At 36.7% G+C, this 126,044-nt stretch overlaps 1 protein-coding gene across 1 annotated transcript; it reads left to right on the forward strand.

Moving 5' to 3' along the window:
- Nucleotides 1-1,372: 1,372 nt before the first annotated feature.
- Nucleotides 1,373-117,151, forward strand: col5a2 (collagen, type V, alpha 2). Its single transcript, XM_002931500.5, has 54 exons — nucleotides 1,373-1,610; nucleotides 55,883-56,104; nucleotides 56,736-56,749; nucleotides 59,037-59,069; nucleotides 59,559-59,591; nucleotides 59,682-59,735; nucleotides 61,646-61,741; nucleotides 61,952-62,032; nucleotides 62,447-62,491; nucleotides 63,457-63,510; nucleotides 64,880-64,933; nucleotides 69,676-69,729; nucleotides 70,019-70,072; nucleotides 72,847-72,900; nucleotides 73,559-73,603; nucleotides 77,289-77,342; nucleotides 77,761-77,805; nucleotides 79,494-79,547; nucleotides 81,503-81,601; nucleotides 82,023-82,067; nucleotides 82,141-82,239; nucleotides 83,433-83,486; nucleotides 84,197-84,304; nucleotides 86,524-86,577; nucleotides 86,707-86,805; nucleotides 87,531-87,584; nucleotides 89,986-90,084; nucleotides 90,165-90,218; nucleotides 90,303-90,356; nucleotides 90,808-90,861; nucleotides 93,576-93,629; nucleotides 95,253-95,297; nucleotides 95,369-95,467; nucleotides 96,359-96,466; nucleotides 96,557-96,610; nucleotides 98,672-98,725; nucleotides 98,804-98,857; nucleotides 99,904-99,957; nucleotides 101,103-101,210; nucleotides 102,012-102,065; nucleotides 102,929-102,982; nucleotides 103,930-104,091; nucleotides 104,245-104,352; nucleotides 104,616-104,723; nucleotides 105,895-105,948; nucleotides 106,930-107,037; nucleotides 108,085-108,138; nucleotides 108,222-108,329; nucleotides 109,630-109,683; nucleotides 110,562-110,669; nucleotides 110,794-111,082; nucleotides 111,684-111,874; nucleotides 113,340-113,579; nucleotides 114,734-117,151. Exons 1-54 carry the CDS (start codon nucleotides 1,520-1,522, stop codon nucleotides 114,878-114,880), a joined length of 4,479 nt encoding a protein of 1,492 aa, XP_002931546.2. The 5' UTR covers nucleotides 1,373-1,519; the 3' UTR covers nucleotides 114,881-117,151.
- The last annotated feature ends 8,893 nt before the right edge of the window (nucleotides 117,152-126,044 follow it).

A 126,044-nucleotide genomic window follows, 5' to 3' on the forward strand; every position in this document is an offset into this window, starting at 1 on the left:
CAGTTTCAGAGTTTATTGATTTTTATTTGCAGCCTATTGTACAGAAGCACAGATTTAATTTAAAGGACATAACTAATCTGCTTACTTTGGTTGAAAGTCTTGAATGGTCTCCAGATTTATTGTGGGTCAATATGTAATGTATGTTCATATAATACCTGCATTCCTCAGGGAGAGGAGGCTATTATAATGTAAATAAAGTTTCAGAATGTGTACTGTCTCAGAGTAAATTGACAGCAGGGATGTGTGAAATTTTAGTTGCCTGTATTTTCTTTGTATAAACAAAAAATAATTATAATGTAAATCGCCGGTGGGATGACATACACGGCGGCACGATTTCAGTGAGATCGTGCAAGTTTCCTCTCGAGGCAACTTGCGCAATCTCACTGAAATCGCGCCACCGCGTGTGCCATCCTACCGGCGACTTACACTTTCGCCGGTGGGATGGCAGGTGATGGCAACTCGGGGAGATTAGTCGCCTGAGACACGGGGGATTTGTCGCGGGCGACTAATCTCCCCATGTGCCAGAGCCCTAAGAGGTTTTATGATAAACACAATTTACCAACAACAAAACACATATTAACTGCAAGACCGCACAGGTGGTCTACTTCCCCTGTGGATTGAAATACATTGGACGGACTTAATGTGTATGTTAAAACATACTGTGCCCCAGCATTTTGTAGAATAGCATACTGGTGACCCAGAGGGATTGTTTTTTGTGGGACATAAGTATATTCCCCACACAAATAGTGGGAGAGATTATTTCCTATAACTGCGTAAGCAGAAAACATTGGCAAATGTTGCATGTAGTTTGCGCACCAGATTTTTCCATCTTTGACCCATGTGACTACATTGGATGTATTCTGTCGATCCAACACATCCCACAAAAGCTCCCATGTAGTTTCACTAATAAATCTTTTAAGCCCACAACCAACTTACTAACCATCTTCATTAACAATAAACTGATTTAGAAAGAGTTAATAGCTTCTAGGCTTCAAAAAGAACAACAGGCTGTAATTTGTATCTCCTCGCTTTTGCTCTGCTGTAAGCTGCTGTAAGTAACATGCTGAAAATGCAGGCTATTAAAATGGCTTTAAAAAGGCTGAAGGAATAAAAAGATTTTGTTATGGGAAATGACAGAGAATATGCTGTAGCATGTACATGTAGCTAACAACAAGAAGGAATAGTATCTCTCTTTTTTGCCATAGCAAGTCTTTTCCAAGCAACAGAAGGAAAAAAAGTTTAAGGGAGACAAACGCAGTTGTGATTCTGTTGTTTACCATCAATCATAGTCGCTTGGCAGGGAGGAGATCCCATAAGCTGCACAGGCTGGAAAGGGGGCAGGAAAACTAGCGGAGGCTGCATTCTTCCTATTTAAAGCTGCAGCACTTGAAAAAAAGTCTTGTTTGCAGACTTTGTGCTGGAGCTGTAAAGGGAAGGACACACTGGTGGCTTAATGGTGCTAAGAAGATCTTAACTTTTTTTTCCTTAGCAAGGACAAACACATGCCTGTAAGCTGGGCATGATGGCTGGCATAAAAGGGAGGATTTTGATAGCATATATATTTTTGATAGGACAGTTTCTAGCAATACACGCTCAAGAAGAAGAAAGTGGTAAGTGCACATTTCCTAGACTTTCAGCTGTTTGATGTAACTGAGTGCAGTGACATGGCTCTTTCCTGTAGGAAGGCAGTGACTGAGGCTTATTGGTTGCTATATTGTTACAGAACAATAGATTTTGTCGCAGCACCAGCATTTACTTAATGCTTAAGATACTTAAGATACTTAAAATCTTGGGTATGAATGTAGCAAGGCAAAGGAGAACAACTTTAATATTGCTATGCAATTCCCTTAAACAAAAGAGAAATAGCAGGATCGGGATGACAGGGTTTGAAGCTCCATATCTGTGGGATTCTTGCATCCAGCTAGGGTGGAGCCCTTCATATGCCTGTGGTCTTTCTCTTTGTGAAGAGAAACTTTCCCTGCATGTTTTTTTTGACTCGTAATTTCAGTTTCTATTGTATTTTGCCATTGATTTTTTTGTTTTATTTCAGAGTACTTACTTTACACACACATGTAGAAAGAGTGCTTCCACTAGATTCTTTTATTCTCCTTTGCCAACATTGTATTTGTCATCTTTTTATTACTCTTTATGTTATTTTGGGAAGGATCGGATTATATTTGTAACAGTGAAACTGTACATTTGCAGACAATCTTAAGGATGGTGATTCATTGTAAAACCGTTTGTACATATATACTTTTGGGATTTAAAGTTATTGCCTTCTGGAACTTTGCAAGTGTAGCAAAGATGTTTAGGCACAGGCAAAGTATTTGTACACTTATACTATTCTGTTTAATGAATGTGCTTTTATGGAAAATCTTTTTAGCGGATTGACTTATTTATGCATACATATACCCTATAGTTTCTCAGTAAGGAGGGGGAATAATGTCAAGATACATTTATAAGCAGAGAATGCCTTCCAACTGAACCATTTAAAGAAAAAAATAACTTTTTAAGCTTGTTATGCTATTTAAATCACTTTTATCATTCATATAAGTTTTTGGTTTAGTTTTACTGATATTTAACTTTTTTTTTATGTTGACTCACTTTTGCCCACCCCTTCTGCTTTAGCTGTTAAAATGCATAGAGGGTACCTTAGTTATTATCCTGTATGCTGTACACTGTAATGAAAACTTACCAAATAATATAAATCACTGTCTTTCAAAAGTCTGTCTGCCATGGACCAATTATATGTTATTTCATGCAATGATGTCATACAATGGAGATTTTGGGCCTGCAGGGGGGGGGTCATAAAAAATCTTTTTTTTGACGACCACATCCGGCCCACAGGCTTTCAGCTGGACAGCCCTGAAATACATGAATGCCTAATAAGTTGTACTAATTTCTACAAGCATGTTGTTGTATATAATTTACTTATATTATGCACTTTAAACTTTTCTTAACCTGTTATTCATTTTACTAATACTACTATTTAAAGGTGGTATCAGATGCCTTTAATACTCTGTGGCCTGTTTATAAAACTGTGTAGTAAAAAGAGTAATCAAATACACCACACCCCACTGTCTGATCGTCAGGCATTGCTGTATGAGAAAAGTATATTTTTTAAGCTTTTTATTAATATTCAGTGTAACCTTTGCTGCTAAACTTTCAGTGTAAAAAGCAGTGTCTTCTTTAAAATGCCATTTAAAAAAGAGGCACATACAGCTATTTTTATTACCTAAACTTGCCACGTGAATTTTTTACATTGACTTGAATAGAAATAATTAGTCATATACTGTATAGTCAGTAATGACGCTAAATGTGGCTATCAGTGTAAACATTTTTACAAGATTTTCTCGCTTAAATAACTTAACACAGTATGATATATAGGATCATTTGCCCTTTTAGGTCAGATGTTTTATGTGGCAGAAGGCTATAATTTGTTTTGCTGTTGAGATTGCAATAAACATTTTTTTTTAGTTGCGCTTAGCCTAATGTTAGTGTGGTGTTTTCCTCACCTATGTTCCGCCATTTGAAATTTCATACTTTCCCTAGGCATGGAGGCAAGTAGAAATACTGTGCGACAAAAGGATGTAGAGCTAGCTTAAATTTTGCTTTGCTTATTTGCATATTGCTAACCCTACCATCACTGTTTGGCCTGGTCATTTTTGTTAATTAAAGGCATAAGGGCTCATGTACTAGAAGTAACACCGTTTTTTGCAGTTTGCACAATGCAGGTCTCTGCACTTTATTTTCTGCATAGAGACAGTGGCGTAACTACTGACAATGTAGAGCTTGTGGCAGTGGGGGGCCTGGTGCTACAGGGAACCTGGTGGGGGGGTTGCAGGGGATCCAAGCTCACACAAAATCTTGGGTGACCAACATAGAAACCTGTGGCTTGCCATGAATACAGTGCTGTTTGAGTTTGGCAGAACAATATTCATCAGGGGTGGTACCAAGGTATTCCCTGTCCTTCCCTCTACCCATCCCCCCATTGCATTTCATTCAGAAATGTAGTATTTGAGTATTTGAATAGGGAGTAAGTAAGTAAGTAAGTAAGTAGGAAGGGGTGGAGGGAAAAGACCGAAATAGGGTCCTGTACTTACTAGCCTGCACCTACAAATGCTGCACTCTGTAGCCAGTTTCTGGACAGTAGTTCTCTCTGCCCTAGTGCCCCTCTTTCAGTCTCTTAGTGCTCTTGAACTGCCCCGGGACATTGTAAGTAACCACTATAGTGTGCTTAGAAGCCTGACAATACACTTACCAACAAAATACATATTTTGATCTTTTTTAAATTAAGTTTTTGCAGCATTCACCCCCCTAGAAACTCGAGGTTTTAACTTAATATCTTACATATGTGTAACAGTAATGATTAGCAAATGTACAACATGCACAGAGATGATGTGTTCATACTGCTGGCATGTTTTATTAAATGATTCTTAGCATTACTTTAATAGACCTCTAGTGGTGAATATGTATTTTACATTTTAAAAATCTGTAAAGGGGAACTCCAAACAAATAGTGAAAGAAATGAAATTTTGCATAATGAAAGAAAATGTAATCCTAATCAGTGTTCAAATATGCATTCATTTAAACATTGCAGCTGCTTGTAATACATGAAAAGGTCCAGACTTTCCCCGTATTTCCGCTAGGTCTTCTATTGCAGCAGTTCCCTCTGGCAGCACGCTTTATAACCACGCTTCTCCAACGCGTTTTACTGGTCCTCCGGAGCACTTCCTCAGGGGCGTGGTTTCCCTTACTAGTTCTGCTTTTTAAAACGTACATTTCTTTCTCCACCTACCATCCAATTTTCCTACAAATCCCATGACTCCCTGTGCCCTTATCTCACAAGATCAACGCAATCGCCAAACTGGACTGCACAGGCATAACACAACCTATCACCAGGTTGTACTGCACCAGCACAACCCGATTGGTCTCCAGGCTGTACTGCACAGAATGAAAGTCTCCCCCAACTCCCTCAAACTATGTACAACTTTTGACACAGATTAATTTATATAACAAGCCAATATAGGAGTTACAGCAGGGATGCATAAATTGCAACATTGTAGCTATTAAAAACTCAAAAATCATGATTACTTTAGATATACATGTACTAAATACAATTCATCAACATAGTTAATCAAAAGGCTGCTAAATCTAAATCTATGTTCAATCCAGATGGACTTAAAGTATTTAATTTATGGATCCTTTCTGTCTCAGTTTATTCAAATGTTCCCCTCCCCTATGTGTGTGTTTTATCTGTTCCAAGACAATCAAATTTAATTCTCCTGGATCTGAATTGTGACATTGAGAAAAACATTTGGGCACACTATGATTCTTGACTTTTTTAATGATGTTGCTGACATGTTCTAAAATGTTTGTCCCCAAAGTTCTTTTGGTGCTTCCAATATATAATATTTTGCACTTAAATATCATTACATATACTACATATATACTTTTACAGTTATAAAACATCTTAGGTTTAGGTAAGTCTAAACTATTGTAATCAAAACTACGAGGGGCTATACACTGACATACTGTTAAATATAGTTAAAAATCTTGAGTGGGAGAGTGTATAGCGGTGGGTCACATGTGATGTAAGCTCTTTACATACTAGTAGGCCACACCAGACAGGAATTGTCTTGACATCAATTGAGAAAACATTAATGAATGAAGGGCAATTTTTTCTGCAAATTTCAGGAATAGCAATGGGAACAATATTTTGCGCCCTTGTATGCTAATCTATATATGGCCAAATGGGAAGAAGAGTTTATTTGTGGATCGCATTTATTCTCCGACCATTTGATTTTATACAGACTTTTTTTTAGATGATTTAATAATTATCTGGGATGGTGATGAAGAGTCCCTAAATAAGTTTATAAGAAGTTGTAGAACCACAGCCCATCATTTATTTCCGCAAACACATGTCTTTTGGGAACATGCTGGTTCCTTCCAACACTTTTAAAATGAGAGAAGCGAAAGAAAATTCCCAAATCTTTCTCAGTGTAAAAGATATAAAGTATGCCAGTGTATAGCCCCTCATAGTTTTGATTATGATAGTTTAGACCTACCTAAACCTAAGATGTTTTATAACTGTAAAAGTGTATATGTAGTATATGCAATGATATGTGAGTGCAAAATATTATATATAGGACACACCAAAAGAACTTTGGGGACACACATTTTAGAACATGTCAACAACATTATTAAAAATGTCAAGAATCATAGTGTGCTCAAACATTTTTCTGAATGTCACAATTTAGATCCAGGAAAATTAAATGTTATTGTTTTGGATCTAAGTCTATCTGGTCTGAACATAGATTCAGATTTAGCAGCCTTTGATTAACTATGTTGAGGAATTGTATTTATTATATTTGTATCTAAAGTAATCATGATTTTAGCATTTTTAATAGCTACAATGTTGCAATTTATGTATTCCTGTTATTGGTTTGTTATATAAATTAATCTGTGTCAAATGTTGTGCATAGTTTGAGGGAGTTGGGGGAGACTTTCATTCTGTGCAGTACAACTTAGTGATTGGTTGTGTTATGCCTGTGCAGTACAGTTTGGTGATGGCGTTGTGAGATAAGGGCTTGGGGAGTCATGGGATTTGTAGGAGAGTTGGATGGTAGGTGGAGAAAGAAATGTACATTTTAAAAAGCAGAACCAGTAAGGGAAACCACGCCCCCCGAGGAAGCGTTTTGGAGGACCTGTAAAACGCGTTGGAAAAGTGTGGTTACAAAGCGTGCTGCCAGAGGAAACTGCTGCAATAAAAGACCTAGCGGAAATAAGGGGAAAGTCTGGACCTTTTCCAAAGCCTTTGTAAGTAGGCACTTTTATGTGTATTTTGGTTGAATAAAATGTATTATACTATTTCCGCTTTTATATAATTTTTACGAGTAAGAAGAAGCCGTTCAGAGGAATTGGGATATACGCATTGCCCAGAGGCATCTTGTGAGCTATCACCCGAAAGAGGGCGTAGTATACGTTTGTTTTGTACATTTGGGGTGTTTTAATCATTAACCCTTAACTGCACTTGAACTTCTGGCAACTTCGGGTTTGAGTAGAAATTTAGTGACAGAAGTTACTACTCCATGTGCGCTCCTTTCCTTTTTTCCCATTTTAGATTTATACAGTAGTTCTGGTCACAAGTAGCAAGAACATTTATTTAGGACATTTAATGAGTGGAGTAGCATGATACTAATTGATACTAAGAGGAAGTAATCTCTGTATGGACTTTGTGGATCTATTAATCATAGAACATGAAAGACATTGTGTAAATGCAAGCTCTTTGGGCAGAGATCCTCTTAACCTCTTGTATCAGTTATTGGTGTTTTTTGTGTGTAATTTGTGGAGTGTATACACACATTTATTGTACAACACTGCAGATTATGTTGCCACTTTTTAAGTATGTGTTAGCAATAATAATTATCAGCATCATCATAATGAAAGCTGAATTCTGATATGCTGTTTGAAGTTAGAACCAATAGTACAGAGAACAGAAAGGGAAAGATACTGATTTCAGTACCAATTACATTTACAAATAACTTTACTTTTATATTTAAAGGGGTTGTTTAATTATTTTTAAATAATTAAAAAACAAATAAAACAATGAAGCCCAATTGAAAAGTTGCTTAGAATTGGACTTTCTATGACATACTAAAAGTTAATTTAAAGGGGTGGTTCACCGTTAAGTTAACTTTTAGTATGTTAATAGAATGGACAATTCAAAGCAACTTTTCAGTTTGTCTTTATTATTTATTTGTTATAGTTCTTTTAATTGTTTGCCTTCTTCTTTCAACTCCAGCAGCCAAAAAACTAATCATCTGTGAGGCTCCAGTTTTATTGTTATTCTTACTTTTGTAACTTTATTTACTTCAGACCCTCTCCTATTCATTTACCAGTCTTTCATCCAAATCAGTCCCTGGTTTCTAAGGTAAATTGGACCTTAGCAACCAAGTAGCTACTCAAGTTCAGAGCTGCTGAACTGAAAATGAAATAACTAAAAAATTACAAGTAATAAAAAGTGAAGAAGTTGCAAATTTTCTCTACATTGTACTAAACGTTAATTCAAAGGTGAACAACCCCTTTAATACATAAAGTTGCTAAGAAAAACTTTTTATTTGCATTTCTTAGTGGGGCTTATTTATCAAACAAAGCACCCCAAAATACCTTTTTTTAACAGTGAATGTGAATCGCTACCAAGTAATCATGCAAGAAAGTAACTGCAAAAATGCCTTTGAAAGCAATTCCCATTGACGGCTAGGGAAAGGTATTTTCAGCACTTTGTCACCCATGAGGAGCACAATTTCCCATGAACCACAAAGCACCTATGTGTCATCACCCTTAATATGATTCAAAGTAGTGGATAGACAGTGGCGTTTTCCAAAAAGTATGTTCGGTTCAATCAGTCTTTCATGCGTTTCTACTTGCATATGGGAGACAGTTCATTGCTGCAGGCAAAGCTCAGTGGGCTTAAACTATTCTGATCAAAATTTCTTCTAGAAGTGGTTAACATTTTATATGATGTGGGAATATAGCTGTCATGGTCTAAAGGGTGAAATGCTTATTTTGCACTACAAAATGGTATTTTAATGTAAAGCAGTTGAAACTGTAGTGGTTTGAGTTTCTGGAAAACTGCTAGTCCAAAAAATCAAACCCCTGGGGCTTTATGGCCTCTAGATGTACATTCCAGGCAGTATTGTTGTATTGCACAACTTTAGCATATGGGCAATTTCATAATTAGAGGTAAAGTATACTACAGTATTACAATAGTGTACCTAAAATGCTCACACCCCTTTGATGCTGAATGAAGAACATTCTAAAGAATATTCCTCTTTGCCATGTATAGACTTATCCAGATTTGGTAAATGAATCCATTGTGTATTTAAATGTTAAGATCAGTTGAAATTATTAATTCATTGAGCTCAAACTGGACAAATATATACGGTTCCTATGGGCTTATAAATATGCCTGTATTAATTATTAGATAAATACTCAACTTTTAATATCTGGTTTGTTGAGCTGCCATTCATTAAATAATTAGTTAATGATTTTTGTAGTTTTGTAAATGGCTTTATTTGTAGATGACCAAGCTTTACTTTGTGTTGCCTCCCCCAACACCAGCAAAGAAAATTTAAAGCTTAGTTACAACCCATAAAAGTGTTGGCTTCCTGTCTGATGACGTGATGGATTTATGGTTGTTCCAGCTGCAGGGCTGAATTAGAAGTCATTTGGAAAAGACTGTTCTTTAGATAATAAGAAACTGTGTCTCTTTCCTATTTCCTTTGCATATAATTTGATAAAAGTTTAGCAAACTTGTAGTGCCTTATTCACCCAAAAAATTTTTTTTTAACACATACCCCAAAATGAGACATTTTGTATTTCTTCTCTACGGAATGTTCAAACTTGTAAGCAGCACTACACTTTAGACACAACTTAATAGATAGGAAACATGAAATGTGAATTTTGATGCTGTAGTTTATAGTTTATGCTTACAAGTTTGAACATCCCTGAAGGGGGCAATTAGTAGCCACGACTATTTAAAAAGTAGCAGCAACTAATGCGCACAGCACAAATGGTGCCCAATTAGGGGCAGGGACTTGCATAGAAACTTATGGTGGGTCAGTCGCCGTGATTAGTCGCCGCAACTGACTTTTTAAAAAGTTGCTGCGATTAATAACCCCATGTGTCTTCGCCCTTAGTGGAGACTTTTGGCAACAGGATCAGCAGCCCGGGGTATGAGGTAAGTGCCCTTTCCTTCCCCTTTAAGGTTGGATGCAATAAAATATACCTCTTTAGATATATAAAATAAGGAAAGTTATAATAGTACATTTTTGGCCATCATGGTTCTGGTACACATCTGTTTGTCTGAGATCACAATCATAATATACTTTAGTCCAAAGTGGAACACAGTGTGCTGCAGATACTGCATGTCAATGCCAAGCCTGGAATATATTATAACTTTGAGATAAATTCCATCTCTGCTGCTTCTACTCTTTTACTAAACCATTAACCTTCTTATTCCATGTGTGATTCATTATACTTGTTTAACATGCATCTCATACAAAAGATCAAACAGTTTGCTGACTTTGATCTATGTATCAGGATTGGTTTCAGTAAAAATGGAGCATATGGTATATCTATGCCAACTTTCTAGCAATCTGAAGGCACCTTTTGGCACATTAGCAGCAATAAACACTTGTTGCACAATGTAAACTGTAAGTAGACATCCAAATCATACAAAGATTGTATTGAATACATGACTGCAGATGAAGGCATTATTAATATCGACTCACCCATTATGAACACATTCATATTCAAATGAAGCAATTCTTCATATAAACTGGCACCAATATACCCAGAGCCAGGCCAAGTACTTTTGACACCCAAGGAAATACTACCGCCTGCCTGCTCATTTGCTTACAACCTGCCCACTCAGTCATAAACCTCTCTGTACCACAGCTGTCTGAGCTGCCTAACCCTAGTTCTGCCCAAGCATTTATTTTTAGATTGTTATTGCCATTACTAAGAGGCCTTGGCACCTATACCCCCAAGGGGCCTCCACTACCAGCCTGACACCCACCCCCAGTACTGACTGCATTATTCAGTACAGGATCCAAGACAGGCAGGTGCCCCCTTGTCCGCCCCCTACCTTGCACGTCATTCAGATACCCAAGGTAGGAAGCAGCCTGCATCGGGGCCCTGTCCTTTGTAAGCTGTGTGCCTTGACACTGATTTCTGCAAATGTCCCCTTAAGATGGCCATACACGCACCGATAATATCATACAAAACCTTGTTTCGTACAATATTCGGTGCGTGTATGGTACCTCGGCGAATCGACCAATATTGCAAAAGGCTGCTGATATCGTTCGACTCTCCGATCAGGTGGGTTAAAAGATTTTGATCGGCCGCCATTGAAGGTGCCTGAACAAAATCTGCCTTCAGGGCTGAATCGGCAGAAGGAGGTAGAAATCCTATTGTTTCTACCTCCATATCTGACGATTCAGCCCTGAATGTCAGTGGAGGGTTGGAACGATCTTTTGTGCGACCGATGGTCGCACAAACATCGAAAATCACCACGTGTGTGGCCAGCTTAACATGTAAGTAGTTGTTGATGTGATACAGTGATTATTGGTAGTGATAATAAATTTAGAGCTTGTAATTGTTTTAATTTTTTTTTTTAAATAGTGAATTCATGTGAAAACTCTTCATGTCTTGTTTGATATTTGTGACCATAAATATTCAAAATGTAATCTTTTTTAGCTCTCTGTTACTAAAATCATTGGGCACCCCTGTCATTATAATGAATTTATGTCATAAGCATACAAAAGCCTGCACAAAAAATAAAACAACAGGGAAAAAGTCCTTGGATCTTTGTGGCTGGTTATTTTAGGATATTTTCTAACAACCATAAATCACATATACGTGTAACTTTTACACTGCCTTTTGGGCAATATTTGGTTCGGGGTAATTGACAATATAAATAAGCTGACCTGTCAACAAGACAAGTGCTGCTATATATCAATTCATGTATAAACAATGACTGACATAAGGAAGTTCTGTAAATGTAGAATAGTAAAAAAGTCAATTATCTTAATACTGAAAGTCAAAAGGGTTAATTACATAGCAAGTAACTTTATCTCATGTAAGAGTCTAAACAATTAATTAATCCAAACATAATAAACGTAAAGATGCACATACTGAATCTACTGCCACAGAAGAAAGACCAGCACCAACCCAATGCTACCTTATCCTTCTGTTGTTCACTCTTCCTGCATGTCACTGTGCAAAGGGGTTGGATTGTTCCTAGTGATGAGTGCATTTTTTTGGCAGGCATGGATTCACAGCAAAATTCCGCATGTCACCATGGGCAAATTTCTTTGTGATACTGCGGCAAAAATTTGCTGTGAAAAAAAATTCACCAAGACTAAAGCGTCACCCAGAAAAAATGTTGTCAAGACAAAAAATTTGCAGAGAAAAATCCACCCATTGACTTTAATGCATTTGGAGTAAGAAAAAACGCCCATTGACTTTTATAGAGACAGAACTGCTTTAGCTGTTCAGCACAATATTGTAATGATTCTGTAGCTCCCTCCCCTTATCATATGGAATTCTGTTGGAGATAAGACATTAACCTAATTCTCTCAGGTAACTAAAACAGTATTTTTCATGCTAACAATTTAAAGAGGTTACTTTGTCTTTCTACTCTGCTAGACCCTGGAAATCCTGATCTTTGATCAGGGCTTAGAGTCTCCATACACGGCCCAACTCTAGCTTCCGATATCGGTCCCTTAGACCAATTTGGCAGCTAATCAGCCCGTGTATGGGCACTACCGACGGGCCTGCCCGACATCTGGCCTGAAATCGTAAAAATCTAGTCGGATCGGGGACCACATCGGCTCGTTGATGAGGACCGACTTTGCCTATACCCGTCGTTATAATTCGATCATTTGGCCCCAGGGCCACCGTAGGTGGGGGATGTCGGGAGAAGATCCGCTCGCTTGGCAACATGGCCAAGCGAGCGGATCTTAAGGTGTATGGGGACCTTTAGTCAAAGGATTGTTAGAAAATCCTGTCAGAAAATGACTGCATTAGATTGTTTATATGGACTATTCTTAGGGCAGGGGTACACGGGGAGATTATTTGCCCAGCGACAAATCTTCGTTGTCACGGGCGACTAATCTCCCTGCAATTCCATCCCACTGGCTAGAATGTAAATCACTGGTGGGATGGCATATGCATCGCTGCGATGTCCTGCAGTCGCCCAAAGTTTCCTCTCAAGGTAACTTAAGGCGACTGCGGGACATCGCAGTGACGCGTATGCCATCCCACTGGCGATTTACATTCTAGACGGTTGTTGTTGGGTGACTAATCTCCCCGTGTACCCTTGCGCTTAGGGTAAAGACACATGGAGCTACTAGTAACAGCTACTTGTCACAGGTACAAAAATGTGGATCATTTACTGATAATTGTCCCTACATTTATCAGAGGCAATTCTCAGTATTGTCTATGGCAGGGTATTGTCTGGTGTTTAGTAGCCGTGACATATAGCTGCTGCTAAGTAGCTCCGTGTGTCTTTGCCCTAACACAATGTATGGTGATCGTTGTCACAGGGGCCAGACAGTCAGATTTGGATAACCATTTGGCTTAATTGGGCAAAAATATTCTGCAGTGAATCTTTCTTGTAAGGCCATCTTAAGTGTCAGGTCTCCTGCACAGTAAATTAATCTTTGGTCAACATATTTAGAATTAAGTCACTAAGTAAACTTGAGCCCACTGAGAAAATTTACTTTAGCATCTGATCTAAGTTTTTAATCTTATTGAACAGCTTATTTGTGGATTAATTTGCTTTTCTTAAAGAAATTGTTCAGTGAAAAAATAAAATAGGTAAATAGGCTGTGAAAAATAAAAATATGCACAAACTTGTATATGCATTTTAAACTTACAAACATTTAAACTAAGAGGCATTTTCTAGTAAGTATTGTAAACTGATTGTGATTGCGGAAATAAAAATAGCAAAATCATTTCTTGGGGGCTATGCTGTTGCCCTAGGCGTGGATCTTGATTGTAAATACATCAATGTGACATTGGGGCTTGCTGGGTAGCAATGTTAACAATAGTTGCCCCATCCCTTCATTGGTTTTTAGTACTTCCCACACTATTTATATAATTGATAATATAGTTCATAGAATCCTGGGTCTCTACACACCTGTGTAGTAAATTTAAAATGGTTTACTGCCTAATGCTTGGACCTCTAAGGCCTCAGTGATAAATACACCCATGTAGTCAATGTTGTCTGACTTCTGTCCTGGTCACTCTGGCCTTTGTGGTAATTATACCTATGGTATGAAGCTCATCCATTACAAGATGTGTCTAAGTGCATCAGAGACTATTATTATAAAGAGGTTTGCAGTTCTACCTTGATCCTGCCAACATCTGCTACAGATGATTGGTTGTTATGGGTTACTTAACCTGGGCAAACAGAGTTACTTCTATTATATATGGGGTTATATTACTAAAGCTTAGCGCCTTAGTAAATTTGCAAAGTTCTGCTTGTGGTGATAACTGTAAGTGAACTTCAGTGAATCTTGTAGCAATGCTGCGGCATCTGCTTTCTGAGATTATACCAATTGCCCAGACACTGATGCATCTAGTGTAAAGGTGTGAATAACACCTAGTTAGCAAATGTAGGAAATTACCAACACCTCTGCAAAGGCAGTAGTGTTGTTTAACCTCTTTACCTGTAATCTGTACCAGCTGTGTAACACCAGATCAAGGATAAAAAAAATAAAGATTTCTGAATAATTAGTGGTAAGCACATGGATGCATAAAGCAAATAATTTTTCTTAGTGGAAAATACTTTTTTTCAGCATAAAGGGGACATATTGAATTTTTTAAAATGCTCTTCATTATGTACGCAGTTATAAATAACATATGGTGCCTGATTCCAATCTGGCCAAAATAACAGATAACTAATAAATAATAATAAATAATGGAATTCCCCATAGATCCTCCCTGGTCTGTTCCTTCTCCCTTTACACAGGGAAGAAATATTATCTGCAGTTCCATCTCAGGTCTGCCTGCTAGTTGGCTGGCATCCTTCAAGTGCAAAGTACTGAGAACTACAAGGTCTCTAGTGTACAGCCGGGAAAAGCTGCCAGCAGGAAGTGAAATGGATGGGTGATACTAGTAAGATTTTGGGAATACTTTAAGAAGCAAAAAAAAACAAAAAAAACCAAGACAACATTTAAAGACACAATCTTTATTTTTTTAGAGGTAATAGCATATTCAATACATAGGGGCATATTTATTATGCTGTGTAAAAATGAATTCACCCAAAAAATGGTGTAAAAAGCTGTGTAACATAAGCAGAGAAGATCTCCATCTCAACGCCAGATTTTATGCCCTTATTTTCAGTGTTTACATGTATTTTAAGTTCCGGTGGAATAAAAAAACGTGTAAAAAATTATGCAGAATTACGCCAAGCCTGGCGATGTGTGCCAATTACATGCCCCATAGTATATACTATTTCTTGACACTATACACCACCTTATGAACCTGTTTAAATAACATTCAGATATTATGCACTCCCATACAGAGAACAGTTTAGCATTTACAGTCTGGAAGTTCACAAAGGCTAAGGTCAGATACATCAAAAGCCTGTTTCCTGTCCATTGTATGGTACTCGAGTATCAAAAACACTAGAGAATCCTCGTTTAAACACAATGAGAACATACAAAGTACATTTAGAGGTCACATCTGAGCCTTCATTGACCTGTGGGTGGGAACTACCCAATTATACATCATGCAGTTAAACCTTATTAGTTATTTTACTTCCATGTAAACATGGCTTTAACTGGACCTTCAGGTGGGTATGAGGACACACTGATAGAAGGTGTTTTTATCTTGCCATTAAGGTTTATGGTTTATATTCAGGTTTGTGCTCGTACTTACGTATATTACATTTTGTCATAGTATGGGGAATCCCTTTTGCTCAGTGGTGACACTTGTGAGTAGCTGAAACTTCTTTGATCTGCTGCTATTTGTAGGCTCACTCCTCTGTTCCCTCTAAAGGTTTTTGAGGTCTACTACTTTGATGTCTCTTGTAAATATACATCTGTTGGCTAAGCATCTGCAGGAAACTGTTTCAATGCAATCACAGTCAGTTTATAAGAATCACCAGAAAATGCCTATAACTTCAAGTGCTTGTAATTTTAAAAATTGCAGTATACAATCTTGTTAAAACAATTATCTAATTTCCTGGAAAAAGTGATTTTAGCATAGGAACTATACCTTCAAAATGACTTTATGCTTACATACTACATTGCTATGGAATTAGTGTGTACTATGGGAATACTTTCCAGACTAGCACTGTAACAGTATAAGGTAAGTCTAGCTATCTCCTGGGGAATTAATGAGAACAACTCTGAGTCAAACGGTTTTCCAGCATAGAAATGTGATGGGGAGACAATTTCCAGATGTCTGTTGTACTGCTTGTTTTGGAAGCAGCTATGTTACAAGTGGAATATTTGTTCAGCAAAAATAAAATAGAAATGGACTAGAAAGCTTTAGTTGGAAGAGAAATGTACCAAGAACATGTAAAGTTGAAAGGGAATGGGGAAAGGATACAGCCAAAATCAAGTGAAAATTACAATATAAGAAAACACCCATAACTGAATCACAAAAGTAGATTGGTGTCTTGAAACTAAGGAAGGAAGAAAAATAAAAAAATGTTTTCAAAATTGTATGTTGTTTAATAGCACACAAGTCTAATTATGTAGAAATCTAATTATTAAAGTGAGTCAACTGAATGGCAAATATTGTAATCTTTTATAGTATGGCAGTGGCCCTGATTATGAAAAAAAAGGTAGGCAATCAGTTTTATTTCTAAGTAGTCCAATGCAAATAATCTGTGCTGCTGACCCATTTTGGCTGAATTTTGGTGGAACAGTATAACATTTGTTTTATGAATGCATTAAAGGTGGCCAAATACTATAAGATCCACTTGTTTGGTGAGGTCACCAAACAAGTGGATCTTTCCACTGTTATGCCCACCTAAAGTGGGAGATATTGGAGCAATCCGATCATTTAGTACTTGAGATTAGGACCCATCGGATTGGGGAGTGCATCAATGAGCCAATGGGAGAATCAAATCTGCCCAATTTTAGCCTAGATATCAGTTGGGCAGGCCCATCAGGGGTTCCCATACACGGGCAAAAAAAGCTGTCGAATCAGTCTGAAGTGCCCGAATTGGCAGCTTAAATTTGCCTGTGTATGACCACATATGTCAGGGAATGACTGAAGTTTACAGCACTGTTTGTTAAAATCAATGACATCATCATTTCAGCTTTTTCAAACATGGATGCCACTAGCTTGCATTCTCAGATCAGATAACTTGTTGATTACATCACTGATGTCATCAGGTCTTGCCATGCATCGCTCATGCTCAAGCAGAGTCTGTCAGCTTACAATATGATTTTGGTGCTGGATTGTCAGAACTCTTTACTTAAAAAAATCTCTGAGATCAGTACTTAAAACCAATAAGATCAGTTAACTTTTGAAATGTTGTTAAAACAGGAGTCAACAGCATAGGATAATTTGATTTAATTAGCTGTTCGGTTTACAAAGGTAACATTACATTTTCTGCTACTGGTTTGTATTCATGCCCAGGGTAAGCATATAAGACCTTGCATTAATTTGTTAATCTATTAGATTTAAATAGCATTAATTCTTTGTAACCTTGGAAACCTCCAGTTTACATTTCAAAAGCTACTACTACAATAGATTAATTCTAAATGAGCTATGAAAACCACTCTTAAGAGCTTGACAAATACATTTTGTGCAAAAGACATCAGGCCCCTAAATTGAATGGCCCTGCATATCTTGGCCCCCTTTAGCATTAGCACATATCATTGAGACATGGAATAAAAATTAAATTTTTTAACAGGAGAGATTAGCAGCTTTTTTTTGTTAACATGGCATCAGTCTACAACACTAATCAGTCTGTCTGAACAATCAGATTTTGGCATAACATAGCATAACATCAGATGCAACAAAATATGTACCTTGGGGTTTTTAAGCTGCACTGCTTATTACCTCAAAATCAGAAGCTTTAATGCTTGCTGTCCACTGCCAACAAGCAAGCAGCTAGAAACCGACTGGGGCTACAGGGGGCAGAGGTTCTCTCAGATGAGGGTGGCCCTGTCAGGTGTAATTACGGCACAGCTTGCATACATGGGGTTTTTAAGGGTGCCGAGTTTGGTTTACATTCCATTTGTATGCAAACCTAATTGGTTTGTAGGCAATGCTGAGTACAGGCTTTCCTACCTATCTGCCCAATGACATTGCAGCATTTCATAGTACTGAAGAACTACACAGCAACACAAATACTTTGTAATATTGAAGACATAAAAAGGTACCAGGCAACATCTGGTACTTCAGCTTGTATTCTGTATTTAGCAATCTGCAATCTTGATACTTCATTTGGCAGATACAAATAATATAGTTACTATGTTACTATGTTGTTTTGATAGGAACTAAAAGTTTTAGTCATAGTTAAAGAAATACTTTTCCATTTTTATGCTGCTTTGTCAGAAAAAAGAAACAAACTTGATAGTTTAATTAAAGGAGAAATGGCACGCACTCCTTAGTCCACTAAAACTTGTCTTTATTAAAGAGATCTTAAAACAAAAAAGTCCTGATGCGTTTCGTATTCAAAAAATACATCGTTTTTTAGGATTGATGTTTTGATAGTTTCATTACACTTGCCCATGCAAGCCCAAAATTTACTGTAACTTTGTATACTAGTATAAAGTAAACATTATTTTAAAACATGAATACAACCTCTTGTATGCTAAAGGTTTGCAAGGCTTTGTTAGCATGTGTTTGTGAAGAACAAGGCACACTGTATGAACAGCTTTCACAAATACCTGCAGAATATACAGGAGCTTGAAAGGAAACTAATTCCTACTTCCAGCTTTTTTTACAGAGAGCCATTAATAAGATTAGTGTGTGGTGGGTTAAACCTTTCACTCGCTTTGTAGTCTTAAACTACAGACACCTGACAGCGAGAAAAAACAGTTCTTATAAATTGTATGTGTGTAAATAGATGTGTGTGTAATAATAATGTCTTTTAGACAGAAACCCTTTTCTTTTTAGTAGAACAGGTAGTACAGGAGACCTGTTATCCAGAATGCATGGGACCTGGGGTTTTTCAGATAAGAGGATTGGAATCACCATACTTTTTCTACCAAAAGATAATTCAGACATTAATTAAGCCCAATAGGATTGTTTTGCCTCCAAAAAGTATTCATTATTTTATTACAGAGAAAAAAGGAAATCATTTTGATGAAAAGGGAGTCTATGGAAATGGCCTTCCTGTAATTTGGCAGTTTTCTGGATACAGGATCCCATACCTGTAGTTTGATTTATAAAATACTCTGGGGCCGATTCACTAACGATTCATTAAGATTAACGAATAGTTTTATGCGTTAAAAAGTGTTTGTTAATTAAGTACCGATTCATCAAAGTAATTTTGCATGCGTTACTACTCATATCAAATGCGCAATAACCCCAATTATCGCAAAGCGTTATTTCCATTGAATTGCGGTAATTATCTAGTAGAAATAATACTAATGCATAATTCACAGACATATTTGAAGCATTAAAAGCATAAAATGTGGCGATAATTACTGTGAAACTCCCAGGAGTAGGCGTTACTAAACAACATTGCAGCTGGTGATTGTCTGTTTTGACAAGATGGAGTTTGCAGTCAGATTTTTTCTGGAATCCAAAGAAGTGAATCAAGTATGTGTTTTCAGGGAAATGGTAATTTTCAGAACGTAAGTTTTCAGAAAGTAACGGCTACGTGCATAATAGGGTGCGCTAATATCGCGTGCTACGAAATAACGCGTAAATATATTGCATGGTTTAAAATATTGCGTAAAAATATGTCATCGCAACATAAATGACGACAATAACATCACTTCTTAATTCAGACAAGTGTCTTTTTTGTGAATCGATCGTTAATTCCTCAGATATAAGAAGTGATAATATTTTTAATGCATGCTACAAATAACACTTGGTTTTTCGGCCTTTAGGGCTCTGGTACACGGGGAGATTAGTCGCCCGCGGCAAAACTCCCTGCTCGCGGGCGACTAATCTCCCCGAGTTGCCTTCCCCCTGCCATCCCACCGGCGAACATGTACCATCTAGTTAAATCCCACTGACAGAATTACAAAGCAGAACAGCTGCAAAAGGAGTTTAAGCTGTTTATTCAGGTGGAGCCAGCAGCACACACAGTGGGTTCAATTCCCTAAGGGCTCTGGTACACGGGCGACTAATCTCCCCGAGTTGCCTTCCCCCTGCCATCCCACCGGCGAACATGTAAGTCGCCGGCGGGATGGCAGACGCGGCGGCGCGATTTCGCGCAAATCGCAGAAAAAGACTTGCGAGGCTTTTTCGGCAATTTCCCAAAATCGCCCCGCCGCGTCTGCCATCCCGCCGGCGACTTACATGTTCGCCGGTGGGATGGCAGGGGGAAGGCAACTCGGGGAGATTAGTCGCCCGTGTACCAGAGCCCTTAGGGAATTGAACCCACTGTGTGTGCTGCTGGCTCCACCTGAATAAACAGCTTAAACTCCTTTTGCAGCTGTTCTGCTTTGTAATTCTGTCAGTGGGATTTAACTAGATGGTAAGACAACAGGTCAAAGGGTTGTTCAGCATTTCATTCCTATAGGTATATAAAACTGTAGTAATTTGTGACAGCTAGCTAGTATGGGTGTGGAGGAAAGCCAGAAATGTTCATTTTCCAACTCATTGAAATGTGTGCATAAAAGTAATCTTTGTAGGAACATGAGCAAAGTGGTTGATCTTATCTATTTCAAAATTATAGTCAACTTAGTTTTCTTCTTAAATCACAAAGATATTCTACATACTAATTAATTTTTGACAGGCTGTATTCTTTCTGAATTCACTTCCTTTTAATATATCGGCAAGCTTTGAAATCAGGACAGTGCTATTATGAATCAGGCTTAATTAACACTGCTGTAATAATATTTTCCTGTTTAATATGCCAAGTTCTCTATTTGGGTCCTATAATATACCTCTAATCCTGCGAATAATGATCAAATTGATAAAAATGTATTTCACCAAAATTTGGTGTGGTATTGTGCAGTTGAAACATATACATTGATTTTCTGTTCATCATTGCATCATGGCAAAACAAAAAATAAATCAACCTAATTGTAGAAAAAATACTGTATATTAAAATGGATAAAAAATGATATGATCTTTTTTATACAAAACCATTGTAAACAGGCAATTTGCCTCAACTTCCCAGGCCAGATCAGGACATGCAAGACTTGCAAACATTACCTTTAACTATTTTAATTGTAGGGTTTCAGAGGTCTGCATATGAATTCACTTTCTGGATAACTTGATGCAGAGTGAAAAGTGTTTACTGCATCCCTAGCAAACAAATATGTATATTATAAAATCAGTAATAGCACTGAAACTGGGTATGTTTGGTCCCTTTTTGTTCTTAAAGGAACTACTTTCCCACAAATAATTTATTACAAGAACTCGGCTCCTACTTCTTGACCCTTTCTTGCATTGCTCTGGTACATGTGGGTCTGATTAGGATCATACTTCCTCCTTGCTGTGTTTTCTTAGCCACATCCTATCCTGTAGAGCTGGGTAAATGATGTTCTGAAGTACTAATACACTGGCCACAAGGCTTCTGGTAATAACATTTAAGTCTGCAACGTGGAAAAATAATTAACATGCCAGGCAGATATCTTAGTGCTGGGACAAAAAACAATTATCCACAATTTCAGATTATTGCATCCTAGCCCTTTGGGACATATGGGCATTTGCTAGGGTCACACTAGATCAGGCATCCTCAAACTATGGATCCGGCCCCCCAAAGTAATTTACCCGGCCCCTGCTGCATCCTCACCCCTGGCAGCAGGGAGCGGGGGACCCCAGGTTAAGGGAATTAAGTGAGTCCTTTCCAATGAGCAGTAGGATGAAGCAAAAACTGTACAGTTTATAGTCAGTAGAATAAAATTTGCCTGCTATGTTCAGGTTTGAGAGGATATAACTTCAGTCCCCTAAAATTTGTTGCTCCATAGTTACATAGGGTTGAAAAAAGAGTCCATCAAGTTCAACCCTTTCAAGTAAACCCAGCACACACAAACCTATTCTGACCCAGTGTCGGACTGGCCCACCAGGATACCAGGAAATCTCCCGGTGGACACAGGTTTAAGTGGGCCCTCTTGCTCCTGACTATTTGGCCTTTTTCATGGTCATTTCTTATTTCTGAATGGGAACAAAGAAGAGAAATAGATGGAAGAATAGATGCTAGCATGCAAATAAAAGAAACTAGGAGAATAAAGAGGTTGGGTGAGAAAAGGAGGAAAAATAGTTTGGAAAGCGGGCCTACGGTCTAAGGTTTTCTAGTGAGCACCTGGGTTCCCAGTCCGACACTGGTCTGACTTATCTATACATTTACATACATAAACCATATATAGCAACATCAATACTAAGGAGTATATTTATCATGCTGTGTAAGTAGTGGAGTGAAACATTACTGGTGATGTTACTCATAGCAGCCAATCAGATGCTTTGCTTTGGTTTTCTAACTGTTAAGATCTAATTTCCCTGGGTAATGCTTCACTCCACTTTTTTACACAACATGAATAAAGGGCATTCCACAACCTAACTGCCCTCACTGTGAGAAACAACCTATGCTGCTCTTTGTTACTTCACTCTAAGATTAAGCACACTGAAGCATATCTGATGCAGGATTTTCACACATAGCATTATCTTTTATTTTAAGTTCATAAGAAAATCCAGTGTGATTGATTTGCAAAAGGCTGCTAAAGATACATAACACACCCAGATTTGAAAAACTGAAATGGACTAAGTACTTTTTGGTTTAAAAGCTGATAAAGAAGTAGGCGAATGAATCAGGTGGCGAATGATTCAAGAAACCTCTTAGTTTAAAAAGAATAACCTCCATATGTAATTAAAGGCACTGAGTCTGCCCAGGAACAGTTACCAATATAAACACATGTAAATGCTTCCTGCTGATTGGTTGCTATGGGTTACTGTTGCTGGACAAACAGTGCCTTTTATCACATAAACCCCCAAGGCTTTTATTGAAGGTATTTATGCTGATCCTTTTGCAGGGAGCTATTATTATCATTATTAACACTTATTTTTAAAGCACAAACAAATTCTGTGGCACTGTACATAGAACAAACAGATTGAATATAAAAACAACCAATAGGGATAAAGAGAACACAATCTAACCCCACAAGATTGTTGCAGCCCCCATTGACGATGGCCCTATAATTTGTCCACTTAGTCACTAGAAGCCTGTTGCTAGGGAAATTAAATGCTGGCATGGTATTAACAAATGTCATTTGCTAAATGGAGATGCTGTCCGTTGACCCATATATCCTGTTCTCAGTATTAGTTATAAAGAAAAATATAATTGCAGCTTTTTCTAGAGATCTGCACTATATGGACAACCTCAAATATCAAAACAGCAGTTGCTGTAGTCTTGGGGGACTGGATGAAAGCATAACACACTGTGGTTGTCTAGCCTTTTGATTTGATTATTTTCCCCTCCACACTACAAGAATAAGGTCAATAGGACACTTCCTGACACTAAAAAAAGTGTTTTAACACCTTCTTCCTAAGTTGAAGAATCTTGTTAGAAATTTGACCCTAAATCAACACAATCTAATTTCCCATTTCAAACTATGTAGCTTTAACACAATATATAAAGCAAATGCATTAATACAAGAAGCCCGAACATTGCAAAATTCACCACTATTACTTTTATATAGTTTTAATTTTAAATAGGACAAATGTTGAAAATATTGTAGCATTTTGAGTGTAGCATTCTAGATAAGAGAGTGTATCTATATACATATATGTTGCAAAATATTAAATATTGCTTGCCTAATAACTCACCAGATCTTTCTCATTATGAACATTAATGCTTATCAGCAGTGTATTTGCATGGCTATTTTCATTGGTGATAAAATACTGAATAATTATATAGTTATTGTTTTTTTGCTAAGATGGCAAATTGACTCATAATATTTTCCAAAGCTACTTGCACATGATAAATCATGTAAAACCCTGGTTTACTGATTTAAACAGAGGTAAATAATCCCTTAACTGTACACTGATAAATTCCTTAACAATTTTTGTAATGATAGCAATGTTATTAATGTACACTGGGGATGTTTGAACAGTGTTCTGTGGGTGGCCATTCATGTTAAAATCCACTTGTTTAGCTACCTCGCCAAATGAACGGATTTTCTCCCGATATGCCCACTTAAGGGCCAAACAATCAAATCGAATTACAATGATGACATATGAGCTGTAAGAACAAGGACCGTATCAATGAGGGAAAATCAAACCTACCTAATTGACACCTAGATGATTTTTGCCCAGATATTGATTGGAGAGGCTGGTGGGGGCCCCATACATGTGCAGATAAGCTGCCAAATAGGTCTCTGTTAATAATTTACTACAAAGGTATACAATTCAATTAACTTGCCATTGTTTACCTTATTGATGTCATGTAAAAATGTACAACTATAGCAGAAGTGGCCCTACATTAACAAGAAAGTTTTATGTACCAGCCATTTTCATTATCCCTGGGATTCTTAGCCTGTGGATAATAAATTGGCCCCCATATTGTTTCATGTGGTGTTTGTGATCCCTCTGAATACCTATTGCTATTGAAAATAGTAATTCAAATTCAATAAATAAACAATTTTAGATCTAAAGATAATTTTACAACATAGATTCCCCAAGAAAAAGTGTTAGAAAAACTGTCATCACTGACCAAAATGCTTTGTCTATAGGCCACTATCTATAGGAGACTATTACACTATTGAGGCCAGAAGATGAAATATGGATGCTGTGGCATTGGGAATGTTGAGTATAACACATTCAACTGCATTCTAACTCCGTAGCACCTTTATACAATTAGCAATAGGATAATAAGGTAACACATGCATATTGGGTACAATCAGAAGGTTTACAGAGTGCAAAGTTTTCAGTTTTTAAAATACAACATCTCTGAAAACAAACTGAACTAAGCTGAAATTGGCCTCTTATTGGAGGGCCTTATACACAAGCAGATAAGATGCCCATCCCATCTGAAAGGGCTGAATCAGTAGCTTTTATTTGCCCATGTATGGCCACCTTAACTGCTAGTTTATCTTAAAGGAGAATGCAAGTCAAAATTTAAAAAGCATACTGCCCAATAGTCCTCCTATTGTTTAGTAAAAACGCCACACTTTTGGTTCACCTAATCAAATATTTACTCAGTCACACTTACTTCACATTTTCTAGAACAGGCAGCCATCTCTAAAAAGGTATTCTCCCTTCCTTTCCCTCCTTGCTTCATACTGCACATGTGTTTCATTCCCTCCCCCCCCCCTCTGCCAGATCCGCTTCTGATTGGCTGGTGGGCATGTGTAGCTCAGAACAGCAGACAGGATCAAGTTACACACATGCTCAGAGAATAGGAAGGCTGCCGCTGGCACCTACAGGACGGGAAGAGAGATTTCAGTGATGTCACTGTAGTCTTCACACTGCTGTAGGCTGCCAGCACCATATCTCAGAGAAGCAAGCAGGGATCTGGCATTTAGATATTCAGTAAGTACTTAAACAGAATGCCTTTAGACTTACTTTTAATTTATATTAACCTGTCCCTGTCCTTTAAAGAGGATGAAAACTCCCAACTGAAGATCTTACTTGCTATAAAACTATCCTCCCCCTTTTTGAATCTAATGTAGCTGTCAGTACAGCCACTTCATGGAGAAAATTCAAAAACTCTCCACTATAAAAATCACTTTTCAAATATTAGATGGCCTTGTATGCTGGAATACTACTGGTGATAGTGAGTAAAGCATGAGAGAATTTATTGTATATATTTATGCAAAGTACAACTATAGTTGCTGTAGTTAAATAAGTTTTAACACAAGGGAGCAGATTTATCAAAGTGTGAATTGAGAGCTCACCACAGTAAAATTGTACAACTTTTTATAAATTTCGACAGGATATTTAGAGGCATATTTATTAAAGGGTAAAAGTAAGAGTTCACCATTTACATAGTTACATAGGGTTGAAAAAAGACCATCAAGTCCATCAAGTTCAACCCTTCCAAGTAAACCCAGCACAATCAAACCTATACTGACCTATCTATACACTCACATACATAACAATATATACCAACATCAATACTAACAGTAGATATTAGTATCACAATAGCCTTGGATACTATGCTTGTTCAAGAACTCATTCAAGCCCCTCTTAAAGGCATTAACAGAATATGCCATTACAATATCCCTAGGAAGGGCATTTCACAACCTCATTGCCCTCAACGTAAAAAAACACTTATGTTGCTTCAAATGAAAGTTCTGTTCCGCTAATCTAAAGGGGAGGCCTCTGATGCACTGGTTGTTTTTGTGGAGAAAAAAAATCCCCTATCTGCCTATAATCCCCTCTAATGTACTTGTACAGAGTAATCATGTCCCCTCACAAGCGCCTTTTTTCCAGAGAAAACAACCTCAACCTCGACAGTCTAACGTCATAGTTGAAATCTTCCATCCCCTTAACCAGTTTAGTAGCACGTCTCTGCACTCTCTCCAGCTCATTAATATCCTTCTTAAGGACTGGAGCCCAAAACTGCACTGCATACTCAAGGTGAGGCCTTACCAGGGACCTATAAAGAGCCAAAACTATGTTTCTATCCCTTGAGTCAGTGGCTTTTATACAAGACAGCACTTTATTTGCTTTAGTAGCTACAGAATGATACTGCCAGGAATTAGAAAACTTGCTATCTACACAAATCTTCAGATCCTTCTCAATTATGGATACCCCCAACACACTACCATTTAGTGTATAACTTGCATTTATATTATTTCTACCAAAGTGCATTCATTGAATCTCATTTTCTGTCCAGTTTTCCAATTTTATCAAATCACTCTGCAAAGCGGCAGCATCGTACATGAAACTTACAGTTTTGCGCAATTTAGTATCATCAGCAAAAATAGAAACATTACTTTCTATGCCCACCTCCAGGTCATTAATAAACAAGTTAAAAAGCAAAGGACCAAGGACTGACCCCTGCAGTACTCCACTAACAACACTGGCCCAATTAGAAAATGTTCTATTACCACCACTCTTTGTAATCTATCCTTCAGCTTGTTTTCTAGCGAATAACAAATATTATGTTCTAGGCCAATATTACTCAATTTTTAACTTTCTGTGAGGTACTGTTTCAAGCACTTTAGCAAAATCTAAGTAGGTGACATCCACTGCCATTCCAGCATTGAGCTTCCTGCTCAAAATTAGTCTGGCAAGATCTGTTAAGCATTAAACCATGGGTCTATTAAAAGGGAAGCCTTCATTAGCTAGCTCCTCAGTTGTATAGACAGATGAAAAATAAGATTAATATGCTTCTAAAAATCCCATAAAAATTATTAGAGAGCGGCGGATTGTTACTGTGGTGAGCTCTAATTTCACACTTTTATAAAGCTGCCCCTTAGAGTCCATTTAATTTTGCTCAAAATAACAATTAAAGTACAACAACTATAGTCATAGACATGTAGTCTTTGTAGTTTCTGATTTATTACCTGGCCACAGTCTATATTATCTTTTCCTCATCATTACCATCTGCAAGGGAGCTGTAAATCAGTGTGCATTGCCTCAGGATATATCTTCTTATCAAATGTACTATTTTAAACCTTTAAAATTGTAAACTAGAGAAAATACCTAATGTCAGTTTATGGTCTATGTATAAGCATTTGCAGAGGTAATAGTTTTAGTATAAAGGCAAGCGTATAGAGCTGTGTTAAGGGGAAGACTGACCTCACATTGAGTTTGTAAAGGTTCTCATTCATCAAGTTTGTGATATATCTGTAGTAATAAGTAAAATCAACTGGATTTGCTGTGTTTTTCTTAAAGATTTGTTATCTGTCATCTAACTGGCTTTCTCAATTCAGAAATTATGCATAGGCCATAAACTGATATAGGCACACTATTGCCTTCACTAAAAAAGTAATGGGCTTCCAACATCAACTGCTTTGCTGGTATATTGCACTAATATTCAGTGTTAAAAAACAATAAATGATATGGGTGGGACACAGCTTTTACCAAACCGATTTACTAAAGTAAATGGAAAATGGAAACTTATTGGTGACTGTTATTGCCTCCATTTTGTAATTTTGTAAAGTTGTGTCCCTGACTACAACCAATATGATTTAAACAGCTTAGATACATTACAAGTATTACAAGTATAATAACATTCATAAAAGATATGCCCTTACAATTGGGTGGTTAAAGTAGAACCACAGCACAGAGTACCCAAATAGGTGACAAATAATCAAGATATATACATATAATATTGGAAGTCCAATAAAAAGTAATTTATCGGTAGCAGTAATCTCCCAGGCTGCCATCTTCGAACCTAGATTTCTGACTGTGGCACTTGCCATCTTCATGCTTTAGCCAACTGTGCATACTGAGTATGTGCTGAATTCTGCTGACTCTCTTATGTGTCATAATACTTGGGTTGGAGTTGCTGTGAGTTTTAGAGAGGCTGAGTAAGATATGCACAGCTACAGTTCAGAAATGAATGAGTAGTCATTTCCTGGGTCCTGGGAAAGCATGGCTTTGGGCCTGAGTTACATACTAAAGGAACACATTAGGGAGGGAAAATACAGTTCCCAGTGATGCTGAAATGCGTGGGAAGGGTTTCATATTTTCCTCACTTGGTGAATAGTACTGACATAATTCCAATATTTTGTTCACTCTTTTTTTAAATTTATTCTTACTATAATTGATTATAGAACAATAGAACAAATATAAATCTCATAGTTGTCACCTGGCTGGTAAAATTAATGCATGATGCCAAAGTTATTAATAAGAAAGAAAGATAAAAATATAGGATGGCTGGTATTTTGTATTTCCGAAAAGGTGACAACTGTTGGTTAGAGGGTTCAGCATGTTAAATGCCTAATTTGTTGATTCACCCATGGCAATTAGTCGTTGTGCTCACACTCATCATCCACTGAATCTCTTCTGGCATTTAAATAAGACCCACCCTTTGTGTAGATATGCTATATGAATTACCATTACATGCATTTTCCTATTTGGCAGAGGTAAGTAAAAAAGCAATATCCCTAAAAGTAATTTTTCTTTTTGAATCCAAAAAGCCATCTGGAGCTGATCACATCTGTGTGTGTGTATTTTAAACTAAATATTAACATCAGCTCCAAATCTCTCCTGTGGTTACTGCTCTGTGGCTGCCATATGTTAAGACATACCAAACCTATTATTATAAAGCTGAGACTATAAATTCAGATATTATCTACTCTTTCAAAAGGATAATACCAAAGGCAATTTAGAGTTTCAAAAAACTAGGCACATACAAAATCATACGTACGTAATTAGAAGTCAATATAAATACATTCTGTATGCATCCATAAAGCACCAACATAGTCCTCAGAAATGTGTAATAGGTGGGTGTATAAATTAAACAGATTACATACAGATTAAATACACAAATGTATATATATATAAGAGGTAAAAAGGACATTGCTCAAGAGAGCAACTGTGCAATGTATTTGAAAGCAATTTGTAAACAAAAGCACTTTCTCTTTAAAAGAAACAACACGATTTATGCTGTTTAGAGCCATTTCTGTTTTGCAAACAAGTATAAGGTACTTTTTTAAAATAAGAGTATTGCTACTAGCTAAGGTCCTTGAATATCTCCCATAACAGTCTAATTTTGCATAGCAACTTAGTGATCTACATGCTGCAGACTGCACTGAATATATAAATATGAATAATAATGTATTGGTATGGACATTCCTTCCTTACACAGCTGGTAAAGTGCTGCCTGTAGCAAGGCTCTATCCTTACCCCATGATCAAACATTCTCAAAAAATTAGGAATGCATCAAATTCATACATCAAATCCTCCAAAAAGTTTTGGCCCAATACAGAACCAAAACCAAACCCTAATGTGCATATTCAGATGTGAGACAGATTAAAAAGTGATTATGAACATAAAAAAGGGAAAATCCAGGCCTTCAAATTGTTCACTGGGGGTAACTATCTGGGTCAGTGGCACTCACATGCTTAGTATAGTCTGGGCAACTGTTGTGAAGCTAAGGTTTAGGGGCCATTGCAAATCATCAAGCAGAAAATGAGGTTTGCCAGGGTGTGTTTTGATAGAATTTTTCCAGTGAGAGGAAGCTTTTATATGTTCCTTCTTCTAGTTGGAGACCTGTGCTTTATTTCTTTTGACCCATTTCAAATATATGACTTGGAAAGCTTGCTGCCACAAGAGACCAATGAGTAGGAACTTTCCTGGGATAGGACTCAGCCTAACGCTTTCATTGCTATACTTAAAGTGTATTTCTCACTGTTTAATTGGACATGCACTAACTAAACATCAGTTAAAATACAGATTCTTCCATGAGAAAGTTAAACTTGGAAACACAAACCTAAAAGTTAGTAAAACTCCAGCTGTGCCTTATTTTACTTGGATCCTAATGTAAATATTGTTGTATGGCCTTCACAGCAGATTGGCATATAGCTGTGTGAGCAAAGTTAACAAAAATACAAGGGCAAAATACCAGATAGTTTGAATGAATTATGGCATGAAGTGCAGTCATGCAAAATAGGATGTTTATTGTTTATACAAATACTGCTCTGAAATTGAGTAATACTATTTCAGATTTCCTACACCCAATATTTTAATGAGAGTGCAGCTGGCCATGACCAGTAAAGCTATATACCTAAGGGGGAAAAACATAATTCTTTTAGTTATAAAATTGCGCAGAGAACAGCAATATTTTGTGACTTTAAGACAGGGGTCCCCAACCTTTTTTTACCTGAGAGCCACATTAAAATGTAAAAAGATTTAGGGAGCAACACAAGTGAAAAAAATGTTCTTGGGGTGCCAAGAAAGTGCTGTGATTGCCTATTTGGTAGCCCCTATATGGATTGGAAGCCTACATGAGTTTTGTTTGTCAGTACACATGGTTTTTATGCCTCCAAAACTTGCCTTCAAGCCCAGAATTCAAAAATAAGCACCTGCTTTGAGGCCAATGGGAGCAACATCCAAGGGGTTGGTGAGCAACATGTTGCTCACAAGCCACTGGTTGGAAATCACTGCTGGAAGGGGTACTCTGTTAGCATTTTATTCATTTATATTTATCTGCAATTTATTTTTTCCCAATACATGGGGGCACATTCATGAAAACACGAGTTTGAATCCCGAATGGGACAAATATGGATTGGATACGCCAATTTCTGAAGATCGCAAATATCACGAAAATGCTTAGTCATGACAATATCGTATTGGTGATCCAAAAGTCACAAAATTTTCTTACCGAATGATTGTAAACAGCGGGAAAACCTTTCCGATTTATTCGTGCAAGCGTACGAAAATGTTGCGCAAGACACGAAAAATTCTGTGAAAATACGCTCAGAGCGTTCAAATGAACGCTCCAACCATTCGTGTTTTAATAAATCTGCCCCTTAGTGTCTTGGAGCTGACAAAGCCAGTCATTTTATAAGACAGAATTCCAACTACAGCGATTGAAATCAGTATGGCTTCCTAAAATGTATAGTTTATTGATACAGCTATATAAATATTGTTTTTTTACAGTTGTATATCTCTTCTATTAAATTGTACTACACTTGCATAACTATTACAGTGTTAACCAATAATATGAATGGTTGTAATTGGGATTCTCTTTTTAAGTGATGGGGCACCAAAGTTTCAAGCTGTTTTTTCCACATAATCCCCCAACCTTTGCTTTTATCCTTTTTCCTTCTCCCTGAATTGGGCCATGAAGGCTATAATTTGAAACTTCAGTTGGTTGACCCCAACTCAAAATGCATACACTCTGACATCTTCCCTACATAAAGTTTGCCACAATGGCAATAATTGACACACAGTATACTGCAAAAGAAGTTCACGTGTAGTGTCTGTGAACCATTGTTGGGGTCCCCTTCCTTGGGAGATATATATATTCACATTTATATATATTCAAATTTAATAACATTTAATAACATTTGAGCAGCAATTGAAGCCATATCCATAACTTTTATGAAGATGTTTAATAATGTCAGCTGTCAAATTTAAAATTGGTAAATATGTATATATATTGCGTAACATTTACTCAAAACTTTAACATCATCATAGCTCCCTTTTGTTCTTATAAGGAAAGCTAGAACATCACAAACCTTTGAACAGTTTGATGCTTAGTGTTCTTAGGAATATGAAGTATGTGGCATTTAAAGAAACAAAATAAAAACTGTGGACACAATTTTTCATGACTTATTCTTCAAACACAATACCATCACCGTTGCAAGAGCAGCTGGCAACAATGCCTGGTCTGCTATGTGGCAAACAAGAGACTTTTTTAGGTGGCACTTTAATTAAAATGGACCTATCACCCAGACATAAAAAGCTGTATAATAAAATTCCTTTTTAAATTAAACAAGAAACCCAAATTCATTTTTATATTAACACATCCAAACTCATTATAAAGGCATTTAAAAATCCCAGCTGTCAATCATATATTGCCTGCCCCGCCTCTATGCCTTAGGCATGGAGGCGGGGGAGACAAGTACTTTAACTTTCAATTCAGCTCTCACTTTCCCCCTCCCTCCTAGCCATCTAATTATGTAGCCAGTGCATGGGCCTGGGCATTTTGGGGTGATACAAAGCTTACCTTAATAACAGTGCCCACAAAATGGCACCTCCCTATTTGATGTGATTGTGTAATCCCAGGACTGAAGGAAGCAAGATTTCAAATTTATTTTTGTTAACAAACACAATAGAAAATAATTTCGAATTATTTCTTAGGGTGACAGGTCCCCTTTAAGAAAGAGATTTCTGTTTTGACCAGAGCACAACTGCTCTCTGTAGAACTTTGAGGCCATGATCTTGAGTGGGTGTGGTCAGGTGGGGTGGTCACAAAGTAGCCATGGACTAAATAAAAATGTGTGCAATACTTTGTGTGCTGGGCTTTTATAGGTGTCTCCAGATTTAATTTTGAAAATCTCGTAAGATTATTAAAGAGCATTTTAGAACTAGGTGTTGTAGTAAAGTTTTTTAATGTGTTTAATCTGAGACTCCCATATAGTTAATATAAATATCACATGTGTGACATTATTTTCAGTCAGTCAGTGGACTGAAGCAATCCTTCTTATCTACTGCCTTGCCTGTAAGTAACAAAGAGCACATGGATTTATACTTAAAACATCTTGCATCTATTGCCATATTAGGAAATAACAACCAAATGTTCATCCAAGCACAGGCACATCATGGTTTGAAAATGGAGTATACTACATTAAAGGGACACTGTCACTTATTGTTGCAAGTGCTCTAAGTTATAATATTGTAGTAACTTAAAACCCTCTCGCATTCTGATTCAAAGCTTTTTACATGTTTGTAAAAAGGAGGTGCTCTTGCCTAGGGATTAGCCTGCTGTGTATATTTTAGTATAATAATTTGTATCTCTGCACTGATTATGATTTTTTATTTACTGGAAAACCATCTCTATACATTTACAATGTATCATATGGCTATTTAAAGGGCAAAAACTCATAATCAAATGGAAGCTGAATCTGTTGTACCTGTTGCATAGTTGTGTTGGTTTGTGTTTCATTCATTCAGTTTCAGACTTAGCACAACTAAGACATGTTTAACATTTGGAAAGTAGAACTTAATTAGCAGCATTGATTATGTGTTTTGAGCAGGGGCGTAGCTACCAAAGCCCAATTGCGCTCAAACTATTTCCTTGAACTAAGGCAGTTAATAATATTGTTTAGGGGTGAGTGCCCTCTTTTGCTCTCTCTCTCTCTCTCTATATATATATATTGTGAACTGGTAACTGGAGAAGTTTGAAGGGAAATATATCTCACCTAGGTTCATCTCCTACTAACTCATGTATAGCGATCCTGAGTGGGTTTATTCCCCGAGGAAGCAACAGAGCTTTGTAGCAACAGAGTCTGAAACAGTTTATATTACATGGACTGCACATCTGCTCTTGCTCACAATGTATAAAACCCTGTTCTGCCCATTACTGTGTAGTTATACCCCAAGGGTATATACTCCAAAATAATGTAGGTCTCTATAAAAATATATTACATAAAACAGCTCATATGTAAAACCCTGCTTCATGCAAATAAACCATTTTCATAAAAATACTTCAATATAAATGTTTGTAGTGTGTGCAATTGGGTACTCCTAAAAAGTTAATTGCCATTTTAAGTATTAAGAGCCACCCCAGGATCATATAATTCACAGTGAACACAAACAAACAAAGGGCACATATACATACAGTCAGGCCCGGATTTGTGGCAAAGCCACAAAGGCCCAGGCCTAGGGTGGCACAAACTTAGGGGCGGCATGCCGCCCCGCCACAGCAAAATTTTAAAATTTTGCTCCCATACGGAGCAGCACTCGCACTCGTGCGAGAATGGGGGGGTTTGCGTGTTCACGCATGCATGCGGGAGGGATAGGGGGGCGCAGAATGGTAGAAATACGGCACTGCATACAGTATTAAGACACATCAACCAATGAGTCTTTATCTCTAACACTTCATGGTTCAGTTAGAAGCTCCATTACTTTCTGTCAGGTGATCTCTGAGGAAGTACACAGACCATCACAAGTAGTGGCTCAAGAGAAAAGATGTACAAGGGCAATATTTACTGATTATATATATATATATATATATATATATATATATATATATATATATATATATATATATTATAGTTTGGTAAGATTCTTGTTGATTAAGTCTTCTTTTTAGGGGTTTAGATTCCTTTAATCTGTAGCATTTAAACAAAACATATAGTTCTAAACATTTGGTAATGTATGTATTATCTTAGATGGAAGACTAGTTATTCATAAAATTAACCTTTACATTTCATTGTAATGATATCATCCTGTCTGCCAGACCAAAACTTTTCCTTGTGAGTCATGCCAGCTGTAAGGTGGGTGAGGGGAAACTTTATAGCTGGAGGCTCCAGGGTGGGGGAGTTTGGCTTTTCTGCCAAAGCTCTTTCAGTCACACTAGATTCCTGCTGTAATGTACCAACCAACAGCATATGTGCGCTACTAAACTGAATAACATTATTACTGGCAAGCACTTATATAGTACCAACATATTCTGCAGCGCTGTACAATACAAGGGTCTGTGCATAAAACATGCAGATTAACACTCACAGGTACTCATGGTAAAGAAGGCTCATCTCATCAAGCTTTACAATCTAAAGACATGTTCTGCAACAACTGAGATGTAAAGCAAATGCAAACAAGCATGTCCATACTTGTAAAATATACTTCAATATGCAAGAACATACAGTATATTACAGTTAACTCAAGCAACATTATTTATTCACTAGTAAAACAATGTAATACCTGTAGTACAAATTAAATAATATTAAGAGCTTAAAAGCAATGGTCCATTCCTTTCTCTGTTTTTGAGCCATTCTGAATACATGAACACAAATAAGAGCACAGAGATACAGACCTTAAGGTATATTCGCTATACAGGTATTAGACCCCTTATCTGGAAACCCATTATCCAGAAAGTTCCGAATTACCAAAAGGCTATCTGCCATAGGCTCCATTTTAATCAAATAATTCACATTTTTAAACATGGTTTCCTTTTTCTCTCTAATAATAAAACAGTACCTTGTACTTGATTCCAACTAAGATATAATTAATCCTTATTGGAGCCAAAACAAACCTATTGGGTTTAAATACTGTTTAAATAATTTTATTAGCAGAATTAATGTAGGAGATCCGAATTACAGAAAGACCCCTTATCCGGAAAACTCCAGATCCCGGGCATTCTGGATAACGGAGCCCATACTGGTAATGGTATAAATCATGTAATCATCATAAAATAAAGTTAAATAAGCAGGGACAGACCAAGCTGACTGGGCGCCCTAGGCAACCCAGTCGGCCACCTCGCCCCTGTTTCTAGGGAGGGAGTCATTGCCCCCACCGCGCTATGACAACTGGTGGGGGCAAGAGAATGGGGTAGGCAGGGGGTAGGCAGGAGAGGTTCCTGCCTGGTGTCCCCAATCGTTGCGCCCTAGGCAGGTCCCTCTTCTGCCTACCCCTAGTTCCAGCCCTGTAAATAAGCAACAACCTAAGCAAAAATAAATCAGACACAAATCTAACTGGTAGACATGGCAATCTATTAAATAATATTTCATCTCTCAAGAATTTCAACTAATTAAATATTAATTTTGCCATTGACAACGTGTTTGAGCTGAGCCATGAGAACCTTTACAGAGTTGCTCCTGTAATGCCTCAGTTGTATATATTGAAAAATACATATCTTCATAGAAAGACCAGTAATACCAGGAATTTATAATAATCAAAATCATTAGACAGGTTGTATATTCTCACATGATAGAATTTTTGATTATTGTAAGTTGCCAGTGTTGCTAGTCTTTTTATGAAATCTATAATGTTTGAAGTGATGTGTCATGTGGAATATCCTGTAAAATAAATCCAATCTAATCTAATTAATATAATTAAATAAATAAATAATAAATAAAGCTTATTAAACCCTGGATATTAGAAGTTCAATGACCCATATAAAATTATTTTCATGAAACGACACTATAGTTTACCTCTTACTCTTGCACTCTCTTTATACTGTATACAGTATTTTTAAACAGAAGGAGGAGGCAGGCAGAAGTTTGGATCTTTGGCTTGGACTGCTGTAGTGCTTGTCAGATGTTGCTATGTTATTACAGGTTACCACAAAGAACATGTGTCTAAAAAGGGAAACTGTGTATTATTTTGATATTGAAAAATATGTTGCAAAATAAGGACTTGTTAAAAAAAAGTTCTGCAAGAAATTTCCTATAAAATGCATGAGACGTGGCATAAAGAGTATCTGATCTTCCATATACAATACCAAAACCCAGCAGCCAGCCTTATTACCAGTATGCAGATATGTTTTATAGCATATGTTTAACCTGATCCTGTATAATAAACAGCTTGCTTGATGTATGTACGCCTTTACACACATATATACATAACTGCAGCCATGTCTTCTTTTATATTGGAATTAAGTTGTTTGTAGTGTTTATAGGTACTCTACACTACTTCTGCAATTCCACAGGGACAACCTATTTTCAGTAAAAGAGGGATAATAAAATTAGGAGTAGACACAAGAATAACATTCTTAGTGAGGTCTTATTAGTAGCATATGGCTTAAATCTGTGCTTTAGACATGTGGAAGTAATGTCTTTCATGTACGTACTTACATGCCCCATCTCTCTTTAGCAGTGAAAGACCATCAGTTGAAAGTCAGTCTTCCTCCATTTTTATCATTTTCTCTCCAGTTGCATTGATTGTCATATATTTCACATCAAAGGCACTATGGGATATTTGCCCATTTTATGGTCTGTTCCAGGAACCACTGAAGTGATACAGCACTAAGCTGTATCATCAGCTGCTTTATTGGGTTTTGTTTAATAGTGTCTCTAAAGTGGGCTTACAGCAACATAATTTTCTTCTCTCCAGTTATTGTGTTTTTCAAAGCAACTGAAGGGAAGCAAGTTTAAGATTTTACTTCCAGAGCATAGGTTTCTTAATATTCCCCCTCTAAAGCACATGGGCATCTAAATATTGCCAAAGGCTCATCACAAAATGTCCATATGTGTCCATAAAGCAGCAGTAAGCATAGGTGAATAATTTAGCAATGACTTACACTATATGAGTAGTTGGATTATTAAATTGAAATTTTTACAAAATTGTGTCAGTATAACTTCACAAAAATTCCATGTGCTATACCCAGACCCATGCCAATCTCTAACACATTTTTCCTAGGCTGTTGCACTGAGCATTATATTATAGGGGGCTGTGCATATATGTGATAGTCTGGGTCACCACTTTAAATATTTTTGCTATCCTATTGCATTTTTGCATTGACCCCAGGGCAGTCTGAGGTAAGAGACTATAGAACACCAACCTGATAAATACTAGGGAGCTGGGAGGAGGAGAGCAAAGGATTCAGTTTTTTTTTAAAAGCTAGTGCAGGGAATATTAGTCGACTGATGCTGACACATTCCTGATGCTGAAGTGAATTTAATAAACAGAGATATTAGAATACCACTAATTAATAGACTATCACTAATTATCTGTTAGGAAATATGTGCACAGCTTCAGCTCATGTCCAAGAGCTGATGTCAAACTTCACTACACATTCCCACTTTATCCTTGTATGTAGTAGTTCTGCCTTAACAAATATTTAAGTATATTTAATAGTGCAATGTGTTAATAGTGGATATTTTAAGTTTTAAACATCTGAGCATACAGCATGCCTACTTTTTATTTTCTTAACAGTACAGGTACTTTTGATCTAAATCTGGAGGCCATATTTCCAAACAGTAAAATGCCCACAGGCAAGGAATCAGTTATGAAAATACATTTTGAGGTCTTTTTTCTTGGCTTCGTTTATGCACATTTTTGCTTGCCTTTCTTTTTTCATTTCCCACAGGCACATAATTTTACCAAATGAATAGCTTTGGTCTGGAATCCTCAACTTTATTCATTTCACTTTCCAGTGGAAACAATGCCACTTTACCTCCCCCACTTGCAAAGATTTGTGTCTGGTTCCAGCTCTGTGCTGAATTTCTTGTTGTAACATGAACTGTGACATACCTTAAAACTGCAATCCCCTTAAAAAGCTTTCTCTGCTAAGTTTGTCTTATTAGGCAGTGTTAGCTAACAAGAACAATACATTTGCTTTTACTTTTTCTTGAACAAACGAATGCTTTCATTACAAATTGTCAGATAACTAGTGATGAGCGAATCTGTCCCTTTTTGATTCGCCAAAAAATTTGCAAACCGTTGAAAACATTTCTGAAACAGAGAAATATTTCTGAAATGCAAAGAAAAAAATTTTAGCGCATATTCCGCACTACTTTTTTTTGTTGAACACCAAATTTTTCAGCGCAAAACTTTCGCACCCATTTTGAGTTTCGCAAAATGGTGAAACACAGAAATTTGCCGCAAATCCATGCCAGGTGATAAGTTTTGAAACATGTTATAGCATACTGGCCAACAAGGTTTAATAATCGCATGAGATAGTGGGTAACTGAAGGAAATAAGGATCCCTTAACAAGATTATACAGGTATTGGTCTGGAGGTTGAAGTTTTCAGGACGTGAGATTTTTTTGTAATTTGGAGCTTCAAAGTTCAGGTTTATGGTTCATGGGCTGGTTTCCTATGCGGATTAGCTGACCTCTGCTACCTGATTGTGTGTGCACTGTTAGGCATGGGATTAGACTGTCAGTGCATGCACAGGATGGATGTTGGTGAACATATGCATACTTTAGTGTCACAATAAGCTATGTTTGTGCACTGATGGGCTAATCCTGTGTCTGTCAGTGCACACACATTCAGGTAGTGGAGGGCAATGGATTTTATTTTCTGATGGTTACTTTGATGTGAGTTAATGATGCTTTTTGTACTTAGATCATGCATCAAAATATATGGCCCAGCTCCGGACTATAGTTAAAACCACTCAACACTAAAATATCTTGTAAATGCTTGCACGTGCATAATTAAACCTGATTGTTTTCAATTGGATTGCACATTAAGTCCTTATGTTTATTTAGGTTGTCAATGGTGTGTGTACTTTTAAATGCTGCATATTTAATGAAATTGTGCTGTGTATATTACTTAGTATAATTACTATTTTATGACATTTTTAGAGACTTAACATTATTATTATAGTGGTAAAGCAAGAAAGATTTTATATAGTAGCAACTGTAGTCTCATTGTTTAGTGAAGACAAAGTTTAATTTAGAACAGTCTGCGCAGTCTAGCCTAATTAAAAGCTCTTTCTGGTGACCTTCATTTAACTTTAATCCCAGCTCCCAAGCATTCTGGATATAAGGACTGTGATAAATACAAGCAGTAAGAACACTGTTTGGTGTATTTTACACCATTATTAAAGGTGGGAAACATGTAACACCAGGGAAAATGCCTGGTTTAGCAGCAGCTAATACTGTATTCATGCAAGCGAATTAGGAAAAGCTGGATAGGTGAGTCCTGGAGTAAATGGAGGGTTAATAGGATAGGTCCTCCATTCCATACTCCAGTAAGTAGCTGCCTGATTAGCTGCAGGTGAGCAGCATGTAAAAGACCTGTGGGATTACACAGTATGAGAGGTGATCGGTGATTAAGGTTGGGGACTCGGAGGGGTTCATGCTCAGAGCGGGGCACAGAGCAGGAAGGCTGCCTGCCTGTGTGAGGAAATCCCAGAGGAGCTTGGGGTGCCACCTACCACTGCAAGGAGCAGAGGGAGTGGTACCAAGAGAAGAGTCACCCAGAAAAGTGCCAGGAGTCACTGAGAAAGGTCTCTCAGAGCAGGACACAGGGCAGGAAGGTTGCCTGCCTGTGTTAGGAACTCCCAGATGGGCTGGGGGTGCCACCTGCCACTGCAAGGAGCAGAAAGAGTGGTAACCAATTGAGGAGGGCCAGGAGTTCTCAGAGCAGGGCACAAGGCAGGAAGGTTGCCTGACTGTGTAAAGAACTCCCAGAGGGGCTGCCTGTCACTGCAAGGAACAGAGGGAGTCATGACCACGTGTTTGAGTGCCAGAACATTGAGGCTTGGTGAGAAGCCAAAATGTGCCAGAAGCTGGTGAGCTGGTATCCCAGGAGGGGAGAGACAGCAGGGCTGAGTGAGTAGTTCACGGGTGTGAGTGTCACCGTGGATGAGTGAAAGCCATTGGGGGTGGTGAGAAGCTGGGGAAAAGGTTCCAGTGTGAAAGTTACTCTGCAATGTGAGAGCCCTGAAGCAGGGACAAATCATAACCCTGTTTGACGAACTGTTTATGTACTGACGGTTATGTTTATGTTGGGAGGAGTTTACCCCAAATAAACTTATGTTTTTGAGGAAAAATGTGTCACATGTGATGTCTCTGTCTCTTATGCTCCTGATCCTCTGCATACCTGGCTACCATAGCTAATTCAGAATGTCACAGGACCCATACCCAGTACCTGTGGCCCTAAAATGATTAAATACCTGAAAGTTTTCTTGAAATGAAGCTATTCAACCATTTTATATGTAAGCAGCAATTTTTTTTGTCCTCCACCTTCTTTAGGGAAATTGTAATGTAAAATAATTATATGTAATAAAAACTTGACACCCATGGACCTAGATTCCTCTACTACCCTGGAGAACAACCCATCATTCCCTACTGATATTGTTGCTGGTTTACACCACTGAATGGAGGTTACAGATTTAAAAATGGATTTTTGGTCACATTGCAGAAACAAATTGTCTTAATCTTTTTCTCCCCATATACCATTTAAATTGAGGAGCAAGGACTCAGAGAGGTGTGATTAGTCAGTGCTGCTGCTCAGCAATGAATACTACCAGCCGATAGATCAAAATGGGGTTTAGTTACTTAAAGTGGTCATTTTGATGAATTGACACAGGTATAAGGTCTGATGTGTCTGTTTGCAACTTTCCTAACAGTGAAGAAAATTTTGATTAACGGGGAAAATATCAAACCCTTTAAGATTCCCCAATTCAGTATTTCATAAATCAGCCTTATAGTACCTCTTAATTTGTATATGCTATATGTCATGTTTTCTGGGGACTTGGTAGCTACAATACTCATTAATATTAACCTGTGTGGTCAGCTTAACAGGGTTGGCCTGGTCACTTCCCCATCTCCTATCAACCCACCCCCCTTGCACCTCATCTCAAACAACTGTCAAATAAAAGTTGAATAGGCGAGGGCCTAAATAGAAAGATAAGTAATCAAGCTTTTGGTTCCAGACCATTCATTTCCTATCTGTGACTTTTTAAAGGGGGGGGGGTCACTGACCCAGTGACCACCTTTGAAATCTACAGATAGAAAATTAAGTCATATATTTAAAAAACTTTTAAAAATACCACTTAAAAGATGGAATAGGACATTCTATATCATACTTATTGTTGACTACCCTTTTAATTTATTCAATAATATAATGCATATGTTTTCTGCATGTTTTTTTCTATTAAGAAGGGTATTGTGCAGTTCTGCTTTGGCTATTATTTTTAATGTATATATATCTATAAACAGAGGTTGTAACTCATTCCATGCCCAAGTGGAGCTTATAATCTAAGGTCCCTATTGGAGTGAAACCCTACAGACAAAGGGATGACACACAAACTATTACAGACAATTCCCTAGCTGGAATTAAATCTAGGATGTTATAAGGTTACAGTTAGCCATTACACCATTGCATAAGCAGTTTGACCTCTGTTTATCTTTATCTATACTATTGAATTCTACAGCTGTTATCCGATATGTAACTAGAGCCTTTTTGCCCTATTCAACTGGAATGGCTGCAGGCAGAGTTGGACTGGCCCACAAGGATACCAGGAAAACTCATGGTGGGCCCAGGTGTCAGTGGGCCCTCCTGCTCCTGACCGTTTGGCCTGTTTCATGCTTATTACCCATTTCTGAATGGAAACAAAGAGGAGAAATAGATGCTAGCATGTAAATAAAAGAGACTTGGAGAATAAAGTGGTTTTAGTGAGGAAAGGAGGAAAATTAATTTGGAGAGTGGGCCCATGGTCTAAGGTTTTCTGGTGGGCCCCTGGGGTCCCAGTCTGACACTGGCTGCAGGCATCCTCACCATCTTCTCTAGAAGGAAATATTGACCTTTGCTCTCTATTAATATTCCTTTCTATTAAGTTTTTATGTTAACAGTTAACATAAAAACTGTAATTTAATTATAGAGAATAAAATTCACTGGAATTGCTGACAACTTCCCAATCACTGTTCATGGTGAATCCTGGGGATCTGCATGTTTGCCATTCTTGTGGAGACAAGTTTCTTGCATTATTTTGTTCTCTGGTATTTATCAATTGTCACTTTAATTTTCTTAAGCATGAAGGCATCTGAAAGAATGTTTGTAGAATAAAGCAAGTGTTAGGGTTAGTGGAGTGACAGAAACATTGTCAATCAAAAAATGATATGCCCATATGCCTGATTTCTGAGTATTAAGATAACCTGCCAGTGAATACGCAGCCATAGGTGCAGCACTAGTGTGAATAATAAGCTAGTAATTGTAGATCAGTATTCCCTGTCTTGCTGATGGCAGACCTCTTTTATTCTCAATAATGCTGCATGGATTATTGATAGAGGATGTAAGATATACCTTTGTGTACTTACTCACTGACAGGATTTCACAAGCCTTCCGGGTGTGAAGCATCAAGTACAAAACTTATGAAGTTGTATGAAAAATATTATAAAAGGCAGTAGTAAAAGTGCAGTAGTACAAAAAGATTTTACAAAAAGCACATACAGTAAAATAATTAGAAACTGTTTTAAAATAAAATGGAAAAAAACATAGCCCTATACTGACCAATACAGAATACTTCTAGTCCTGAAGGCAAGGGGAAACCAACAGGAATGAACTACCAATTGAAACTGGCCCTCCAAAGTAAATCCAACTATGTTTACATTTTTAAAAAATATGCATGCTTCCATTTTTTAATGCAATTTATGTATATTCCCTTAAGGGTAGAATTTATGTGTCAGATTTATGTGCGAAAATTGTAAAATGGGCCTTTATTACCTGATATTGTTACAATATACTGTGTTACCCTTTATCCATATCAGTGGGGTTTTGGAGAACTGATACTACTTCTTAACATTCATGGGCCTGTCTGTTCATAAATAAGGCCTGAGGCAATTAGTTGTCAACTTGTGGTTCAAGTGAGAACTAACAACTTCTAAATTTGAGTTAAGTACAGAGACAAGATTCTCTTTTACTCTTCTTTCAGTATTGCTGTATGTAATTTGTTCTTCTCCATCCTTGTGTACAGCATTGTGCAAGATGCTAAAACAGTAATAGCTATAATACTACTGCCAAGGTACATACAGTAGTCTATGAATGGTCTTGTCAAAATGATTGTTTAATAAAAATTCATTTGATTTGATTTAACCAGTCTTTAAAGATTTGAAACTGCTCAAATTGTTGATCTTTATTTTAATAAATATTAATTATCATGTATTTTATATTACAGAAAAAGTATAGTCATTGGCTCTTCCATATTACATTACTGAATAAGGCATTGTTATTCTCACTGTTTGATTGTATGAATAGGACCTGGTGTTTTCCTGAAACAGGGTGTTTCTGTAATTTGGAGGTCTCTACCCAAAGGCTACTAAAATGCAAATGTTAAAAAACTAAAGCGCAAAGTACTGGCTAATTATTAAAGAGAAAAAGCAAATCCATAAAGACAGAATCATTTCTTGGATAAACAGGAAGCTATGGGAAGTAGCAATACTATATTTTAGACATTTCTGAATAAGGGGTTTCCAGATAATAGATCCCATATAAGTATAGGCTTTTACATTATTATTCATTACATATTAACCTATAAATGTAAAGGCATGTTAATTTAAAAAAAATCTTAATAATTGTGCCTCAATTTCCAATTTAAAGGTGCAGCTTACACCTATAAATACCCTTTCTCAGCATGAGCACAATAAATATGACTTGTGTTGAAGAACTATTCTGCCTATTCTTAAATTACATGAATTACCTGATTTAAAAATCATGTAAGCTTTTAATACACCGGCAGAGAAAACCAATGTACAAATGCAATGTTGTACATTGACCTTCTAAAGTCCGTATCTCATCATGTTATTTATAACTCCTTGTGGGGATTTTCAGCTACCCCCACTGCACCCCCATACGTTGACCAATCAATGTCCAGTATTCTTGTTAATATCAGTTCATCTTCTGTGACGCATATTTTGGAACATTCGATAACGGTGGTCTGGACTTTATGAGACAACATGTGACATCTGGGGTGCTTCGATAGCATGAGGTGATGATGAATTACTCAGCATGACCTCAAATTATTTGTGAAACAAGTAGTGCATCTGTAAAAATAACTGGTCTTTGTTTAAAAATACTTGCATTCAGATGTATCAATTTCTTTTCACATATTTTATGAAATTAATATAATATCTGTTTTGAGAAAGAGATGATTCATTGGCTATTTGGAAATGACCCCTATGAATACAAACTATGTTTCAAAATTGGACATATGATTCAATACATGGGTGTTTCCAAGGGTATGCTTTATAATGATATGCTTGCCACATCTAAATAAAGATAATTATATATGTAAGTGATTGGCCATATACTTTTGAAGGTTAGAAGAGTCAGTTCAATTATCAGGTTGGTGTTTGTATTGCTTAGTGTCATGAGTCTCCAATATATCATATAAGATGATCTGAAAAGGTGGTGTAATACCATAAAACTGTTAAAGTGTTTAAGTCCCTATCACATTTGCACACACTATGGTCAATTTTATCAGGAGCTGATTAACCTGTCTGTATATTTTTAGAGTATGGAAGAAAACTGGAGTACTCAGAGAAATCTCAAGGGATGGATATTAGGGATGCACCACATCCTGGATTTAATTCAGTATGCAGTATAGTACAAGCCTTTTCAGCAGGATCTAGCTGAATCCAATTATCTGGCCCAAGCAAATCTGAACCCTTAAAATCATGTGACTTTAAGCCACATGATCCCCCACATTCCCTATCATAATTTGCATATGCATATGCAAATTAAGGTTTTGATTTGGTTCAGGGTTCAGCTGAATCCTTTGTGAAAGATTCATAATTCACCCAAATCCCCAAAAAAGAGGATGTGGTGCATGCCTAAAAAATATACAAAAATATACAAACAATTTAGCTCTGGCTAAAATCAAAAGACCCCATGCTGCAAACAGCCTCTTACCTACTTGTTACCGCACATTACCTACTCCATACCACAGAGGAGCAGTTTTATTGCAAGCAACAAACATACTGCTAGGCAGAATATATATATACAGCCCCTTTAAGCAAAGGATTAAAGTATTTGTTAAGAATGTCATGTTAATATTAGATGTTCAAATTGTGACTTTTGGATGATCCCACAGTTGCCTCAAGTAAGTTATTTCATTCTGGAATCATGCCAGATTTCTGTTCTTATCATAAGCATTTTCTTCATGTACAGTATAGCAGGTACAGATTTGTGTAATTCCTGTGTTCCATGACTGCAAAAGGTCTAATAAACATTATTGTAAAACTAATATTTTATGTTTTTAGAAAAAAGACGTGGTGTCCTCTACCTCACAGTTATATAGGTTTATATTGCTAGGAAGATGTTCTTAATGAATAGTAATAGTGAATAGTAATAGTTTTATGAGCAGCAGCCTGATATCATAACATTACCATCCAATGGAAATCTATGAATGCCAGGGGAACAGTAACTCTAAAAATGTCACTCTGTCGGTATCTAGATTCCATCTTCATAAATGTTTAAAATGTATTTATGTTTTTATTTAGGGTCAGTTTAAGCCCCACAAATGATAGTGATAGAAATGATATACCTTGGCTCTTCCTACCAGAGCAGATTTGCAGTAATCCTATAGACTATGGGGCACATTTACTCATCCACGAATCCGAATCACGAATGGAATGGGAAAAAATTGTATTGGAAACGAAAATTTCGGAAGATCGCATATATCACGAAAATGCTTACGAAAAAATTGTATTAGTCACGATTATATCGTATTGGTGATCCGAAAGTCCCGAAATTTTCGTACCGAACAATTGTAAACAGCGGTAAAACCTTTCCGATTTTTTCGTGCAAACGTCCGAAAAAGTCGATGCGCCGTACGAAAAAGTCGTGCGCCATACGAAAAAGTCGTGCGGACGCCCGAAAAAATCGGCGAAAATACACTCGGAGCGTTCGTGCTTTTGTAAATGTGCCCCTATTACTAGCCATGTGCCCAATCATCATACTCATAGTTGCTTGAAATTCAGAGGAAAAAACAGGTTGAGAATGCACACCAAAAAATCATTTTTACTTAAAAGCACCAGATAAAAGAGGCACCATCTACCATATTTCTAATTAGATGTTATGGTCTACTTAAGGTGCAACTAACCTGGAAACATTTTCCTCAAGACATCCATAATCATTTATGACCATGACTTTAAATGAAAGTACTAATGATTTAATTCTCTTGGATCTTCTCCACCCTCACTTGCTTCCTTTGTGCTCTTCCTACACACCTGAGGGTAGAAGCCTGCTTTATTTGTGGAGAGCGCTGAAAAGCTTAATGAAAGGGCAGAGGCACTGTGGCGCTAAGTGGCATGCAAATTCCCTCCACACACAAAAGGGTTAACTTACCCTATCCCTTCCCGCACATAGCAGCCTATAGCAAGGGGCCGCCTGTGCTTCCTCGCCAACCGCTCCTCTTCCGCCTGGCATCTCCTGCACAGCACTCCCTCTGCTCTGCTTCTGTGACCAGACCTACATCTCCCTCCCACCCTGTTCTGGATTCATCTTGGCAATACCTGTTAAAAAAAATAAATTGATTAGGCCATTCTTTCTTTATATTTGTTGTAAACAGTTGTCACAGCAAATTGTGGGTAATAGTCCTTGGCCAATCAATTTCTGGTGTTATATGATGTCTGATACATGCGCACTGCGTTAGCAGTGGGCGGCATTTGGTTATGAAACAGCTATAAGTTCGTTAAGATGAGAAGTTTTGGTACATGTGAAAACAGATAGCAAGGACTAATGATGAGGTATTTTCTAATAAAGCTGTGGCCGACCTGCAACCAACTTATCTGCATCTTTGTGTTCGTTCTAGAAGCTTAGTACAGTGATTTAAGTTGTACCAGGGAGGGAATAAGTCTCCACAGTCTTGCCACTGTTCAGATACTTATCTTTGTCTCAGGCAAGAGGAGGAGAAGTCAATGGTCATACAGAGCAGACTGGTGGAAACACAGTTTATTTTGTTTATGACTACTTTATAATGAAAAGCACAAAATCAATTCTGCAAAGTCTCAGATAACAATTACCCAAACCCACGTCTTTTAGCAATATGTTTTGTGGTTTCTTAAAAATCTGTATAGATGGAAGGCATGCAAAACATTTAAAAAGAGAATTTGTCTTTTAAATGACAAACCTCGCAGTAAGGAGTTAATGCAAAAATGTAATTTTAAGATACAGGGTCAGCATTTTTTCTTCTTTCCATCCACATAGAACATTGATTGGTCACATGTGGAGGAAAATTCTACTGTGAAATCAGGTTTTTATGAGGGATTCTTGGAAAAAAGTCAAAAGACATGAATAATGCAATGCAGACTGGGTGTGATCTCAAAAACTAAAGTACTGAAAACCACTGCCAATTAGAAGGCGAATGGCTATGCAATGCCCCCTTGTGGAATTTATACAAATTACATGAGTCTGTTTCAGATGTGTATTTACAATAACATAGTAACATAGTAAATTAGCTTGAAAAAAGACATACGTCCATCAAGTTCCACCATAATGCCTATTTATAACCTGCTTAACTGCTAGCTGATCCAGAGGAAGGCAAAAAAACCCCATCTCTAATTTGCCACAGAAGGGAAAAAAATCCCTCCTGACTCCAAGATGGCAATCGGACCAGTCCCTGGATCAACTTGTACTAAGAGCTATCTCCCATAACCCTGTATTCCCTCACTTGTACTAAGAGCTATCTCCCATAACCCTGTATTCCCTCACTTGCTAAGAATCCATCCAGCCCCTTCTTAAAGCTATATAATGTATCAGCCAGTACAACTGATTCGGGGAGGGAATTCCACAACTTCACAGCTTTCACAGTAAAAATTCCTTTCCGAATATTTAAATGGAACCTCCCTTCTTCTAAATGGAGTGGGTGCCCTCGTATAAGTTGGAAGGACCTACTGGTAAATAAAGCATCAGAGAGGTTATTATATGATCCCCTTATATATTTATACATAGCTATCATGTCACCTCTTAAGCGCCTCTTCTCCAGTGTAAACAGACCCAACTTGGCCAGTCTTTCTTCATAACTGAGACTTTCCATACCCTTTACCAGCTTAGTTGCCCTTCTCTGGACCCTCTCTAATTCAATAATGTCCCGTTTGAGCACGGGAGACCAAAACTGAACAGCATATTCTAGATGGGGCCTTACCAGTGTTCTGTAAAGGGAAAGAATAACCCCCTCCTCCCGTGAATCTATACCCCTTTTAATATGGCTAAAAACCTTGTTTGCCCTTGCAGCTGCTGCCTGGCATTGCTTGCTACAGCCAAGTTTATTATCCACAAGGATTCCAAGGTCCTTCTCCATTATGGATTTGCCTAGTGCATAGTATAGTATAAGTGGCTTGCATATTCTTACATCCCAGATGCATGACCTTACATTTATTCACATTAAATCTCATCTGCCACTTAGCCGCCAAGATTGCCAGTTTGTCAAGATCCTGCTGCAGGGATGCCACATCCTGGATGGAATTGACTGGTCTGCAGAGATTTGTGTCATCTGCAAACACTGATACATTACTTATAATACCCACCCAAGTCATGCTGATTACTGATCATAATGGCATTCTCCAGTACATCATTTTGTATGTGATCCCTTAACAAGCCTTCAAATAACTTGCCCACCACGGATGTCAAACTTACAGGCCTATAATTGCCAGGCTGAGATTTTACTCCCTTTTTAAATATAGGAATGACATTCGCCTTCTTCCAATCCGTAGGTACCATACCTGATGAAAGGGAGTCTGAGAATATCAGAAACAGAGGCCACTGTAAAACTGACCCTAGCTCTCTCAGTACCCGAGGGTGTATTCCATCTGGCCCTGGTGCCTTGTTCACATTAATGTTGTGTAACCCTTTAAGCACCATATCCTGTGTCAACCACTGATTAGTTGGAGCTGAGGCAACAGTGCAGCTATTGGGTGGGTCTTGACACTCTGGCTCCTCTACTGTATGTATGTATACTCATGTTTTTAAAAACATCCTGCAGGATATAAATATACTAAAAACTAAAACATCCTAAACTCTTAACAATGATAAGATCAAATAAAACAGTAGTTTCACCTATCATATTGCTTGATGGCAGCAATAAAAAAAGATGCTTCAGAGGATCATACTGAAGCTATATGAGAAGAATTATTTATAAGGCCATAACACCCTGTAATTTATATCCTAATATACTAATATTTCTGATGCAAGAAGTTGCAGTTTAGAAACTGCAAGAAACCAACAATACTTGATAAAGCTTAAAAAGTTCACCATCCCAAAACGTATAATTCTTCAATTGCACATTAATGATTCTATTCCTTTTTTTAAAAAAAAATATATTCATTTTTTTTCTCCTATCAAGTTTCCCAATACTAGCTTTTTAAAGGGTGGAAAATTGTTTTCACCACTGGAGGTGGGGGCTAATTGTGGAAGGGAGTGCTCCAGTCCAGGTGGCCATAATGAAACATGAGCCTGCAAATGAGAAGAGGCTGCCCATTTATCAACATTCTGATATAAGTGGTTTTAGTGGTTCTTAAAACCACAAAAAAACTAATTTGCACTAAAACCATGAATACCAAGTTATTTATCAAAACAGCCTAATAAAAAAAAGCATGTAAAAAAAAAATGAAAAAAACCCCCAAAAAACAGCAAAGAGAATCTGTATAGGAAAATAGGAAAACCTTTAAAATTCTTGTTTTTGTTACAGTTATTGTACGAATGAAAGCATCAAAACCGCCAAAAACCTCTAAAAGCATAAAGCAAACATGTTTTAACTGGAAAAGTTTTATATTAGTGTTTTTATTGGTTTGTAAGTATAATAAATGTTTGGTCATTTAAAGTAATCAGTATAATCCACAATTGTTAGTGCTGAAAAATACAATTTGTAAATCTGACCCTTAGAGGCAGATTTAGTAACCCACGAACGGACCGAAAGCGTCCAAATGAGTTTTTTTTCGTAATGATCGGTATTTTGCGCGAATTGTGGCGAATTTTTCGTCGCCGTCGCGTTGCTCAATACGAAAAAGTTGCAACAATTCGCAAAAGTCGTAACGGCTACGAAAAAGTTGCGACAATTCGTGAAAAAGTCGTGACGGCGACGAAAAAAACTCAAAAAATACGAAAAAGTCGCAAAATGTTCATTTCCAATCCAATTTTTTCCCATTCGGGATTCGGATTCGTGGATTAGTAAATCTGCCCCATAGTGTCCCAACTTGCTCATTATGCGCATGCATGTGATGTCACACACATGTGCATAATGAGCCGGCTGGGTGGCTCTCTCATTAAGTGCAAGCATGTCATGAAACATGACTGCCTGAGACCGTTCCCCCTCCCAGTGTGGGCACCATAATACTACCTACCAACAATTTTTCACCAAATAATATTATTTATAAACTTGCATCTCCAGTGGGAGAAACAGTTTTCCCCCAGTAGGTTTTCATTATGATAGGTTGTTGACTTTTTAATCTGTCACAGTTTAATACATTTATTTATACATTGCATTTTCGGTCTCTTTACTTGGTACATTATTTGCTGGCACCTTTCTGAGGTTGTTGAAAAATGTATCAATGCATCAGTTAATAAAGCTGACAATCCGGCTTTAACAATTTATAATTGTCATTTTTAAATGCAAGTTATAGATAAGATAAAAAGAATAGAATATATAAGGTAATTAACAAAAAAAACATTATTTGTAGTTTATAATTTGAACATTATATATTTGTAAAGGTTAACTGCCCTTTTAATTTTATCCTTCTTCTCCTAATATATAAAGATGCCATGTCAACTCTTAAGCTCTCTTCCAGTTTTACAACCACTTGCTTTCAAAGTGCATTACTGGTTTGTAGTCTATCTGCACAGCTGCAGGTCCCTGCTAAAAGTCTATAATTAGGAAGAACAATATCTTGAGGTATATTATTGCATCACATAATTATAGCTCATATTCTTCTAGCTGCTATGCTGTTCTGATGTGATTGAGGCTCTAACTGTGCCTTATGGAATTTATTTATAGACTTTTCAAACATGGGCAGTACATAATTGATAAACAATTTGACTGATTCTCTGGTACCAACAAGAGGTAAATGACCCTTAGAACTCAGATTCATTTCTACTGCTTAAAAGCCTAGCCGTGAATAATGGGAAATATAGTTTGTCTGCACATGTAACAGGTAAGAATCAAGGCCCTGCATTACTGCAACTAAAAACATAGAAGCAACTTCTAATATGGTAGAAGTTCTTACTGCAGTTGCTAGCTACCAAGTTCTAAACACCTCATAATGAGACATTTAGTCCACAGACTACAGGAGTGTGGCTAGGGTTGCCATTCGGTTTTTACCCAGACAGCCTGGTTTTACTAATTTGGAAAACCAGGCAGAACTTTCCTAGATGACACTGCAATTGGTCAATATTAGCCCACTATATTTTTTGACTAACTTTCTACATGCATCTGGAATTTGTATTGGCTCAAACTTCGCTCATAAAGTTCCTTCCTTGACTTGCATCAGTTACTAAGGGAGAAATTACTGTAGCTCCATTACAGCTTTTTTTATTTTTAGTACCGGTAGCGTCACCTGCTTAGTGCCTGTACCATTGGGATTCCATGTACATAATGTGACAGTATGTCTGGTGAAGATACCTTAAACTTCACCACCAGAAAACATGACCTAGGAAGTCTTAGCCTTCTCTAATTAGTGTCAAAAAATATTGAGAACCTCATCTCATAGTGACTGATTTTGTATTACATCATACAATGCAGCATAGACTTCAGAAGAATCAGTTATGTTATACTCAAGACATCTATCAGTGGCCTTGTAGAAACACTTTCCTCCTTGCATAGGTAATTACAGTACGTGAAGGTTTTTTCCTTTTGCACTTTTGTATGAAAATTGAAAGAGGAACAGAATAGTGGAAATGTTTTCTGCTTTTGAACACACATGACATAGGATGCTCATTTCCTAGGGATGAAATGTTTTTACTACACCCTTGAATATGTAAGGTTATCCTGAATATAGAAAGTACTCATTTATTCATTATAATAACATAAAACAAAATAAAAATAATAAAAAACAACATTTATACCAGATTTGTCAGAAAGTTACAAGATAAATTCTGGACCAAAAGCGACTCCAGAAACCAGTGAGGGCACGGGAAATGAAATTTTATAGACTTGACCGACAATTTTGTGGCCAAACACGGCAATTTGCCGCAAATTCATGCCTGCTGAATTATTTCACTCATCACTAGTTATTTTGACTTTACGTTATTACTATGCAAGTGATCACATATGTGACAGCTATAGATAGAAGGAACATTTTCTAGGTATTTTGTTCAGATGGCTCACCATGTTCAGCCATTTAAAGATATCATTATTATATCACTGATGTGATCCACACATTCTCTGCCTTCTTGTTGTCTTAACCTTAGACTGAAGTCACATGGGTGCTTTTAAGCCTTCATATTTTAGCTGATTAATTTCAACAACTGCCTTTCTCTTAAATGAAAAACATCAAGAAGGGAAGTAGTGCTGTGTGATTTTTGGCTCAAAAAATGTTATTTTGGGGCCAAAAATTTGCTCACACCTGTGCTTAACACCTGTGCTTCCAAAGACTTCCAATTCATACTTTTTGGCAGTTTGACATTAACCTGCAATTCTGATATTTTATTGAAATTTCTTTGTCTTAACCTTTAAACATACAATAAAAATATTCAGCGATCTCTGCTTTTTTAAGTCAGCTTTGTATCTGTCCTGTTTTTACAAGAATAGCTTATGAAAAAGCAAAAAAAATATTCACTTGTGTTCAGTATGCAATGCATATTAAAAGAATGAATGAAATCATGTAAAAATGCTTCATAACCTTGGTAATTCCAGTTAGAAAGTTATTTTAGAAAGTTATTTTAGAAAGTTCTTTTAGTTAGAAAGTTCTTAGAAAGCTTAGTTAGAAAGTTCTTAGAAAGCTCAGTTAGAAAGTTCTTGATGAGAAAAGTTGAATACATTTCAAAATTCTAGAAACTGACTAAATGCTGTTGCTCAAAGGAAGGTGAATGTGAATGGTGCTTTTAGTTAGTGTGTCAAATGTTAGATTGCTATGGACATAAACATTACCAACTTACTAGGACATATTATATAAAATATTAGTAATGATAAGTTCTTAGCAAGATTATATTATGAAATGTCTGTTGAAAATGCTCTGTGATTATGTGGATGGTATATAATGTTATGACAGTATATATTATGGGGCAGATTTACTAAGACAGGAACGCTCGGAGCATTCATTCGAAAGCTCCGAGCGTATTTAAGGTGAATTTTTCGGTGATTAAGTGACTTTTTCGACGCCCGCACGACTTTTTCGTACGCTTGTGCAACTTTTTCGTATGCTTGCACGAAAAATCGGAAAGGTTTTCCCGCTGATTACAATTGTTCAGTACGAAAATTTTGTGACTTTCGGATCGCCAATACGATATTATCGTGACTAATACGTTTTTTTCGTAAGCATTTTCGTGATATTTGTGATCTTCAGAAGTTTTCGCATCCAATCTGAATTTATCCCATTCGGGATTCGAACTCGTGATTCCATGAATCTGCCCCTATGACTTTGCTTAAGACAAATAATGTGAATTCAGTTAAACCTATAGTTTTCATATTACTGAGTACAGACTGGAAGATACAAATCATATGCTAGGCATCTGGGAAGAAATCTAATTTTTTTCAAACAATGCATAATATGATAGGTCATGCTCAGAAGGGGGAAGTAAATTGAATTCCATCTGGAGTGAATTCTTTAACTGTAAAATCTGTTTTCTAACAAGAGTTAAGCTTGGTTAGGTTTTTCAAAATATTTACTTTTGAGACCAGATGTTCATTTAAGGCGTATGTTCCTTTGGCAAGAATTATTTTCCCAAGAAAAACACATTGGAGCTTTAAATCTGTGAAAATCCATTGGCAAATTTTAAAACAAAAGCTTATGCATCAGTTCTATGCAGTGTTCTGCAGTGTTCTAATCAGTGATATTATAATTGTCGATATTATTTAGCAAAATAAGATTTTTTTATGTCATTTATGTCACTATTTTATAAGAGATATGATGCAGGTTTTTATTTGTTGGCTATTTCTGGTTGGCTTTGGTCCCCCAGCTTTAGGCAGTATTCTAGGGATCACCCTGTCCATCCTCTATCCTTTCCTAGGATCCAGTTGAGATAAGCAATCTCTGCAACTGAAAGAAGTATATTTCTTTTCGATTTTCTTTGCCATTGGTTCAATGGCAAAAATTTGGAATTTTTGCGTATTGGAAGGGTTGCTTAGAATGACATTTTTTTTATTACAACTGGCATTCATTTTTTATAATTTGTAGTTTTTGAATTATTTAGCTTTTTATCTCCAGTTTGGAATTTTAGCAACTATATGGTTGCTAGGGTTCAAATTACCCTAGCAATCAGGAAGTGGTTTGAATGTAGATTGTAAGCTCTTTTGGGCAGGGCCCTCTTCACCTCTTGTATCGGTTATTGATTGCTTTATATGTTACTCTGTATGTCCAATGTATGTAACCCACTTATTGTACAGCGCTGCGGAATATGTTGGCGCTTTATAAATAAATGTTAATAATGTAAAAAATGAGAAACTGTAATAAGAGTGGCGCTGAATAGAAAAATAAGTAATAAAAAGTAACAATAACAAATAAGTTGTAGCTTTAAAGCAATATTTTTTGTTTGCTGTCGGCGGCAGCAAACACCTTTTGAAATCTGGAAAGGGTTAGAAAAGGAAAGGCAAATAGTTCAAAATTGATAAAAGATAAAAAAAATAAAATGCAGACCAGTTGTAACATTGCTATATACCTGGCCATTCTATAACAACTAAAAGTTAGCTAAAGGTGCACCACCCCTTTAAGAGTAAACATAAACCACACACACACATATATAACATAAAGGGTTTGTAAAATAAGTTTTACTTTACTTAAGGTCCCAGTGAATATGCTGCATATGACATAAATGGGATAATCTGCCACAGTTCCAGTAAGATAAAGTAATATATCATTAGATGGGTTAGTTGTGTGAAGCCAACCTTTTGGTTTCTATACCTGGGTAGACTTTGTACCTTTAAGCGTCTAAATGTTGGAAAAGGAGCAGATGTATAGACAGAGTCTGTGTGATGTTTTTATTGTTATTACCCCATATTCAAATATATTGTTTAGCATCCACATCACTTATGCCCCAGTGGAGCCCCTGTGACATTCACACAACACGCACAAATGCTCATGGGATCTTAAGTATCCAGCAGTATCAAAGAATACATGAGCAGTAGAATCAAAGAAAAAGGCAAGAAACTTTTTATTCTGAAAGCAACGTCTTCTACCAAAATTAATTTAAAATCTCATTTTTAACATTGATGAAAATACATTTAAATATCTACATGCAAATCAATCATATAATGATATCTATTCGTTTGATTCTGTTTCAGGTGAAGTTGATGACATTGCCTGTAAGCAAGATGATAAAATTTACATGAACCGAGATGTTTGGAAACCTTCCGCATGTCAAATTTGTGTATGTGACAATGGTGCAATCTTATGTGATGAAATTCAGTGCCCTGACATCTTAGACTGTGACAGTCCTGAGGTCCCTCCTGGAGAATGCTGTGCAGTGTGCAGAAGTACCTCCGGTGGTCGGCCAAATACCCATGGTAAGTACTTGCCACATTAATTCACTGGGGTGTTTGTGCATTTCGGATATTATTTTTTGAAAAAGCTTTACTTTTATTATACAATATAGAAAGCAAAAATGTCTTTTTTCCTAAAAAAAATATCATGCAAATTGACCAAATATTTTCAAGTTAAAAAATGTCTTAATTTTATGTGGTACCAATGTTAAACATGGTTTAGATAAATAGTTGTTTCTTTTAGGGCTCTGGCACACAGGGAGATTAGTCGCCCCTGTTCGCGAATTCGCGAAATCGCGCCGCCGCGTGTGCCATCCCAACGGCGACTTACATTGTCGCCGGTGGGATGGCAGGTGAAGACAACTCGGGGAGATTAGTCGCCCGCGAACAGGGAGATTTGTCGCGGGCGACTAATCTCCCCGTGTGCCAGAGCCCTTAATGGAAATTCCCAATGTATGCAGTATTCCCAATGTATTTCTTAGCACCACACTCAGATGTGACCAAACCACCAAACTGCTGTGTATGTTAGAGTAAGCCCTGCACTTTCTCAGGACAGCACAGCTTACACAGGGGAGGTTGGAAGCTTTCAATGTGAAATCATTTTAAGAGTTTGTGCACTCAGTAATGTTATTTCTTCTTATGTTTGCTTTTGCAGATCGAGGACCCAAGGTAAGTAAATCCTTAATAATAACCAAAACAACCTTGCACAATGAATTAAGTGCTTTAGTTTAACCTTACAGTAACATTTTAAAAAACATGGCTATATTTGCATTGCTCGTATACTGCTAATCTCACAATTCACATCTCACAGTTAAACTGCACAGCTAAACAGGAATTAGACATTTTGCACATACTAACCATTGCTCTTCCTTTAATTGTAAAAACCTTGAAGTGCTATCACTCTGTCGTTCAGTACTGGTCTATTTATGCTTTGCATCACCATTAAACAAAATAATACAACTTTCACATAATTATTTAGACATGGGTAGCTACATAAACTTAAGATACTTAAGGGTGTAGTTCACTAGACAGACTGTATCAAAGAACACTACAGCTATGCGACCTGTTATCCAGAATGCTCGGGACCTGGGGTTTTCCGGATAAGGGATCTTTCTGTAATTTTGATCTCCATAACTTAAGTCTGCTAAAAATCATTTAAATATTGAATAAACCCAATAGGATGGTTTTGCCTCCAATAAGGATTAAAGGAGAAGGAAAGGGTTAATAAAGCGACCCTATGTCCCTGTAGCTGATCACTACTTTTTTTTACCTGGAAAGCCAGTATATTGCCTGCACGTTTTGATTTTCAAAATCGCTATTGCAGCCGCCATGTTGGATAACCAACATGGCGCTGTGTAAGGAAACGCGCATGTGCAAACCTTCTCCCTCCCCCTAGACGTGAGCGCAACCTACTCTGCCCGAGCCGCTCCTGCTTGTGAGATCAAAAGCGCGCTCACAGGGTATGTTCAATGCGCATGCGCTTACTCGGTAGCTGGTCGTAGTGTCTGTGCAGGAGCGATGCATTCAGCTCAGCGTTTTTTCTTCCTGTTTGGCTTTTGATCATCTAAACAGGTGAAATATGGGGAGACTTAAGGGCACTATTGAGACAACTGAAGGTATGCCTGCAGCTTGAGATAAACTCTTTATTAGCCTTTCCTTCTCCTTTAATTATATCTTAGTTGGGATCAAGTACAAAGTACTGTTTTATTATTACAGAGAAAAAGGAATTCATTTTTAAAAATTAGAATTATTTGCTTATAATGGAGTCTATTGGAGATGGCCTTTTCGTAATTCAGAACTTTCTGGATAACGGGTTTCTGGATAAGGGATCCTATACCTGTACTAGTATGGAGGGATATGGTTTGCTTTTTCTGTTTACTTTCATGTGTAATCCTAATGTTTTAATGCTGCACATCAAATTAGTAGGTATTGTTTTGGGGGATAACGGTTTTTCATTGGAGTTGTTTCCAATGGGGGTGGATGGTAGGCTTTTTCTAATCTGGCAGCAATTTTTTTCACTGGACAAAAATTTTATTAACATTTTCCAGCATTGGTGAGCAATTAATGTCAGTTCATTGTTGAGACTTGTCAATGTGTGACTTTACATGACATGAGCATCGTTGGATCTTGCCCTGTCCCTCACCCAAATAAACCACCCACCCCTCCTTACCTCTGAGGTTCCAGGCGTGCCAGCCCCAAATAACTGTTAAACTCCCTTCCTAACCTAACCATTGTTTTCCCAGACTCAACCACCCCGCCAACAACACTTCAATTCCAACACCTGTGTAGGGAGGGAGGGTGGGTGTTTTGGTGTGCCGCCTAAAATGGAATAAGAAGCGTGAAAAAACCCCCACTATTTATACCCCTCCTGACGCTACTCCCTGCAACTTCAAATCCACCAATCCCCACTAAGTGGGAGTGGCTATGTCAACCCTACGGCTCTGTCCCTGCTTCCCTACACTTTGTTACGGGTCATCGGGTTACTTTCTCTGCTACCTGTTGAATTTGGTATAGATGTAGCCTGAAGTACCTACTTTGCCTGCCTACACAGGCAACCACTACACAGGCAACCACTGCTGTAGCTAATCCATCCATGAAAAGGGGGGCCTCCTATGCAGTTATGCACCTCTGAGGTTTAGATAAAAAAACTTTTCTGTTGTCTTCTCTGTCATACTGGTACATAGGTGGCCACTGCTGTAACTATCCTCAATCACACTGTCAGAATGTTAACCTTGCAGGTAAAGGTAGTTGTGTTATGTAGCTGTTGTATGCACCTCTTTCTTTATTCTCCATTTTATGTTTTGCTCAAATGGCCAATCATTTTATTATTTTAATGTTCTATTTTAGACTACTGTACTATGAAAATGGAACAGCATAATCTATTAGTAAAAAGCCATTTAGTGTGATTCTTAGGTTTACCATTCTAAAGGGAATGTATTTGTTCTTTTGAAATCAGGGTCAAAAGGGGGATCCTGGAGATGTCCCAGCTGTAAGTACTGTATTTCATGTTTTTGGACTCAAGTAGGATCCTATTCTAATGCATGCAGATATCCACACACATATTTTAATCCAGCACAAGGTTCTAGCCCTTTTGCAGCAGCACTGATTAATGAGCCCAAATGTTATTGGTGCAAAGGGCAGATATCGGTATGTTGCTGATGACTTAATCTTTATATATATGAAGAAAAGGGAAGATAAAGATCTTAGGAAATATTTTATCACACTGTCGCACCAGACATTAAATAAAAAGATATTCAGGCAAGTGATTTTGCAACAATTCGCTTGACATCCTTTTAGATGTATATACCTCAAGTAAAATACTTGTAGATTATTCCAATCAGTTATGTCTGATGACAAATGATAATATGCAAGTTAACACATGTTTATTTGGCATTGAAAGTATACAGTGATCATTTGAATAAACTACAGGTGTGCCATAACTTGTTTGCTAATGGCAGTTACCTGTTTCATTTTATAGGTATCTGGTATTCGTGGCCGTCCAGGCCCTGCGGTAAGTACTAATACTGATAACATTCTAATTTAAGTTTTAAGTTTCACATCTGTTATACAAGTATAAAATCAAAAATTGTGTTAACTACAGGGACCCCCAGGATCACAAGGACCAAGAGGAGACAGGGGTCCAAAGGGAAGACCTGTAAGTAAGAAGTAATATTTAAATTACATTTTATTATAAAAGATAGATCATTGCTTTGTTTGCACTGTGATTGGTCAGCTAAAACAAGAGAATACTTACTGATTTGGTCTCTGTAGCTAAACATAATGCTATTGTTTTATTCAACTTGTATGGCTTGTAATACAGTAAGTTAGCTGCTATTAATTAAAAACCTTGATGTATTTTAGTAAAGAGCCACATATATCCAGATATTTATGTTTACATGGCTGTAAACAGCATGACTGCATGCTAAAATATTACGTAGATAAAGAAAAGGACCTGTGGATACACAAAGGTCATGCTGCCGTGACCGAAACGTTGGAATTTGCATGTAATTACATAAACGTTTTTATTCTTTTGTCAAAGACTCGAGGAAAACAAAACTTTTTTTACTATAAATTTTAGTTTTCCTTGCACCCGGGAAGATGTTTTTTTACATTGTTTTGTCTTCACCTCTGTGATGTGTGTGTCTGTGCGTTTCCCTGAGGAAGAGCACAGACGTTGGATTTTTTTCAATAAACACTTTTTTCTTTGCATTAAGTCCCTGTGTGTGCAGTACCCTTTCTTTTTATTTTTTATATATATATTTGTTTTTTACTACAGGTGAAGGTCTCTTTGTGAGACCCAAAATAAAAAAAAAACATTCTTTTTGTTTCCATTTTTGTTTGGCAATTTTTTAAATCCTAGTAATGCTGTGCTTGTTCCTGTGTGTTTTTGTTGCTGCATACTGTATGTTGTGTACCCTTTGCTACCATGAAAGCTTTGAGATGTTTGTTGTCAAAGAATGAAAACTGATTATAAAAGAACTTGAAATTTGAAGACAGAACAACTTCAGAAATTGCAGAATATTAAGGTGTGACAAAGGCTATTTATGCATATTAGAGATGACTTGATTTTAAAAATATAGATAAAAAACAATTTCTGCATTCTGTCATTAAAAAAATGAAGATGAAGGCAAACATAATATTTGTATTTACTCCTTATCAACACTGGATGTCAGTGCTGTTTCATAAAATTAGGGAAAGCTTATGAGCCATTGGAAAATATTCAGATGCAAATAGTTTGGAAAGCCTTTGATGCAGTAATTGAAACTTGTTTTTCCATGTTTATTTTGTGCATAGCTACAAGAATCAATTTGAGAAACAACATTTTATATGGCAAAGTGCAAAACAGCTGAATGATTTTTTTTCTAGTTTCTCATGAACTATGGAGAAATAGCTAAAGACTGGAACTTTAGCTAAGCTATCTAGAAATGTAGAAATAGTTTGCTCCGTTTTGTAAGTCCCTGTTTCAGAACTCAAAAATCATTGTTTTTTTGATTAGCACCTGACTTAATTTCTCAGATATTATATTCATCTTTTTTTTAGTAAAGTAAAACATTATTTTTAAATAGAAAGGCAAAAAATAAATATATATTGTAAGCACCCTAATCAATAATATGACTTCAAGCTGTGGTTTTGTCTGGCAGCTGAAGTTTAAAGGATCAACCACTATATCACTAATTAGTTATATTTGAATGAGAATATTTAACACAATGTTGTACTTTATACATGGTGAGCTAGATGGAAAATTAATGGTGTGTCATCTATATTTGGACTTTTAGACACGTGCATTTACATGTTAACTAAATCTTATGATTTGGTTTCGAAGTTCATAAACACTGTTTGTATAATTGAAAATGTATATGTGATTTGGGTTACCCCTATTGTCTATGGGTTGCCTATGGAATGTCTTAATTCAGACTTAAGATCAAAGCTTGTTTCTATTGGTCATCTTAAAACACAAGCTATTTTCCTAATGTGTAATATAGTACCATCACAATTTAATTTCTCAATTTAAGGCCAAGTATTTAATGTAATTATGAAACTGCAATAAAATTGTATATCAAATAGGGTGGACGTGGCCCAGCTGGTTTAGATGGAGAGCCTGGCATCCCTGGACAGCCTGGAGACCCTGGCCCACCTGGGCATCCCTCTCTGCCTGGACAGGTATGTGAAAACAAAATTAACATCATTTATGAGATAACAGGTACAAGATTATTAAAATATGCATGTGCAGTAACTTGGGGTGCAGAGAAAAGCATTTTATTATGCAAATTAGTATTTATATTTTGTCACAGTCATTTAGAAATGCAAAATGTGTTTAATGTTAATTTTTTTTGTGCATGTGTGTAAGGTATACACTTTCTCTATTCACAGCCATATTCCGCTCAGATGCAGGGTGGTTTTGATGAGAAATCGGGACTAGGATCACAAATGGGATTAATGCCTGGCTCAGTGGTAAGTGTGTGTTATAAGGACCGTTAAACGACAGTGCTTAATTATGGGTTTCCATAGTTACTGTGTGGAGCTTTGTCCTTTTTTCTGCTTCTCAGATCTCTGGTAATCACCTTTCCTGACGTGTGGCTGTATTTTGATTTGATTGTTTGCTAAGTGCCCTAACGTGTGTCTTCTTGTAATGTTTCTTGATATCTGGGCACTATGGCAGTGATTTTCAAAACATAATACAACTGTACCTTTTAAAAGACATTTGCTTTTGCTTTGCTTAACAGAATATATAAACTTAATATGTTGTTTAATGCCACTGGGTATTTAAACATTTCGTTATTTTTAAAACTTCATTTTTTTTATTACTTTTAAATTGTGTGTTTCATACATTTAAGCTGATGACTACTGATATGTGTTCCATTATAGGGTCAAGTAGGACCTAGAGGTCCTCAAGGTCTTCCAGGAAATCCAGTAAGTAATCTGTGTAATATAATATATTAGATGTTCACCAGTTTTTTAAATCATTAAAAGTGTGGGATAGTGGGGGTTTGGCAGTTTGGCAGAGAGAGACCAAGCGTTTTAACCAATAATGTAACCAATTTTAACCAATAATGTAATTTAAAGAAATTCTGTACAGGGTAATTTAACTCTAGGCTGCAGGCTGAATATGACCCAACAAGAATGTTTTTTTCTAACCAATTGTGATTTTTTTTTTATAAATAATCCAGTTAATAATGGATATTGAGTATATAAATATTAATTAAATTACATAACTGTAGGCTTATTTACTTAATTAAATTTGAAGCAATATACCTGTGCCTAAGAAACTACTTAGACATTATCAAATGATGTCCTCTCAAGAGGGACAACACAAGAAAAGGGAAAATGTCAGATACAATTAGGGGCCCATTCATTAAAACACAAATTTTTTTTCCCAGAAAAAATCGTATTTTTCTAATTTATAGAACTTTTCGTAATGACCACGATAATATTGTTAAAATTGCAGGACTTGTTCGTGGTTTTCGTTAACTTCCACGAAAAAGTAATATTTTTCTCAAAGACTACGACCATTTCGGAATTCATTCAAGCTTTGGTATCGTGATCTTTTGGCCAGGTTGGATCTGTACAGTGCCATTGAGTCCTATGGAAGGCTTCCAAAATCATGCATTGAAATTTCAAAGCCAGAAAGGTTTTTGCGCTGTTTACGATCGTTCAGATCTGAAAATTTTGTGACTTTACGATCGCACCCACAATATTTTTGTACGACTAAGAAAATAATTTTCGTGACATTTTCGCACATCACAAATTATCGTGGTTACTCTGAATTTTTTGCAGTCGTGCTTTTAACAACCAAAAATGTGTGCTTTCATGAATGGGCCCCTTGGTCATTCTGTTCTTGCATTATTGTAGTAATTGAAATGTCTTTTATATTTAAGGGCGGCATGGGTCCTCAAGGTCCTCCTGGAGAAGCAGGTGAACCAGGATCTATGGTAAGCTTCAATGATGACATAGAATACTTACATGAAAACTAATGTTTCTAAAGCTCTGCAAAATAAGTATACAGTTCTAAGTTATATGCTGTGTCATGCAATATTTCTTATATAAATTAGAAAAATAGTTGTATTAAAAAATTTAAGTACATAAAACACTGGAGGGAGACACCTTTCATTTTAAAAATGACTATGATAAAATGATTAGCTACATAGGGGAACATTTATAAAAACACTTTGACTAATTTTCATTGTGACTTCCCATGATTTCTGTGAATTTGCTTGATTTTACAGTCGACTGGCTACAATTATTGATAAATTGGCCTCTTAGTCTAATGTATGACTATACTAATAAATAATCATTAAGCAGTTATAGTACTGCATACCCTGCTAGGGTGCAGTAGGGTTTCTGTTAATCACAAATATAACTACCTGTTACTAGCTGGTATACTGAATATGTCATCGGTATGTGTTTTACAGCTTGCTTTAATCTTCAAGGAGTAATATATACCTGTAAGGCTTGTGGTGAAAATGTATTCTGTCTGTTGTTTCATTTCCTAGTACATTTATTTTTTACTGTTCTGCAATAAATAAATACAAAATATGCGTTTAAACAATATGCAGAAAGTATGTTTAACGTGGGACCCATTTAGAGAACTCTTTTTGATCATAAATATACTCCACCTTTGATGTATCCATACACATACTATCACCAAACACTATTAATTTCCCATCAGTTAGATCAGAGATCCCCAAACTTTCTTACTCGTGAGCCACAGTCAAATGTAAAAAGACTTGGGGAGCAACACAAGCATCATAAAAGGGCTAAGATTGGCAATTTGGTAGCCTTTATGCACACTATTAGCTTACAGGACGCTTTATTTGGTAGTAAAGCTAATTTTTATTCAACCAAAACTTGCCACCAAGTCAGGAATTCAAAAATAACTACCTGGTTTGGGGGCACTGAGAGCAACATCCAAGGGGTCGGTGAGCAACTTGTCACAAGCCACTGGTTGGGGATCACTGAGTTAGATGATAAGCTTTGCTAAGTTGTCTTAACTTGATTTGTATTTGTTTCCAGTAAAAGGGTATAATTTATATAATTTCTGTGTAACAGTTTCTTGTTAACATGCCATAATAAATAGATTTCATGTTTTAATTTAAAGCTATTTAAATATTCTGATTACATGATGAAAACCATTAACACTTCATACTCAATCACCAGCTTCTTTTGCATGTTAGATAGTGTTTAGAATTTGTTGTGGAAAGAATCTTCACATACCTATTACCTCTTGCCTTATTTAATATAAAAAATGTGAAAATATGTTTTGTACTTTGTGTGTTCATGCAAGTGTTTTTGTTTGTTTAGGGGCCACTGGGTCCGCGTGGTCCTGAGGGGCCTCCAGGAAAACCGGGTGAAGATGTAAGATAATATTAATATTTCTTGCTAATAGATCATTTCATTTTTTCCTGAACATTCACAATTTTATCTTATAGAACAATTCAGTATAATTTCAGTTTTATCTACCAGTACAAATACTTTAGGGAGAGAATCCCTTGTTTCAATGAGACCTCTTTTCCTCCAATCTACAGTAAATAGGCTAGGGGGAGCACAAACCAGGCAAGGTACCTTGCAAAAAGCTGAATTTGCTTGTGTGTTTCGCTCCCCACATGTGCCCTTTTACTTAACACAAACCATCAGTGAACATTTAACCAAATAATTGACTCACCCCCCATAAGGCCACCAATTCAGACAAAGTCATGTCCATCACTTAATTAAGTTACAAACTGTATTCATAGTCCATAGCTAAAAATCTATATTACAATGTATGGTGCATGAATCCTTGACTGAGTAGCTAAAATAATAGTTTAATTTAAACACTATCTACTGCACCTCAGTACTGTCCTCAGGGAGGACCTACATGTGAATAAAGCTCTTAGCGAAGTTTATTTTTATGTATGAACATTGTTAAAATATTCCCCCTTTTCTCTAGTGTTAACAATTACAACTTGGCTAGCCTTTTCTCATAGCTGAGATCCTACATTCCCTTTGTCAGTTTAGTGGCTTTTATTTTAGCTTTTACAACATTATCTATTTGAGCACTGGTTACCAAAACTGAACTACATATTCTAAATGGGACCTTAGCTGTGTTTCATAAAAGGGAATGATTAATTACTCCCTCAATTAATCTATGCTCCTTTTAATAAAGAACAGTGCATTTCTTGCCCTTTCTTGTGCTGACTGACATTGCTTGCTACAGTTTAATAAGTTTATTATCAAGTTCCACCTTTTTGTCCCAGTTAATCTTGCATAACTGCAAGTTGAAACAGGACATAAGGGTATAAGAGGGCCTGCATATCTTAAAGGTGGCGTAAGAGCATACCTTACATTTATCAACACTTAGGGGCAGATTTATCAAAATGTTAGTTTAGAGATTAATACATTAAAACCTCACCCACATTCTGTTTATTCCTATGGGATTTTTAGAAGCGTATTTATCAAATGGTGAGTTCTAACTTTCACCCTATTGATAAATACTCTTAGGGGCTGATTTACTAATCCACGAATCCGAATCCGAATGAGAAAAATTCGGATTGCGACTTTTTCGTATTTTTTGCGATTTTTTCCTCGCCGTTACGACTTTCCCGTAAATTGTCGCGACTTTTTCGTAACCGGTACGACTTTTCATAACCATTACAAATTTCGTGAATTGTCGCAACTTTTTCATTGCCATTATGACTACCGAGAATTGTCGCGACTTTTACATTGCCATTATAACTTTTGTGAATTGTCGCGACTTTTTCATAGTCATTACGACTTTCGCGAATTGTCGCAACTTTCGTATCGAGAGCTCGAAAAAGTCGCGACAATTTACGAAAAAATCGCAAAATACCGATCATTACCAAAAAAAACGCATTCGGACGCTTTTCGGACGTTCGTGGATTAGTAAATGTGCCCCTTAGGGTCAGATTTGCTAAAACTCTAACATTTATCATTTTTCTTTTAAAAAGTAGAGTAAACTAATTTCCACAAATGTCTGACAATTACGAAAGAAGTCTGAAATGAAAAAGTTAGTGTGGGAAAAAGTTGCAGAAAGGTTGCAGAAAAGTTGCGAAAGTGCGACTTTTTCCAAACTGACCTCTATTTTTTCAAATTGTTGCACAAATAACCAGCATCAAAAATCAGAAAACCTCTAAACTGAAACGATCCTCCAGGGAAGAGAAGGGACATCTAACATTGACTTCTAGATGAGCTTGGCTAGTTTTAACTGGTCAGCAGGCCCAGCAGGAGTGGTCCCCCCACCCGTGCGCATGTGCGAACGCGTGAACCCCCCCGCGCGCCAGCCGCGAGTGCGCATGCGCAAACCTTTAAACTCCCATACGGAGCAGTGGGGAGAGGTCTCGACTTCTCCGTATGGGAGCCAAATTTAAACATTTTGTTGCGGCGGGGCGGCATGCCGCCCCTAAACTTCTGCCACCCTAGGCCCGGGCCTTTGTAGCCGCGCCAAAAAATCCAGGCCTGCTGGTCAGTTGTTGTTGGATTCTGATTTTTAGCCATTTTGTCACATAGAAAATTTCAGAAAAGCGTCAGTTAGTAAATGACCCCCTTAGAGGCAGGTTTATCAAGTGAGAAAAGCACAAATGTTTCCTTATTTTTTAAAAACCATGATAATCTCTAAATCCACCACTTAAATAAAAATTGTCCTACAGTTCCCATTGACTTCTACATAACTTCAACAGCTTTTATATGGCATAGTTTTTTGTGGTTTTTACACTTAATAAATGTTTGGTGTTTTTGAGTAATTAGTATAATCCATGATTTTTAGTGCTAAAAAATTAATAATGGGCGTCTTAATCTTATCTGCCCAGATATTCAGTTTGTCCAGTTTGTTTTTCATGTGTCTCCGAGGATGACACATACTGGATTCATTTAAGTGCTCACTAAGAACCCTACTCCAGGTAGAGAATGCACTGTTGACAACCATCTTCTGTTAACCATCCTTTGGCTTGTTTTGTATCTATACACATACTGCATTACTTAAATCAAAAGACCTTAGTTTAAAAACCCAGTGTTTATGCAGCACCGTACCTAAAGCTTTGTCAAAATCCAATTTTGTAACCACACTAAATTCCTACTTATTACATGATGAAAAATTTTCCACTACATATCATGCAGTCTTCTTCTGCAGTTTTTAACAGTCTGTTTATGGCTGCTAGCAGTGCTGTACTACATATCTCATCACATAAATATTTATTCATTTAGACATGGGAGTAGTTTGGCTCTCTATTCCATAAATTGCACACTAGTGTCTCACTCTTTTATGGACTGCAATTTTCCAGATTTGAAAATGTGGTTTTAAGAGGCCAGTAACCTCAGGAAATGAGAATGCTCCATAAACATGTTATATGCTAAGGGACATATTTATAAAGGTGGCATAAGTTTGCATGTTTATTAAAAGCCTGAATTACTAAAAGTGCTATATTATTTTTAACAATGATGGTATTTATTTTAAAACTACAGTTTATTTGCAGGGATATGGGAGGCAAACCATGAATATGTATTATCTAGGATTCTATTAAAAATATTAGACTGAATGCGATTTTATTTAGACAGGTAAACGATAGCTAATTGCTGTTTTACCTGCCCATTTTGTCATCCTACTTTTATTAAACTGATCCATAACAAACCAGTGTACTATAGGGTGCTTTACATTCAATACACATTATTCAAATCATGGAATCCGGAGCACTTAGCTTACTTTGTGCATATAGCTTACTTTGTGCTACACACAAGCCAGTACTCAGACGGCCATCAATTAGTACAAAAAAATGTAGATACGGAGCACCAAGGAAAAGCATTAAAAAAAGTCTTAGCAACTTCTAAAGAAGTGGTGAGAGGCCACAAAACGCATTAAGCGTATGGTCCATTTTTTTGCACATGCACCTTTTAAATTTTGAATTGACTGAATGCTTTTCCTTGGTGCTCTGTATCTACATTTTTTTAGCTTTACATTCAATAGTATTAGGAGCTGGGACAGGAGTGTTATCAGTGGCTCTTCCGATGCCACCCCCCTCGCTTTCCTTTACAGCCCTGGATGGGGGTCCAGGGGGGCTGCATCGCTAGTGTAGAGAGCATTTTTTTGCCGCCTGTGGTGAGTTTCTCTACTTGCCTCATGGGTGATAGGACCTGCTTTAGAGCTTTTAACTCCATTGGTACCGGAATTAAGGGTAACATAAATTGCTTCACAACATCCTTCATGGACCACTGAAGGAGGGGGCATAGGAAATCTGACTACACAGAATTTATTTTTAGCAGGCGCATAGGGGCATTTTGTCCACCAGAGGGTACCCTGATATATACCCATATATATATGTGGGTGTGTATTTACTATAGACACCAAAGAGGAACAACTCTAGGGAGGTGGCCCGAAATTAGTACAGAAAATTTTGTGTAGGCATATGTCTGGGTGTGGCTGCAATTAATGAAATTACAGCAATAGGGTTTGATTCCAACCAGAGAGCAGGGAATTTGTATGTTCTGCCTGCATTTATGTGGTTTTTGTGCCCTTTACCCTTGAAAATCTGGCATCAACATATTTGTATATATAAGGAATAATGTACCCCTTAACTCCAAAGAGACTTATAAGATCATCATATTTTATAGAAGAGTATACATTATTTTTTATTTTTAATAATACCCAAGTTTCACTAAATAATCTTGTAATACAAATTATATCACTACCATTATAGCTGATGAAAATGATCACTACGAACCAAGGACATATCACAAGATATTACATTACACGGCTATTTTGTGTGTGTGTACATAATGAGCAATAGAACCTATAGAATGGAATATATACAGTATATATTCCCTTACAAGCCAGAAATATGATCCATTTATATAATATACATTTTATCATTTCATTCTTCGTGAACAGCTAGCAGCGGTTCAGCAGCCATTTACTGAAAAAAAAGACACTAAAAAAGGAATTTTAAAATCTACAGTAGAAAAGCTAGAGAAAGACTTTAAATATACAGTAGATTCCAGTTAAATATGCTATGATTCCAATTCCACTTTATTTTTGTAAACTCTTTGTTTACTTTTCTCCATGAATAATGCTCAACAGTTTCCCAGATATATGTGCAAATATGTCTTATTAGGGCGAAGCTGGAAGACCAGGACAGACAGGCGAAACAGGATTCCAAGGATCTGCGGTATGAACACCAGTAAAACAAAACATATTTATGCTATTCTTTGGGCATGTACTGAATTTGTTTCTTCAGAAAAAGACGGAGTTATTATAATCATCGTATTGATACATCACTGGAGTCTATGAATAATTTGTTATGCTTTGATACTTATTTTTTTTGTATATTGAAAAATACATTAAAACTGTAAAATATTAAACTTTAAAGTACAGTGTTGTATACAGTCATTATATTATACTAAAGACGACAAAAAGTGCATAAAAAGAGGTTGTTAAATATTTTTCTCTTTGTTTAGGGAGCTAGAGGTTTTCCTGGTGCTCCTGGCCTTCCAGGTCTTAAAGGACACAGAGTAAGTAAACATTGCTCAAACATATTTCACACCTTTGCTGAGTAAAAGAAAACTGTATTTATGTTTGTTTATTGTGTTTATAGGCAAAGCACACCTTACTTTTATAAAGAAAATGCCCTTTTGGCATCCACTATCAAGTTTCCTTTTCTATAATGGATACAAAATACCACAAGTTGATCAAATTAATAGAATTGCAGTCAGAGGCCTTTTTTTGGATATTACTTATTAACAAAAAAGAAGTTAAGTGGTATGAACATTTGATATTGTGTATAATTTAAGAGATTTGGATGTCTTTAAATTCATTTTGAATGTTTATTAGTTAAGTACAGAATCTTGGCCGGCAGTCTTTGTTCTAGGAAATCATAGGGCAGTGAAAAAAAAAATAACCTTTAACCAAAAAATGGGGAGTGTGAATTAGAGATATGAAGGTCTAGTACTAGAGCACTAAGGAGCACAATAGTGCACCCTTTAGTTCTTATTCACTAAGCATTTGCATCCAGTGTCTGGCTGCACTGCCATAGGGCAGGTGGTGAGTACAGGCATGTTTTAAATGATTGCAAGATAATAGGTGGGAAGAGGGAGGAGAGAGGGGGTAGGCCAATGCTCTTCCTCCCACTCACCCCCCCCCCCTTCTGAATACAGTGTTGCTGAATGCAGGCAGCGCTGTATTCATGGTCTACACAGATCTTTATGCTCCATTTGGTGTCCTATGGTGATTGATAAAAGTGCAGGGTATGCAAGAGACACATCAGTTTGTGTCTTTTGCACTTTGCATCTTGCCCTGCACTTGGTAAGTGAATCCTACGGAATTTGACTTCAGTAGTGAATTTAAACTTTTGACATTGTTATTATTTTCAGTTCAATATTGTGTAAGATTGCCTATATGGTGATAGCATGTTGCTTAGGAGTGTAGCTTACATTACATGGTCATCATCAAACTATGTAAATAACTGAAATGTATTGCAGGTGGAGTAATCCTCCTAGTATAAATGTTATATATAGTGTGCTTGATAGGAAAAGGGAGGGTTAAGAAAAATCAGTACTTGCAAAAAAAAATGTTAGCATGGTCTGTAGCAATGTGCAATATGTATAGTCTGTGTCAGATTAATTTGTAGTGTGCAACCAGAGCAAGCAGCTCCAAACATTCTATATTGTCTTGTCAGTTGTTGTATATGTTTAAAACTGGTGGATACATTTTGGAGGGTAGTTTAGTGCTCAATATGTGAAAAGACTCTTGGTAAAAGAGTCTACTTTTTGAGGCAGATAAACCATTCTAATTTAGATATCATCTGGCATATTATCTGTAAATCCTAATCTCTTGCTTTTCATTCTTTCTGAAGGCATGTGTTGCTTTCTCTTCCGGCATATCTCACTTCTGCCACCTCTTATTTACTGCAATGCAAACTGAGATCATTGCTAGCACATGGTAGCTGTCAATAGGAGTTGATTGAACACTTCTTCAACAGTTGAAGAGAAAATGGTAGAGAAAATGCCCCAAGTGCCTTCAGCTTATTCAAAAGATTGCATTGTATTTTGAGAAAATACCCATCTGTATCTATTGTTATGTGCTGTATTTCCAGCAGGGTGGTAACCAGCTTAATTCAATGCCATCCAGTAGAGTAATGGGTGAGATGTCCCAAGATATTATTTTAAAATAAACTTTCTTTTTATAGTCTTGTATAGAGGACCATTATTAAAATGATTAAAATGTATCTTGTATTCAGTTATAAGAACTTGGTGAACTTGGTTTGGCTTCAGGTAATTTAAACCCAGTTTTAAGGACAGCTGAGCCCTGTAGAAACAGAACTATCTTGACTGCATTCACATAGTGCAACATTCCTTGGTATTCTGCCTCCCATAAGTCTTAGAAGATAGGTTTGAACTTATGTTTAGCAGTAGCTTACTCACAAGAACCAGTCATTCTTGGTCTTTATTGTAGGATTGATTCAAGTTAAGACAAAAGATGTTTTTGTTGAGGTAAAGACAGAATACATTTAGACCCTAGCCTAAACAAGGCAATGGCCAGATGCCACCCAGTAGGCCAGCAAATGAATGTCCTATCCTCTGATCACATTGCTCACTTGCAACCAGTGACATGAGTTTGGTGTCTGTTAGCAAGTTAAACCTTGTGCTTTACAGGAATGTAACACTAAATGGGGTATGACTTAAAGGAACAGTAACACCAAAAAATAAAAGAGCTTTAAAGTAATAAATATATAATGCACTGTTGCCCTGCACTGGTAAAATTGGTTTGTTTGCTACAGTAACACTACTATAATTTATATAATAAGCTGCTGTGTAGCCATGGGGGCAGCCATTCAAGCTGGAAAAAAGGAGAAAAGGCACAGCTTACATAGCAGATAACAGATAAGTTCTGTATAATACAATAGTGTTTTATCTGTTATCTGCTATGTGCCTGTGCCTTTTCTCCTTTGAATGGCTGCCCCCATGGCTACATAGCAGCTTATTTATATAAATTATAGTAGACTTTCTGAAGTAAACACACAACTTTTACCAGTGCAGGGCAGCAGCACATTATATTTTAGTTAGTTTTACACACTTTCATTTTTTGGTGTTACTGTTCCTTTAAACAAAACTCTATGGGCTATCAATAAGTATATATGAAAAATTATATATGCCCAAGTGGCAGCACACTTAGCATATGGGAAAGATGAAGTTGACTTGTATCCATACTGGCGCTGTTATAGTAATTTCTACTTATATCAGGTTTAAAGGTTTTTGTTGCATAATATTCTTCCTTATTCTTTTTTAAGGGTCATAAAGGTTTGTTTGGGCCCAAAGGAGAAACTGGTGCAGCTGGATCCAAGGTACCCTAGCACAATGTTCCAAATATACAGTAAAGTTCATATTTATATTTATAAAAAATATATATGTGTTTAAAATTGTTTTGTAGCTAGTTCTAAGAGACATAAGGGCTACAGTGCACTTTGTAAAATACATGTGACAAATACAAGTTATAAAGGTGCAATCAGAAAATACCAAATATATAAATTATTCATATTCATTTGCTGTTGACTTTTTGTAGTGACTCAGGATGCAAACCTTTAGATTAGTACACATTACATGTAATACATTTCTTACTGTGATTTTAGTGTTTAAAGGGATCTTAAGTCAGAAATCAAATCTGTCTACTGTGCTCCTATAGAGAATTTTTAAAGCATTTTGAAGCATTTTTAAAAATATAAGAGTTCAATCTCTGCTGTGTGTTTTGGAACAAAAAAGAGAGAGAGAATCTCCAGTCATGTTAACTGAACCAAGTGACAGCCAATAGGAAATGAAAAAGCAGTTTGTTAGAAATGCCTTTCTGAACAATAGACAGAAATTCCTCCAGCCCTCTAGATTGTCTTCTGCACCTTACAATTATTCATCTGCCTGCTTCTAAGTCTTAATGTCTGTCATTGTAGATGTTTGTTAAAATAATACCTCTCATTGTAGCTAATTTTAAATATAATTCTGCATTTTTAGGGTGAATCTGGCCCTACCGGACCAATGGGATTAAATGGACCTTCTGTAAGTTGACTAAGCTGCTTTTTTTCTTACTAATATATACTGTTACTGATGTTTTATTGAAACTGTGTGCCACCCATCAAAATATATATTATATATATATATATATATAGTAGACAAAAAATGGATTGCATCACTCAGGACTTATGATGAAAATATTCAGTGGTTTATTTAGGTGAAAAACACAGGAACTGACGTTTCGGCCACAACAGCGGCCTTTCTCAAAGACCGAAAAAAAAGATCAAATTCATACTGTACACAAAATGTGACGGTTCGAGCCCGGCCGGGCTCTTCCTCAAGGCATGTGGGCAGTAATTCAATATACAGGTTCCTAAAGGAAGCTACTTATAGTCTACAGAGAGGAAATGACCACATAACATATTATACAAACATAGTACAGGGTTCTATTCCCATTTCAGTGATAATACCATTTATGAAATACACAGAGTACAGAGTTTCATCCCTGTTCACATTCACAACTTGTTAGCGAAGCTATAACAACTCATTATATAGCAGCACTTTGCCCTCAATTATAATGAATCCTTGAAGTTTTAAACGAACAAATACAGATTATAGTCTTTATTCAATCCATTTGGATGCAGGGAATTTAGTCTTTTAATCCACCATACCTCCCTCTATTTAAGTCTTAGTTCCCGGTGTAAATAAAACACAGCCAGCACAAGGGTCTTATAGTTCAACAAAATCACCATAAAAATCATGGCAGAATCTCTTTAAGAGCTATAAGTGCAGCTATTCTGGAAGTGTTCCTTATTTTTCAAATGATCAGGAAATTTCTGTATTTGCAGTGTAATTTAGTAATAAAAATACACCATAATAATCATGGCATTATTCCAGACAGAACAGAGGAATATTCTTAGTAACCCTGTTACGAATCTGTCCCGTTTTGCTTTGCCATAAAATTTGCAAAATGGCAAGAAAATTTGCGAAATGGCGAAATTAGCCGCACAATTTTTTTTTTGTCGCCCGCGTCTTTTTTGGTCACCTGCACTTTTTTTATGTGACCGCACCCAATTTGACGTGCGATTCATTTTTTTGACGTGAGACGAATTTTTCCGCAGAAAATTTTCACGGAAGTTGTGGACATGCGGAAATTCGCTGTGAATCCATGCCTGGCGAAGAAATTCGCTCATCACTATTAAGTCTAAAACAATTGAACTTTTCTGAGTTTTTCTTGAAAACAATTCACCACTCATCCAACTGGCTTCTTCAGTTCAAAACATTTAAACCCTTGAGGGTATTACACTTGAATGAGTGGTGAAACATTTTCAAGAAAAAATCAAAAAAGTTTTAGACTTAATTCTACTAGATACTGTATATACCATGACCTGGATGAATGAGAATCTTAATAGACACTTGGGATGCACCGAACCCACTTTTTTAGGTTCGGCCGAACCTTCGAACCCACCCAGCAGGATTCAGACGAATCCCGAACCGAATCCAAATCCTTATTAACATATGCTGATTAGGATTGGAAGGGGTTAAACATTTTTTCACCGCCCATTTAACCCTTTCTGAATTCTAATTAGCATATGCTAATTAGGATTCGGATTCGGTTCGGCGGGGAACGCAGATCCGCCCGAAACCGAATCCTTGAAAAAACGCAGGGATTCAGCTGAATCCCGAACCGAATCCGGGATTCAGTGCATCCCTAATAGACACCTGCCTTAAAATGTTTCTGCAATTAGAATATATTCAAACAATGTAAAGTAATTTACATTGTGGAAGGCACGGTGCAAAGATGGGTGCAATCCATCATTATGTTGGGTTGAATAACCCAACATACTGTTCTTCGACTTCAGCTTATTCTTCCGCTTCTTCTTCTACTTCTTCTTATCGCCCCCCATTTCCTGAACACTACTCCTCCAACAGTTTTAGGGGTACAATACCCAAACTCTCCACACTTCTTCGCCCTATAGCAGAGCAGGTTGCTTGTGCTTTTCTAATTGATTCCACCCCTGTCTTTTTGTGGAACCGCTCAGAACACCCCAATTTTCCCTTTGACAGGGAAGATTTTCAAACTGCTGCCACTCTTACGGCTTTGATGCTACACCCCTTGAATAACATAATCGTGGGGACGCCACAAATGAAGCAGTGCCATTTGTTGGATGACACAAAGTGGGAGGGGTAAACAACAGCCAATCAAATTTCACCCATTGACTTTAATGGGGAAATTGAAACTGCTGCCAATCTTACAGCTTTGAGGCTACACTCCCCAAACTTGAATCACATAGTCATGGGGTCAGCCTGAATGAAAATATGATGATTGTTGGATGCCCAAAAGTGGGCAGAGCTGTGAACAGCCAATGAGATTTTACCTATTGACTTGGCGGAAATCCAACCTGCTGCCATTCTCACAGTAATAATGCCAGGGTCCCCAAACTTTGCAAAGTTAGGCACCAGGTAACTGTGGTTCAAGGTTAGAAAAAGTAGGTGGAGCCACCAACAGCCAATCAGAGTTTACCTATTGATTTTCAATCAGGAAATCCAACCTGTTGCCATTCTCACAATATTAACACCAGGGTCCCCAAACTTTTCACAGTTGGTCACTAAGGGACTGCAGTTTTCGTTTTGAAAAGTAAGCAGAGCCACCAACAGCCAATCAGATTTCACCTAGTGATTTTCAATGGGGAAATTCAACCTGCTGCCATTCTCACAGTATTAACACCAGGGTCACTAGGGGGCTGCAGTTTTAGGTTTTGAAAAGTGGGTGGAGCCACCAACAGCCAATCAGACTTCACCTATTGAATATTTTTGGTTTCAATTTAAAATGCTGCCTTTCTTGCATTATTTATGTCAGGGTTCCCAAACTTTGCACAGTCAGTCACTGGCTGACTACGTATTTAGGGTTAGAACAAGTAGGTGGAGCCACCAATAGGCAATCCATTTCCACCCATTAAATTTAATTGGTTTATATTTAAATTGATACCATTATTTAGGTATTCATTCCAGGGTTGTTAAACTTTCCAAAGTTAGTCACTGGATATTTGTGGTTCAAAGTTAGAGAAAGTGGGCAGATCCACCAACAGCCTATCACATTTCACCTATTTACTTTCAATGATGAAGTGTAAAATGCTGTCAGTCCCACAATTTTTATGTCTGAGTCCCCAAACTTTGCAAAGTTGGTCACTGGGGGACTGCAGTTCAAAAATAGGAAAAGTGGGTTGGGCCACTAACAGCCATTGAATTTTCTTGGTTTATATTTAAAATGCTGTAATTCTTACACTTTTTATGCCAGGGTGCCCACTGTTTGTTACTGGGTAACAAACCCCTGTTTTTCAAACCAACATGAAGTTTGTTCTCAAACTTCCCTTTCTAGTTGTTTTTGCACTTTTCTACTTGCCTTCCTCTCGTTCCCCCTTCCACTCTTTAACCTAAATTGTGTTTCATTCAGAAATGGTGACAGACACAGGCCACAATTCGGCTTCATACTTACTGCCTGCCCTGTAAGAGTGTACTGCCCATAAAATAATTTGTGACCAATTAATATAAGAAATTCTATATAAATAAACAGGGGGAAAGAGATTTTGCCTACCTATGTACAACAACTAAGATCTACATGGTGCATCAGTATTATTATAATACATTAAAAAAAAGTTTGAACAACAGTTGGCATTATAAATAGATTTAATTAAAATCTAAATGATGTTTAACCTTTTTTATTTTAAAGGGACCCAGGGGAATGCCTGGAGAAAGAGGAAGGATTGGGCCTCAGGGAACACCAGTAAGTTAACTCATGTACACTATTTTTAAAAAATGTTGTATTCCAAACATTGCCCCTCCAATGAATGAGCAACTGGCATGGTCAGTACACTTGGAGCTCGTTTTTTAAACTGGGAAAATTTGCATAATTGCATTAACCACATAAATATACTTTTAGTAATTTATCAACTGCTGATCAAACCTATTTACTAACTGGTTGTTATGGGTGACTGCACTGGGGAACATTTTCCAGTATTTATAAATTAGCCCCACTGTGTACCAATAGATATACCAATAAGATATGTCTTTAATGGGTTTATGTAGCTTTCTGTTCTTAATCAATTCTTTAGAGGTGCTGTAATATTATATTCTAATTTCATATTAATTTTATTAGATTTGAACAATCTTCAAAACTAAACTTTTTTCTCTCTATATTTTAGGGTGTAAGGGGTGCAAATGGACTTGTTGGATTGGCTGGACCAATAGTAAGTTAGAGAATTTGTTATGATGCATAAGGCATTTTTCAAAATCAAAACTTAATTAACATTGTTATGTTTCTAGAATAAAATATTTTTATTCCAGGACAGATGCTATTAAATACATAAATTGGGTTAAAAGATATATTTTTTAAAGAATTAGACTGTATACGCTTTTCACTTGGTTTAAGACATGCTGGAGGCAATAGCACTCTAAAACATAGGGTTGATTTATTAAACTCTTTTCCACCATTCATTGGAGCTCCTGAATAAAACTGCATGTAAAACCAGAAATGAATTTACTAAGTACAGTTTTGTTTAGATCTATAGACAAGTTCAGTGATCTACCTTAATATCTGTCTGTTTTGTACAAAAGACTATAGGGATCATTTGCAGTACCCTGGGGTGCAGGGTAGTGTAATTTAGTGCTCAATTTGCAAGCACTTGCACCCAGATAAATCTGCACTCTAGTCTTAATGTCAGATTAAAAATCTAGCTTGAGGAGCTGAGTGCAGCATTAGGTCTGAATAAAGCACAAGGTAGCAGATGGGTATTGGGTAGGAGTGGTGATACCTATGTACCTCCCCCTTTCAATCCCCTTTTAATAGAGTGCTGCACATCAGCATTCTATATCAGGGTCTACCTACAGATCTCTGTGCTGTACAGCAGAATGCAGCGATCTGCAGCCATTCTTAAAAAACAATGCAAAGTTCCATTCAAAATAACCATGCAAAGTGCAAAAAAAGACTGCTTTGTTCAATGTAAATCCTTTGGGCTTTATTTATAAAAGGATAGGCACGACTGCAGAAAGGACTGCAAAATCATAGCCCTTATAACCCCATGGCATTTTAACATTACCATTGAGCTGAGATAACTAGTGAAAATGTACAGAGCTTTTAATACTTTAATAAGGCAGTCCCACGGGGAGAAACAAAAAGTGAAGGTATTCTCAATTATACATGTACATTTTCCTGCAGAATTTTGTTTAGTACAGTGGCCTAACCATGCCATGCCAAACACAGCAAGGAGAAAGTATGTATTATTCACCATTTATATTGTCATTATTCAAAGGGGAAATTTATAAAAATGTTGTAGTGGGCCTTTAAATGAGATTATTGTGTTAAAACAAGAATGTGCCAGTGCATGATACTGTTTTAAATATAGAAGGAATGTGCTTAAAAATGATTTGTATCAGGCTGATTTATTGAAAAATGTCTCCAAAACCCTCCTAATCCTGCCCATCTGTTGCACTTCCTGCTGCCTCCTTTCCCAGGCTGCACAGGGGAGCTAATGGCTCTCAGCACACTGCACTGTAGGAGAGAAACCTCTAAGCCTGTGTGAATGCAGAGTTGTTATTGGCTATTCCCCTCATACTGTGGTGTTGGCAGGTAACATTAGAACACACTCACCCCTCATTTGAAACACAGACAGGGACCATAGAAGATCTATGGGGAACACCAAAAAATGGATTATTTTTAAAGATAATTTGTTTTGCAGCTATTAGAGTCTATAAGCATTTTTTTCACAGCGATGACTAAAAAATTGGATTAATCACTAATACATAATTCATTATTATCTATATTAGGAGGGGGTTCGCTTGTGCTATATGTCCCCTTTAACATAAGTTTAGTTATTTTGTGTTTCTTTTAATATATACATATAAGTATTTGTTGACTAATAGATGTTTTATCTAATAGGGCCCAATTGGGTTAAGTGGTGCATCTGGATTTCCAGGTATCCCAGGAATGAAGGTAATATCTGCAATTCTAATTTGTTCTTTCCAGTTCTATTGATTACTTACTTTTTCTGTCTTTGCCTATTTCTAGTTTCCTCTAACACTAATTAATAAATGAATACATTTTAAATTGCCATACTGCATTAAAAGTTTGTCTTTTCACAGACTTCACATGTATATTATATGAAGTACTCTCTAGTTTATTATAGTATATTTGGTCAGATTTCCCAGTTTAAAGATATTTAAAGTAAACCACATAATAAAGACACACTATGAACACATTAAAAAAAACAAAATAATATCTAAGTAGTTTTTTTTACGGAAATGCAGAAAAAATGTCAATAGTTATTTTTATCTACAGCAACAAACATTTGCTTTAGAAAAGGGCAATGGTTAGATCATTAACTTACTGGCATTTTATCACCTAAATAAAGGAAAATACAACAGACTCATTACACAACTACACAGCTTTTCAGTTTGTTGTAGTTTTTGTGTTAATTGTTTCCTTCCTTCTATTCTTTCCAGCTTATAAATGGGGGTTACTGACCCCAGCAACCAAAAAAAAACTATTGTTCTGTGAGGTTACAATTTCATTGTTATCGTTAATTTTAATTAATTCTCTTTCTATTCAGGCCTCTCCTATTCATATTGCAGTCTCTTATTCACACCACTACCTAGTTCTAGGGTAATGTGGACCCTAGCAACCTGATACATGGTGAAATTCCAGACTGGAGAGCTGCTGAACAAAAAGCTGAATAATTCAAAAACCACAAATAATGAAATGAAGACCACTTTCAAATTGCTTCTTCATCTCTCTCTACATCATACAAAAAGTTAATTTAAAAGTTAACCACCTTTTTAAATTAACTTATACTATGTTATCAGCAAACTTTGGTCTTCATTTTTTTCCGAATCATTTACTTCTTTTGACTCCTTACAGCTTTCACATGGGGGGGAGGTAACTGGTCCCAATAGCCAAAAAAACCTATTGCTACATAAGCTACTTATGTTACAATGTTGTTGTTGTTCAGGCTACTTATTTTTTTCTCCTCTAACTTTTATATCCATTTTTTAAATCAGGCCCTTTCCTGTTCTCCTATTCATATTCCAGTGTCTCGTTCAAACCACTGCCTGGTGGCTAGGGTAGATTGAACATTACTTATCACCTAGCTGCAGAAATTTAAAAGTGGAGAGCTGCTGAAAAAAACCTAAATTATTTAAAAACCATGGAAAAGAAAAAGTGAAGGCCATTTGCAAATTGTCTCAGAACATCAACCTCTACATTTTGCTAAAAGTTAATTTTATGTAGAAATAGTCTGGCTTAATCAGAACTAGCAGAATTAAGTTAAAAAAACTATTTGAATATAAAAATTAAAAGCAGCACAATTGTGCTCAGCTTGAATAATGATAATAAAAAGAAGAAGAACCAATTTAAAGTACAGGAGGAGGAAGGATGCCCCTCATGCTGAGGATAGACTTCCTAATTTCCCCTATCTCTTGCCTCAGTCCACTGACCTCCTGCCTTAGCCCCTGGACTTGCTGGACCAGTATGATCTGAATAACCCCATGGTCCTGAGCTGGCTGGGGAGGTGCTATAGGAGCTGGTTCTTCCTTGTGAGGAGATCTTGCAGCTGGTTCTGCCAGCTTGGAAACTTTTGCTGGCTTGACAGCTTTTGCTGGCTTGACAGCTTCTGCTGGCTTGAGAGTTTCAGCTCCATCTCCATTGAGCCATTCAGCTGGCAATTTAAAACATAACACCTGCTGGTGGAGGGCAGGGACAGCCTACCTGGCAAAATAATGGTGTTTGGGGATCCACCAAGTTAAGGGCAGTGCAAACACAGTGACCACCTTCAATTGTGAGCCTCTGAATCCTCTTCCTATAAGGAATGGGAAGCACCACTGTCTGATTGTTTCTAGTTTCTTGCTTTTTAACAAATTACCAGCAAATATCTGTATTCTGCTTTATCCTAGGGTGAAGCTGGCCCAACTGGTGCTCGAGGACCTGAAGGTCCACAAGGATCAAGAGGCGAAACTGGACATCAAGGACCTGCTGGTTCACAGGGGCTTCCAGTAAGTTGGTCCTAGTGCCACATTGTTCTGCAATTGACTATGGTTGCAAGCATTATACAGCTGAATTGTGCACTTATTCTAAATAATATGATATACATATGGTACTTTTGTTATTCTTACCACACCAGCTGAGGCCCATTTATGTTTGTATAGTTTTTTGCATCATATAAAAAAAGGAAGACAGAGTTTATTTGTTTTTGTAAAAGCAGTAAATGTACCATATAGATTTTCTTAAAATCTTAAGATAGTTAGTAATGGACCATACTGAACAGTTGTTATAGAAAAGGACTTGCAAACGGTCCATATAAAGATCATATTATTCTATAAGCAATGTCATGCATCTGGATATTGCATAAGCCATAAGGAACATGGGTATATGACTTTGAAAAATGCCTTGTTTTAAAAACACATTATTTTTTAGGGCTCTGTAGGAACTGATGGGGCTTCTGGAGCAAAAGGACCAACTGTAAGTAATCAGAAGTTATCCATAGGCTATACATGTTTATAGATGAAAATAATCACAGTTGATTCTGTTTTAGGGGGTTGTTGGAGTTGCTGGAGCACCTGGACTTATAGGCCCACCTGGTTCTCCTGGACCTCAAGGTAGCACTGGAGTATCGGGAATCAGAGGCTCTATGGTAATTATAAAGTCTTAATTATATATGTTTCTTTACAACAATGTGTTGTTTTACATGACCAATGTGATGTCAAGGAAGTTTCTTCCCAGATGAAATAATTTCTTATGATTATACCATAAATTACTAAAAAACAGCAATCCAGCTGTTGTATCTTAACAACAGCTGGAGAGTTGCAGAACAATCACATCTCACTAACAGTTTTGAAAACAATAGATGTCACAGTAAGTTCATTTTTAACAAAGTTAAAAAGATGCAAGATAAAGGAGTTATTTGGGGGCAGATTTATAATAGATGAAATGGGAAATCTTGTGGATTTCCAGGGAGCCAATACAGAATGAACCAGAAACTGGGGAAGTGAGTGGGTCATGACAGGGTAAGGAATAAGGCAGTAGAGAGTTATAAAAGAGGGATTATGGGGTTTGTAGTCAAAAGGTGTGAGTGTGGAGGGTAGCTTCTGTCTGCCCTACTGTCAGGCTGAAGGACAAGTCGCTGAAAGCAAGCCCACAAACGTCTCACACTAATTGGAGGCTTTCCTGAGGTAGCACGGAAGTGGAGAGAGGCCAGAGAGCCAAACGAGGTATAAACAGGATCAGGCAGGAGAATAGTCAGACGGGTCCGGGTCGAGGCAGGCAGAACAGGTTCAAAAGTGGAGATCAGGCAAAACAGAGAAGCAGGATCAGAAAAACGCCAGGCACCAGAGTAAACTTGATAACCAAGCAAAGATGGCATGTATTGGGCTACTATTTAAAGTAAAAAGATGGCGCCAAAACGTGAGTGCACGCTTGCGTCAGGACGCAAGCCGAAACTCGTATTTTCGCCGCACCACATACGTTTTTACGCGCGCTGGAATGCAAGCGCATGTTCCCTTAACCCAGCTGATCTAGTGCATGTGCGGTATGATCCACCAGACGGCAGACACCCGTAGGACAAGTGGGGGGTGAAGCAGATACTTGTTATTGGGAGTAGTCACAGTGGTCAAAGGCACTCACCTGGGGGCTGATAAGAGGGATAAAAGTATGTATTTGTATTTATTGTTATACTTATACATCTATTATTTTAATAACCCCCTGTTGTATTAATCTATTCTACTGTACAGCGCTGCCTACATAAGTAGCGCCTCTTGTCCATAGCCTTCAGGTAGTCTGTATCTCAGAATGAAGTTAAACTGTATTTTTGTAAATCTTATTCCTTAGGGTGATCCAGGAGTACCGGGCTTCAAAGGAGAAGCTGGGCCTAAAGGAGAACCCGTAAGTACATTTTTAAAAATTTAGAGTCAGAGTCCAAAAATAAAGCATTGGTCAGTAATCAGAATGGCCAGGGACAAGCAATAAGTCAGTAACCATTATATCGGATAATAATAGATCCCCAGGAATTTTATAATCGGGGCATTAGTCTGGGTCCCTGGCATCCTTTTGTATTAAATTGGAATGTCACAGTGATGCACCCATGCCGGCATACTAAATATATTCAGTCAGGCTCATCTGGATAATTACCTTACACTCTTGCACTTGTACCGGTTGGCAGGCAGGAGACAAAATGACAAGTTTTGTCAGGTTTTTGTATAGCATAACCCACACATTAAACATTTTTTAATGGGAAAAAAAAATTACACTTTTATTAAAAATATAGTAAGAGACTCAGGCCACAATGGGGTTCAAAACCAACTGATTTTAACAGGACCTGACAGACAGCACCATGGTGTTTCTTGTCAAAAACATGCTGTAGAGTTGTTTCAGGCCAAGGACCTCCAGTAAATTTTAATCAGGGCAAGGTAACAGCAATGTGGAAATTTTCTCCACCTTCTGAAATATTCTGACCAATAAATGCCCCCCCCGCTTTACATTACATTTACACTATTGTGAATACCACATAATTGCCACATAATCTAGACACTTACAATATGTTGATATGTTTAAATAATTTTTTTTGCTAACAACAACATTGATTTTTATAACAGGGGCCACATGGTCCTCAAGGTGCAACAGGTCCACTAGGTGAAGAGGGAAAAAGAGGTCCTCGTGGAGACCCAGGAAGTGTGGGACCACCTGGACCAGTTGGTGAAAGGGTAAGAAAGACATAAATGGCATAAATCATAAACATTTACAAACTTAGGTGCTAACTATGACCAATTTTTCTTCTATGCTGTGCAGTCGTGCACACACAAATTTTATGGCCAGCACACCCAACAAACTGTGTTGTGCACAAATAGTTTTGTGTGAAAACTACTACAAATTGTTATTGACAACCTATGTTCTTTGATGAGCTGTGAATTTACTGTTGTATATTATGTAATGGAAAGGAGGAGTTTTTCCTTGAATTATTTTAAATTTCAAACCACATGATGTTTTAGGGTTTCTTTAATATTCAAACAAAGAAAATGCCATGTTTTTGCTTCAGTTGCTCTTCATTCAATGTTCATTTTTTATTTTTGAAATCAATTTTTAAAAAAAAAATCTAAATCTTACCAGCTAATACATTGTAAGAGTTTTATTTGCATTAAGAAGATTGGAAAAAAAAGTGACCCCCTTAGTTGAAAGTTAAAAAGTCAGTCCCTCCGCCTAATCTCCCTCCCTTTAATAGCTTCAGCCTAATATGGAGCTGTTAATTGTACTGTGGTGGTGGTGGGGTGGGGAAGGTATCTGTTAAGTGGTAATTTGTTATGTTATTCTCACTTAAAGTGATACTGACAGCCAATTTTTTACACCTGCTGTTGTGTTTTAATTTGTATCAGCTTTAAATTCCTTATAAACTAAATCTGCAAAGTTTTTTTGCTTCATAATTATGGTAGCATGAATTACAGACCCACGGAGCAGCCATGTTTTTTCCCCTCTTCCAGGTATTAATTTAAATGCCTCCCAAGTGAATAAATATGCCCAATCACAAACCTGCAATGCCCCTTCTGCTTTCAACTGGTGTGTGACAAGCTCAGCTCCTTTGTCTATGTGTAATGGGGAGGGAGAGCCATTAGAAGCAGGCAGGCACAGTAAAGCTTAAGCTGGCCTGCTATTTAATTCTTCGTGGGAAGAGCAGAAAGGGGGGCAGCCCTTTGAAGAAGGCAGGAAGTGGAAAGATCAAGCCTGCCTGCTGTCTAGTTCACAACGCCATGACGGTGATCATCAGTAGGATTTGACAGGATCTTCAGTAGGATTTATGTAGAGAAACAGGACTTTTAGGAAAAAACATGACCTATAGGTAGGTTTGGAAGTAGGTTCATATTTTTATAAGAAATTTTTTGGTGTCAGTATCACTTAAAAAAGCCCAGACTGGAGAATCTGCAGCCCTATATTTATTATGATCCTTTCAAAGTTGTCCATGGGAGCTCCTTATCTTGGACCTTATTAGTGCATCTTTTCAGTGTAAGTGGCACTGCACATGCTCAGTGTGCTCGACTGGTGTTGAGAAGCTGATCTTGGGGGTTGTGAAAAATCAGCAAAAGAATAGTAGAATGTAAGTTACATCTGTGACAGAACTGATGTGACAGGACTGGTCAATTCTATCTACTTACAAGCTACCTCCCTGCAAGAGCTATTGTGTTCAGAAGTCTCCTTGTGTGCTTACCTGCTATAAATCTACAGAATTCCATGGGGAGTTTAACAGTGCCATGTTCTGTCTATCTTCTGATCCTCTTCTGTCAATTCTCCAATGCAGATCTTGCAGGAGCATGAGCAGTTTAAGCTGATTCAGGATGTGGATTCAACTGCACATGCTCCTCCAAGATCCATGTCAGTGCTCTAACAGAAGAGGATCAGGATACAGGGGAAGATGGCCCCTTGAACTCCGATGGGCAAGTCTGCAAATTTATGGCAGGTTAGGATAAAGGGAGACTTTTGAAAAGAATACATGCTGTGGGGAGGGGGCTTGGAAGGGGGGCAGTGGAGGGGGGTGGAGGGAAGAATGAGAATGGGTATGGTTTAGTTCTCCTTTAAGTAACTGGCAGCAGAGATATGGAGCCACTGGAGGCATATATGGAAGCACAAAAATTTGCTCTATCTATATATACTTACATACATTGTGACTAGTCTAGTGAACAAAAAAGGTCCTTGCATCATTATTTTATACTTTTCTCCTTCCTATTAGCTCTTCATCACTATTATATCAGTGGTAGACAAATTTTAGCATTCTAGTGTTGGCTCTGTATATAGTAATATGTGTTGTCCCTTATATTTTACTAAAACATTTAAAGTAATATGTCTGAGCCAACTGTTCAAGTTTTCAGGTTTTAAATTGTTTCAGCCTGATTTTTAAAAATGGTAATTTGCAGTTTTTCAATGTATTATACTGCAGGGTGCTCCTGGTAACCGTGGTTTTCCTGGATCAGATGGATTGTCTGGACCTAAGGTAATATTTAACAAATCCTTATTCTTTGTAAAAATATGTTTTTTCCAATAAAGACTAACAAAATAAAATGTATTTTTTACAAACAGGTAGTTTTCAGTTAATGATTCTTTTTTTAACAATAACACATAGGGAGCACAAGGAGAAAGAGGCGTTGCAGGAACTTCAGGTCCTAAAGGAGCAAATGGAGATCCTGGGCGCCTTGGTGAACCTGGCCTTCCTGGTGCTAGGGTAAGAAATTAAAATGGGTAAGGATTTATAGAAATCCACAATTTTTCCTAGAGTAGGCAATTCCTAGGGGCTGATTTACTTACCCACGAACGGGTCGAATGGAGTCCGATTGCGTTTTTTTCGTAATGATCGGTATTTTGCGATTTTTTCGTATGTTTTGCGATTTTTTCGTATGTTTTGCGATTTTTTCGGATTCTTTACGAATTTTTCGTTACCAATACGATTTTTGCGTAAAAACGCGAGTTTTCCTATCCATTACGAAAGTTGCGTAAAAAGTTGCGCATTTTTCGTAGCGTTAAAACTTACGCGAAAAATGCGCAACTTTTCGCGTAAGTTTTAACGCTACGAAAAATGCGCAACTTTTTACGCAACTTTCGTAATGGATACGAAAAACTCGCGTTTTTACGCAAAAATCGTATTGGTAACGAAAAATTCGTACAGAATCCGAAAAAATCGCAAAACATACGAAAAAGTCGCAAAATGTTCGTTTTCAAGTCGGAACTTTTCCAATTCGGGTCGGATTCGTGGGTTAGTAAATCAGCCCCCTAGAGTAAGCAGTTCTGTGCAGTTGCTGTTTGCTTCCCACTGGCACTCTTCAATTGCTACTTCCCCAAGTTGCTACTAAGGGACAAGCCTCTTCATCCTTAACGTAATGTATTTATTGTTGCTGTTTGCAATGTAAATGACTGGGTATTTCATTTCTGAAGTAATGCTCTGTATTTCAGGGTTTAACTGGAAATCCTGGAGTTCAGGGCCCTGAAGGCAAACCAGGACCATTGGTAAGTGCTGTGAATTGTATATAATTGTATAAAACCATTTTTAGACACAAAAAATAAGATTATATGTGTAATATTTTGTGGACAGAATTTATAAAAGATTACACATTCAATGTTTGCCTACAGTTTTTGATCCAGACGCCCTTTTAAAGGGGACCCAAACATAAAAAGTTATGTAATAAAAGCCCATGTCAAATTAAAAAGGAAACTCAAAGCCTTTTTTTTTATTAACACATCCATACCTATTTTAAAGGCATTTAAAAATCCCAGTTGTCAATCATATACTGTCTGCCTCGCCTCTATGCCTATAACTCTAGGTTTCTATTCAGCACTTCCTAGATGTCACTGCACACCTCATAGGGTTGCAACCTCTGCCAGCCTGTTTCGGCGGGCAGGGGGCAGGAGGTGATGTCACAGGGGTGAGAAGAGGCAGGTCTGTGATGTCACTGAGTTGGGAAGAGGCGGGGCAATGACATCACTGGGATGGGCTATGATGCGGCAGTCTGCAATTGGTCAATCACTGCATCAATCTCAGTGAGTCCTGCCTGGTTTTCCTAATTTGGAAAACCGAGCAGGAGGTTTTGACCCAGACAACCCTTCCAAAAACCGGGCCGGGCAGGTGGCAACCCTAACTCCTCACTTCCCCTCCCTCCTCACCACCTCAGTGTGTAGCCGGTGCATGGGCCTAGGCATCTGGTCCTGTATTCTATCACATAAACAAGATTTTGCCTTAATAACAATGTCCACAAAATGGCACCCGCTGGCTTGCTGTGATTGTGTTATAGTTTAAGTGAAGTTTTATTTTGCTCAATTAAATAAGTCCGGAATTATTTCTTAGGGTGACAGGACCCCTAAAGTTAAACTAAACCTATCAAATATAGCAGTGATCATTTAATAGCAACAAGTGGTATTTTTTTTTTAATTATTAATATTTTGTTAAAAATTTTCTGGTTTGATGCTGCCAATAGAAGCTCCCTTACTCTTCAAAGTCACAGCCTATGCTGTTCAAATTGCAGTTCCAAGTTTTAGGGAATGTAAAGCCAAAAACAAAATTTTGAGAAATTGTGTTTCTAAGCAACTTTCCAATATATATATAAATATTAATTGATAATTTTATAAGAAAAAGTTGCTTTGAATTAAAAGCTATTTTATCATGCAAAAAATGTTTTTTGGATAGGCATCCCCTTTAGCGATGACTGTACTTTTTAGTTCCATTTTACCCTGGTTATCTAGAGAAAATATTATGCTTGCACAAAAAGGTGCCATATCATATATTTCTGTATAATAAACACAGTTGTTTTAGACATCATAAGGGTATTGATACCAATAAATCAATTAAGCAAAGTCTTTGTTTGGCTTTCCATCGGTTACTGAATTCATCCATTGGGCTCTGACTCATGGGCATTTCACCCTTCAGTGGATCTCTCCTGCATTCCACCACGTGGGAATGCAGGAAGAAATGCAGCCCATTCTTCTGTATCTGACTATACTTATTCAGATGCATGCAAGCGCTGAACACAGGTTTAATGCATCAAGTTGCATTCCACCTGCGTACTGTAACTTACTACTAGTAACCGACACAGTTTTTATGTTAATAGTTGCATGTGCCTCACTCCAGACACTTTCAGTAAAACATAATGGCACACATGTAGATTACAGAAATACAAGTATCTGTTTGTCTTTGTAAACTCAGGGTAGAGTTTGAGCAAAAAACCCTGACCAAAATCTGTCTATGTGTGCAGCCACCGATCAAATGCATTCTACTTGCTGTAAGTGCTTACTATCAAAAGGTGATTCGAAGAGGAATGACAGCTGCTTTTTTCCCATATTTTACTCTGACTCATCTTCATGCAAGCAGTTTACAGACAGAGCCAATTTCTTCTGATTGAACTAGTGATGATCGAATCTGTCTTGTTTCTCTTCACCGAAAAATTTGCAAAACTACAGAAAAATTAGTGTCACGTGCAACTTTTTTTTACTCGACCGTGCCCATTTTGCCATGCTCTACAAATGTTTTTGGTGTGAATTTTCATGGAAGTTTCTCCAAACAATTCACAAATGGTGAAATGCAGAAATTTGCTGAAAATCCACGTAAAAAAATTCAAAAAAATTTGCTCATCACTAGAATGGACCATTTATTATGTTTTTAAAATTGTTATTTGGACTTGTCAAGAGAATCTAAATGTGAACCATCTCTTTTAAAACATTTTTAAATATTTGCTAAATATATTTTGGACTTGTCAGAAACCAGTATTTTCCATAAATTAGTAATAAAATAAGATGTATTACATAAACATATGTTTGCGTTATTCTATCTACACCATAAAAGTGACTAATAAATGAGTGCCAAATTTTGTGAATTTGTTACAAAGAAATATATTAAAGATAAAACATTATTTTGTAGGGAGCTCCTGGAGAAGATGGTCGTCCTGGCCCACCTGGCCCAATTGGAATACGTGGAGAACCTGGCAGTATGGGACCTGCTGGTCCAAAAGGCAACAGTGTAAGATACAGTGGAATATGTTAACTTTAACATGTTAATTTCTTCATTTCCAAATACTATTTTTTTTTTTTTTTTGATAGGGAGATCCAGGAAAGCCAGGTGAACAAGGCAGTGCTGGAGTTCCAGGCCAAAGAGTAAGTTTAATTTATTTTAATGACCGCCTACTCTTTCATAGTTTGAGAAGGTCATTGTGCTAATACTATTATTTTCATTAATAGGGAGCTCCTGGAAAAGATGGTGAAGTTGGTCCTTCTGGCCCTACAGGCCCTCCAGTAAGTTGGCAAAATTGTAGGTTTAAAAAAACATTGAAGTTGTCATACCACACATAACAGAATAGACGTAGTTAAAATATCTATTTTCTGCTCAATTTATTACTCAAAAACTTGTTCTAAATAAATAATCTTCTATGTGCTTTGCTGGCATATTTAGTAAAAAGTGTAGTGAATACAGGGGTTGTTGACATCCACAAAACATATTCTTTTCAAACATTAAATCACAAATAATGACTTTCTTTCTTTGTATTTTTTATTTTGTACAATTTAACATTTAAATTTGGTTGTGCTCTAGTGGCTGAAGGTGCAAAATCTATCAAATAATTAATAACATTTTAACAAACGGTCACACCAGTCAGGCACTGTTTATACTTTAAATTTCAAATTCAATCATTAAAATCATTTGTACGTTGAAGGGTTAAAGCTGTTGTGTTTTATTTTGTTTCATTAGGGCCCAGCAGGAGACAGAGGAGAACAAGGTCCTCCAGGTCCAACTGGATTTCAGGTACTTAAAATTTAGGGGTCAACTTGTAATGCCTTAATATTTTTTACTGAGTGGTAACAATGGTAAGGGAAATAGGGAAATAATAGAAAAATATGTGATAATTTTTAGTGCAGGAATTATCACCCCATTAAACAGAGTGGTATTCACCTGCTTGGGGCAGTTAATTAGACATTGTTTGAATGCTGGAAGCTGGGACATCACTGGTTTAAATGCTTTTGTATTGTAAATTATATGCCCTGTTTTTATCAACAAGGTTGTATTGTCCTATAGTTTCATTTTGCATTCCCTGCTAATATTAGAGCCAAGCCCTGCATAACTTGCTGGTGCTATGGAAAGGAAGCAGAAGGAATGAAGTCTTACATTTCAAAAACCATGCAACAATTGATCGATTGAAAATTGCTTAGAAAGGTGCATCTATAAAATATCAAAAGTTAGGATGAACTTCCCCCTTAACCAACATCCAGTGGATCAGCTTACTCCATCCACAAGAGCTGCATTTACTTAAAGGTGTAGTTCACCTTTGAATTAACTTCTAGGATGATATAGAGGTTTATATTCTGAGATAATTTGTAATTGATCTTCATTTATTATTATTTGTGGTTTTGAATTATTTAGTTTTTCATTCTCCAGCTCTCCAGTTCAGCACCTATTTTGTTGCTAGGGTCCAAATTACCATTGTAACAAGGCAGTGGTTCAAATAAAAGACTATGGGCCTGATTCACTAAAGGGCGATAAAACGTGCGCTATTCTTATTGTGCGCTAAAATTTTTACCGCCGCTTAATTTTGTCGATTTTTCGCACGATTCACTATAAGCATACTCGCGCTTTTTTACGCGTGATATTGCAAGCGTTATTTAACTCGCGAAAGACTATTTCAATGCGGTATTTGCCTGTACATGCGCTAAATTACGCGAATAATCGCCGAATATGAATGGTAGCATAGAAATAGTGTATAAAAATTGTCGAAGCATATAAATGGTGTATATAAATATTAGCCACATATAAATAGTAGATGCTTATAAATAGTAGCCACTAGTGATGAGCAAATGTGTTCTGGTTTCTTTAGTGAAAAATTAGAAAATCTTTCGAAAGATCCCCGAAACGGCAAAAATGTTGTGCGGGCAAAAAAATTGTTGCCCGTGACTATTATTTTTTGACACTTGTATCAATTTTTGGATGTGCGGTGAATTTTTGCGTGGCGAATTTTTTCATGCGTTTTGCCATTGGCGGATTGTTTTGCGAAACGCATGAAAAAATACACCGCGAAAAAATTAAACGCACGTCCAAAAATTCGCTGCGAATCCATGCCTGGCGAAACATTTCATCACTTGTAGCCAAATAGAAATAGTTGCGCAAATGAACGCACGCCATGTTAGCCATACACGCCAATACTTGCGGAAAATTACTGTATTAAAAATGAACATTTCGCTGCAAACTGGCGGCTGCGTCACTCTGGGGGAAACACAAACTTGAATAAATAACACTGTAAGTCCATATTTTATTGCAAAAAATAATTTACTGTACTTTTGTATAATTTTTCGCCTGCCTGTAGTAGGTGTTAATTTTCGTATAGCCGAATGCGATATTTAGCGCGCAAAAGTTATAGTGAATCATGCGATCGTATTCTTTTCAGTGCGGAAATTAACGCAAAACGGTAAAACTAGTGCGAGAAATACCCCATGCCAAAATGGCGATTTTTCGCACGCGATAATACTATGGTGAATCGCGCGCAAGTTATTTTGCGTTTTTTAACGCGAAAAAGCGTGCGATAATTTTTATCGCCCTTTAGTGAATCAGGCCCTATAATTTGAATAGGAGATCAAGTGAATAGAAAGATAATTCATGAAAAATGACAATAACAATTATATTGTAACCTCTCAGAGCAATAGTTTATGGGCTTCTGGGGTCAGTGATCACCATGTCAAGCCTTGAAAGAGTAAGAAGTAAAAGGCAAATTAATCAAAAACTATTAAAAAATTATGATTAATTGAAATGTTGCCAAGAACTGGTCTTTCTATAACATACTAAAAGTTAACTTGACAGTGATCTACCCCTTTAAAGGATAAGTAAGCCATTTCTTTTAAAATTGCATATTAATGTAATTTGTTTCTCTATTACAAGCAGCTGAATTGCAGTTCTTTTACTGACTTCCTTGTCTAGTTCCACAGCCCCACACCCTTTTGCTTTCTAAGCCTTCCTTCTCTCTCCGACTATGAAGAGTTGCCTACTGGGCATGATCACTGCCTCTGCTCCAATTAAAATCAACCAGGCATGCACTGTAGGCACCTCTTTGAGGTCATCATTGTTGGAGAGAGAAGGAGTGCTCAGAAAGCAAAAGTGGGCAGAGCTTTATGCTAGACAAGGAAGTCAGTAAAAGAACTGTAGTTGAACTGACTTTAATAGAGAAATGAATTAAATCTGGATGCAGGGAGAAAGGTATATTTTTCTGGGGACTATACAGAGTAATTTTAGAGATCAAAACATGTTTACTTATACTTAATAGAGCTTTTAAGTTAGAATTTCACACACAACTTAAAAAACAAACCATTATCTATATATGGGGTTGGTGTAAGAACTTAAATTTCATCCTTATCTGCACCAATGTATTCAACTATATTCTTTACTTGGAGGCATCAATGAATGGTTTCCCATTAAAGCTTTATAAATACAAAAATATCTATAGTTGATATATGCATTTTTCTATTTAATTAAAGGGTTTACCAGGTCCACCAGGACCACCAGGAGAGACGGGAAAGCCAGGTGATGAGGTGAGTCTAAACATTTTAACATAAAATAGCCTATAGCTTTGTTACAGAGAATCGTGTATAATCTGAAATCCTGTCTGTAGATATTTCCTTTCTATATACTACCCAGATCTAAAGTTCCTCTGTTAGGTTTTCTAGCAGCTTGTTCAATGTATGTATTGGTATATGTCATGGCGTAGATAGTTTTTATATTGAAGCAGATATATTAAGGGTCAGTTTGTTCAATCCATACTAATTTTGGTATATAAGAAAGCAAATAAGGATTCAGGTTTGTTTGGTAATTAATAATTTTAATTAAATTTTATTATCAGTTGGCTAAGGAAAGGGCATCTGTGCTCAAGTTTGATTAATAATAATAATAATAATAGAAATTCCAGAGTCCTGGAAATTCCCAATTTAATCTTCAATATATCTGTACCTATATTGCTTTACATTTCTCTGTTATGTACGGTAGCAATTCTTTATTTATACAGAATGGATCATTTCATTTCATTTTGTTCTGTGTTTTTCTTAAACCAAGCATGAACTGTTATACTCATGAAACTTAGAAGTAGTGTTTATGGAACATGGTAGATTTGCGTGGGCATTACAAGGAAAATTTCATGCATTGTTAAGTGTGGGTGTTGAATTATAAGAAGTCATTTTACAAACAAGTGGCAATAACCATTTACATAATGACTTCTCGGTGCAGGAAGTCACAACATGTGGGAGGCATACTGCACCATGCGCCAGTAGTGCCAACAAACATGCTTCTTGTACAAGGTATAGATTACTTAGCATCAAATAGATATAAGTCAAGGGAGCCCTAACGGGTGCTTGAATGTGTGCATATCCAATAGTTAATGAGCCCTGAGACTTTTTAAATTATTTAACATATCCTACTTCAGTTCACTCCATTAATAAAGGGGATGTGGTGTGTGACTGAGCTGCCATGTATTGACATCATTAGGTATTAACCTTTGTCGCACATAGAAGCAGTCTAAAGGCCAGATGTTATGTACAAAATGAATTCAGTCTTCGAATCTGAAATGAGATAAAATATATTTTGCATCAGAGAAACCATATACAGGTTTTTACATCATGAATTTGTAATTGTGTCACATATTGACTATGGGAACTTTTGGATGTCAGCTCTCTCAGACTGTCTTTCATTAAGTTAATAGTTAAAGCTATTGTTCATCTTTGCCAGCAGTCATTCCATACATTCCTATTCCCATGACCAGTCCATTTCCCAAGACAAGAAATAAGTTACGGTCATTCGAAGTTGGGAATAGACAATACCTCAATGCATGTTGCATTCCTTAAACTTTGCAGTCAGGCTAAATTGTTGAACTGATCATTCCAGTGAGCTGTTTTTCCAGATCCTGACAACCGAACACTGTTTGGCCGAACAAGTCTAAATGTGTAAAGGATCATTTCTTACCCCTACTGTTATAAAATTGTTAATAAATAATAATAACAAATAATGGATTCAAAGAAAGCTGAAAATAATGGGTGCTATTTTTTTATTTTTCATTAGTTGTTTTTTTATAGATAAGATTTGCATTGACTATTGTTTAACATAATTACATGCTAAAATAACAGTTGAATATAAGTGAATATAACATATTTTATTTCTGATAACAGGGCGTACCAGGGGATCCTGGAGCTGCAGGTCCACTTGGTCCTAGAGTAAGTTAAGGAGCTAAATTATGTTTAGAATCCTGATTGAGAGCCCAGATATTTAGTTGTATTTTTTTTAGGGAGAGCGTGGTAATCCAGGGGAAAGAGGAGAACCTGGAGCCTCGGGATTAGCGGGTGAAAAGGGTATGGCTGGAGGCCATGGGCCTGATGGACCAAAGGTAACTTTTCAATTTCTTTATGCTGGGTAATACAGTTTAAAACCTAGACCTCCACATATGTCCTACATATTTATGCTTGGTTTTATACAGATACATACAATGCTATACTTTTTATGAAGTCTCTGAGTACTACGTATTCAAGGTTATAAAAAGTGGGTGGAGCCACCAACAGCCAATCACATTTCTGCTGCCATTCTCACATGTGTAATGCCAGTGTACCCAAACTTTTCACAGTTGGTCACTGGAGGACTAACAGCCAATCCACTTCCACCCATTCAATTTCACTGGTTTATATTTAAACTGATACCATTATTTAAGTATTCATTTTAGCATTGTTAAACTTTGCAAATTTAGTCACTGGGTATTTGCGGTTCAAAGTTAGAAAAAGTGAGTGGGGCTTCTAACAGCCACATTTCCTCTATTTACTTTCAATGGTGAAATGTAAAATGCTGTCGGTACCACAATTTATATGCCAAAACCTTTCAGAATAGGTCACTGGGGGACTGCAGTTCAAAAATAGGAAAGTGGGTTGGGCCACTAACAGCCAATCAGATTTCATCCATTGAATTTCATTGGCTTTAATATAAAATGGTGTCATTCTTACACTATTTATGCCAGGTTACCCAAATTTTGAACAGTTTGTCACTGGGTGACCTCGACTCAAGGTTAGAAAAAGTGGGCACACCCACCAACCGCTAATCAGATGTCATTGATATTCAGTGGGGAAATTTAAATTGCTGCCATTCAGACACAATTAAAACCCAGTTCCACATAGTTTGCACAGTGGTTTTTACTATATAACTGTGGTAAATATATATAAATAACAGATAATATCAACAGCATATATTATACTGGGTTATAGGCTCACATATGTGTGTGCTGTGATTCTAGGGAAGCCCAGGTCCATCTGGAACTCCTGGTGATGCTGGACCACCTGGCCTACAAGGCATGCCTGGAGAGAGAGGTATTGCTGGCACACCTGGGCCAAAAGGTGATAAGGTATGTTTGGTTATTTTTCTATTATTATTCATTGCAAAACATGTGTATATTTTTGAAGATTAAGTAGTACTTTTTTGCTTTATAATACAGGGAAGTATTGGAGAAAAAGGTTCTGAAGGTACAGCTGGCAATGATGGTGCAAGAGTAAGTAAAATGAATCCTAAGTGTTCATTTTTAGTCAAGCAAAAACATTAAACTTGAAATGCATTTTCTAAAAAGTGCATTTTTTTACCTTTTTGGAACCCTTATTTACTTTTGTTTTCTTTTTCTATGTACTATAGTAAAGTAATGTATTTCAATTATTTCATATCAAATATTTAAATGTGTATAAGCGCCGGATGCCTATAGGCCACCCCCATTCTCCTCCCTCTCCCCCCCTTAGGATCTTGCACATGCGCAGCCTTGTAAATCTCATATGGAGCATTGGGACAGGATGCGCTAAAGTTTTCTGCACATTCCGTCCCCAGAGCTCTGTATGTGATGTGCGGCTGGGCGGCATGCTGCCCCAAAATTTATGCCGCCCTAGGCCTGGGCCTCAATTACATGTCTCAACTATATAACATTTACATTTTTAAAAATTATTTTGTATAGAAATAAAATGCCATCTTGTTTTATATCAGTTTTTTAAATATAAGTTTTCCCCCCATATGTAATAAAAGGCACTAAGTTTGCCTAGGTATAGGAACCATTAGCAACCAGTATGTTTTCTTTTAAACAAGTGACCAGTAAATACTACCTGCTAATTGGCTGCTATAGGTTACTATAGATTACTGCACCTGGGCTAACAGTATTTTTATTACATAACACCAACTGAATATTATTATGTGCTTATATTACTGCTTTTTTTTTTAAACAGTGCTTATACTTCTGCTTTTTATTTTTTACAGTTGGAGGCTAAATTTAATTTTCCTGTTCATTTTGAAGGGGAGCGATCACAAAAAATAATATAAAATGTCCTGCAAGAATTTAAAAACATTAAAAAAATGTGCCTGTTTTAAAAATATTGTTGTTAACGTTTCAACTTCCTTTTGCCTCTGAGTAGGCCCCTGAGGTATTTCACAACAGGGACTTCATTTATCCTCATATTTTACAATAGGGGGTACTTTATTTATTATAATACACGTTTCAATGAGTCCTGTAAAATTACTAAGCACTAGTGATGAGCAAATCTGTCCTGTTTGGCTTCACCACAAAATTTGCTAAACTTGAAAAATTGACAAAGTAGTGAAAACTTTTTTATGTGCGTGGCTATTTTGATTCGACCACAACTTTTTTCCCAGGAGTTTCGTGCCAAAAATTAGCCTCTGGCAAATCACTACAAAGCACCGACTATAGCTTATGACATCACTAAGCATCATTTATAAGGATATTCATGGCTCTTATGTAATATATCCTTCTAAAAGGTGCTTAGTGATGTCATCAGTTTTAATTGGTGCTTAGTAATGTAATTTCTGTTACATTAGTCTCTGAAACTTGTGGATTATAATAAATAATATAGCCCTTTTGTAAAATATGTAAATATTAGAAGTTACCTCAGAGTTCCCTGATCTGTAATATGGTGCTTAGTATGTTGTTTGTTATAATTAGTGCTTAGTGATGTCATGCGCCACATAACTAACGTGTGTATTATATATATCAGTGCTGTCCAACTTCTTACAAGTAGTGGTCCGATTATTTCTCAAATAGCATGTTTGAGGACCAGATTAAATTAAAATGGTCATGTCATACAGTGAAGTCTGTGGAGCTTTTGAGCAGGCTGGGGGGCATAAAAATCCTTTGAAGGGCCACATCAGGCCCAAGGGCCTCCAGTTAAACAGCCCTGATATATATGAATTGATCCCCTGTTTGAAAATATGAGGATTAGAAGTTACCTTAGAGCTGTGAACTTTATATGGTCATGGAGTTTCTTAACAACCTTTAATATCCTTATGTTTTATGATTCCAATTATCAATATTATACATTTCATTCTGTTAAATAAAATAGGGGCGTTTAGACCACATTAAACCACATTAAAAACAATGCAAATTATTTCTTAATGTTCATTGTTTTTTCTGCTTAGGTATTTGATTTCATTTTAATATTCTTGGCTCAGATGTTATATTGGAATGAAATGAAAAGCAATATAAGTGATTAAATGTATAAATTTTCCCCCAGGAGTTGTAAGTAACATAACATGTTCTTATTCTGCATTTTATTATCTTTAGGGACTGCCTGGCCCTCTAGGTCCCCCTGGTTCTGCAGGTCCATCTGGGGAGAAGGTATGAATTCTAATGGACATATGGCTGCATGTTATTTTGTAAACTGCACTAAGTTTGATTAATTGTTATATTTCTTAGGGTGAGCCTGGACCACGAGGAGCAATTGGCCCTTTTGGTTCACGTGGGACTCCAGTGAGTAGTTTCATGTTTTTTCATTTTCTCTTTGCTGGTATTTATAGAATACAAAGAAAATACAGATTTACAGTTTGTTCTATCAGTGTTTAGCTACCCATTACCCATTTATTATTAATAGTTATTATTAGTATACTCGATACACATTCTCTTGCTTTTTACAGCACGTTTAATGAAGATCACGCTTTACCAATACCGTATCACTTGTAGCCAGTTTTTTACTTCGGAAATAATGTATACTACTGTTGTGTCCTGAGGCTCTTCATCAAAATGCAATGCATTCCAAGGAACCTTTAAATTAATAAATGATACATCAAGCTTTTAGGTTTCAATGTATTGTATCTGTAATATCCAGACCTTAAACTCTTCTTCCCTAAAAGATACAGTAGCAGTTCATTAATCTGGGCTTAAAAGAACAGTAGTACCATAAAGTAAAAAATTATTTATCTTTACATTTAAAGGTTGTTCTTCCTGTACTTACAAATAAATTATTTCTTGATAAGCTTTTTATACTACAATCCTGTAGAAATTGACCTTTGATTCCTGTTTATCTCCCTAAATATGTACTAAATCCATTGTATTGTACGCCACCTATCTAGTATATCTGGTATGTAGACATGTGCCCTATTTCCCTATTCCAACTTTAATGGCTGCACAGCAACTTATTTATTGAATTTTGTACAAGATTTTAAAATCAAAAACTCTATTAGCCTGTTAGTGTAAAGGTGGATTTCAGAGCGAAAAAGAAAAAGCAGTGGGTCACTTTTTCTCTCTCCGCATGGATTCACTAACAGAAAAATGGCAGGTCTGACATAGTCCCAACAGCACATTATAATTAAACAGAAAATGTTTTAATTTGTAAGTGTTATATAAACAGTGACAATCTTGCTCCTTATATCAAGACAATTATCATGCCATTAGGTTCTGTTATACATAAATAATGAACTTTTTAATCTCAGACAACAGAAAAAGACCACTTCCCTATGTAATAACTAACGTACAATGATTTATAGATGATATTCTAGACTACTTTTTAAATTTTTTAGGGTTCCAGAGGGGAAAATGGCCCAACCGGTCCTGTTGGATTTGCTGGCCCTCCAGTAAGTATACAGTATAAGTAGCTGCCAAGTAATTGGAATTACCTGTTGGCTTATATATTTGAATATTTCTTTTGCTTTTTCATTACACCTTAGTATGTTTTTGCTGAAACTAAGCCTGGGATATACTATAACCTCTATGGGGTTTTCACTTAAAACTACCCTTCGTTTTTGGCCCCTGGGCTGCCCGAGGCATCTCCTTTGATGCCACCCCCCCCCCAGCCCCCATGCTTTACAGTGCCAGAGGGGGTCCAGGGGGGGGTCACAATTGTGCTCTCTGCACTAGCAGAGATGAATTTCCATTTTAGAAACTGAAAATTCAGCTCTTAATGTTACCAGGAGCGGATTTTTGCTGCCCCTGGTAACTCTGGGGGCTCACTGCCGCTTGAGGCGAGTTTCTCAACTTGCCTCATGGTAGCAGCGCCCCTGGCCCTACCTAACCTGTTTTGAAACCTTTTTTTTGTCTGGAAGACTTCTCAATATTTCAAAATTAGCCTCACTAATCCAAGCTTGTAACTGTTGTTCCTCTCCCAGTGGCCTCTGAACATTTTGTTTCTCTTTAGTCGAGTAAATTAATTATAACACTGAAACTTGAATCCATGCTTTACCCATGAGCCATTTTGCAAAAAAGAGTTTGGGAGCAACACAAGCATGAAAAATGTTTGTGGGGGTGCTAAATAAGCACTGTTTTTGGCTATTTGTTAGCCCCTATATGGACTGGCTGCCTACAAGGGGTCTCTGTTTGGTAGTGCACCTGGTTTTCATGTAACCAAAACTTGCCTCCAAGTCAAGAATTAAAAAATAAGCACCTGCTTTGAGGTCACTGGGAGCAACATCCGGGGGATTGTTGAGCAACATGTTGTCCACAAGGCAATGGTTGAGGATAACTGTTCTTATCGTTTAATTTCTTTGTTGTACTATAACTCTACTATACTGTACTATAAAATATTGACTATTGTTACAAGGCCACTATTGCACACACACACACACACTGGAAAAAGCTCAGTTACCAGAATTTTTACAAGTTTCCCCTTATTAAAATGAATGGGAGGAGTCAGTAGTGATGAAATATGCTTGCAGGGAATACAACTCATGCTCCATGAGTCTAAAGGTAAAATAAAAGTAAGCATACATATTGTTATTTGCAGGGCCCTGATGGACAACCTGGTGTGAAAGGAGAACCTGGTGAGCCAGGCCAAAAGGGTGATGCTGGATCTCCAGGTCCACAAGGTCTTTCTGGGTCTCCTGGTCCACCTGTAAGTATAAATTACTATGAATGAGTGCAAATTAAGTTAAGATGATAAAGGCCACTGAGAAATGAGCTATAATTTAGGTAATGATGGAGGTGCTAAAATGTTCTTTATTTGGTTACCAAGTTTTTACAGCCCTTGTTTGAAGAGGGGTTTGGTGGTTTAGTATCTCATTTTGGATAAATTAAGCAGTTTTAATAAAAGTATGAGTATCTGTAAAAAAAAACACATTACTGGCACAATGTTTATTATAGTGTCTAATTGTGCTCTGGTCCTTTTATTAATATAAATTAATTTACATTTATTGTATTTGTCAAATTACCTATTACTATAAGATTTTCTCTCTAATATATCTAATATATATGTAATGGCCTTACATACTGTTATTTGTGTATATGTAGATTCTATTATTACTTAACCTGTTTAACTTTTAATTTTCAATCTATAGCAGTTTTATGGACTGGAATAAATATAATACAAGCCACTTGCCTACGTGCAAGTTTTTATTGAACCATAGGATGAGTGGCGTTCTTTTGATATAGTTATACATATTATATATATATATATTTAATATATATATATATATATATATATATACACACACACACAACATGTATTTTTTTTACCGTGGACCTCGATGTTTGGAGATGAGTGTGGGGACATTTTCTTTGAGATATATATATATATATATATATATATATATATATATATATATATATCAACTTAAAATTGTTATTAAATATTATATGTTGAAGTACTTTAAATAGTTTTATGTCTTAATGTCTTTTGTTTTATCTAATACTTTAGGGACCTTCTGGTGTTCCTGGACTTAAGGGTGGCAGAGGAACTCAAGGACCCCCAGTATGTAGAAAGTTCATTCATTATTGCTTCTTATAACATGAAAATGTCTCCTTTGTTCCAATTTGAATACATTAATATTCCTCATTGATGTATAAATATGTCAGGGGTATACAGTTAGAGGGCTGATTTATCAATTAAAAATTGAGTTGGTGTTTTTTCTTGATTTGACAAAAAACACGGACGAGAAAAAAAACAAGAAAGTATTTTCTGATAACTCCAATAGTAGTCATTTGTTAAAGAAATAAACTGCAAAAGTCACCAGAAAAAAGTTGGGAAGTAAATCTGGTAAGGTTAACATTAGAAAATTATCTAAAAACTTTATTTCTTTCAATATTTTGAGACTATTCTTTTGCATCTTTTTCTTAAATGAGGAACCTGTACTGGACAGTCTGGTTTTTGGTAGGGCTGTCCGGGTAAAAACTACCTGCAGCCCGGTTTTCCCAATGTGGAAAACCAGGCAGGATTCTCGAAGACTGACGCGATGATTGGCCAATCACCAATAGCCCTGCCTAAGTGACATTGCACCCTGCCCCGTGACCTTTTTATGTTTACTGAATACCCCATCCAATCCTGCGGGTCTGGGTTTGGTGTACCTGGACCATTGTTAGCAAAGTTAAGTTTTTAGGAACAGCAGGTAAACTTGAAGTACATCTGACTTTGTGTCTATGGCACATGCATAGGTGAACAGAGCCTTTTACTTTCCAAAATGTTACATTTTCCTACAGTTTAAAGGCCCAATAAAATTTTTTCAGCTTTCTCCCTTACTGCTATATTTGTGACTAAATTGGGTTTCATATGAAGTTTCATACTGAGGTTCATTTGTATAATTATTGTAATTCTGATTTTGTTTCACCATTCTTTAGGGTGCAACTGGGTTCCCTGGTTCTGCTGGTAGAGTTGGACCTCCAGGTTCAGCAGTAAGTAAATCATTTTACATTTTATATTGTTTTAAAAGTCTTGAGAGTGTTGTATGTTTAACATGTTTGGCACATAATTTAGTAGGCATGGAATGTATTATACATAACACTTGAAACCGACGTTTTTTTGGACTTATCTGTAGGACCCATATACTAAGTTTCATATTTTTCATTTTCACACTCATGGTTATATAAAACACAAAAAAATATGATTTATTAAATGAGAAACAAAGAAAAAAAGACAAAATGTCACCATCTAAAGGCTGAGGTCATGTAGAAGTCCAGTTCAGGTTTTTGGATTCTTTTTGTTGCTGTTGTTTTTTGTTTTTGTTGTTTGTAAATGCACAAAAATTCTCATGAAAAAGAAAAACTTGAGGTTTGTGTATTTTTCTTGTTAAAAAACAGTTCAAAAACCTCTAAAACCATTAAAATCAGAATGTTGATAAATGAGCCTCCTTGTGTAATATGGAGCAAAGTACCTTAAAACATTTTAGAAAGTAACACTGTACTTTTAAGATAACAAAGTTAAAGAGTGTTCATAGTACAGTGCCATTTAGATATTTCTTCTTTTTATTTATATCCTATTATTTATATAGTGCTGACACACTCTGTTACATATGCACTCTCTTATACACTGTATATCAAAAGCACTGAGCCAGTGTGCAGTCTACAAGGAAAACCTGCATACCTGCATACCTGCATTCACAGGTGTTAACTTAATCAAAAAGATTAATTACACCAATTTTAAGAAATAATACTTAAATAATGAGGAAAAGTGAAGGCTTCAAAAACAAAATCAGGACACAAAATAATTAGGGCTGAATTCTGAATTTTTTAGCTAAACTTATTTTTGTAGACAATTTTTAAACATTTTTTTTAAAAAAAATTCTGAAACACAATTCTTTAGTCTCGTTCATTATTAATACTTTCTTCATTCCTAAATTAAGGGAGCTGTAGGCCCTGCTGGTCCTATTGGTGATCCTGGCAAGGAAGGGCCACCTGGTCTACGTGGGGATCCTGGAGCACATGGTCGCATTGGAGATAGGGGTCCTGCTGGCCCTACAGGAAGTCCTGGAGATAAGGGAGACTCAGGAGATGATGGACAGCCTGTAAGTTAACTGAAAACAAATCAATATGGTCAGCTTTAGATGTTTACATTTATGCTGAAAAAAACACATTTTTGTGTTTATATAAAGAATCTTTAGCATTCGTATATTTTTGTAAATTGTTTGTCATGTGGCTAAGTGAGATTCCATTTCCAGGGTCCTGATGGTCCACCTGGTCCAGCTGGAACAACTGGTCAAAGGGGTATTGTTGGCATGCCTGGTCAAAGAGGAGAAAGAGGAATGCCAGGACTTCCTGGACCAGCGGTAAGTCAAGTACCAGAATACCTTAAAGTAGACAACACTGTTGTTTATATACAATAACACTGCAATGTGCAACTTTATCAGAGCATGTTGTAAACTAAGCAAAGAGTTGTAGAGTTGCAACAATGTGATTCATGAATTGAAAAAAAAAATATATGTATATATGCAGTAGCAACAAGCCAAATGGATTTCTGATGCAATACCTTTATTTTTTAATCAGATTTGTTGTACAGTTGTAGTAATGGTAGAATTTGGTTGGATTTTAGGGTTCTCCTGGGAAACAAGGCTCTACTGGTCCTCCAGGGGACAAAGGTCCATCAGGCCCTGTTGGTCTTCCTGGTGCTAATGGTCCAGTTGGTGAACCAGGTGCAGAGGTATGTTTTTTTATGAAAATCTACAACTAACTTGAACAAAATATACATTCAAAAAGGCGAATGGATTGCAAAAGGCGAAGAAGGATTGCAAAAGTTTGGTATAATCTAACATTGCAATAGATTAGCAGTAACTTGAATAATTTAGAAACATAATTATTAATTGAAATATATTGTTTAAAAAGTTTTTTTTTTTTATGGGATGGAGCTTACATTTTTATTTTCATGATAGTTACTCTTCAAATTGCTTGTAATTTAATTATAATATATAGCCTGGAAAAGGGACAGCCATAAGAATTATTGGGGTTAAACTTAATTTTTAATGTTGCTTTAACTATGAGACTATGGTCAAATTTATTATGCTTTGGATTTTAACTTTTACTGCTAGATCCTGGGACTGGTCCCATTGCCATCTTGGAGTCAGGAAGGAATTTTTTCCCCCCTCTGCAGCAAATTAGAGAGGTTTCAGATGGGTTTTTTTGCCTTCCTCTGGATCAACTAGCAGTTAGGCAGGTCATATATTGGAATTAAGGTTGAACTTGATGAACCTGTGTCATTTTTCAACCGAACTTACTATGTAAAAGTTACTATGTAAAACTCACGAATTAGAATTAGCGTTTCTAAAACACAAATTTTCGAAATTTAGAAAATGCAAAACAACCTTAAAACCCTTAAAAACCTTGAATGTAGAAGTTTACAATCTAAAAGCTAGCAAGTTCATGTTGGGGGTGTGGGGGGGGCTGAGTTTGTAGACCCAAAAATATTGATGAGTAGAATGCTAATTCACTGCATTCAAATTTTATTTCACATTTTAAATGTACCAAGTTTTTTAGATTTGAGATTTTTTTTTAAAAAACAAGAGTATATTTAAGTTTGATACCTTTTCAAGTTTTTTTAAACCTATTTTCAAAATTCATAAATTTGAATTTTTATTAAATCTTCCTCCATATTTTTATTCCATACGGGGCAGTAACATTAAGGCCTTTTTTAAGAAGAAAGAGAGCAAAAATAATTAGTTGTGTTTTTGGGAAATTTTGCTTTGTAGTTTCAGAGAAGAGGGACTTGTTTGTGATCACATGGATTACAGTTATTAGGAAAAAAAACCCTCCAAACATTAAAAAGTTGCTGTTCTTGCCTAATAATAATGCTAATTAGAAAACTGTTTTATCTTAAGGGTCCCCCTGGGAATGACGGTCCCCCTGGGCGAGATGGTGCTATTGGAAAACGGGTAAATGTTTTTATTTATATTACCTTTATGTTGTTGAAGGCTTAGGCACACTCATTATAATTTCAAGCTGGGTGAAAATCAGAAATATAATAAAAAATAAAAGAAAATGCAGGTGCACACCAGAAATTTTAACCAAAATATACTTATTTATTGGATCAATGTTTCTTTCCTCACCTGGGACCTTTATCAAGACGCAACTACTTAATATTACCTTGGTAAAGCATATTTTCTGGTTTGCTGGTATTTCTTTGGTTGAACCTCTTTTATTTTGCAACATATAATGATATAGCAAAGAAAGAAGGGGGTTGCATTCCATCTGTTGTAACATATAAACTAATCTGCAGAATTACACTCTTCCTCTGAGGCAATAACCTTTTAATTCAGTATGATAACTTGTTGGCCCTAACTCTTGTAGGCTGTTGCTGCTTTTTATAGCCATTTGTCAATTATTTATTAGTACTGCAAGTTATCCATAAATACTACAAGTTACTTATCTGCACAATAAATTATATTTATCCCTATATAAACCTGTTAGGATGATTTTTGCCTTCATTATGTTGCTTGGCATAACTTATCTCTTATGGCCATGTACGACCAAAATAACCTATATTTAGCTATTTCTAAATAAAGGGAATTGAAACCTAAAAAGTAAATTAATTTAAGCTTTTTTTCAAAATGTCCTATTTTGAGCTATTTTTCCTATTATAATATTCAAATCTTTAATCCTCAAAAACTGTTAGGGTACAAATCCCATCTCTACCATATAAATAGAATTCTGATAAAATACGCTATCCAAGTTTCCAAGACATGAAAGGAAAATTTGTATCTGCTTAAACCTCACTGTCTGCCTTTCTCATGTTGATTACTACTTTCTACTCTGTCAACTAAGGCATAATCATCGGAAAAACTCTTAGATAATGCTCTACATACAACTGTCAAACTTGCAGGGCTGTAATCAACATTTTTTAAAATACATTTCAGGGTGATCGTGGTGACCCAGGTCCTGAAGGCCTTGCAGGATCCCAAGGTGCTCCAGGAACTCCAGGACCTATAGGTTCCCCAGGTGAAGCTGGACAAAGAGGTGAACCAGTAAGTTGTAATTTACTATTGTTATAAATATTGCTGGTTGCTATACAAATTTCAACTACTAACTTTTAATATGTATGTTTTGAATCTGTTTATTGATGCACAAAAGCTCCCAAAATGATATGCTTGCCTCTTTTCTTACATTCTATCCTAAATAGGAACACTTGCTAAAACTTATTACCCAAGGGGTTTACTAAGACTGTACTCTCAGAAAGTTGAAGCAGACCACATGTTCAAACTAGTCATCCACAATAAGGGAGTGGTCACTACTATTACATTATAAAGAGGGGCCCTGCTTGAGGTTTGACTTATCACCTACCTGAACCTGAAGTTGCATGTGTCAAAAAAGTTGTGCTGTTGCTTGAATTTATCAGCAGTTGCAAAAAAGCCAACTAAAGCCAATAATGTCCTTATCAATGTTAGCTCTTAATTTGTAGCAGTCCTGTGGCAATATAATTCGTCACTAGAGGGTCTAGGGGCGGGGGTAATATAAATCTCAGATCAGGACTCAAATACAAGAGAACATATATTCCATCATCTTTTGTTATCCCCAAAGTCCAGTTTTTTGGGGGGAACTGGTAAACTTATATTTCCTAGCTATGCTAGGGGTCAAGCACTGAATTTAATGCAAGTTGGGACAATATAATGGTAAATCCTTAAATTATATTGCATTATATTATATTAAATTATATTGGCTTAATTTATATTGAGAAAGAGCTTTATCTTTTGTTTTATTGTGTTATTGTTAAATGATTTGGATAATTGGTTTACTATTGCATTGGGCTATTAATGTACTATTGTATAAGGGATCTTTACTACCCCTTTTTTATTGCAGTTCTCTAACCTGTGGCAGGGGGATACAGTTAATAAGGTGTAGATAAATAGCAGCAAAATAATACATTTTCGGTACAATCAAGTATATTAATTTGTCTCACACTGCACATGGGTTACCCAGTTTTGAGTGTAAATATGTTACCCAATTTCATCCACAAAAAAAGAATTACAGTTATTTTAAATGCTATCATTAATCACATTATCATCCTTTTACAGGGCTCTCGAGGTCCTGTAGGTCCTCCAGGCAGAGCTGGAAAACGCGGATTTCCAGTAAGTCACTGTATTCTGAATTTTTTTTTATTCATTTGTTAACTGGACCATAAAACTGATCTGATTTGTTCAATTTTCTTCAGGGTCCACAAGGCCCCCGTGGTGATAAAGGAGATAATGGAGAAACTGGTGAGAGGGGGCAAAAAGGTCATAGAGGTTTTACAGGCTTGCAAGGCCTTCCGGGACCTCCAGTAAGTGCAGCTTTCCTATTGTTTCATGTAAAACTGATATCTACAGTACAGGCCCCAAAATGATCAATTTTATAAGAAAGTGTAGTGATGATAATTTGTGATACTAGAAAACAAATATATTAAAGCACATATTCATTATAGCAGTTAATTAAATAAATAGCAAAGTAACTCACAACAAAACACATCTAAGCATAAACTTAAAAAAAAAATATATAATAGACATACCACAAGGCAGTGTCCTTTCCTCTCCCAGCACTTTCATAAGTGCATTTTTTGTGTGAAAAAAAACTGCTGCTGCACACTGGCTCCTGCTTCTCTGTCATGCCCAGAAAGCTGCTTCTCTGTCATGCCCAGAAGGCTCTCCTTTTTGACTATCCTGTAGTCAAAGAAATAAGGAGAGCTCAGCAGGAAGAGGGGGCGGGGCTTCATGCTGTACCAGGAAGTAGAGGAAAGGAGCTAGAGATTTCAAATTATAAATCAGAAACCAGATCAGACTGAATGCCGGGACTAAGTATATTATTCTGGGGTTTGTTTTGAGTAATTTTAAAGAAAGAAAAAAAAGGTTTACTTTTTCTTTAAACAAAAACCCCCCCAAACAATGTAGGTGTCTATAAATCTATATCGCATAAAGGAGCTCATATGTAAAACCCTCACAAAATGTTGGCTTGAGGCTAAAGATGTAAAAGGGCATTATTTACTGATATAAAGTTTCTAGTTTTTTTTTTTTTCTTTAATAGGCCACTTAAAATGATAGCAGCTATCTGTTGATTAAGTATTCATTCTGATGGTATAGTTCTCCTTTAATACCTGCAAAATCACCCCAGTACATATTCCAGAAGTTCTTACTCCATTTTATCTAACCATATCCCAGGGCCTACTCAATATTTTAACAATATAACAGGGTCCCTATGTTATTCTATAAACTTAATGCAGGGCAATTCAGAACATGGATTTACCTTGCCTTATTTACATGCTCATTTCATGATGAGTATATGGCTTGGAGAAATATTCTTAAAAATAACCTGTTGGGAGTTAAAGTAATTTTTAGCTGGTTAATATTGTGAGGCAAAATATATTCTCTAATCTGTTATGCAATTAGAGAAGAGCTTTCACAAAAAAATGTAATCTGTTTCAGCTAATAAAAAACACAACATTAAAAAACTCTTTTGTTTATCATACTATAAATTAATGTTTCATGTTTTTTTTATAAAACCAAAAGATAATTATATTTTTAGAATTTATGTGTATTTTGTATTTTGCATTTTATTGAATAAACTAAGCATTTGTGTCTCTATTTTAGGGTCCAGTTGGTGAACAAGGTAGTGTTGGACCTTTTGGACCTTTTGGCCCCAGAGTAAGTGTATTTTAAATGGCAATTCACTTCATCATCAACAGCTCTGTGTACAATGCCTTTGGCATTATTAAAGTAATATCATTATAGACATATGAATACTTATACTTATTATAAACATAGATAGGTCTTTGGCCATAACTTGTGCTTTTGTTCTTCTCCCTCTACACATTTATTATTCAACCCTTCATAAACAGTTGAAACTGAGACTCAAATCTCTAACTAGCAATCTGTAATTGGATGAACCAACACCACCTCAAACTGAACCTAACAAAAACTGAACTAATGATCTTTCTGCCTAAACCTGATCCTATGTCCTCCTTTACTATGTCTATAGATGGCACGCTCATCAACCCTGTCGACTCGGCATGTTATTTAGGGGTGATCTTTGACTCCTCTTTCTCCTTTTTTGACCATATTAACACCACTACCAAAACTTGTCACTCGCAGAGCAACTGCTTTGTTGCACCCCCAACTACTACTGCAGTTTCCCGCCTTTAACCTTTCTGCTTTTGCTGTTTTTTACATTTGGAATACCCTCCCTCATTTCTTTCAGAGAGAATCCTCCCTCTGTCTTTTCAAAACTAAACTTAGATTACCTTTTGGAGCACTCGAACAGCATCTGATCTGGGAACTAGCACTTATATTGCAATGTCACTGCCACCTATAGCACTTATATTCTCCTATTTGTGTCTGTAAGTTACCCTCCCATTTAGATTGTAAGCTCTACGGGGCAAGGACCTCTGTCCTCTTGTCTCTCTTGATTCTTAACTTAACAATAATTAACTATAGCTGAAATATAGCATTTTAGATTTGTTGTACACTACAAATATTGGTAACTAAGGTGCAATGCTTCATAATATCTTGATGTCTGTATATAGGGCCCCCCTGGACCTGTTGGCCCTCCTGGTAAAGAAGGTAATGCAGGATCACCTGGACCAATTGGACCTCCTGGTGTTCGAGGAACTGTAGGAGAATCTGGACCTGAGGTAATACAATAAAAATACTGTGCCATAAATGTACTACCTTATCACTGGTGGTTTTTATTTTTACTAGTGTTAAAAAGAAAACAGTGGTGCATTTAAAGATAATTAATTGCCATATTTGATTTAGGGTCCCCCAGGAGATGCTGGCCCTCCTGGTCCTCCTGGTCCCCCTGGACTTCTAACTGCAGCACTTGATGATTTAATGGGTGGCTATGATGATACTATGCCAGAACCACTTCCTGAATTCACTGATGATGAAGCTGCTGGTGATGGAAATAAAACTGATCCAGGTGTTCAGGCTACACTAAAATCTTTAAGCAGTCAGATTGAAACTATGCGCAGTCCTGATGGATCTAAGGATAATCCAGCACGCACATGTGATGATTTAAAGCTTTGTCACCCTAATAAGAAGAGTGGTAAGTGGGTTGGGCAGTATATTCTAAGTATAATAAAATAAGGCACTCTCCATATATATTTTAAATATAGCAATAAGGTGTTTACTCTCTATATATAAAACATAGAGGCTGAAATGATAAAATATTCAACTGGTGAATTCTAATGGAACCACAGCAGTTTGATATTTTACCCAATCAGAACTCTATAAAAAATGGTCTTTTCCTTTTGTTTATTTCTGTGCTGTTTCCCTCCGACGCAGCTATGAAAAATCTAAGCATTACGAGCCCTTTTCCTTCCTCACTTAATCATTGTATTTTCCTAATACATTCCTGTATGTAATTTTATTTACTATTCATTGGCCATATTTAAGGAAAGGACAGGACATGCACAGTAGCAGTTGAAAATCACATCCTGGGCTGGTTAATTGCTACTAGTTCTGTCTGGTGTAAAATTTAATACTCTTATTACATAAAACCCAATGCATATATATGTCTATTAGAGATGGCCTTCTTATAATTTAAAGCTTTCTGGGGAATGGATTTCTGGATAATGGATCCTATATCTATAGTAAAATTTTCCAGTTTGACCATTACACTTAAAGTTTTTTTTTTATTTATGAAGGAGAATATTGGATAGATCCTAATCAGGGATGCGCAGAAGATGCTATAAAGGTTTTCTGTAACATGGAAACTGGAGAAACATGTATATCTGCAAATCCATCCTCAATACCTCGCAAAACATGGTGGATTGGTAAAGGAGTGGATAACTTCAAGCCAATATGGTATGGTGCTGATATGAACAAAGGCTCTCAAGTAAGTAAGAAATCTACAAAAAGCATTGTATCCTGCATAAATAATAGTACCCTTAAAATTAAATTAAAATGCAAATTTGCAATGCTTGCAATGGTGGCTTTATTGTGACAAAACAATTCTCAGTGTTTAACTGAAAGCTGGAAATGGGTGTTATAAAATAAAAACTTTTGCCATTGTTTGACTTTTACACATTTAACACTAATATAAGTTAGATAGATAGATAGATAGATAAATAAATAATACATAATAGCTGCCAAAAAGAACTTACCCCTTACCATTGTAAGATCTGCCATGGACCTAATGGACAGGTGTCACCTTTCTAAGGCCAGAGGTCTGAATGGACAGACACTGTACAAGGGGCTATAAGCAGTATGGCTTTTTGTTTCATTCATCTGGGCAAAGTTTAATGTCCAAACAGTTGCAAGGAAGTGATGTGAGGAAGCTCTTCTAATACACTGACAAATTATATTTTTCAACCTACCCAATCAACTAACAGACCAATATCTACAGTATATGGATAAACTTCCATTGACAACCTCCATACATACAAAACCATATGAAACTTTGTTTTGTTTGATTTTCTTACTACATGTATGGCCAGCTATACCTTCTCCTAACTTAAACTTTTTTTTAACACCTGGATAATAGTATTATCATTACACTGATTCGATTTTATTTAACAATAGAAGATAATGCAATATGCAAATGTATGTTCTTTTACTTAAAATAGCCCAGAAAAAAAACTATTTAACCAGACAATAAAAAGTCACAAATGCTAACAAATTCCTGAACTCACTTATGTTTCCTGTGATTATTTGCTTTTGTTTTTTTCCAAGTAGGGTATTATTTTTAGAAACTGATATTTGAAAGAAAACTTATAAAGATTTTATGTTACATGCTTTCTTTCTTGTATAGAAAAAAAAGCTAGTGATGAAGGAATCATTGTCATGTTTTGCGAAAAATTTTGTGAAATGGGAGAAAAATTAGCGAAACACGGCTATCGTGCAATTTTTTTTTTGATATATGCAACTTTTTTGACGCATGTGGCCTTTTTTGGTGTGACCACAACTTTTTCCTCATTTGCAAATCTTTTCAGTGGCAAATTTTTGCACCCGTTTAGTGAAAAAATCTGTCAATGCTGAATTTTGCCTCGAATCCAAGCCTGATGAAACATTTTGCTCATCGCTACTTATGAGTGACATGACAAAAGCAATCAACTGAGGAAAACACTAGTGAGTTCAGGGCTCATCTGTATTTTTTGCCTTTGTTTTGCCCAACAGTGAAATGATCATCAATACACACCCCCCAGTGAATGTGGGTTTTCTTGTCCTTTAACATAATTACTAAATAATAATAAGTACCATATGGAAAAGAGCTTAGTCAATGTGACAATGACTTTAGTTACATGAAAGTAATTTGTATCTAATATTTCTATGAGTAGTAAATATAAATATATATTTTTTAGTTTGTCTATGGAGCAACACAATCACCGAATACAGCTGTCACCCAAATGACCTTCCTCCGCCTTCTCTCAAAAGAAGCTTCTCAGAATATAACCTACTATTGTAAAAATGCTGTTGGATACTTGGATGAAAAAACACAAAACCTGAAAAAAGCTGTCATCCTTAAAGGTGCTAATGACCTTGATATTAGAGCAGAAGGGAACAGCCGATTTAGGTATACAGTTCTTGAAGACAGTTGCTTGGTAAGTAACTTTAATTTAAATGATGTACTAGAGGATTATTGGGGTATTTTCTCCACTAGGAAATCTTTCTGTAAATGTAAATAAGAAAATATACATGACTTGTCTGTCAGTCCTTGGAGCGCCAACCAGGCAGATTAAAATATAAACTTTTATTAATCACATAAAAAACATCACTTTTAGGCTTCACCTAAAAACCACAAGCTTGGCTTGACGTGTTTTGTGGTACACAGCCACTTCCTCAGAAGATACAGTGTATATGGTTACATATCAAAAAAGTTTAAATACTCACCCACTAAAACTTTTAACCCCTATTACCACTTACAATCAACGTCTCGCTCCAAGCAAGAAAAAAACAAAAACACATTTTTGATGTATTATATACAACCGAAGGCATCAGGGTCATTATGATAAAATAGTCATAAAAAACAACTAACATCCCACTCACGATTCATCCCCCATAAGTATCTTATTGTCTTTAGATAATAAATCCAGAACAATTTCCTTTCTGAAGGAAAAGGAAACTTTATCAGAAACTAAATCCTGTGTCCAGGTGAAAAAAGTGAGGTAGTTCAGAAAAAATAATGTAATTTTGCACAGGTGCTTTACAATAGAAAAACATTGGGATATATTGATTTACATTACATTACATTTACAACACCTGTATGCTTATAAATTGTGCTTGTGTTAAATATATATAAATGTACAGGTACCTCTTATCCAGAATGCCAGGGACCTTGTGTTTTCTGGATAAAGGCTCTGTAATTTCCGTAATTTGAATCTCCATACCTTAAGTCTACTAAAAAATAATTCAAACATTGAATAAACCCAATGGGATTGTTTTTCATACAATTAGGATTAATTGTATTTTAGTTAAGATTAGTGAAAAAGAAAATATTTTTAAAAACTATGAATTATGTATTTAAAATGGAGTCTATGGCAGATGACCTTTCTGGATAATGGGTTTGCAGATAACAGATCCCATACCTGTATATGCTGTTTCTTTAAAGCAATAATTAAAGCAGAAAATATTCTAAAAGTTGCAGTAGTGCCATCCCCAGGACCTGTTATCTTGGAAATTACACTTGTGTTTTGGGAGGTTCATAGCTGTTTAGGATCTACTAACATTTTTGACTTTCCTTTTTATTCCTATATAGAAACGCAATGGAAATGTTGGAAAAACTGTCTTTGAATACAGAACCCAAAAAGTGGCACGACTACCTATTATCGACATTGCCCCTGTGGACATTGGTAGCGCAGACCAAGAGTTTGGAGTTGACATTGGGCCAGTTTGTTTCTTGTAAAAGATAAAGAATTCCAAAGAATTAAGACTGTCAAAGTTAATCCTGAGACTCTTGAAAATCACAGCTGGTGCTTTGCCAGCACTGTACATACCGTTTTCCATTATTTTCATTTTGTTAATGGCCTTGCCCTTTTTCCAAAGTATTTATTTTACATTAATTTTTAATAGTTGTGAGCAGAAATGTAATTTAAGAGGACCAACGACCCTTTTGTTACGAACTAAAGAAGATCTGTTCTTAATGTATAGGCATGTAAAAAGGGAATAACAGCTGTGTGGTCTCAAAGTATGTTTTTCCAGTTCCTTTGGGTATTCATTTATAAGAGAATATTTCAGTTTCCATGGAATACACCATTGCTAGAACTCACCAAGCTTTAAATTGTCATTAGATTTATTTTTGGAATTACTTAATAATAAATACATATTTTGAAAACTTGTTAAGATTTCTAAAACCCCACATGCAGGGACTAAGATTTCAGTATAATGCATTATATTTCTTAATGTGATACCTCACCAGATATCTAAAGATTGGATGACTTTTTGTTTTTTTAAAATTGGAAAATGCAGATAATTTTTTTTCAAGGTGAACCAATGTCTTATGCTTAAAACAGCCTGTGGTATACTTATATCCATCAACAAACACTTAGATTAGCAGATAGTCATAATAGGAAGAATGTCACAGTTACTCTTCATTAGAAAAGGAAAACTCTCCACTGATGTATGTAAAACAAACACTTTGGCAGATAGGTTGGAACGGAAAATACAGAAGTATTGAGAGAAGTTTTATCTATTTTATGATTTACCAAAACCTTAGTGTCAGGAGTATTTTTCTTAAATGAAATCTTTAACTAACTGTGTTGAATTTGTCAGAATGTGTTAAACTGCTTTGATCGCTTTCAGCAAATAGCAAAATGAGTAATAACCTCTTTGTTATTTCAGGCTGATTATGCCACACTCATACTACTTTTGGGATTTTTACATTTCTGGTGCAGATGTGGCTGCTGTTAATCTTCCTATGATGAAGTTAAACCACTAAAATGAATGTTGTTGTTGCCAGGCATCTGTATGTTTTGATCTTCATTGGTTTACTGGTATATTAAGTGGTCATAAGAAGAACAAAATGATCTAAGCTAATACAAATGCCTTCTCTGTCCCATTGGTTCTATAATTATATGTTGCAAGGAATGATTGTAAAGATTGGTATAAATTCTTCCATTTTTATAATGGAAATGATTATATTTCTTCATAAATGCTAAAAAAAAATGACCCGTAGAATTTTGCAGTGCAGAAGAAAACAATCTGAAAATGTTTTTTTGCTTTTAATTGTTTTCATTTTTTAAGTTGATTTAGCTAGCTACATTTTACATGCCCTTATCAATGTTTTTTACTATATTGCTCAAGTACAAAAAAAACTGAACTATTTGAACTCTTTTTTCAGAACTGTTATGTACATGGAAAGCAGCTTTCTCGTTTTAGCAACACATTGTCAGGTGCAAAAGGTTCCAACATTTCTTAGCAAATGCTACCTCATCTCTACATGCTGGGATGCAAATACTAGTTTTGTTAGATATGAAAAGGTGCTATTCCTTTATTGTTAATTAGAGGATGGGGACAGGCAGTGTACATGTTCATGGTGCTAAAATTCCTTTTGAACATCCTGAATAAAAAAAATTTACAGATTCCCCTATTATTTTATAAATATTAAGCTAAACTGCTTTGTCATATGAAAATTCTGGCATTTTCTTAAAGAAATCTGCATTTTTATCAAGTAGGTGCAATATATAGAGAGATTTTTTTTCCTGTTATGTGTCTTTCTTTTTTATGTTTTTCTATGTATAAACAAATATATCTTTTTTTCTTGAATCTGTCTCCCAAATTAGTTATCACACCAAATTATTTATAGACTTTAATCCCAGAAACTCATTTAGTGGCAGTTGTAGGAAACCACAATGCTTTGAATGGACTATAGGGCTCATTTATAAATGCAAATGCAGTATGCAAAGTGCAATTTGGAGTAAACAGTTTAGAAAATAGGATCAAAATGGGCAATAATTACATACATCTCAGTGGTTGTAAACAAGCTCTTATTTGTTAAATGCAAAGGAGAGCATTTGCCTGAAAAAAATTTACCCAAAGCATTAAATTTTCTTACTCTTGCCGTTAATTAAGTTTCTTCAAGACATATTGCGGTGTGGTCCCTAATTATTGAAATAAAATGTGAAGGTGCGCAAAAGGTCTCTTAGTTCTGTGGCAAATAAATATCTAATATTTAAAGGGTGTGTTATCATCATCATCATTTATTTATATAGGGACAGCAAAATACGCAGCACTTCACAATAAATGTAAACAAACAGGGATCTTAAAAAGGGTATACAGAGTAACAATAGGATCAGAGGGCCCTGCTCGCAAGAGCTTACAATCTACAGAGTTATACACGTAAATGTAACCATGCATCTTGTTATTAAATATATGTTATATTTATTTTTTTGGTGGCTGAAGAATTACATGCAGCTAAACAAAGTAATCCCAAACGTATTGACCAGGGAGCGTCAAGGCATGCAGTCATAAGGATCCCCACTAAACCGTTGCCACTTACCTTTTTTCTTGTCACCCTAAGAAAGTTCACACAAAAGTCCAAGATGGGTATAAAATGGCCACAGCTTTATTAACACTGTAAAGAAGCTAACTGTTTACATAACAATAATTGAATAACAATTGAATAAACAATGGGAATGCTTGCCCACACTACTGGAGTGAACGTGCCCCCCTGCCATGCCGGCCACTCAGCTGCACTGCACTAAGGTGGCCAAGAGAAGGCATAAGTAGGCCTCACTATAATCCAAGGAGGTTAACCAACACCATAAATGCCAGGGTGTACCAGCCCTATCCTACTTTGGTGAGCATTCCACTGCCAAACATCTATGCTCTGACTGAGCCAAAACCCCACCAGGAGAACACCAAATCCCTTACCCTCTAGCCAAACTATATTTTGGATGATCTTGGATAGTTTGGTCATATGTGCAGTACTTAACATACCATAGAATGCGCTGCAGTACTGCTTTATTCTTTGCTAAACTGGAACTAATTATTATAAAAAAAGGCCAGGGAACCATTACAACCATTAATATAATTACATTATGGGGCACATTTACTAATCCACGAACGTCCGAAAAGCGCCCGAATGCGTTTTTTTCCGCAATGATCGGTATTTTGCGGCTTTTTCACGAATTTTTCGAGCGCTCATGAAAAAGTCTCGACAATTAACGAAAGTCATAATGGCTATGAAAAAGTCACGACAATTCACAAAAGTCATAATGGCTATGAAAAAGTCGCGACAATTCACGAAAGTCATAATGGCTATGAAAAAGTTGCGACAATTCACAAAATTTGTAATGGCTATGAATACCTTTGCATTAAAGCTGTAAACAGCTTTCTTTCCTATCATGAAAAGAAAGGAGAAAATCAATAAAAGTGTATGGCATTCTAAAATGGCATGACTGTTTGTTTAATTCACGCAAGTCGTAACGGTTACGAAAAAGTCGCAACAATTTACGAAAAAGTCGTAACGGCGACGAAAAAACTGCAAAAATACGAAAAAGTCGCAAAATGTTCGTTTTCCAATCCGAATTTTTCTCATTCGGATTCAGATTCAGCCCCTATGTGTAAGTTTTCATTTATTCAGTTTCAGTTTTAGAAATAAAGTATGCAGCATGCCAGTGCTGTAGTACTGCTTTATTCTTTATTACATAGGTTCTGCCTTCATAGTCAGGGAATCAGTAGATCCATGAAACTCATTACATTATGTTTCTGTAATTATTATTAATTATTATTATTCATTATTTATTCAACTCTTAATTTCTATATTAGAAAATATGATAATATTTTGCTAGTGATTGATTGTGGCATAACTCATTTTTTGAGGGGTTTCAATAGACATAAGGGGTCATTAAACTACCTTGGGGACACAAGGTAGTACACCCCTTAGTGATCACTTAATAGGCACTTCTGCTCTCTGTACCAATCACTAGTGATGAGATAATTTTTTAGCCAGGAATTTCCGCTTTTCACCATTGGTGGATTTTTTTGCAAAACGGACACAAAAATTTGCTGTCAAAAAACCACAATTTTCACTTGTTATTTTCTGTGTTTCATAAATATTTCAGCATTTTGCAAATCTTTTCAAAGATTTGCACATTCTTTTTTGCAAAATGGGACTGATTCGCTCATCACTACCAATCATCAGGTTAGAAATCCAGCACTGTTGAGGCCAGCCCTGTTCTTACTGCCTGCCATAGCCTACATTTACATGCCTCCCTCACCAGTACAGCACTAACACAGCCAGAGTTGCAGTGGAGAGCGAGGAGCAGGTCTCTTTGCTCCAAAAAGGATTGCAAAGACCAGTGGCAATGAAATAGCAGTACACAGTTTGCAAAGTGTAGAAAAAAATCATTTTTTTTGTGCACAGCATTCTGTAAGATAAATTATCCCTATAGTGAACTATGGTATTAAATAATGTTGCAGCTACTGCGATTAGAGCCTGAAGACATAAAAACCTAATTAAGGATACCTTTGCATTAAAGCTGTAAACAGCTTTCTTTCCTATCATGAAAAGAAAGGAGAAAATCAATAAAAGTGTATGTTAATATACAAGTAATTTCATTTCAAGACTTGCCGTGTTCTAATTTTAAAGGTTCTATTATGGAAATCCTTATATATACAGTATAATGCCATTCTAAAATGCCATGACTGTTTGTTTAAATTCTGTTAATCAAACCAACTTAAAGATGCAATTCATATTCTGTTTAGCTCGGGATAAGATTTCTGTACTGTATATGTAAATCAGTCAGTTTATAAAGTTATTAGCACTATACCACAAAATATTTTCACTATACTAGGATTTGATTCTTTGTATGCTGCCTATGGTCTCTTGTGCATTTTTTTACATCTATGAGGTCAGCACAATTGCAGCTGACCTCATGTACCTAACGGCACTTCAACATTCATAATATTATGGTGGCACAAATAGAATGTAAATGAAATGTAAAGGTAAATTTGCTTTTCTGGAAAAAACTGTTATAGATTAAGAATGTAAGAGAGTGATAAAGAACACAGATTTCTGCACTTGCATATCTAATTACAAAATTGCATATTTTGTGCAAAAAACTTCTGAAGTGTCTACCATGTTGAAGAAAACAGCGATTGTCGTATGGTGCACTATATTAATCATATATATATATATTATTTTAAACATCAAAGCCAAGCTATACTCACTTTGAATAAATTAGTTAGAATAAATTCAATTACAGTGAGAGAATGCCTTAAGCTCCCTTGAAGGAGTCCATATTAGGTTTTATTATTGGAGAAGAAAAACCAAATTTTCTATCCCCGGTATATCCCTATCACACACATTTATGCACTTTGTTTTCTCCTTAGAGCACCAAAGCTTTACCTGAGCTATCTCTCTGCAGTTCCACTAAACAGTCATTATGCTAATCAGTCTCTAAATTCCTACCTAGCAATTACCTTGGGACTCTACCCCAAATACTAACTCCTCGTGGGGACTCAAGCAGTCCTTACTAACTGTCCTGTCTAACTCTCGCTCCTGAAGCAGCTCCTGAAGCATGCTAGTTACAATCCCTTACCTCTCTGTCTATCCTAGCTAGGAACTGGTGCCTTATAGGCCAACCTTTTTGTTGCCATCTACTGGCCAAAACCAATATAGCCTTAACTATATATACAAATGCGAGCAGCCAAGGCCCCTAGAGGCAGGCCAGAAAATGACAGTGTAGCACTTTAATGGAAATCACTCTAAAGTTTTGTGATTTTTTTTCTCTGGAGATTGCTCAAAAAATTGGCACTCCCAACTTAATGTGGCTTTCCATCTCCTTTAAAAAAGTGGTTTACCTTTAAATTAAATTTTAGTATGTTATACAATGGCTGATTTTTTTTGCAACTTTTCAATTGGCCTTTTTCTTCTGCCTCTGTGCTCTGTAAGGTAAACTTTTATTGTTGTTGCTACTTTCTATTACTTACCTTTTTATTTAGCCCTTCTTCTATTCATATTTCAGTTTCTCATTCAAACCACTGCCTGGTTGGTAGGGTAATATGAGGCCTAGCAACCATATACCTGCCAAAATTCCAAACTGGAGAGCTGCTGAACAAAAAGCTAAATCTTTCAAAAGCCACTGAAAATAAAAAATGAAGACCAATTGCGAATTGTCTTAGGATATCAAACTGAACATCATACTAAAAGTTTATTTTAAAGCGAACAATCCCTTTAAAGATGTTTTTATATGTAACCCTTTTTTACTGCACTCCCGTAGAATCAAATCATGCACTATTTTCTTTGCAATCCATACTGGGGATCTGGGGTTTATAATGTAGTGCCATCACCTAGTGTCACTGAGCAGTACACCTCAGAGGAATTCCACACACAGATTTGCAGAAACATAGATTAACTTTATATAAAGATAAAGTAAGCATGAACAATAAGGATATTTTCTTGCCTGATCTCTTTTGCTCAGGCCCATACTGTCAGTGAAGGATGACTGGGTTAAGTTCTCCTCTCTGGAGGCAGGAAAAACTGTTAGATGATTTGTGAACTCCTCCTCATCCTGTGTCTCCCTCTATCCTCAGTTGTATTGTAAAGTCTGTGAAGAGAGACGCACAGAGAGCATTCAATCTAACTACCTAACTAACTATGGCACGGCAGCAACCGACACCCAGGATGACAGGGGATGTCTCAAAGCCGTCCAAGAAAAAGGAGGGGAAAAAAACTGAACAGAACTAAGAGGATATGGAATTGTGGATCAGGAAGTTAACTATGTGATACTGCTGTTTGAAGCACCTTCCTGACGAATTTTGATTGGGCAGAATTGAAAACATCAAACTTGTAAAACTTGTAAAAATGTGTGTGAGGATGTCCAGGTAGCTGCTTGACAAATATCTTCCAGAGGGGCCTCGTGGTGCAAGGCTCAGGATGGGCTAACTGTCCTGGTTAAATCGGCCTTTATATATAATGGCCCATTCCACCCTGTGCCTTGACATAGGCCTTATAAATGGTAGCAAATATCCATCTAGCAATGGAGCGTTTGGAAGTGGATAAACTTGGTCTTGGTCCACCAAACAGGACGAAAAAGTAGTCAGATTGTCTTATTGTGTGAGTCCTTAGTATATAGTTTTTAAGGGCTCTGACTGGGTCCAAGGTAACCGGAGCTTGGCTCCTCTGGTCAGATATGTCTGCAGTGAGGTATAATAAATAACAATATCTTGATTTAGGTGGAATGAAGAGGCCACCTTAGGAAGAAAGTTTGGGCTGGTGCGCAGAACTGCTTTATCATAAGGGAACTTCAGCCATGGTGATTTATACAAGAGAGAAGCTATTTCCGAAACTCTCCTGGCTGAGGCTGTGGCCATTAGAAAAACTCTTTTAAATGTCAAAAATTGTAGGTCTATAGAGTTAATGGGCTCAAAGGGAAGAACTTGTAGCAATTGCAGCACTAATTTGAGATCCCATGGGGGTAGTGGAGTTTTGGATGGTAGTCTGATGAGACCCTGAAAAAACTGTGTGGCCCCAGGAAGTGTAGCCCACTGCATTTGGAATAGGGCTGCTAGGGCTGATGCTTGGAGAGACGTTATGCTTAGCGGCATTTCAAATCCAGTTTGGAGGAACTGAAGAATTTGTGGGAAACAGTAACTTTCCCTTCTAGATCTTGCATTTAATACCAGTTAAAGAAGGTCTGCCAGACTCTGTGATAGGCCCTGGCTATGGAAAAACATCTGGTTGAAATTAAAGTGTCTATAACTGATGTTAAGAAGCCTCTTTGCTTCCAGAGAATGGATTCAAGAGAAAGGCCGTTAAATGCAGCCTGTGTACATCTGGGTACCATGAGGGGCCTTAGATGACTAGTTTTGGTAGTAGAGGAAGTTGTCGAGGTTGGTCTGCCAGCATAGAGATGATGTCTGCAAACCACATGCTTTTGGGCCATGCCAGCAACAACAGTATAATCAGAAATCTTTCCTGTTTGATCTTGACCAGAATTCTCTGTATCATTGGGATTTGTGGGACGGCATGCCTTTGGGTCCCTGATCTTGGAGAAGAATCTTGGGAGCTGGGTATTTTATCTGGTTGGCATTATATCCACGCATGGGGTGCCCCACTTTTCTGTTAACATTTGGAAGACCATACTCTTGAGGCTCCCTTCCCCAGGGTCAAATGTGGCACAGCTGAGATAGTCTGCCAGCAAATTCTGTAGGCCCGGGATGTAAATGGCAGTGAAGTGAATAGAGTTTTCCTCTGCCCAGTGGACTATTCTGGGGATCTCTGACATAGCTCTCTTGCTTCTGGTGCCACCTTGTTTGTTGAGATGGTCTCACCACGTTGGTGTGATCACAAAAGCTGCAAGACAGCGGCTCTTCTTTCTGCGGCGCCTGAGGAGGTTCGGCATGGACTCCAGAATACTCACAAACTTCTATCGATGCACCATTGAGAGTATTCTGATCAGCACAGCGCATCACCAGGACTGAACTGCCGGCCATGCAAGACCTGTACAGACAGCGCTGTACCATCAGGCAGGCGGTACAGGAGCATCCAGACCCACACCAGCAGATACAGAGACAGTTTCTACCCACAAGCCATCAGGCTTCTGAACTGCTGACATTCTGCACACACCAACACAAATTCCCCATAACTACTGGACTTTTTAGAGTGTTACTTTAAGAAAAGCCACTTTAAATCCTCACTGCACAATTTCAAATATTTCATTGCATTTTTTTTTAATTGTAAATACTTGTATCCTTATTGCACACTTTTATTATATTTAATATTTGTATTTTTTTTTTTTGTCTATGTAAAGTTGGGAGGAACACGGGTCAAAAAATGTCATTACGGTAATGATGCTTCATTGTTATTTGTATATGACAATAAAACTTGAAACTTGAGATATGCAACGCGAGTTATCTACTAAATGGTAAAGTGTTTTGGATGTGTCCTTAAAGGAACAGTAACACCAAAAAATGAAAGTGTATAAAAGTAATTACAATATAATGTACTGTTGCCCTGCATTGCTACAACTAGTGTGTTTGCCTCAGAAAGACTACTATAGTTTATATAAGTAAGCTGCTATGTAGCCATGGGGGCAGCCATTCAAAGGAGAAAAGGCACAGGTTACTTAGCAGATAACAGATAAACCCCCATTATATGGGGCTTATCTACTAGTTATCTGCTATGTAACCTGTGCCTTTTCTCCTTTTTTCCAGCTTGAATGGCTGCCCCCATGGCTACACAGCAGCTTATTTATATAGTAGCTTTTCTAAAGCAAAAACACCAGTTTTTTTTACAGAGCAACAGCACATTATATTTTAATTACTTTAAAACACTTTAATTTTTTGATGTTACTGTTCCTTTAATGGAGAAGGATCTGTGGGTTTTTGTAGATAACAAGTTGTGTAATTCCAGGCAGTCATTCTGTGGCTACTAAAGCAAATAAAGTGCTGTCTTGTATAAAAAAGGGCATTGACTCAAGGGATGAGAACATAATTTTGCCTCTTTATAGGTCCCTGGAAGGCCTCACCTTGAGTATGCAGTGCAGTTTTGGGCTCCAGTCCTCAAAAAGGATATTAATGAGCTGGAGAGAGTGCAGAGATGTGCAGCTAAACTGGTTAAGGGGATGGAATATTTAAACTATGAGGTTAGACTATCGAGGTTGGGGTTGTTTTCTCTGGAAAAGAGGTGCTTGTGAGGGGACATGATTACTCTGTACAAGTACATTAGAGGGGATTATAGGCAGATGGGGGGTATTCTTTTTTCCCATAATAACGATCAACACATCAGAGGCAATTAGACAAATGAAAAAAACTTTTCTTATTTTCATTATGATGATGTGCTGCTTTTCTTAGGTGATACCTACAATAAGTATGTAGGTACAAGAATATATATACTGTATAGGGTGGCCAGCATTGATACCATTTAAAGCTTACACAAAGGTAAGCTATCAAAGCAGTAAGACAGGTGCGGGGCCACACAGAGGGGGGTCCCAGGCCGCATGCAGCCCGTGGGCTGCCAGTTGGACAGCACTGGTTTAGAGGATGCTGTGTAAGTAAAGTTTGCCAGTCTTTCCCCTCCTTGTTGGCTCCTCTTCCTGTCTTCTTCAAAAACTTTTCTTTTGCGTTTTTGTTCCTTAAAAAAACTTGGTATCCAGTGAATACCTCATTAACCTTATAATTTCTGTTATTCTGTGAAGAAATAGGAGAAGAGCCAGACAGGGAACTTTCTAAGAAATTCCACTCAACACTAGAGAAACTGACCTTTTTAGGAGTACTAGTAGTTTTTAACATGGAACGCAGAACAGTCATTTGATGATAGATTGTAAGCTCTTTTGGGCAGGGCCCTCTTCACCTCTTGTATCGGTTATTGATTGCTTTATATGTTACTCTGTCCAATGTATGTAACCCACTTATTGTACAGCGCTGCGGAATATGTTGGCGCTTTATAAATAAATGTTAATGTAATGTAATAATGTAATGATCTTTCATATAATCAAGGTTATCCTGGTTGCATTTTGTCCTTTTGTTATCCATATTTTTGGTCTCTTATTTTCTATTTTCTTTTTAATTAAGTCACAATATGAACCATACCATGCTGTATTCTTATATTGTGCTATATCTTTCTCAGTCTGTCTCAATTCAGCCTTTACATCAACACGCATTTTAGCCTTGTGTTCAATCATTAAAGGAATACTGTCATGGGAAAACATGTGTTTTTCAAAATGCCTCAGTAATAGAGCTTCCTCAACAGAATCCTATTTGAAATCTGTTTTTTAAAAACACATTTTTTTATATTTAATTTTGAAATTTCACATGGGGCTAGCCATATTCCTCATTTCCCAGGGTGCCACAGCCATGTGACCTGTGCTCTGATAAACTTTAGTCACACTGCTCTGATAAACTTCAGTCACACTTTACTGCTGAGCTGCAAGTTGAAGTGACATCATCCCCTTCCAGCAGCCGATCAGCAGAACAATTGGAAGGTAGCAAGATAGTAGCTCCCAGTAGATATCAGAATAACACTCAATAGTAAGAAATGAAAGTCTGGTTTGCGACTCCTCCAGTTTATGGGAGTAGGCGAAAAAATAGGTTACCTGAAAACAGTTCTAATGTGCAGCGGTGGC

The sequence above is a fragment of the Xenopus tropicalis genome, chromosome 9 (assembly GCF_000004195.4).
Source record: "Xenopus tropicalis strain Nigerian chromosome 9, UCB_Xtro_10.0, whole genome shotgun sequence".
NCBI classification, from domain to species: Eukaryota; Metazoa; Chordata; class Amphibia; order Anura; family Pipidae; genus Xenopus; species Xenopus tropicalis.

Bases quoted from the DNA above. Each gene is read 5' to 3' on its own strand.
- col5a2 (XM_002931500.5), top strand. From the start codon at position 1,520: ATGATGGCTGGCATAAAAGGGAGGATTTTGATAGCATATATATTTTTG. The intron at 79,548-81,502 runs GTAATATCTGCA...GCTTTATCCTAG, and splicing joins CAGGTATCCCAGGAATGAAG to GGTGAAGCTGGCCCAACTGG. The intron at 95,298-95,368 runs GTAAGTTAAGGA...TATTTTTTTTAG, and splicing joins CAGGTCCACTTGGTCCTAGA to GGAGAGCGTGGTAATCCAGG.